The 144,179-nt window shown below is 42.0% G+C and overlaps 2 protein-coding genes across 11 annotated transcripts in view; one reads left to right on the top strand and one right to left on the bottom strand.

Moving 5' to 3' along the window:
* Positions 1–48,969, bottom strand: part of EML5 (EMAP like 5) — a 290,414-nt gene extending 241,445 nt beyond the window's left edge. For all 5 annotated transcript variants that reach the window (XM_034768124.1, XM_034768125.1, XM_034768126.1 and 2 more), the window contains exon 1: positions 48,528–48,969. In XM_034768124.1, the coding sequence (XP_034624015.1) occupies positions 48,528–48,724 (197 nt within the window). In that variant the 5' untranslated portion in view covers positions 48,725–48,969. The remainder of the gene's footprint in view (positions 1–48,527) is intronic.
* A 23,423-nt stretch (positions 48,970–72,392) lies between these two features.
* Positions 72,393–139,844, top strand: TTC8 (tetratricopeptide repeat domain 8). Of its 6 annotated transcripts, none has more exons than XM_034768606.1 (15): positions 72,393–72,728; positions 95,723–95,752; positions 99,858–99,978; positions 101,712–101,775; positions 106,322–106,481; positions 107,169–107,258; positions 114,942–114,986; positions 121,903–121,988; positions 124,088–124,175; positions 128,244–128,354; positions 130,633–130,772; positions 133,065–133,239; positions 134,377–134,499; positions 137,766–137,849; positions 139,230–139,844. In XM_034768606.1, the coding sequence occupies exons 1-15, from the start codon at positions 72,615–72,617 to the stop codon at positions 139,344–139,346; spliced, it is 1,548 nt and encodes a 515-aa protein (XP_034624497.1). In that variant the 5' UTR covers positions 72,393–72,614; the 3' UTR covers positions 139,347–139,844. The 6 variants fall into 6 exon arrangements, with proteins under 6 accessions (XP_034624497.1, XP_034624498.1, XP_034624499.1 ...); XM_034768611.1 differs by lacking the exon at positions 72,393–72,728 and adding an exon at positions 83,704–83,786; XM_034768607.1 differs by lacking the exon at positions 95,723–95,752.
* Positions 139,845–144,179: the final 4,335 nt, after the last annotated feature.

Genomic DNA, 144,179 nt, shown 5'->3' with positions numbered 1-144,179 from the left:
GACAACTTTCATGGTAGCCATACAACTTTCTTTCACACAGTTCTAACAACCGAACTTAAATCTTCCATGAGGCCTTTTCCAATGTGAAACTTATTTCATAACCTATCACACTGACTAATCTTCTGTTCTGCAACATGCATGCTTTACCAAATTCTTCTGCTTAATTACTATTTCCCATTTCCTCCTGTTTAAAAGGACACCAACACAAAACATGTAATTTTTAATTTAGGACAGTTGACTTAAAATATAATAAAATAACAAATGCTTGGCCAGTAATTAAGGTTGTAGCAGAGCTTATGTAAAGTTGATTTTTCAAAGTTGATTTTTCTAGACTCACATGCTTAGGCAAATTGCTTTGAAAACTGGTATGCCACATGAGAGGCCAAGAGTAACAGATGCAGGGAAAATCTGGGGTTGTTTGATCAAAGAGTTCCTGATATTCAGACCCTCACAGGACACTTTTTTGTGCACTGGAACCTCACAGAAACAATGTGTTTCTTTTAACACTTTTCTGGACACATAGCTAGAAAAAAACAGCAGCAAGAATCCCCCAAAACTCATATCCCTGGAATGCCAAAGCACTGATCTAGTGTTCCTTGCCAGGGTCAGGCTCCAGAAATGGCAATTTAACCCATGATATGGTGAACATGTAAATGAGGTATAACAGAGGACCTGAAATCTTCCAGTTTATATTTCATATCAAAGGAAGATGGGTAAGAGGGATGTATACCTATAGAAATCTTTCTGTACAAACTGGATACAGCAAAACAGAGTGATCTGTGAAATGCTCTACTTGACCCAGGAAGGTAACCATTTGAAAGTTGACTCTATGCCAATGGTCACCAACCGGTTGATCGCGATCGACTGGTCAATCCTAGAGGATCTCCTAGTCAATCACGATCTCTGGTGGTGTAGCATGGCTGCCGCTAAAGCAGGTGCCTGCCCCAGCCCCATGCTGTTCCCGAAAGCAGCCAGCGCGGCCCTGGGGGTGCGGGGCACGGGTCGCCGTCCACGCGCTGCTCCTGCCTGCAAGCACCACCCCCGGAGCTCCCATTGGCTGGGAATAGGAAGATGTGGCCAATGGGAGCTGCGAGGGCAGTGCTTGCAGAGAGGGGCAGCGCACAGAGCCACGTGCCCCCCCAGGGGCCACAGGGGCGTGTTGGCCCCTTCCGGGAGTTGCGTGGGGTCAGGGCAGGCAGGGAGCCTGTCTTAGCCTTGCTGCACCGCTGACCGGGAGCCACCCAAGGTAATTGCTGCATGGCGGGAGGCTGCACCCCAACCCCCTCCTAGAGCCAGTACCCCAAACACCCTCCTGCACCCCAACACTCTTCCCCAGCCCAGAGCGCCCACCTAGAGCCAGCACCCTGTACCCCCTTCTGCACCCCAACCTTCTGCCCCAGCCAGGAGCCCCCTCCTGCACACAAACTCCCTCCCAGAGCTTGCACCCCTCACCCCCTCCTACAGCCCAATTCCTTGCCCCAGACTCATCCCAGAGCCCCCTCCCACACTGCAACCCCTTTGGCCCCAGCCCAGAGCCTGCATCCCCTCTTGAACCCCAACCTCCTACCCCAGCCTGGTGAAAGTGAGTGAGGGTGGGGAAGAGCAAGCAACGGAGAGGGATGGGGATGGAATGAGCGGGGCAGGGCCTCGGGGAAGGAGCAGGGTAGATCCTGGGATGCCCTTAAATTCAAAAGGTGATCTTGGGCGTAAAAAGGTTGGACACCACTTCTCTACACCATCACTAATGGACTTTCTTCCCCTCCCTAGATAAATCTCCTGGAGAATGGAAATGAAAGCCTTAACCAACATCTATTCTGTATATTTATCTTCCAAAGACTACTTACAGCAAAAAGGGGCAAGGCAGTGTGTGATGATAATAAATTCTACTCCTAGGAGTTGACCTAGATCCGGGTGTCAAGCTGTCTGCAGTGGCTGAAGAGCATGAGTACCAACCCGAGGGCAGACTATTAAGAAGCAGGACACAAACCCCACATTGCTTGTAAGTTCTATACTTAGCTTTCACCAGCCAAACATCAAGTGTAAACTCCTCAGGCACTATAACAGCCTAAACATGGAGTCACAGACACTCCCCTTGGGTACTCCGGTCTCTCTTGCCTTCTAGGCAAGCTTGCCTTTGTAATAGATGGTCCCTTACACACACACACACACACAAAAAATCACAATAATACTCAGGTTACTCTCAATCCCGAAGGACCAGTCACTTACCCTAGGTCAATTGCCCTTTAGATCTTACACCAAAGACAATTCTTGTGGCCAATTTTATAACAAACTAACATTTTATTAACTAAGAAAAAGAAATTAGTTATTTACACACACACACAAATAAGTTACAGTCTTGGGTTCCAAAAGGTGATAGAAGCTGCTCAAATAAACTGTATACATCCTTTAGGGCTAACCAAGGCTAAGCAGCTGGGGAACCCTTGCTTATGCTTAGAAATCTTGCCCTCCCAGAGCCCAAGCATCATAGAGATACAGTTCTTCTTGTCAGGGATTTTTATTCCCTTCCTCCCAGAGTTCAAGATGTTGGGATGAACTCACATGCACGTCTCCTCTTTATGGGGGAGGAAGGAATGTAGTTAAAGTCTGTGTTCTTTGATGTTTCACAATGGCTCATTTGATTTCAGTGGGCCTTCTTGGTGGGCAAGCGCTAATACCTTGGGCAGGAAGCCAGTATTTTACATTACCTAATGCTTCTTTCCTGTTTGATGACTTATGGAGGATTACAATGCAGACACTTAATAGCCCCTTATAACACGGGGTACATCTTTTTTACAGTGCAAATATTTGTAATCAAAAATAATAATTGGGGCTGTCAATTAATCACAGTTAATGCATGCGATTAACTCAAAACAAATTAACACTTTTTTTATACAAGCATTAATCGCACACCAGGGCATCATGCACAGGTGGGCACTGCTACATGCCTCCAGGACAGGATGTCCTTCCTCCCACCACCCTGTTCCACTACTGCTCCTGTCTCTTTCCCGCCCCCATTGAGTCACCCCTAGCCAAGCAGCTCCAGGTTGGGAGCCTACCTCCTGTCTGCTGCACAGAGCGGAGGTGAAGAAGGCTGATATCAGGGTATTCCCTTCCCCCCACCAGTGTACCCAATCACCACTGAGCTAGGGTCGGGGAACAGGGGGAGCCTGTCTGCCGACAACAGCTGCTGATGGCTAAAAAAGCATTCAGGCTCCTGAGTGCTCGGCTTAGAGACAGCACTCCAACACACAAACTTCCTTCCCCCCCAACACAAAAAATATTTAAATAAATAGTATTCTATTATTTTAACAGTGCAATTAAAACTGCAATTAATTGTGACTTTTTTTCAATCTCACAATTAATTTTTTTAATAATTTGACAGTCCTAGTTGAGACCTCGGGGCCTTGGCATGAGCTGGTACCTGATCTGCCAGCATCAAGCCAGGAACTTAATAAGTAAGTATAGAAAACACAAAGGGTGCTCTGGACATAGAAGGGAGCGGCTATATCATGAAGGGAGAGGGTAGATCAAGCTAGTCAGGGAGCTATCATAGAAGACCAATTTAAAGAAATGTAAGTTCTCTTTTCTCTATAACTAACCTAAAAGAAAACTACCTTCACTGTGTTTTGCAAAGCATGCAGATGAGGTGTTATGCCAACTGCTTCTTTGGTTTTACTACATATTTTCTCTACTTCCAATAAATCTTGTTTTTATTAATACTACTGTTGTATGAATAATTTCACATGGCACAATGACTCAAGCACTTCCTCCTGGCTCTGAGCAATATCAGCACATCTCTCGTGGAAAGGAACAATGTACATGTGTGGGAAGGAATAAAAGGACTTGATGAGGGGAGAAATGTTGGAAGTGAAAGGACAGAGTAGGGGGAAAGGAAACAGGACCAGACAGATTATAAGAAAAGCAGGGGAGGCAAAGAACTGAGGAGGAAAACGGGGGGGAGAAAGGACCAAGTGAAGAACAAAGGAGAAAATGATGAAAGAGAAAGAATGGGGAAGAGATTGGAACTAAAAGAGGAAAAGGAACAGTAAAGATAAAAATATAGAAAAGATAGTCTTCTGGCTAATTCATGAGACTTGAAATCAGGACCCCTGGGTTCCATCCCTGGCTCTGCCACTAACTTATTATTTAATGTTAGGCAGGACAATCAATCAGTTCCCCCCAACTCTAAAATAGGGTTAATAATACGATGGAGGAGGACTGTATAATTACATGGACAGATAGACTTAATTATAATACTTCCATCCCTCACAATTAGGTAAAAGCATCTTACCTGCTTTCACATGAAAAGCATTATACTGTATAAGTAGCAAGTATTATCATAAATATATTTTTATTCAATGGGAAGAACAAGCTAAATAAGAAAAGATTCACAAGTGCAGAATAGAATGAAATCTCCATTACAACACAGTACCTCTGCTGAAAACACTGCTCTACAGCCAAAATGCTTCTGAAATAAATGTAGTCAAACTTTACTAATTCTGGGTCACTGAGAACGAAAATGATGCTTAAAATTGTTGATTGGCTCTAGTTTTCAAGATATGCTCTTGGGTGAGTATATACGACCCTTGACTTGGGAATGGCGGAGGATAAGTGAGTTCTAAAGGGAAGGGATCTCAATTTAAACCAGAAATGACTAAAATACATCTTTGACTGGATCTATGAATAAATCTATGACTGGGTTTGGACAGTACTTGTTTTTTAGACAAAACAATGAATGATGCAATCTGAAGCTGGTATTGCATCACACATGATATGAATTGCATCATGGTATTCCTAGAAGTCATGGATGATGCAATTATAACGAAGCTTACATCACTCTGCTGAACCAATTGCCCTATATCAGCTCTAGAAATCATACAGTGTCGTGCTCTCTTATTTGTCAGTGTTTGATTTTGCAAAGGGACACATTTCTGTTTAGCCAAAGTGAGCAGAGATGCCTCGTGCTTGTGTGAACAGTGCAGATAACTTCTGCTATGTTTGTGGTGAAGTGACTTTTGCATCACAAAAACGCAGTATAACCACTATGGTTAAGAAAGCCTATCACCTTTATTTTGGCTGCAAAATTGGAGATCAGGACAAGAGGTGGACCCCACACATATGCTGCAACACTTGTGCAACAAATCTTCGCCAGTGGTTGAACAGGAAAAGGAAATCTATGCCTTTTGCAGTGCCAATGATTTGGAGAGAGCCAACAGATCATACCAGCAATTGTTACTTCTGCATGGTGCCTCCAGTTGGGAAAGGTGTGTCAAAGAAGAAAAAGTGGACTGTGCATTATCCAAATATTCCATCAGCTATACGCCCAGTACCCCACGGAGAAGGACTGCCGGTTTCTGATGCACCAGAATCATTCTCATTTGAGTCAGCCGAGGAAGAGGAAGAGGATGAAACTTCTGGTCCTGAACCATCAATGTCACAGGACCCACATTTTCTCCCATCCTCCTCCTCTAAACCACACCTCATAACGCAAGATGAACTGAATGACCTTGTCAGGGATTTGGAACTACCCAAGAGTAAGGCAGAGCTGTTGGGCTCCAGACTACAGACGGGGAATCTCCTGCCAGGTGATGTTAGGGTTTCCATGTTCCATGACCGTCAAAAGGATCTTATCCCATTCTTCTTCATGGAAGGTGATCTTGTAGCCTGCAACAACATTGATGGTGTGATGGCAACCCTCAACATCGTTCACGATCCAGATGAGTGGAGACTGTTCACTGATTCATCGAAGACGAGTCTTAAAGCTGTTTTACTGCATAATGGCAATGTTTTCCCATCAATTCCAGTTGGTCATGCAGTCCATATGAAGGAAACCTATGACAACATGAAACAACTTTTGAGGTGCATAAACTATGACCAACATCAGTGGCAGCTTTGTGGCGATTTGAAGGTTGTTGCTCTCTTGCTTGGTCTGCAGACTGGATACACAAAGTACTGCTGTTTTCTCTACGAATGAGATAGTCGTGCAAGAGATTCCCACTACATCAAGAACAACTGGCCACTCCGACAGACATTGGAGCCTGGGAGGAAAAGTGTTCAGCATCCACCTCTTGTTGAATCAAGGAAGATTTTGTTACCACCCTTACACATCAAGCTGGGTCTGATGAAGAACTTTGTCAAGGCCATTGACAAAACACAAGCAGCTTTCAAGTACCTCCGTGGAAAATTTCCAAGGTTAAGTGAAGCTAAGATAAAGGAAGGTGTCTTTGATGGTCCTCAGATTCGTGAACTTCTTCGAGATGATGCATTTGACCATGCACTGCGTGGCAAGCAAAAGACGGCATGGAAAGCCTTCCAGTTAGTGGCAATAAATTTTCTCGGAAACAACAAGGCAGACAACTACAGGTTGTTGGTGGAAAACCACCTCAAGGCATACAAAAGCCTTGGTTGCAACATGTCACTAAAGATACATTTTTTGCACTCTCATCTAGATTTTTTTCCACCGAACTGCAGAGCAGTGAGCGACGAGCACGGCGAGTGATTTCACTAGGACATTGCAACAATGGAGAAACGCTATCAGGGCAAATGGAGCCCATCAATGCTTGCAGACTATTGCTGGACAGTGACAAGAGATGCTCCATTTAATGAATACAAGAGACAAACCAAGAAGCGCCGAGTAGACACTGAATAGGACTAAACTATGTACACAATAGTTTTTTGCCTTTTCTTTCATAATAAATTTTATTTATATAACCCTTTTGCTGATTTTTAAAGTGTTACATAAACAGGGCAGGTGAAATGTTATCATGTAAAGCAACCATAAACACATAAAAAGACCTAGGTTTACAATTTATGATTAAAACTCTACTATCTATACAATATACATAGACATAAAATGTAAAAACTTAAATATCTTTGAAACAGTAGCTAGTCAGTTGTTTTAATTGTCATATTTAAATTCAGCACATCAAAATACATAATAAATAGCACATTTTATCTCTGAAGCAGATGACTTCTCAAAAATTGTAGACCAGTGATATACTACAGCAAGGCTAATATATTTAAACAACCTTAGTAGTATGGTATGGATTATACCAATAGCTATATAATAGCCAACATTTTGAAACCTAGGTGCCTACAATTAGGGTCTTAAAACTTTTATTTAGGTGCCCAAATACGAAGACTTGATTTTGAAAGTACTGAGCACTTCCAGCTGCCACTGACTTCCCCACCATGGAACTTTGACCTCAATAGGAACTGCAGGTGCTCAATACCTCTGAAAAATAGGCTACTTTATTTAGGTATCTAAAAATGGATTTAGGAGCTTAGTATTTGGTAACCATATTTAAAAATTTTGGCCAAGGTACACTATTTTAAAATATTCACGTCTTGAAGTTTATCTTAAATTATGTTTTGCTACACTCAGACAGATGTACATAGATGTGCATACAGTAATGTGGTGATGCAAGATTAAACTATTTTATCATAATAATACTTACACAACAAGTTCAGTGATTTGGCTAAAACATGTACATTAAATAAAACAAACATCTTAAAGTCAAGTTGTATGACATACAAGAAGTGTTATTATCAGTACATGTGCATAATGCTTAAAATCAGAAAATATGTTTCACAATTTCAAAGACCCTATGAGTTCAGGAAGGAAAAATTAGTGACTTAAGCGAGGATGTTTTCAAATAGATCCTTTTTCATTTGATTTATTTTGAATGTATGTAAAATATGAGATTTTTAAGATATGGTAATTTTTCCAGAACATTAAAATAGCAAATAATCTATATATCCATGTTAGGGGTGTACATCTAGTAGGAGATGCCTAAGAATGGTATCATTCTGTGGTAACCAGGTTTATCAATTCCACTATGAAGGCCTTCTCAGCCTATGGCATACATTTTTGAAGCTGCTCCCAAATCTGTGTTTCCGACAAAAAAAAAAAAAAAAAAACACACAACAACAACAAACATTGTTATCATACCATCACGTCTGCTAGAGTAATGTTTAAATGCTTTCAAGAAAAGATTATTTGACTTTGTCATTACCAGTCCACAAGATTTTAGTTGAAGTTTATAAATCTAATTATTTTAGCACCATATTTCAACATTTACATAGAGCCAATTTTAAAATTATTGTGTAATAAGGGCATTTGATCTTGGAAATTTTAGCTTTTTTGAAAAATCAGCTGAATGCTATGAAATGACTATTATTAGGTAGTATTTTGCGGCAGTATCTATTAAAATAACACTGCTTTTCTCAGATGTTTTTCTAAAACATCTTAAGACAATGATAACTGATATACTTTAGCCATAAGCTGTGGAATAAAAATGCATATTGAGATAATAAAGACTGGCTTATAAGACTAAAACATTACTGCCATTATTAAGGTGACTGGATTTTTTTAAACCCTCTCTTTCTGTGATCTGGTCATATAAATATCAATATCAGTCTTAAAATCACACCAGCTTGGCTCAATGGTGCATTCTTGAAGCCAAGTCTGTCCTATATTATGATTGCACCAGTTCTAATAGTCATAGATGAGAAATTAGCAGCACCCAAAGATGTAATTAGCAGAATAAAAAAAACGTTATCTATGCAATATCCATAAGCTTTATAATTATTGATAAAAATGTATTACACTTATCCTGCACTTTTGTAGATTAAGGCAAAACCCTCAATAGATCTAGAAACAAAAAAAGAAACCAAATTAATGCCTTGAAATATTTTATTTCTAAAAGCTACTCATGTACAGAAGCTATTCCTGTACAGAAGCATAAAATTAAGCTTAGCAAACTTCAGGGGGAAAAAACAATAAGCTTGCAGAAAATGGTAAATCGGTATTTTTTTTTCCTATCACTTTCTACCATAGAGTCAAGCAGTGCTTGGCCTTAGTCAAAAATACAAATTCCTACATGCATAGAGAGTATACGTAATTAACTAGAATGCAAAAGCCAGATCCTAATTCACTGTAAAATAAAAATAAAATAAGAATAGGTTTATGCATTGCAGAAGCTTACATAGTAGAGGCATACTGAGTGAAACTACTAGCTAGATATTTTTACTAACCTAGCCTCCATAGTAGTTTGTATAAGCACTTATATACCCACAGAACATATGCATTGCCTCAGGAAAAACATAATTTGCTTCAGTACAGCTGTGTGTTATGTTCACTCTCAGTAACAGCAGCAAATAACCATCCGAAAACTCTACCCTAGCAACAACAAAATTACACTTACATACAATGAGTGGGGAAAACACTGGAAAGGACAAGTACAGAATATCTCTCTTCTGCCTATCATGGAAATGCTCATTAGTACAGAAATGTTTTTTAAGTACATCAGAAGCCTGCTAAACAACCAGTGGGGCCCCGGACGATCGAGATACAAAAGGAGCACTTAAAGACGATAAAGTAATTGCGGAGAAACTAAATGAATTCTTTGCTTCAGTCTTCACAGCTGAGGATGTTAGGGAGATTCCCAAACCTGGGATGTCCTTTGTAGATGACAAATCTGAGGAACTGTCACAAATTGAAGTGTCACTAGAGGAGGTTTTAGAATTACACCTCTACCCCAATATAACGCAACCCCGATACAACACGAATTCGGATATAACGTGGTAAAGCAGCGCTCGGGGGGGCAGGGCTGCTTTACCGCATTATATCCGGTAGCGGGGCTCGAGCGGAGATTTAAAGGGCCCGGGGCTCCCCGACTGCTTGCCCAGGACTGTCCCTCTCTTCTTCATGTGGTCCACATGTCAAATGGGTCTGTATTTCCCTGAATCCAGCAGTAGGAAGTCCCTAGAATGCTTGTATAGAGGTGGTAGCAGTGGTGAGAGGATTGGGCTAGAATCCATGGTGTTTGCCCAGTGTCCAAAACTCCCTATCCACCACCCCAGGGGAGGCAGAGAGGAACAACATGACTGATCTCTGCAGCTAGGTGCAGTGACTGTTAGGTGTGGGCTCTATGGACTTAGGAATTATCTTACATTTGCCTCATGGTCTGTCTTGCATCAATTTCTTCACACAGAGAAGAGGGAAGGAGCAGTTTGCTGATACAACCAGATTTTCCAAGCCTACCCAGTTTCCTTTTCTGCCCAGGGCAGGACAGTTGAGGTAACCCCACCAAGACTGGGTTGCTGAAGTTTTGCCTATATTTTGCCCACTGGAGCCATCCTCTCAAATGCTTGCAGGGATTGTCCTGTTCAATGGAGGGACTCTGGACTCTGAAGGGAAAATTGCATTCTGTCTGTGATGGGTTATCACCCCTGGGGTGCAGTCTGGGAGCTGTGGGAACCACTGTGCCCCTAGCCCCCCAGCTGGGCAGGCCTCTCTCACACTGCTTTGCTAGTGATTCAGCCAGCCTCTCCAGGCCCTGTTATCACCCAACACAACAGCAGATGGCACCACACCACACATCTCTGCGGCCTCTGGCAAGGGGGGAGAGGCGGCTCCGTGCGCTGCCCCCGCTCCCAGCACTGTCCTCACAGCTCCCATTGGCCGGAAACCGGCCAATAGGAGCTACGGAGGCAGCGCTTGCAGGCAGCGCACGGAGACACGCCGTCCCTTTCCCCCAGGGACTGCAGAGACGTGCTAGAAGCCAGCCGCTTCTGGGAGCAGCATGGGGCTATGGCAGACAGGCAGCCTGCCTGAGTCCTGCTGCGCCGCCGTCCAGGAGCCACCTGTGGTAAGCACCTCCCGGACAGAGCCTGCACCTCGCACCCCATCATCCACCCCAACCTCCTGCCCCATATCAGAATCCCCCTCCTGCACCCAAACTCCCTCCCAGAGCCCGCACTCCCTCCTGCACCCCAATCCCCAGCCCCCTCTTGCACCAAACTCCCTCCCAGGAAAAAGACTTGTATATAGGGGCCCCACAAAATCTAATAGCCACGGGCCCACAGTAGAGTTAATCCAGCCTTGTTTGTGTGTTTTCCATTATTTTGAACACAATGATGGGATTCACAATATATGTGTTAGACAAATACTGTTAGTTGTTAACGCCTGGTTTCTTGACAGCAGCATGAAAGCAGTGCTTACTATGTTTGTTTAAATGTGGGATGAGACTAGAGACAAGCATAATGTGACTGAGATCCCAAAACTGTAATTAGGCTGAGGGTAGAAAGGGATCTTTAGGCAGGTTAGTGTATGACTGACAGCTTTGAAGCTTCACTCCCACATTATAAAAGGGAAAAAGAATTAGCATTTGTTGTGTTTTCTTTTTCAGTTTTGTCCTCAATATTGAATTTCAAGTAGACATAGAAAAATAGCGACGCTGAAGACACAGATACTGTTTTAAAGAAGAGGTTTCCTTAGCAACAAAATATCAGATGAAAATCCAACAATGTATTCATGTGACTGAGCTTCACAAAACTAGGACATTAGAAAATGCAGAGAAGAATACAGTTGTGGAAGATACCATCACCTTAGGTATCTTCTAATTAAAAGTATAAGTCAAACATCAGAATTATTTTTGTGTACTTAAGCATACAAACCATTTTGTATTGAGTTTTTATACACATTTTAGTCACCTTTCCCCCTTTTCTTTGGTTGGGGATCCACCACTTTTTTTCACTTATCATTTGGGCTCACCCTCCCTTCCCCCACCAAGGAGGATAGTAAGAGAAGCTGAAGATCATTTTTGCAACACCAATCAATCAGTCGGTTTACCGGAAATGCTGTAAGAACACAGACTCTGAAGAGGAATATTTCCTAAGTGGGTTATCTTGGAGATGCATCTGTTTCTCACAAACCCAATGTAAGCGGGGGAATGGACCCGCTATTGTGGGGAACTTTCCTGGCTTATACACTACCCCGGTGAAGTGGGCTAGCGAAAGGATCTGAGTCCTCGCTCCCACTTCCTTTACCCAGAGCCCTGCCTGACCTAGAGGATTCTGCTTCTACTCTCCGGTGTGGCAGAGTCCTCATAACCCCAAGAAGGCTGGGCCCAGGATTCCTGGGGGGCTCGACCCCCAACCTTTTTGTGGTCACTTAGGGCAGGGGCTACGGTGTCCCCACTCCAGGGTGCTCTCTCTGCACTGGATGCTTCCCTGACCCACTGATAATTACATACAATTCAAAGCAAATACAATTTATAAAACATTTTAAAAAATAAGGAAAAAATGGGAAAGGTTAAAAGAAAACATGTCATCCCCCTTTGTGGCACGGGGACATCACAACCAGCGTCTCTGGAATGTAAGGCCTGGTCCACACTAACCCCCCACTTCGAACTAAGGTACGCAAATTCAGCTACGTTATTAACGTAGCTGAATTCGAAGTACCTTAGTTCGAACTTACCGCGGGTCCAGACGTGGCAGGCAGGCTCCCCCGTCGATGCCGTGTACTCCTCTCGCCGAGCTGGAGTACCGGCGTCGACGGTGAGCACTTCTGGGATCGATCCGGGATCAATTTATTGCGTCTAGACAAGACGCGATAAATCGATCCCAGAAGATCGATTGCTTACCGCCGGACCTGGAGGTAAGTGTAGACCTACCCTAAGGCCAGGTCTACACTACACCCCTAATTCGAACTAAGGTACGCAACTTCAGCTACGTGAATAACGTAGCTGAAGTTCGAAGTACCTTAGTTCGAATTAGTTCGAACTTACCTTGGTCCACACGCGGCAGGCAGGCTCCCCCGTCGACTCCGCGGTACTCCTCTCGGCGAGCTGGAGTACCGCAGTCGACGGCGAGCACTTCCGGGTTCGACTTATCGCGTCCAGACTAGACGCGATAAGTCGAACCCAGAAGTTCGATTTCCAGCTGTCGAACTAGCGGGTAAGTGTAGCCAAGGCCTAAGGGAAGTTCAGTCTGTTCCTCACAAGTCCCAGGCCTCCTTCTCAGCCCTGGCTGTGCTGCAGGGATGCTGCGGGTTGGACACTTGCTCTGGTGGTGGCCACAAGCTCTCAGGCTCTAGGGGGCAGGACCCTTCTTCCCAATGGCGCACCCGCCTCGTCGGGGTTATGATCCCCCTCCAAGTCTGGCCTGCAAGGCGTGTTGGCTGGGGGCGTCTCCCTGCGCTGGGTCTGCTGCCCTCTCGCTCTCCCCAGCTGTTCACTGCACCTGGCTCCACTCTGCCTCAGCTCCAGCTCCACTCTGCCTCAGCACAGCTGCTGCTGCTGCTCTGCCTCCAGCTCCCTGGGCTGCTTCTCTGGTCCCTCTGGATCTGGTTGCTGCAGCTCTCCTCCCAGGACAGGTCTGCTCTGTGGCTGCTTCTGTGACTCTGCTCCCAATTCTGACCTGCTTTTCTGGCCCCCTCTGGATCCAGCTCAGCTCTGCTCCACAGCTCAGCTTGCACTCCTGCTTTCTCCTTAGCTCGGCCCCACTCTGTCTGACCCAGGCAAGTCCCTCTCACAGGGAGGACAAGACCCCTCTGGCCTCCTGACTCCCTGATTAGCCTGCCCGCTCTGTCAATCAGGCTGACCTGGAGCATTGGCCTCTCCCCTTTGTTCCTGGGGACTGTCAGTCTCAGGGGCATGATTTCCCATTGACCCTTCCCCTTTCTTTTAGTTCTGGGAGCTAGCCAACCGAAACACCCCCACTGAGTTTTAGTAAGTCCCCTTACACCAAGAACCAGGATCCCTAAGGAGACTATCCAATGCTGTATCTTTCCCATGGTTATTGAGAGCATTGGTAATGGCACAGCCTGCTCTTTTAGAAATCCATTCTAAAGTAAATGTATGCAACTTAAAGAAAATCAGAATAATAAACTACTTGGAGTTGGAGGGGGGAAAAACAGCCACTTGAAAATTATGTTCTGATTAGTTCCCAAGTCTCTATCACAGCCCTTCCATATCCTATCTTACAGAGAAAGGGTTTACAAACAGCAAAAATGATACAAGGGCTGTGAAATCCTTTAGTCTGGAAAGCATAACTTTTGGGAAGTAGTAATCAGTCCAGCCAGAAAAAGAGGGAGGGAAAGCAGAACAAATGAGGATATACATTAAGTGAGAATAGAAGTCTGTAACCAAAGGCAACATCTGATGATAATATCATATCTACTTTGCATTATTTGATAAAAATAGGTTGAGCTTGCCAGGTGGCTGCTCTGTATGTCTCCTTATAAAATGGTCTAGTTCTGTCTACCCTGGATGTGGCGACAGATCTTGCTAAGCACATTGAGATACTTGAAAGCATCTTCCAAACCTTCTTATAAGCTTCTAAAATAGAAAACATGACCCAGGTAAGAGTTGGTTGTGTTACAGGCTTTCCAAACCTTAGTTCTTGCCAGCATATAAGGTGAACAAGGTATCAGATTTCCTGGTGGACTGTTCTATCTTAGTAGGTTTGAATGCTGTACTAAGATCTAAGCTATATCACCTTCTCTCTTTAGGATGATTAGTTTTTGGACAAAATTAAGGGTAGTGTGATGTCTTGGGTGAAATAAAGAATGACTGCTGATGAAAAGTACTATTTTAGAATGAGTACAACTTGGGAGAAACTAAAGAAAAAACTTTTGAAATAAGGTCCCTGATCCTTTTCAGAAGTGATAGCTATTAAAAGGCAAAATTGGAGTTTTTGCCATTCAAAGCACTTCAACAATACAACCTATATGGTCCAATTGCATGGTGTTACCTTAAGCTTAAGCATTTCTTGAAGGACATACTTGGTCCTGAGGTTCTGGGAGCACCACAGTCTCCAGAATTGTTGTTGAAGTGGGAAGAGTCCTACAGATTCACCCAACCAGCTGTAGCCTGTTACAATTTCCTGGTCCAAATGACCCTAAAAATGGTACCTTCTCATAACTGTGGTTCTTCGAGATGTGTTGTTCATGTCCATTCCAATTAGGTGTGCGTGCGTTGCGTGCACAGCAGCCAGAAAGTTTTTTCCCTAGCAGTATCCATATACCTAATTGGAATTGACATGAACAAGCACTCAAAGAAAAATTAGATTTCCTGTGCCACACCTGGAACAAAAGATGTGTGGGGAAGTATCTTGCAAAACATTAAAAATCTCTACTTTTGATTTTCAGTTACAGCTAATCCAGCAGAAAGTTATATTTTTGTTCATACTGGTCCCTGCAGTTATAGTGCATGGGCCTTGCCAAAAGAGACTGCTGCTGGAGATGTGGGTACCCCAGATCCATATTGGCTCACATAATTTGGGACTGTCCCAAGTTACAATCCTGTTGTCCAGAAGTAGGTAGGAAGATTAATATGATAATGGATTCCTCCTTAAAAATTACTTCCCAGAACTGTGTTTTGGGATATATCCCATCATCTTGGAAACTCTCCAACTCACTGAAAGCTTTGTCGTCTAGAGCAGTGCTTGTAGACAAATGACTCATATGTTTGATGGAAGACGAGACTGCTCCAAGGATAGAAACTCAGCACAGCAGCTTGGCTGACCTGGCAGCTAAAGAGCAGATAACATTTCAGAGAAGAGGGAGCTCAGACAAATTTGAAAAGGTTTGGTCTGACTTTTTAGAAATCTTTGATTAATTCCTAGCTGATGTCACTCTCCTTTCCCCTCCCTGCCCTCCCTCCTTCCTTTTCCTTTCATACCCGTCCCATTCCTTTACGTTGTTGTTTTCTCCCTTATTTTTTTAAACAAAATTCAATACAATACATAAATAAATAAAGGCAACTTTGGCCTGGTCTATGCACAAAGTTGCACCTATTTAACTAAAAGTGTGATTTTAAACCAATATACTTTAAATTGGTACAACTTTGTGTGGGGGGGACTCTTAAATCAATTTAAATGTGGCTTCTATCAATTTTGCTTGCTCCTGGTCAACAATATTTTAATCTGTCATGTCTGCTATTTTAGAACCTTATAAGAAGGGTGGAAAGATGTTTTGAAGTATCAGAGTACACTATGAGCTAGCTAAACTGACATCAGCCAGGTTTAAATCAAGTTAAGAATGTTCAACTGTAACAGCATCCTTGGTGTTTCCTCACTCAGGGGGTAAGGAAACCTAACCACACCCAGTCATGTACTGTGGGTGGTCACAACAACAGCCCCACTTCCCTACTATTTGCAATGGGGGCTATGCCCTATGTAGGCCTCAACTCTCTCCAGATGAGGGATCAAAATGAAAGTCTCAACCCCCCCATGCCTTCAGGGATACTCCCCCCCTCCCTCAGATCCCAGCAATTGTGACTCTACAGTGCTGCCAACAATCCAGTCCCAACATAATGGACTTAGGAAAATTTCTCTGGCTGGGTATCTGAGACCACTCACCTTGTCTGTCTTACCTTAGGAGTCCACAGTACTATCCTCATTGTCAGAGTGAAGGGCTCCTGCCTAGGAGTTTCCTCCACAGCGCTATGAGTCACTCCCGCAGTCTGCTGGTTAAGGCAATCTTACACCCTGCTGACCAAAGTTTCCTCCCTTTTAAAAGTCTCCTCCCTATCATGCATGATTGACAGGGCCAGAGGGGTGAACCTAGCCCTACCTCCAGGGTTTTTCTGGCCCCTTCCTCATCCATGTGGGCCCTATATACCCTGTCACACAGACTATACAGTTGCACTGATTTTAGTAAAATTGGTTTATAATTACACCTTTGGTTAGCACTGCAGTTTTAAATATATAAAGCAGTGGTTCTCAAACTTTTGTATTGGTGACCCCTTTCACACAGCAAGCCTCTGAGTGCGACCCCCCCCTTATAAATTAAAAACACATTTTTTATATATATAGAACTATTATAAATGCTGGAGGCAAAGTGGGGCTTCGGGTGGAGGCTGACAGCTCATGACCCCCCATGTAATAATCTCGTGACCCCCTAAGGGGTCCCAATCCCCAGTTTGAGAACCAGTTTTAAACCAATAAAAGTGTGTGCACACAGAAGTTTGCTTTGGTATAACTAACCCAGTTTAAATTAAACTGTTGCAAGTGTGTGTGAAGAAAAGCAATTTCAGAGGGAGGAAATAACCAGGTAGCAAAAAGTTTAAAAGACTGCTCGATTAAATGCACCAGAACCTGATTTAGATACCAGCTAGCAAAGACAGCTTTAACTGAAGGACAAAACTCAACAAACGCTTTCAGCAATTTAGGGATGAGATAGTGACAGGGCTGGCTCCAGGGTTTTGGCCGCCCCAAGCAGCCAAAAAAAAAACAAAAAAACGCCGCGATCGTGATCTGTGGTGGCAATTCGGCGGAAGGTCCTTCGCTCCGAGCAGGAGTGAGGGAACGTCCGCCGAATTGCCGCCCTGGACCTGCCGCCCCTCTCCAGAGTGGCTGCCCCAAGCACCAGCTTGCCAACCTGGTGCCTGGAGCCTGGATAGTGAGATGTTAAACTGTCTTTATCTGGCAAAGTTTTGGGAGCACCCAAAGTAACACTTTTACTCAAAAGCCTGGTCTACGCACATGTACACTTCTTTAACTAAAGGTGCAGTGTTACACCAATTTAGTTAAACCAGTTAAACTTGGTGTCTGAACACTCTTACATCATTTTAAACCTTGAGGGCAAGCTAAACCTCCGTAAGCCAGGTTTATATCTATGTAAGAGTGTCCTTCGCATAGTCCGTCGATTCAATAATGACATTTTCATGCTCTCTCTTTTTATGGATTCTGGGGTGACTCTGAAGTCCAAAGCATGACGTGCATGCTTGTGAGCAGATCGGGCAGACAAAGTCATTGGTGAGCATCTTGGTAGCTATCACAGTGGTATGACGCTTTTCCCTTGCAGCTAACAGTTGATTATTTCTATCCTCTTCAAAGTCTTGAAAAGCTCTGAGTGTTGTGTATCGCCATGCTGATCTATTTGACGCAGTCTTCTCAAGATCATCCAGTTTTATTGCAAAGTGTATGCTTGTCTTGATGCTTGTCCTTGAAGTGCTTTCTGGGGCAGCCTTGATTCTGATGTCCATGTGCCAATTCTCCATAGAAAATTTTTTCTGGGGAGTCGATGTTCAGGCATCCTAATGATGTATCCAACACAGCATAGTTGAGCTTTTATCAGCATGGCCTCAATGCTTGTGGCCTTTGAATTTTGGAGAACCTCCAACATGGTAATCTTGTCTTGCCAGTGGATCCCCATAATTGTGCACAGAGGCTGCATATAGGAGGCCTCTAGTTGTTTGATATTCCATTTGTATGGTGTCCAGCTCTCACAGCTGTAGAGGAGAGATGTGAGCACAAAAGCATTGTAGAGTTTTATTTTTGTTGAGAGGGTTATGTTGTGGGATTTCAAGACTTTGTTACACAGCTTTCCTAGTGGCTGAAAAGCTTTCCATATCCTATTTGTGATCTCTTTGTCAAGAGATACATCATTAGAGATGTTGCTGCCAAGATAGATAAAATTGTCAGCTTGTTTTAGTTGGGTTCCACTAATGGATATGCTAGGAGATATGGCATGGAGTGGTGAAGATGACTGATGCAACACCACAGTTTTCTCCAGTCTGATGCTTCAGCAATTTCTCCATTTTGATGCTTCAGCAAAGCGATCTACGATGCACTGGAGATCTCCCTGTGTGTGTGCTAGGAGGGCACAATCATCCACAGAGTGCTTCTCTTAGTAGTAGTTCTGTTACTTTTGTTTTTGCTTTAAGCCTTATAAGATTGAAGACTGAGCTGTCATGTCGGTATCTGATGTATATGCCTCTGTTGAGCCCGTTTGTAGTATGGTTGAGAACTTGGATGAAGAAGAGGCTGAACAGTAAATGGGCAAGGACTCCATTTGAAATGGGAAAGGAGTCAGTATGATGTCCATTAAAAAGTACATGAGCTTGCAACCCCTCATGGAATAAACAAATGATCTTTACCAGTTTTGCTGGGCAATCAAGTTTGCTGAGGATCATCCATAATACTTCTCTATTGACTGTATCAAATGCTTTTGTCAGATCAATGAAGACACTGAACAGATACATGTTTTGTTTGATAAATTTTTCTTGCATTTGCCTGATACTGAAAATCTTGTCTATGGTGCTACAACCAGATTTGAAACCACACTGAGCCTCAGGTAGATTGACTTCTGAGACAGATGAAATCAGTCAGTTCAGGAGGACACAAGCAAAGATTTTTCTAGCCACAGATAGGAGAGATATCCCACTATAGTTATCACAGACCATTTTGCTGCCTTTATTTTTAAATAAAGGAATAATTATGGCATCTTTGAAGTCTTGTGCCATTTCTCCCAGAAGTCAGTAAGGATCTTCTGGAGTGGTGTTGCCATCTTTGGACCAGCAGATTTATATATTTCTGCTGGTATTCCATCTCTGGACTTTCCTGAGGACTTTCCTGAGCTCATCATACTGATTGCCCTTTCTGTTTTTTTTAAATGAGGGTGGTGAGTCAAGTTGGTGCTGAATAGGTTTTGAGGTATCTGGTTAATAGCATTTATTTCAATGGAGAATGGTCTGTTCAGTAGTTGGCTGAAGTGTTCAACCCATCTCTGTTCCATACCATGTTTGTCTCTGATGACTGTCCTGCCATCAGCCATTATGAGTGAACCTATGCCCACTGTTGAAGGTCCATAGAGCAGCTTCAAGGAGCCAAGGAACTTCTTTGTTTCATTTGTTTTCGCATACATTTGAATGTCTTCTGATGCCTTCTCCCACCATTTATCTTGTATTGAACGTGGTTGTCTTGTGTCTTGCCTTGCAGGTGTTCGAATCTGTCTCTCTTTGAGGTGGACTGAATATCATTTTGCCAGTTTTGGAAAACCTCATTTTTTTCTTTCAAGAGTACTGTGATTTCCTCATCATTTTCATCAAACCAGTCACAGTGAGCCCTTTTTTTCTGTTCCAGGACATCAATTGCAGTTTTTTGTACCGTGTCTCCAAATTCCTCCCAAGAGACAAGGTTATACTAAGGTTGGTTTCTAGTGCACTTAGTAGCTTGTCTCGATGGGATGCATGGTTAGGATGTAGGGGCATGTCTTGATTGTTTTTGGGCATTTTGGGCGTGTGGGGATAATATATACATTCAGTACTGACCTAGTGGACTATAAGGTGGATAGAAAGCTGGCTAGATCGTCGGGCTCAACGGGTAGTGATCAACGGCTCCATGTCTAGTTGGCAGCCGGTTTCAAGTGGAGTGCCCCAAGGGTCGGTCCTGGGGCCGGTTTTGTTCAATATCTTCATTAATGATCTGGAGGATGGCATGGACTGCACTCTCAGCAAGTTTGCAGACGACACTAAACTGGGAAGAGTGGTAGATACGCTGGAGGGTAGGGATAGGAAACAGAGGGACCTAGACAAATTAGAGGATTGGGCCAAAAGAAACTTGAGGTTCAACAAGGACAAGTGCAGAGTCCTGCACTTAGGACGGAAGAATCCCATGCACTGTTACAGACTAGGGACCAAATGGCTAGGAAGCAGTTCTGCAGAAAAGGACCTCTGGGTTACAGTGGACGAGAAGCTGGATATGAGTCAACAGTGTGCCCTTGTTGCCAAGAGGGCTAACGGCATTTTGGGCTGTATAAGTAGGGGCATTGCCAGCAGATCGAGGGACATGATCATTCCCCTCTATTTGACATTGGTGAGGCCTCAGCTGGAGTACTGTGTCCAGTTTTGGGCCCCACACTACAAGAAGGATGTGGAAAAATTGGAAAGAGTCCAGTGGAGGGCAACAAAAATGATTAGGGGGCTGGAGCACATGGCTTATGAGGAGAGGCTGAGGGAACTGGGATTGTTTAGTCTCCAGAAGAGAAGAATGAGGGGGGATTTGAAAGGGGGTTCCAAAGAGGATGGATCTAAACTGTTCTTAGCGGTACCTGATGACAGAATGAGGAGTAATGGTCTCAAGTTGCAGTTGGGGAGGTTTAGGTTGGATATTAGGAAAAACTTTTTCACTAGGAGGGTGGTGAAGCACTGGAATGGGTTACCTAGGGAGGTGGTGGAATCTCCTTCCTTAGAGGTTTTTAAGGTCAGGCTTGACAAAGCTCTGGCTGGGATGATTTAGTTGGGAATTGGTCCTGCTTTGAGCAGGGGGTTGGACTAGATGACCTCCTGAGGTCCCTTCCAACCCTGATATTCTATGATTCTATGATTCTAGTCATTCTATGATCCATCCAGCATTCTGCTCCACACATGGCTCTGATGATCCTGGCATCCCTTATGTCACATTGTCGGACAATGATGTAATCTATTAGATGCCATTGTCCACACACAAAGTTTAACTAGTTTAACTAAATCGGAGCAAAATGGACACTTTTAGATACACCATACAATGGTTTGTCTAAACAAGCCCTAAAAGTATTCTCAGTTCTTTAACAACTTTAACAGCTGCTGCTTCTAGGAGCCACAGGGAGCAATGGCAGGCAGGGAGCCCCCCTTAGCTCTGCTGCGCTGCCGAGCGGACTTTTAATGGCCCGGTCAGCAATGCTGACTCTAGCCACCAGGGTCCCTTTTTGACCAGGCATTCCAGTCGAAAACTGGAAACCTAGCAACCCTACAGAAGCCAAGCATAAAGTTTTCTGATTTAGTGAACTCTGCCTTCCTGCAGACTGAGAAAGACGTGGGCATGAGGGGAATGCTGAAGCACACACTATATTCCCAATCTTGTAGACTGCATGCTCATCAGATTCATTCTCCAAGTCCACAAAATATAGACCAAATAACATGTAGGAGGGAGTCAGGGAAGAGAAGCCACTGAGACATTATCTATAGCATTGACCCTCATATTTACTCTCTCATTAAAGCATGTACCTAATCTAATTTCCACATGAGAGAACGGTTATTCCAATTTGGTGCTACCTTACAGTAGAGAGGAAAATCTGAATCAGAAAAACTTTTATTCTTAAAGTAGTGATACATATTCCCATCAAGAAAAAGAGAGAGAATGTAGACTGAATACGCTGAGGTGGTGCTTAGGCTTCTCAGTTTGGCCTTCTGTCTTGTCAGCCATTTTGAGATCCTGTCAGACAATGGCACAGGCATACACGGAAAATAAATTATATGAAAAACTATCTACAAAAAAGTACCCCAAAGAAGCAATAAAGGGGAAAACTACAAAGGAAATTGTGAGGACACAAATGGACTTCAACATTACTGCTTCTTCACTGGTCAGGAGCTGGAAGGCAGATGGAGCCACTCCTATTTTTATATTTTTGGAATCCAACAAAAGGGGAAAGGATGGGTGGATGGGGAAATGAGTGGCACCAGTAAACAATGCTTTCTAGAAAATATCAGGTTTGTGCTCTAAACATGTTTTTATCTGAAATTCAGGGATCCATTTGGGCAATTCTCAAAAGTAGGGATGAATTTTTTAGCTGACCATACATAAATATATTGCAGTTGTTATTTTTTTAAGTGTACAGTAAATTAAGTTACTTAAAACTTGGATTTGTTGTCAAATATAATATTCCAAAGAGTATGGATTAACAATTAAACATAAGGAAAAGAACAAGAACTTGATACAGCATTGTACAAAGTGAAAGCGCAGTAGTCACATTAAAATACAGATTAGATATAAAAAGCACGTTTACTAGTTCTTCAAACTTTCCCTTTATTTCTGTCTGAGGATTCTAGAAGAAAATTGAGCTTTAAGATGACAGACTAGCTGTGGTAAATCTTCATGCAGTGTCCAAATACTGTCTGATGCCTTGTCTTGATCTAAGCTAGAGCATCATTCACCTTGCTTGCTCTTGCAGAACGATTATAAGCAAAGAACGAGGATTAACACAGTTCTAAAAGTCAGGAGGAGGTTTATATAGTTGTCAGCTAACCACAATCTAGAATTAAATCTTCTTATTCTGTGTGTGCACTGCCTTGATAAAACAGAGACATCTCTTTACTCACTGTTTCAGTCTAAATAGGAAGGAGGTCCATAAATTGGTCATAATTTAAATGACCACAAGTTACATGAAGGCTTTTAAATAACACCCTGTACTCACTTATCTTTTCCAATTTTCTTCTTCATTTTAGGAGGGTACAAATATAGCATTTTATCATTCAGTTTTTAATTTAAAAATTTAAGTAAAATACTTGATAATTGAAGAATCAGTTTACAACAGTATACCAGTTTACTTTTATATACACACATGCATATACAAATAGTAAGGTAAATAAATGGAAAGTAGCATCATAAAGAAAAACAGTTCTCTCATCCCTCTTGTCTGTTAGAATGACTTTTAGAGATACACCACATTGATACATAAACTTCACATCCCAAGTCTGGAAAAATCAGAACAGAATATGCAATCAAATGAAGACAGTATTTATTAGAGATGACAGCACATAATGATTTTGTAACAACTATGGATAAATTCTAAGCATAATTTTCAATCTCAATCACTTACACAATAGATAAGTCTGACCCACTGCTGCAATTCTGCATTTTATTTGCAGGTTAACTTTTAATAGAATTTTGAACAAGAGTTCTTTATTGACATTAAACATTAATTTATATAATTTTACTTCCACCAGTATCCAAATACTGTGTACTCTGTATGAAGATAAAAATTTAAGAGTTTTCTTGTTTAAGATTCTAGTTACATCTAGAATATTATGTACTCTATAATCTAAAGTTCCAAACAATGTCAAAGATGTAAGTTTTTCCTTCCTCTATGGAAAGTTTTGACTAAATTATTAAGGAAGCACTGCTTGTGGTTCCACAGTCAAGTTTGAGTTGAGTTCTTTATTTCAAGCAAAGATTCTGCCAGTTCCTTCTGTAAGAAAAATATAGCAGATTCTTCCCAAAATTAGAACACTGACTTTTTGGGCACAAAATGATTTTTATGAGAATTTAAAAGTAATCCATTAATTAGTTTTGAAGTTAAAATTGATTTTAAAATGGGTCCTTTAAGAAATTTAACTCCTCAACTCAGAACATATTTTCTCCAAATTGTCTCAGTAACAAAATAACAGGCTCTTCAAACTTCCCATATGCTTAAAACTCAATAAAATCTTGTGACTAGACTGCATTTGAATATTTGCAAGGTTTTTTGTTGTTCTGTTTCTAAGGATTATCGGAGGAGGTGGTTCCCATAACTCAAAGATTCTCCTTCAGTGTGGGATGGTAACTATTTTCATCAACAATTCCACAAAGAACTGTCTTCTTTCAAAATAACTGCCATCTTTTGTTGTTCTCAACAGGAATTATTCTCCATGAGATTGAAAGCCATAGCTGCCCTTCATAGCTGTCTATCAAGATGGCTACCACTTCCCATTGTTCCCAAAAGGAGTCAAGCCAAATTGGCGCCTCTCAGCATAAGGAGCATACCATCTTTGTGTCACACAGTATATTTGTGGTATATATGGTATTATTGGGAGAGACCTCAATATTGATACCAAAATGATAAATGTATAACATTCATATGTTAGGCCTTTACAAACTTGTCAGTGCCTTTATTGAATATTAAGATAGCTATAAGTGTGTGTAGCAAGGATGCTTGAAATATAACAATACCGGCATATGTTTTAAGTTAGTTATTTTATAAAGTTTTCAAGGTAATCAAAAGAAATTGCAGAAGGCTTCTGGCTTTCTGTCATTCCATAGACATGCCAAATGTTAGGAAGATAGTGCCCTCCTATCCACAAGCCCATGTTTATTACCTCTAAGAATGTTTATTCAAACTTTAAAATGCATTCTTAATTTCTATTTTGCTTTTAGTTTTATAACAGCGTCTTATGCTATGTTTTGAAAAATGAATGTAAACTTGGTTATTGTGATTGATAACTTGTTTTGCTATACAAATTAACTGCAAACTGTGTATTACAACTGGTAAAGACCCACTTGGTCTAAAAAGTAAGTAAACCACTGTGTCTTTTTAAGACCAGGACCCCTCCCTTTGTATAAAATAAGTCTGGTACAAATGTAATCCACACCTCAAGAAAACAAATCATAGAAAACATTACTGTTTTAGGAAAATATCTGACTGTGTAAAAGAATGTGTTACCAGAACAATAAATCTAGTTGTAAAGTGGGCTTTTTCACCCTCCCAAGAAAAACATCTAAGTAAATCCACAGAAAGAATTCTAGAAATATCCTTGTTGAAATGAATTTCTTTTGTAAGCACTCTAAAAACATCATTCAGAAAAGCCTCTAGGAAAATGTGTAGTTGGAAATTATTTAAACCTTTTGTTTATTTCTTAAATGTTAAAATGCAAACACCTTTATAAAATGCATATTTACCAATATGTTAACTAAAAGCAAAGCTTCTAATGTGATTTCCTAATATCATTGCTATGTAAATGGCAAAATGCTTTATGTACCAACCTGAAATCTAATGACTTTGATAATCTGATTACTAATACAAAACACCATTTAAATATAGAATCTTTATACTAAAGGGAAATTAATTAGTTAGCTAACTCCCTCACCCAACTCCGGAAGACAAGAAAAATCATGTCTCCAAGAATTATGAAGAATCAATAGCTTGGTTAATAACTATTCTTACTAAATACTCTTAAAATTATTGAATTTTCTTTTGAGAAATAAAAGCTTTTTATAAAAAGAACTGGAGTGTTTGGACTTTTTGGAAACAATTTAATTGCCTGATGAACTGTAATAAAATTAAAGAAATATATCAGAAAATGCATTGAATAAAAAGAGTTAAAACTAAAGATGTTCTGAGAATCTCCTGCCACAACGACAAACAGGGCTTTGGAGCGGAGCCCGGAGCTGGAGCGTGGACCAGTAGGATTTTGCCCGGAGCTGGAGCAGAGCCAGAGCGGAGCAATTCAAAAATTTGATTGTTCCAAATCCCTGACGACAAAGGAAATATAACTATCAAAAAAGAGTTACAACCCAAATGCATGTATGTATTAACAAACTACATATTCATAAAATGAAGAGGTTCCTAAGGAAAACCCATGAATGTACTGAGCCAATGAAAGTATGACAGCAGCCAACTTCAATTCAAAATAAGCCTGAAAGTGGTGTGTTTTCCTATAATTTCACAAACATGGGAAGGAGAGACACTAACCCTGAAGTTATCATCCCTTTACTCATGCCCTACTACCTTGCTCAAACACACACAGCACTTACCAGCTTAATCCTGTCCATCTTTACAAGCAAGCTGTCACAGACAGCTAAGAAAAAAACAAAAAAGCTAACACCAAAGAAACCTCAACAAAACCAACCTAAGGACAACCTCCCTAAAACTTCAACACGGATTGGTAAGAGGAAGTTAATTAAGACACTGCAAAGGGATTAGATTAAAAAATTCTTGTAATGATTTTATTGGGATAGGGAAACACTATTGTTAAGATTAATTGTTTCTCCTGTTAATCACCAGATAATTAGACCACACATTCCTGCAGAAGAGACCAGGGTTAAACACAGATAAAAAGAAAAACAGTGGGATTTAATTGAATTTAAGATCTTAATATTTGTTAATTGGACTGTCTCCAGATAGCGCCTTAAATGGCTTCTTCTATGTAATGGATTTAAGTTTGTTTTTTTTATTTCATAGAATTTTGTTAAGATTGCTTACGTCATCTATAAACTGTCTGGTTATTAATAATAACCAACAGATCCATCTGCCATTGAACCAATTTCTTTTGCCCATCCATAAACAGTTTTTGTTATTGAATGATATACCAAAATTGGACTCACAATGCTGGGAAATAAAATATTTGTCCCAATTTAGCAAGAGAAAAGGGCCCCACCAGAGGCAGTTCACTCTCAGAGATGTAATCTCTGCTAAAAACTCTCCACAGAGAGGCATACAGAAAAGAGTGTAACAGGAGTAACCAATTTATTATTTGTGTTCTGTCATATGTGTTATTTTGTTTAATGTTTTTTCTTCCTTTTTTAAATTATAAAGTGGTCATGGTTAGTAACTGTGATTATTTTGCTTGGTCTTAATCATGGTGTCCTCTAAGTCAACGTTTCTTAAATGTGGTCACAGTGGCCGCATGCAGCCATCAGGGGCTTTTCTTGCAGCCACAGCCTCCTGGGCTGTGATGGGGGGAGAGCAGAGCAGCGGCCCCTTCCTGGTGCTCCTGGATACACCGCCTTGGTGTTGCTGGGGCTGCCAGCAGGGGCTGGGTCCTGCCCACCTCTGAAGACACCTGGGGCAGAAAGCTGGAGGGAGTTCCCCACCTTCCCATGGGCGGTGGGGCTCAGGCTTTGGACTTCAGCCCTGGGGCGCCGGGGTGGCAGGCTCTGGCCGTGGGGCTTCAGGCTCCAGCCCCAGACTCTGGCTTTGGGCTCTGTTCATGTAGGAGCTGGAGGAGAGACTTGCCGCTGCTTCCAGGAGCTGCCTGAGGTAAGTGCCGCCCGAAGCCTGTACCCCGATCCCTCCCGTGCCCCAACTCCCTGCCCAAGCCTGATCCCCCTCCTGCCCTTCAAACCTCTCAGTCCCAGCCTGGAGCACCCTCCTGCACCCCAAACCCCTCATCCCCACCTCCACCCCAGAGCCCACACCCCCAGCCGGAGCCCTCACCCCGCCACGCCCCAACCCCCTGGCCCAGCCCTAATGCCCCTCCTGCCCTCCGAACCCCTCAGTCCCACCCTGAAGCGCCCTCCTATAACCCAAACCCCTTGTCCCCAGCCCCAATACAGAGCCTGCACCCACAGCCGGAGCCCTCACCCACTCCCACTCCCGCACCCTCCTGAGCCAGCCCAGTGAAAATGAGCGAGTGAGTGAAGGTGAGGAGAACGAGCGACAGAGGGAGGGGGATGGAGTGAGTGGGGGTCAGGGCCTAGGAGAAAGGGGCAGGGCAAAGGTGTTCAGTTTTGTGCGAGTAGAAAGTTGGCACCCCTAGAAACAATTAGTAGTAGCTGGCCTACCACTTTTCCTTTCTCTCTAGATTAAATATTTTCAGTAATTTTTTAAATAAAATTACTTGGTGCTCAACAATTAAAAATGTACCCCTTTCCACCACACTGTATATGTGGCATAACTATCATATGATAAAATTCTCTTTAAGTTTCTTGTTTTGTTTTCATTATGGATTTGTAATAATTTTTCAAAAGAAGGAAATTTCCAGATTTCCCTATCGTGACATCACGAGGAAAAAAAATGAAAAAAGCTCATTCTATGAAAATCAGTTTCATTTAGTCTAGAACTACAAACATTATAATCTAAACATAAATGTAGGTTTATTGCATGTGCCACTACAGGATAGAGTTGAGACTATTTGGATGCTTTAACTGCGTATTTCTATACTTGAACAGGTTTGAACTTCTTTTAAATGTAACCTTGACTCTAAATTTCCAGGGTTTGTAATGTTTGGTTTTGGGATAATTACAACATCTTTGTAAAAACAACAAGGAGTCCTTGTGGCATCTTAGAGACTAACAAATGTATCTGGGCATAAGCTTTCGTGGACTATAACCCACTTCATCAGACGGATGAAGTGAAAAATTCAGTAGGCAGCTATAAATATACAGCACATGAAAAGATCGGAGTTGCCTTATCAAGTGGGGGGGTCAGTGCTAACGAGGCCAATTCAATTAGGGTGGATGTGGCCCATTCCCAACAGTTGGCAAGAAGGGGTGAGTATCAACAGAAGAAAATTACTTTTTGTAGTGACCCAACCACTCCCAGTCTTTATTCAAGCCTAATTTGATGATGTCAAGTTTGCAAATTAATTCCGATTCTGCAGTTTCTCATTGAAGTCTGTTTTTGAATTTTTTTTGTTGAAGAATGGCCACTTTTAAGTCTGTTATTGAGTGTCCAGGGAGACTGAAGTGCTCTCCTACTGGTTTTTGAATGTTACAATTCTTGAAGTCTTGATGCAGGAGGGTCTCTGCAGATTGAAGTCACTAAAACACAGGATTGGGGACTTCAACAGCAGAGTCCAGGGAAGGGGTAGGGACGGTTTTGTGGCCTGCAGCATGCAGGGGGTCAGACCAGATGATCATAATGGTCCCTTCTGACCTTAAAGTCTATGAGTCTATGAGTCTATTTGTGTCCATTTATTCTTTTCTGTAGAGATTGTCCAGTTTGGCCAATGTACATGGCAGAGGAGCATTGCTGGCACATGATGGCATATATCACATTGATAGATGTGCAGGTGAACAAGCCCCTGGTGGTGTGGCTGATGTGGTTAGGTCCTATGATGGTGTCCCTTGAATAGATATGTGGACAGAGTTGGCAATGGGGTTTGTTGCAGGGATTGGTTCCTGGGTTAGTGTTTCTGTTGTGTGGTGTGTACTTGCTGGTGAGTATTTGCTTCAGGTTGGGGGGCTGTCTGTAAGCAAGGACTGGCCTGTCTCCCAAGGTCTGTGAGAGTGAGGGATCATCCTTCAGGATAGGTTGTAGTTCCTTAATGATGCGTTGGAGAGGTTTTAGTTAGGGACTGTAGGTGATGGCTAGTGGCGTTCTGTTACTTTCTTTGTTGGGCCTGTCCTGTAGTAAGATGACTTCTGGGTACCCTTCTGGCTCTGTCAATCTGTTTCTTCACTTCCCCAGGTGGGTACTGGGGTTTTAAGAACCCTTGATAGAGATCCTGTAGGTATTTGTCTCTGTCTGAGGGACTGGAGCAAATGAGGTTGTATCTTAGGCCTTGGCGGTAGACAAGAGATCACGTGATGTGGTCTGGATGAAAACAGGAAGCATGTAGGTAAGTATAGCGGTCAGTAGGTTTCTGGTACAGAGTGGTGTTTATGTGACCATCGCTTATTTCCACTGTAGTGTCCAGGAAGTGGATCTCTTGTGTGGACTGGTCCAGGCTGAGGCTGATGATGGGGTGGAAATTGTTGAAATCCTGGTGGAATTCCTCAAGGGCCTCCTTCCCATGGGTCCAGATGTTGAAGACATCATCAATGCAGTGCAAGTGGAGTAGGGGCGCTAGAGGACAAGAGCTGAGGAAGCGTTGTTCTAAGACAGCCATAAAAATGTTGGCATACTGTGGGGCCATGCGGGCACCCAGAGCAGTGCCACTGACTTGAAGGTATAAATCGTCCCCAAATCTGAAATAGTTATGGTGAGGACAAAGTCACAAAGCTCAGACACCAGGTTTGCCATGACATTATTGGGGATACTGTTCCTGACAGCTTGTAGTCCATCTTTGTGTGTTTTCTTCACTCCATTCATCAGATGAAGTGGGTAATAGCCCACGAAAGTTTATGCCCAGATAAATGTTTTAGTCTCTAAGGTGCCACAAGGACTCCTTGTTGTTTATACAAGGATGTTGTAATTATCCCAAAGCCAAACATTACAAACCCTGGAAATTTAGAGTCAAGGTTACACTTAAAAGAAGTTCAAACCTGTTAAAGTATAGAAATGCGCAGTTAAGGCATCCAAATAGTCTCAACTCTGTCCTGCAGTGGCACATGCAATAAACCTACATTTATGTTTAGATTATAATGTTTGTAGTTCTAGAGTAAATGAAACTGATTTTCATAGAATGAGCTTTTTTCATTTTTTCCTCATGATGTCACGACAGGGAAATCTGGAAATTTCCTTCTTTTGAAAAATTAAATTAGATTAAATAACACATTTCTAAGTTTGGAAATTAACAAAACAAGGACATTTCTCACAACTTTATCTGTCAATAAGAGCAGACAACACCGAGTAGTGAAGTTATCCATTACCCAGGACAACTTCATATATTAAAATGTATTAAAATTAAAATTGATTGAGTAGAGTTCTAATATCCAATTAACCTGTTGCCAGAGAAACACAGAATTTTCAACTCAGGTAATGAGGGCAGAATAAGAACCTAAATAGAATACAAGTACTATTGTGTCTATAAGATCCAATTTATGCAGTATAATTCTTACCAATAGCAACTCCAGCTGTGATAAGCTCATGGTTCTCTTTCCAAATGCTTTCTTTTATCAACAAATTGTTCACGTAGGAGAACACAACCACTACCAGCCTGTATATATACAGTTACTTCCATCAAGCATTTTGTAAATATATGTGATGCAAATGCTAGCCTAAAAAGCAACACAGATATTGTTCGCCTGTTAGGAATTCAAAATACATCCTTGTGCTTGAGATAATCCTCTGCGTCTGTAGAAGCCTGCAAGTTCCAGAGCACATGGCAAGTTGCCTTCCTCTAGAAGAGGTCAGGGTATCCCCCAAAACATCACTTTCAACTTTTCCTTCACAAAGAAGAAACTGAGATTTGAGTTCTAGGATGAGACAGAGTTTCCTATTTTCTTCAATATCTGAAGTAAAAGTCCTTTCCCTCTTCTATTGAAGTTCACATACCACACTTATCACTGTAGCACCCAGGCATCTCTTTTCACCCACACCTTTTAGCGAGTTTTCAGGTTTTTTATTGCCTTTTTTTTTTTTTTTTGGCTATGTGAATCAAGAGCATCCTCAAGAGGGGAAATTTGAAGGAAGTTTTGAGAAGCAAATTTAGTCATCCCACTAGACAATCATGAGCACTCACATGATTGATATACCAAGATGCATTTGCAAAAAAAACTTCATCACTGCTATCAGGCTGGCAAGCAGTGATAAACTGGATGATGCATTTTTGGCCCCACGGCCCCTTTCTCCTGCTCCAAGCTGTCACTCTTCTCAGATAAGATATTTGCAAGCTAGGAGAGAAAAAATCTCCACACCCCCTGTGCTTCAGCAAATCTTCCCTATGGGGCATCTTGGATAGATCTTTTTTTCCTGTGATGTGTACACTGGTTCTGACAAGCAGTGCTAGGAAACTCAAGAAGGAACAAAAAAGAAGACTAAGAAGTTCAGCACAAAGGTGAGAGTATGTGACTGAGCTCCAAGTATGAAGGAAAGAGTCAATCCAGGCCTGTGAGATGAGCAAATCCCTCCTCCATGCTGAGGGTAACCAAAGGCTGGTAAACACTCCTTTCAGGACCTTACTTCCAGAGGCAGCATCAACAGACACTGCCAAGCCATGGACATAGTTACTGGATAAATGGAGGACGGAGTACCATATAGTGGCTTAACAGAGTTCAGCAACAGAAGAACTCCTGCTGATGGCTCAGGAGGCAGCTACTGCTCTGGTAGAATGGGTGCTGAGGTTTCCGGACAGGGAATAGGTTGCTGAAACATAGCAATGCTGGATGCAGAATCCAATCCAGGGAGAACAGACGTTGAGAGGTCTTTTCTACCTTAAAAGAGAACATCAAAGGATAAAGAGCAAACAGGACTTCTTAAAAAAAGCTGTTCTGAAAAGACAATACTGAAGAGCTCTATGGTTGTCTAATCTCAAACCTGTCTTTTGAATTAGAACAAGAGTTAGAAAGGGAGATTTCTAGGTTAAAATGTACAGAGAAAGTTTCTTGAAGAGGAAACTAGGATATATATGGAGAACCACAATTTTTAAATGGAAAAATATCAGACTAGATAGCGGGCTCAGAGAACGGAACCATAAGCATCCTACCCAACAAACTAAAGTGATAGTCACCACAAAGGAAACATTCTGGGAAAGGGAGACAGAAAAATAAATGCAGAGTCTTGAAGAGATATGCTCAAAGGCTGTTGAGGACAAGGTTCAGGTTCCAAAGGGGGACAGGAGACTTAAAAGAAACTAAGATAGGACACCACTTTAAGGAATGTAGTCAAAGGGATGGGAGTCCACCAAGAAGCCTCCACAACTGCTAAGGGCATAGGATGGACCCCCTCGTTGTTGGAAGAAAAGCTTTTTTCAAAGTAGTCCCAGAGAAACTTCACAATGGAGGATATCTGAGGCTTCAAGCAGAGAATTGCCAATCAAACTTTACCCAGACCCGTAAAAAAACATAGGAAGTCTCATTTTTCCAGGAGGAAGGAAGGGTGTAGGTGACTGCACCCCTAATTTAGACATGCTGGAACAAGTCATACCGCCTGAGTTTGAAGTAGCTGGGGCTAAGATGAAGGACCAAACCCTGGGACAACAGTTTTCTCCATCCTGGGTGCCAGAGGCAGAAGCCCTTCAATTCACAGAGCCTGTGAACCAGGTCCACCTGCGCCATTTTCCTCCAGGGTAGATTGGCTGAGCCTCTGGAGGTTTTTCGCCTTCCTCCGCAGCATGGGGCAGGGATCGCTAGCAGGAGGGTCTCTGCCGATTGAGGTCACTAAAACACAGGATTGGGGACTCAATGGCAGAGTCCAGGGAAGGGTCATGTGGCCTGCAGCATGCAGGGGGTCAGACCAGATGATCATAATGGTCCCTTCTGATCTTAAAGTCTATGAGTCTATGAGTTCAGGACCACAAGTAACAGAGGGTAGTAATCTTTCTCCATTTTTAACACCTTATAAATTAGAGGGAGAGGGAGAAAGTTTTAAGCCCTGTTCCCTGGCTAAGTTTTGGAGGAGGCAACCTGAGCCCAAGCAGGGGTCAGGATACCTGCTGCAATATTAGGGAATTTTGAAGTTGCTATTCGAAGCTAATAAACTGATGCTAAGAGCTAGGGACTTATCAGTCAGAAAGTTAAAAGCTTCTAGGTATAGAGACCACTCCCCTGGATGATGTTGGGGTGGCTCAGACAGTCAAACTGAAAGTTCAGACACCTGGAAAAATGTAGAGTTTTGAAAGACTATAGATTCTTTTCCACCCACTTGAAGAGGATGGTGGTTCTCAATAGGGGTTTACTTCTCATTCTGCCTTGACTGTTGAAGTAGGCTATCTCCATCACATTGTCAATTCCGATAAGGATAGACTGGAGTGGAGGAAGACTCAGGTGGAGGACAAAAAAAACAGGCTGCCTTCAGTTCCAGGACGCTGACATGGAATTTGCATTTCCTGGGTGACCACACTCAGGACAGAGCTCAAGGCACAATGTGCAACCCAACCAAACAGGCTGGCAGATGTGGCTGTTTCAGTCCAAGTGGGATCCTGAAAAGGAGACCCATTTAGACTGATTACTTGGTCCAGTCCTCACAGAGCAGATATGTTTAAACTTCATCAGGAAACTAATCTACCATAGGTAGGTGGAAGGACAGCAATTGTTTTAGTAATGACTGGAAGTGGAACCTTAGCCAAGCACAACACCAGAAATCTCACGATCATGCATGAAGAACCCTGATCTCGTGGACTTGAATTGAGTGAGGAGTGTTTCCAACTCTAGAATATTCTTGTGGAACGGGAATATCTTACCTATTGCTAAATCAATGATGCTCCAAGATATGAAAGATCTCTGAGGAATATAAGGAGCTTTACTATGTGTTCACCAAGTCCTGGGACAGCCAAGGTGATACACTGACTACTGCAGACGTTTTCAAAAGAGAATTTGCTCAGAACCAGCCATCATCCAAGTGAGGATAATACAGATACCCCTCTCAGAGTTGCAGCTACCACTCCCATCATTGTTGAGAAAGTCTTAATGGTCAATACAAGCAGAAGGACAAAGTCTTGAAATAAAAGTAAAGGTGGCCAGCAGCAAACATCAGGAACCGCTAATAAGATGTGAATGAACAAGTAGTCAATGGGTGCCAAGAAATTACTTGACTCTATGACTGTCTGGAGTCCTAAACCTGGCACAGCAATCTAGCCCTATGTTTCTTGTTGCCAGGACTAAAGGTCAGTATCTGCAGCATGTCTGGCCTTTTCAACAGAGATCAAGCATCATACTTAAAGAAGGTGATTTATTGCAGAAACAGAAATCTGTGTTGGACACCACCCTATGTTGGTGCAGCTTAGTGGTCACCAATGCCTCAATGCAAGCCAGCTATGTATTGACTTGTGCACATTGTGTGAATGTGAAAGCACTACTGAAGGCTGTCCTGTCACTGAATCTATACCAAAGCAAATGGCATTCACACTGAGTCCCACTGCCTGATGTGGGAAATTCACTTTGTTTTTTTGAGACTAAAGCATTCAATACGATCAAGGCTGTCTATTCACCTGACTTATCAAAAGTGGCCAGGATAGCTCTTGGGTTCTTGTCACAGAACTTGATTGAGGAATTATTTTTCAAGTGATGGCAAAAACTGAAATGAGTCAAATACTTGATATATGGTTGTATAACATGCAACAGTTACTTTCAAATGAACTAAATATTTTATGAATAATTAGCAAAGGGAATTCAAAAGACTATTATAGCACTATAATTCCAAACTCATCTGCCAGCCATGCCAACTGTAAAATGACTAATTTGTATAAATGTCCTCTGGTCACTTTAAATCAGAAAGCTGTATTGTTAGTTTCAATATTGAATTCTTTTCATTTTAAAATTCCTGTGCCTGGACTACAACACTAAATCAATCACAATTATGATTGATCACCTGCAGAAAAATTCTTTTGACCAAACTTAACCCTTTCACAGTTGTAACCTAGTGACATCATTGTAAATATTTGGGCAAATTGCAAGGTAACAGATTCTCTCTCTCTCATACACACAAAACCCTTAAGATCATAAGATGTGAAACTAAATTCTCATGCAAATACATTCTACTTTATTTTTCAATCATGCAAATTATAAAGTATGTCAATCTAAGTCTGTGAAAGTTTGAAAAACAAAAAATCATGTGATTCACTCAGAGAGCACAAACATCTGAAGAACTGAAATACCAAGTTTTCAATATACAAATGATGCAAGAATGGCATTAATGAACTTCTGTTTTATAACTCTTGTACCATCAGTTCTTCATATTATGTAAGTGTGTTGAAAATCCACAGGAGTTGTATTATGGATTAAATTCCAAAATTCAGTTTTCCAAGAATTAGAAGGGTTAAAAAAAAACAGCACGTTAATACTAACACATTTGGAAAATAACAGCTATTAAGAAAAAAGGGACAACTCCCAAATAATTGGCTTTTAAATATTCCGTTGATTTTATCACAACAGCTTAATACAAATCTAATTTTAACAGCTTAAAACAACAAGCAAAATTTGACTTCATGCAAGCTATTAAGTGATAGTACTTTATGCAAATTTATTCAGCTAACCCCTGTGGCCTTGTCTCCTCACATCTCACCCTATAGCACTTTAAGAAAAATGTTAAGTCAGCCTTACAAAGCTGTCATGAAAATATATCAGCCCAGGTACAAAATCTACTTCATTATCCGTACCATGATGGCGACTAAGGTAATGAAATCCAGCTGAAATTGCAGGGAAAATTCAGATAGACAGAAATCTAAAGTAATTACCCAAATAGGAATTTGGCCAAACATGAAGAGTAATGCCCTTAAATTCCTGCACAAAATGACTTTGGATTTTTAATGATCAAATGTGGGCAGGCACTCAGTTTTATTTCTTATTCTCCAACATTAACCCCATGTTATGGTATGGGTTCAGTACTGATTCAGAGGAGGAAGTGCCAACTATCTGTTCAAGAGCAGCACTTTTTGAAGCACCTACATGCTCCCTCATCCAAGTATTGACCTGGTCTGATCCTACTTGCAAGTACTGACAGGATCAGATCACAAGGTGGAGTAAGTGCAGACTATGAAAAGCATGATGAGTGAAGGAAGGCAAGCTTGTAAGCGCTTGGCTCATTACTGTGTAGATCTACTTCAATACAATATAGTGTTTGAGGTTTGTGATATGTTTTTACAGTGTCCTTCTTGGTGGATAATTTTCTAGTATTTGTGTGTATCGATGTAGCACTTAGAAGAGAGTGCATTGAAGAATTCTTATGACAGATACTAATTAAAGTGATAGTCAAGTTTTAGTTCCAATTGTTCTACCTGGACTCAATTAAATTTAAAAGGTTTTATTGTCTCTATTCCAAAATACTTTCATTCAACCAAACCAATTTAAAAAAAAGTTACTAAAACACTTTTTTGGTCATTTAAACAAAAAAAAACAACCTCCAAAAATTATACAAAATCTAGCATGTGTGTTCCCATGTTTTCTGCTTGGTTTTTTAAATAGAAATTTACATATAAAGTCAAGACTTGAAAAAGTCTTTTGCTCACAGCAAGAAAGAAGATTTCATAAGCAAATTCCATTGATGCGTTCAGAATCAAGTTTTGTGGGTTTGGTGGGTTTATATTTTTCTTTTAGTAAGTTTCTAGGCCTTATGGTTGAGAAGAAATGATTTCAAATATGAACAGTATTGTAAATAGTGCTGTCTTTCTTAATCTGCAAATGGACAGTTCTAAAGCCTGTGTTATTACTCATAACTGTGCTAAGCATCAGCAGAGTGGGGGCATATCTATATGGTGGTTTGGTGCCTGGTGAGCTAGGGTGCAAGTCTACATCGCTGTAGCCTGCCACGCAATAAGTGGCCATGTGGATTTGTACCACACATTAAAAGTACTGTAGTGCATTTTCATCTACTGCTGTTTCAAACAAACAGTAAATCAAAGCTTTTTCAAAACAGCAGTATATCAAAATGCACTACAGAATTTTTTGGGGCACAGTAGCATGGTTCACACAGTCACTTAGTGTGTGGCAGGCTACTGCACTGTAGAGCAGGGGTGGGCAAACTTTTTCACCCGAGGGCCACATCTGGGAATATAAATTGTATGGCAGGCCATGAATGCTCACAAAATCGGGATTGGGGTGTAGGAGGGGATGAGGGCTCTGGTTGGGGGTACGGACTCTGGGGTGGGGCCAGAAATGAGGAGTTCAGGGTACGGGAGGGGGCACCGGACTGGGGCAGGAGGTGAGGTGCGGGGGGGGGTGAAGGCTCTGCCTTCAGGTACAGGCTCTGGGGTGGGGCTGGGGATGAGGAGTTTGGGGTGTAGGAGGGTTGGGGCATGGTGGGAGGCTCAGGGGTGCAGGCTCTGGGCAGCGCTTACCTCAAGCGGCTACCAGAAGCAGCAGCATGTCTCTTCTCTGGCTCCTACGCAGAGGCATGGCCAGGCAGCTCTGCACACTGCCCCGTCCGCAGGTACCGCCCCTGCAGCTCTCATTGGCCATGGTTCCCAGCCAAAGGGAGTTGCGGGGGTGGCACTTGGGGTGGGGGCGGCATGCAGACCGGAGCCCCCTGGCTGCCCCTACGCATAGGAGCTGGAAGGGGGCCATGCTGCTGCTTCTGGGAGCTGCGTGGGGCAGCCCCCGACCCTGCTCCCCGGCTGGAGCGCCGGAGCAGGGCAAGCCCCAGACCCTGGTCCCCAGCAGGAGCTCGAGGGCAAGATTAAAATGGCTGGCGGGCCGGATCAGGCCTGCAGGCTGTAGTTTATCCACCCCTGCTGTAGAGTCATACCCCAGCTTGCCCTGCACTAACTACAGATAAGGCCTGAAATTAACAAGAGTTTGATGAATTTCACAATTGCTATTCAGAACCTTGTGGGCAATAAAACTGCCAAGAATAGGGTAAATTTCATCCTACTTTAGAAAGCAGCACAGGCAGGTACTGAATGCATTCACTAGGAAGGACTCCTAAAAACATTGTGTGAGCGAAAGACTAGCAGAGGTCAGCAGGAAGAAAGAGAGATCATTCCTTCTTCCTTCCAGAGGCCAGAGTGGGAGCTTAGAAATTCAGACACCTACTGGACAGAGACCAAAAATATGGAGACCCTGAGTAAAATCCAGGGACAGCACCCTGGTAAGAATCCAAGCACCAAGTGGTAGGGAGGTGAACTGCTTAGCCTGGGTACTATCCTTTGACAAAGGAGAGCCCTCATCTTAATGTAGACCTTCCTATGATAAAAGTTTTCAAGCTCTGTCTGTGTATGGTTTTGTTTAATCAAAAACCCAATTTTCAGTTGAGAAATAGTTTCAACAGAAAAATTTCAACCATCCCTACAGATAAGCAATCTCTTTTTCTTCTTTGAGGACCTCTGTGCATTCCCACTTGTGGGAAATTAGCAAGCAATGCTCCACCAGGTAGATGGTTGGTGAGGAGCTTTTAAATAAATATGGACCCTGCTCTCCCAAACTATACATTAGAATATGATGCTAGATCCAAAGAGTAATATCTGGTGAAAATGTGCACCCAAACACCTGTAGAAAGTGCCTAAGACATGCCTTTGATGCTGCAGTGGCTCTCATGGAATGGGTCTTTAAACCAAGATTTACTAGTTTCCTAGTACACAATATCTACTACTGGGGGAATTCTGCACAAAAACATTTAAAAATTCTGTGCATGATATTTTAAAATTCTGCAAAACTCTGCATATTTTATTTGTCAAAATAACAATATAATCATGCCAGTTTAAATTATTTTGGTAATTCATTAAGAAAATATCTGTTAGCAAGTATGTCTGTAACAATACAGACCAAAAAAAAAAGGATTCTGGTAATTTTTTTGACAAATAGATTCCTTACTAGACATATTAATACAGAACTTTGAGTAATTCATTTAAATTACAATACAGAAGTGTATTTCCTGCACTCGTCAGAAGTAGTGCAAAGACTTGGGAGTGTCATGGGTAATGGAGGAACTGAGGGAGAGGAAGGAGCCTGGAGTGAACCAGTTGGGTTTGGGTGGGAGAAGTATGGAACAGGTTTTTGTGGGGAGGGGAAGGGAAAGATTGTTAAGGAGTTGCAGAGCCTCCCCCATGCAGACCCTGGCTGATCCCAAGCCTCTCCCATTCAGTCAGACACTTCTGCCCCAGTCCCCAAATGTGCGCCCCATCCTGATAGGTCCCTGCGGTCTCCTCCCCATGTGGCCATGCACCTCCACTCCCATTCAGCCCCTGGCTCAATGCTGTCACCCCACTAGCCGTTCTGAACCTCAGTCTGTGATCCCCCAGCAGCCCCGTGTGCTCCATTATGTCCTAACCTGGCTCTGTGGGCAGGGTGCTGTGATGAACTTCTACTCCTGGGGGAATTCTGTGACACTGCACACACAGAGATTTTTTTCCCCCCACAGAAAATACATTCTGCCCAGAGTGCTTCAGTTCCACCTTTTGCCCACCAGAGGCCTCTGTGGCCACCAGAGGCCTCTGTGGCACCAATATTAGCCTGCTGCATTCATGCTGTTGGCTGTTCAATGTATTTTCTGTGGAAAAAAATAAAATTCTGCAAGAGACATGAATTCTGTGCCTAAGCAGTAGCGCAGAATTCCCCCAGGAGTAAATATCCTATACTTCTCCTATACCAGGATACTGGGCTAGATGGACCTTTGGTCTGACCCAGTAGGGCCATTCTTATGCTCAATACCTGTACTCCAGTCATTACTAATATTACATCATATTTCTGTTATCCCTGTGATATCTGGTTTAGCTTCCTGCACCAGTAGTTCTAGTTCCTCCATTTTGTTACCCAGGCTCCTTGCATGGGTATGCAAACATCTTAGTTGTTTCTGCTTGGCTTCATCCAGATTCCTCAACAAATGAGGTACAGTTATTCTACTGCCAGTATTACCTATCTGACTGTAGGCTTCATTGGTATTGGCACTATCTTTCCTCTTAATGTCCATTCTCCTACCCACTGCTGTTCCTTTCTTCACTGCTGTATTCTCTCTTTCTTGATTTTCCTCCTGGTCAATATTAGAATCAGACATGGAGACTACCCAACTGTCTCCCCTAAATTCCTAGCTCTTTAACACCTGCAATTAACTGAAAACAAAATTAACGCATTAATTTTAATACGTTAATAGCATACATCTGGGTGGGGAGGGAGGCATCGACAGCGAGGGGGCTGAAGAGTTTAATTTTTTTTTAATTGCTTGACTGCTCTAGTTTGCACTGAAGAATATTTGCCATTCTCCACAGTAGATCCTGAAGCGGTCTGTGTTTGTCAGCAGGGGAAGAATGAGGTCTCCACCAGGGTTTTCACCAAGTCCTATATGTAAACCACATGAGAAGCTGAAAAAGACGCTGAATCATATTCTTCCATGATGTCTGGATCTGAAGTGAGGGAATAAGGTCAGAGCCTAGAGGTTGAATAGGGGAATGCTAAAGATTAATCTCCAAAGGGGCTGAAGATACTACAAGACTGCTCCAGATCAGAACCAGGAAAGCCAATACAGACACTGGGTCAAGCAACAGAACAGCATGTGGAGGGGTCACAAGCAGCCTTGACAGTGGTCCTCACTCAGACAAAGAGACATCAAAGATGTCACTGAGTTCAAACCAGTGAGTTTATTGGTGCCGAAACATGTGGCTCTGTGGATAAGAGGTGACAATGGTACCATTTAAGAGCTTTCAATGCACTCATGGGACAGAGAGTACAAAGGAGAAGGGAGAGGAAATGTCCTCTTTTTTTCTTATACTTGTGTCCCTCTTATGGGGAGATATGTTTCCTCTTTTTCCTTTTGCCCAGATGCACATCTGAACGGACTTTTGGTGTCAAGACAGAGGCATTGATGCCTAAGGATGGGTCCACAGTCTGTGCAAGGGACAATAGTGCCTAAAAAAGAGTCAATGCCAAGGTGGGCACTTCCTGCACTTTTGCCAAGTCTACTGAGGCCTTAATAGACAACATCTGGTTGGTCTTCAGAGCTGCTTTTGATTTAACCAGCATGAGTAATCCTGCATTAAGGATTTGTTCCCAATATAATTCCAAGGAGATTTTGATCTCAAGCCTATGATAGAAGGCAATGCTGAGGCTAGAGTGGCAAAATGTGTCTTGGGCCTTTTGTCAAGAGGATCTCAGCATGGAGGCTGGTCTCAATACACTTGATGAGCCTCAACTATCAATCTGTAGACATTAAGAAGCCAGATGAGCCTGGAGTCTCAAATGTCTCTCCCCTCTAGCATGGGAAGTGAAGTCTCAGCAAACCGCACACCAGATTACGCAGTGGGTCTCACCGAAACATAGAAGATCCTGGATATGGGCATTGATTTCCAGTATGATCGATGGGCAGGAAGGGCATCTCTTGAAGCCATTACTGGGATGAGGGCCCAGTATGGTCCTAGTAGTGGGTCAAATGAAGACTCCTGGGACAAGGGAAGGTCTAACTACGCTAAGTGTTCTATACTACTCTAAACTAACTATTTACAAAAAATACTAACGGAAGATCCTAGAATGAGGACACAAAGATGAATTCCATTCACTCTCTCTGGCAATGGCAAAGGAACTGAGGCAGCTAAGGGGGTACACTCCCTCATACTGAGTAAGGCAATGACATCACTTCCAAGCAAGAACTCTTGTACAGCCCCAACACACACCACTTTGCAAGGCAGTTCGATGTCTCAGTGCTGGGGTGCCATATCCCACAAGTGGGACCACACAGAGGGCCCTCAAAGAAGAACAAAACATTAGAATCTATTTACTGGCAAAAACAGCATTAACTCAGAGTTAAGGTTGATTGGTGGTACACCTCTACCCCGATATAACGTGACCCGATATAACATGAATTCGGATATAACGTGGTAAAGCAATGCTCCGGGGAGGTGGGGCTGCGCACTCTGGAGGATCAAAGCAAGTTTGATATAACACGGTTTCGTCTATAACGCGGTAAGATTTTTTGGCTCCCGAGGACAGTGTTATATCGGGGTAGAGGTGTATGTTGTCCCCCTGAAGAACGTGGAGTTGAGCAAAACTCAAACTTCCAAAAACAAGGATATCATAGAATCATAGAACTAGAAGGGACCTCAAGAGGTCATCTAGTCCAGCCCCGGCACTCAAGGCAGGACTAAGTATTATCTAGACCATCCCTGACAGCAGTTTGTCCAACCTGCTCTTAAAATTCCCCAATGATGCAGATTCCACCACCTCCCTAGGCAATTTATTCCAGTGCTTAACCACTCTGACAGTTAGGAAGTTTTTCCTAATGTCCAACCTAAACTGCCCTTGCTGCAATTTTTCTCCATCCTCCTTGTAACAACCTTTTATGTACTTGAAAACTGTTATGTCCCCTCTCAGTCTTCTCTTCTCCAGACTAAACAAACCCAATTTTTTCAATCTTCTCTCATAGGTCATGTTTTATAGACCTTTAATCATTTTTGTTGCTCTTCTCTGGACTTTCTCCAATTTGTCCACATCTTTCCTGAAATGTGGCACCCAGAACTGGACACAATACTTCAGTTGAGGCCTAATCAGCCTGGAGTAGAGCGGAAGAATTACTTCTCGTATCTTGATTACAATACTCCTGCAAATACATCCCAGAATGATGTTTGCTTTTTTTGCAACAGTGTTACACTGTTCACTCATATTTAGCTTGTGATTGGTGGTACAATCCCCAGATCCCTTCCCACAGTAATCCCCTTCCTAGGAAGTCATTTCCCATTTTGATATGCATAGTTAAGGTTTTCCATGCAACCTTAAGTCTGCCCTCATTCAGCAGTGCCCCAATATTCCCTGTTAACACACACTGCTTTCCTCTGCCAATCCCACAGTTTCTGAAATCTACAAGCTCTTCACTTCCTTTTACAAGCTGTTCACTCTCACACACAGAATCCCATCTAAGACTATTAAAGAACAAAAGGGGGAAAAAAGTTGGTCAGATGGATACTATTTTGGGAGACGACTTCTATCTCCAGAATCCCTGCTCAAATGACCCCAAATCTGGAGCACTAATCCTACTCTGTATTTTCACAAGGCATAGAAATTTTCAAAAAAATCTATACAAATATGCGGATTTTTATGCGGATTTTAGAGGACCTAAAAGCATCTTGTTATAAACAGCGAGGATGGATGGAGGGAAAGGGCTGTTCTACACATCCGTCTTCAGCATAGGAGACTCTGAAAGGTCTGAAGCAGCCTATTCATCTCAATGTGATGTTCTCAGCTGAGTGAGAACACCCCATGAAGAAAAATACAACCTGAAACAATTGCATCTCAGAGGGTGTTCTCATTCCCCTCCTGAGTGCTTTAGAGCCTGTGATATGCATGAAGTATGTTCATCCTCAGCTCCCCTCCCAAAAGGACAGGACTTTCCCAGAACCTGGATCACATGTGGGGCAAGGAGAAGGCTTCATACCTCCCCCAAAGGGCAAGGCCAGAACTCAGTTCACATGACTGTGGTAGGGAGGTGTTCCAACCCTTGTACATGGGCACATGGGCCCCAAATCCTAGCACATACAAGGAGAGCAGGAGAGGAATTCAGACACCATCAGTGGGGCAAGGCTCCCTATCTCCCAGCTCATGAGGGGAGTCCCAGAGAGGCAAGAACCCTCCCACATTTAGACACACAGGAAGGGAGACTATGGGGCTGACAAGTGCGCCTGCCCCATTCTCCTTCAGTCCCTCTGCCACTCACACTCACATCCCCCTTCTCAATGTCCCACTTCTCCACTCCCGCTAATCCCCACACCACCCTTACCTGAGCCTCCAACCTCTCTCCCCTCCCCTACCACCAATCCTAATTTATTCCCCTCCCCTCACTCCAGCCGCAAAGATCTCTCCTTTGACTCCCCCACACCTCTGCCCCCTAATACTCCTTCCCCTCCCAGGAAGTATTTACATATCTAATTTTATCCTTCAAAGACTTTGATTACATTCCCCACAAAATAAAATTGCCACCCATGATTCACAAATTGCAGCAACCTCCAGCCATTCAGTCCCAAACTCCTTTTGTCTTAGGTGGGGGCTTGTGATTAATGTATCCTTAGTTATGATAATTGAACCCATCAATCTCAACAAGGTCAGTGATTCATCCAATAATGATCACCTCTCAGTTTAACAGTACCAGGTAGCAGAACTAAAGTGTTTTTGGGGGGCCCTGTAACTCAGAAACCCGTCTCTTAAATGACCCCAAATTTGGAACACTAACACTACTGCATGCAAGAAACACCAAATTTCAAAGCAATCCAAATAACCATTTGGATTTTAGAGCACTTACAAGAGTCAAGTTTTATAATATATAAAATGGTGGGAAAGGAAACCCTCTGTTTTTTCTGTATTGACACATGCACTATAAAAAAATTTACATTTTCTTAAATACCATTCTCAATTTGTGTCCTCCAAAAGCTTAGTGGAAGCCATATACTACTTTGGGTAAAACTCAACAGATTGAGACCATTTTGGCCTGCATCACATCAATAGTTTGATCTTTAGCTCTGGCCAGAGAACCCACCTAGAAACTTTTTGAAAAATGACTATTTTCGTGGGGGGCCTTATATATATATATATATATCTCAGGAGACCATGACTCAAATGACTTCAAAGTCAGGTCACTGCATCTTCCTGAGCCACACCAAACTTCAAAGGAATCCAACTAAACATGTCAATTTTGGAGGATTTAGCAAGGCTGACCTTTAAACAGAAGTTGTGACACAACTTTAACTATAGTGGCACTGCTGAACTACTCTAATAAAGAATAAGATAGAATGTAATACTGAAAATATTATAATATGCATCAATGATATACCCTCACCTGGAATACTGTGTTCACTTCTGGTTATTGACTCTCAGAAGATACATAGCAAAAATAAATGGAGTCCTAATACGAGGAACAAAAATTATTAGAGGCATGGATAGCCCTTTTATGAAGAGAAATTGAGAAGACTGGGACTGTTCATTTTAGAGAGGAGACAAATAAGGGGAGGGACATGATCGAGGTATGCAAAATAATTAATGATATCAGAGAAAGTAATTTGAGTGATTCTAATTACTCTCTCATATAACAAAAACAAAAGGACATTCAATTAAATTGAAAGGCAACGAACAGATAAAAAGAAAACTTTTTTTCTCTCTCAATGCATAATTAACCTGTGGGACTCATTCCCACAGGTAAAACTGAGGCCAAGGGTTTACCATGATTAAAAATAAGATTAGACATTTTATATGGATAATGAGGACATCTAGCTAAATTAGGTAGGATTAAACCATGTGTGTGTGTTTTATTTTAAATAAGAGGTTTAAATCTTGACACCAGAAGCTAACCACTAACTGATGGTACATCGCTACCTCAATATAACGCGACTGGATATAACACGAATTCGGATATAACACGGTAAAGCAGTGCTCCGGGGGGCAGGGCTGCACACTCCAGTGGATCAAAGCAAGTTCAATATAACGCGGTTTCACCTATAACGCAGTAAGATTTTTTGGCTCCCGAGGACAGCGTTATATCGAGGTAGAGGTGTATTAGGAGGAAACTGTCTACTATGGACAAGTTATTCCATAATTGACCACTAAAGCAGTTCTGGCACCTTTCTCAAGCATCCAGTACCCACCATTATCAGAAACAGGATACTGGACTGGTCTAGAGGGACGACTGGTGTGATCTGGTATGAAAATTCCTATCTTCCCAAGTGCTGCTTAATATCAGAATGCCATTCAAAACATGCCATATCTATGCAGAAGAGTACCAATGATCTACCCACCTTGTATTATGGGACCTAGTTATCAAAAGTTTATAATGCAATTTAAATTTAGCAGATGTAGATCTGTATGTATTCAAGTTTGATTTTTTAATACATTATAAAGTTTAAAACCTCAGTCCTGCCTTTACAACTGAGAACTCACGTATGCATACAGAAATGGCAATCCTGCAGTTTTCTTCCTGCAGAGATTGTAAGTAACAACATCGCAGTATTCAACAAATGTGTTTTATCAAATCAAACTGTATGAGCAAATTTTCAGTACACTGAAAACTTGCTACTTTATGGAGAGAAAATAAAGCAGCTATAATGATTATTCTGTTATATAATTCCACCTTCAATGACATTCTCACATTTTTCCCATAGCTAATTTCTTTGAGAAAACAATTTAATATAATATTTCAGGATGATGAGATACTAAAATGTATCTTTAAGAACTAATGCCCTCAGTCACCAAAGTTAAGTTTGAAAAGCTACCAAGGATGGGGTTGTTGTTTTATAAAGGAGAAAGTAGAAAGTAACCCCATTAATCATAAAAAAAACGATGGTATCATTGGAAACAGTCGTTCTACTGTTGAGATGAATGTTCATTACATCTTCAAGTGTTCTAACAGTTCTATATAGTCTTTCTAAAGTTTGATAGGTATACAAAACTGTACAAAATTGAAAATACTCCCCGCTCCACAAGGGTGTCCTCAGCAAACAGATAAAGAATCAGATCATCATAACAGCACTACTTTGTAAAGCAAGAACTTCCTGTATGTTTGATCATGATACCACAGAAGCCAAAACGTATCTACTAACAATCAAGGAAGTCACTAAAGATTTCCCCCTTGCAGAATTTCTGCTCTTTGGTACAGTTTGAATGATAGGTAGTTATTAGCCTGTTATCTCAAATTAGCACTCCATACAAACATTCATAGAGACCAAAGAAATTTCACAGTTGGAAGCCATAAACAATTTCTTTCTCATGGCCCAATCCTGTCAACACGTCTACCAGGTGTAATGCTGTAAGTAGCCCCATTGAAATCAACAGGGAAACTTCATGATAACAAGTGCTACATCAATGAGAACTATTCATGTCAATAATAACTATGTAGTAAACCTTTGCAGGATTGGGCCCTTCATTCGTATGAGCTGTTCTCAAAGGAAGCAAAGGCTCATGGGGGCTATGGTGAAGGATTTTCCACAATGCCTGAGGAGTTGATGACAATTCTCAAGGTGCTTTTTTGTTTCAGATTAAGAAGAAATTGTCAAAAAAAGAATGAAATGACCATAGAACAAATAGCTAATTCACATATCTGATCCAGCTTGGTTGCATAGTACACCACAGCATTCCATGAGCTACCTAATTTTTTCTTCTCATTTTGAGCACCAAGTAGGAATTAATTTATGGACAGAATGGTCTGTAAGAGAAGCTCATACCCATACTGTAAAATCTTCAAAAGTTTGAAAAGACCCTAAACAGAATTTTAAGATCAAAATAAAAACAGAAATATTTGTGGCCATTTTGGTCCAGATTTCTAGAATGTATTAAACCCTGAATGAAAGAGTCAGCATCCATTTTACTCTCTATGTGCAATGCTAGTTAATACCTTTGTACAGCAATTATAAAAGATATGCCAAGTGCTTTCCAGCATCACAAGCAATTCACACTATACAATGTGTTTTTACAAGATTTACTGGCTACTGAAAATTGTTCTCTAAATAAAAACAGCAGTCAAAGGACAACAATATTTAAAATCCACACACAATGAGGCCTACTGGAAGAGAAAGGATTGCTGACTCAGGTTCACATCTACCCTTTATACACTTCAAAATACTGCCACTGGCCTTCCAATGCTACCTGGGTATCCAAAAACCTACTATTGGTTTGGTGTATTTAGGAAATAACTCTGCCTCCATGACATCTACTCTGCTTCTGCACCACTGGTGTTTAATCTTTTTTATTAACTCACCATTTAGCCTACTACAATTAGACAGATTTGTTGAATAAATTTCAAATGTGCAAGAACGTTTGGTATTATAAAATTCTCTTAAACGTTGCAGAAACTTTCATTTCCATACTGTAATCGCTGTATTTTAAATGTGGGCCAAAGGTCTACCTGCTGCAGATTAACCTCCTCCTGAGTTGAATGACTTTGAAATGCACATCAGATTACTACTTCCCACTTCCCAGCCTTTTGACTTTCACACACAGATGGGAACCAAGCAACGGTCGAGACACATCATTTTATACTGGCAAAATATTGACATACAGCCATGCATACAAATTTCAGCACCAAGCACCTGAGGAAAGCAAGCAGTGAACCGCGCGATCCAAAAGCCGTTTCTAAAGGGATTTCTATTCTTGCTGCCATACAAGACAAACTAAATTGGGGGGGGGGGGGAGAGAGAGAGATTAAAGCCACACTGTCATTGCCATATTCCGATTCTTTCCAATATTCTGCTTGTGATCACGCCAGGAGAAAGGGGTGGGAGGGCTGGTGATCCTGGCACGGGACATGACACAGTCCGGTATCCCAAGTACAATTTGTACCGATGTTTCTGAGGATCGGGATCTCGGATACCCGGGGATGTCCTGGTGCCCCAGGCAGGGCTTCGCCGGGTGCTCCCGCGGCTGAAGGTGGAGGCGATAGGGGAGAGTAGGGGGTTGCAGGATAGAAGGGTGTCTCTAGTCGCTGGGACATCCCGGTGCCCCGGCCGGATTTCGGCCGGAGCTCGGGCGGCTCTGGGGCGAGGGCACAGGGAAGGTCGTGAGGGTCTCGGTACCTGATTATGTCGTCCTGGTGCCCCAGGTAGAATTTCTGCCGGTGCTCCCGGGGGCTGTAGACCACGCCGACCCCCGCCACGAAGTAGACGATCTCCTTAGCCGCCGTGTAGTAGAGGTTGTTGCGGCACTGGTGACCCCGGTAGCCATAGACCCACTCTAGCCGCAGGTGGCTGTTGGGGGCATGCTGGTCAGCCATGTCCCCACCGCCGGCCGGCTCCGCGTCTCCCCCGCCGGAGCCCCAGAGGAGAGGGGGTCAGTTACCCTCCCCCCTCCCGGGCTCGGTGTCTCCCTCGCTAATCCCTGGCCGCCGACATGGATGCCCGCTGCTGCCTCTCCTCCGCCTCCTCACAGAGGGCGCCGCCGAACGAGCTGGGCTGGTCTCCTCGCGCCAGACATGGCTGCACTGTGACACCGCCCGGAACAGTTAGCGCCAGAAACGGCTTCCCCTCAGAACGGGTTGTTGGACCGTAGTGCGCATGCCCGGGCCGCGTGAGCATGCCCGGCGCCGCCTGCGGAAAGCGCTGCCCTTCTCTGCCGCCAGAGTCCGCTCACAGAGTGGGTAGAAAGCGAGCGGAGGGAGGAACGGACAGGACAGAGCAGGGGGCAATACATGGCTGGGGAAGGGTGAAACAGGTGGAGGGAGGGGCAAAGTCAGGGACAAAATGCAGGAGCTGGGCTTAAGAAAGAGGCAGGTGGGCTGATTGGCAGCCAGGGGAATGGACAAAGGGGACTGGGCTGGGCAAAAGGAATGAAAGTTACCAAACGGGGTGAGCCATCTGCAGTGGTTGCCAACATGCGGGGTGGGTAGCAGCGAAACCTGTGTTTCTCTGTGGAGGTTACATCTCAGCACCACCTGCCCAGGTCGTGTGGTGTCTAAAACTGGGGGTAGCCCAATGTCTAGAATAAGCAGCTCTTCTCTAGCTGAAATAATGTATCGAGCAACCAAAGACGGCTTGATTCCATGAAGTAGTTTACAGATACCCTCTACTTCCAAAAGGGTTCCAGAGTTATCATATATGGCTGTAGTGTTTAAAAGAATTCCTTATCAGTTTACATAGGTGTAGCATGGCTGCATATAGCCTCATCTCTTATCTGCAATGCTGTGCCTGGCCGGTACTTCATTCAGTTCCTGTATTGCGCTCTTAAAAATAAAATAGTATTTAAAATACTTTTAAATAGTATTTTTATTACACATTGTCCTTAGCGCACCATCATTTACCTTGATTAAAATCATGCTAATGTCAAGATGCTATTTAATTTATGGTTTAAATCGCAAATAATCATGGAAAATAATAATTGACAGTATTAGCTAAATCACATCTCATAGTGTTTTCTGGTATAACACTTCCTATGGTCTTAGTGTGATTTTATAATTTACGATTATTTCTACATTTGTTCTTTTTCCTATAGGATGAGTTTATTCTTTACCAGATGACTTTAAGGTTGTATGAATTTCTGGGTTATCATCACAACTTCTTCCTTTCGCTGTGATCCACCAAAGAGAATTTTCTTTCTTAATTGTTATTTCTCCTTTCTTTGAAGTACTTGTGATGAATCTCAGGGCACCCACGACTGTGAGTCACCTTGTTACCCTGTGCCTCCAGCATGAAGTAGTCATGCCTATGCCTGGCTGGGTGTCAGCTCCCTACCACCAGCTTACTGGTAGCCTTTCAGCTGCTCAAGCATTCTCTTCTGGACTACCCCTGCCCTGTCTTTACCTTGCCTATAGCTAAGCCAAACCTAATTACAATATAAATACCTCCTGAAAGGACTCAGGGATTCCACTATAAAAAAAAACATGAAAAAGTGGTGGGCTACATGAGAGACCAACAGAGAGAGAAATAAATAAATAAATAAACAAACAAACGGAAGCAGGGCCAGAGGACTGGGAACTGGTGGAGTTTAGGATTTTGGACTTTGTTGGGACTCATTGAGAACAAATGGATTAGTTTGTGATTAAGGACTGAGGTTTATGTAAACCGTATATAATATTAAACCAGCTCCAGAAAGGGGTGCTGAGAGTCACAACAGAGACTATCTGGAGTGCTTAAGGGGTCCACAAGACAGGCAAATGGGAGCAGAGTACCTGTACAGCAATTTCTGGCCATGAGAGGGTGCCCAATAAGCAGCCACACTGCTCTACCCATATATTTATTAAAATCAAAACAGAGCAGCAACACAAACAAGAAGCATTACTGTCTGCATTGAGATTCATGAAGCCTGGAACTGTGACTTAGAAATAAAGCTGGCCAGAACGTAGTCTTTCCCTCCCAAGCAAAATTTTGAATTTTTGAAAAAACTTTAATCCCAAATCAGGACAAAAGGTGGGGTGGGGGGAGAAGAGACATTTTTCGCAGTTAGGGATAGACTGAAAATAATCTATTTCAGGAAACCTGAAATTTTCATCTTGCTGCCTGGGCAGTGTGTGGAGCCTGGGAGTCCAGGCTGCCAGGGATCATGCGAGGCAGGGAACTGAGCAGCCTGACCTGAAAATTCCTAAACAGTTCTACTCAACAGTATTAAATGCACCATTATTCTTTATAGTGTGTTAACTCTGACGTGGCTAGCTTGTGTGGCCACCATAGCTCCTTCACACTGAGAGATGTTTGCAGTGAATGTCCACAGCCCCTGTGTATGTCTTTTGTGGGAGTGATGTGTAAAACCAGTTAAAACATTTTAAACTTAGAGAATTAACACAAAATTCCCTCCCCCAATTTCACTTATTCCCTTTCCTTAAGCTACATACAATCTTTTGTATACACCTCTACCTCAATATAATGCTGTCCTCAGGAGCCAAAAAAACTTAGCATGTTATAGATGAAACCACATTATATCGAACTTGCTTTGATCCACCAGAGTGCGCAGCCCCGCCCCCCCAGAGCACTGCTTTACCGTGTTATATCGAGATAGAGGTGTATTAATATGTATTAAACTCATTTTCTAGTGATACATAGGCAGTCCCATAAATTTACAGACTGGAGCCAAAAAAATGAGAATGCAACTTACATGACTCTTTCTTCCTATAGCCTGAAGCCAACAAATCGATTGGGTGATATGTTTAAATAATATTAAACGTGCATGGTAACAGAAATGATTCATTTAATAACTTTTAGATGTTATGATCATCATCATCTATTATAATTAATTGATGTGCAATTAAGTTGTGCCACTGACTTCAATGGGCCTAGCATTTTAACCTCGGATCACACTTGTAACACACTGGAGGACCTAAACCAAGGATTCTGTGGCACAGTTCTCAAGGTTAGTGAAACAAACTTCAATATACTGGCCAAATTCTAACTCAGAATCATAGAACTGGAAGGGACCTCGAAAGGGCCTCTAGTCTAGTCCCCTGCACTCAAGGCAGGACTAAGTATTATCTAGACCATCCCTGAAAGGTGTTTGTCCAACCTGCTCTTAAAAATCCCCAACTTGGGTAATTACATCCGCCTGATGAAATTCCTCCAACTGTTTCAACTGATATTCCTTTCTATAGGTATTCTTCACTTTTGTCCTAAACTGATGTGTATTTCTGATTTGTGCTCTTTAAGAAAGCAGTTGCTGTCTAACCCAATGATAGGTGAATTAACTTTTGTAATGTATACTAAAAAAAAACCCAAAACAAAACCCCTCCATCTATATTAAAAGAGGCTTCTAAGCCAAGTACTCAAGTGAGGACATGCCAGAATTAAGATTACCAGTGTAATCTTATTTAGCCCCCTTGTGTGTGTGTGTGTGCGCACATTATGAGAATTACATGATCACTTCAATCTGTGACAGTTCTCCATTATTGTTACCTACCCATATCTACTTTCTTCATATATTCCTCCCTCCTCCCCCATCCACTTTGGTGAAAAGAGATGTGAAGAAAATTGTTCATTTAGCTTATCTGCAAATTCATTATCCTTCTGAATTGCTCCTTTTACTCCTTTGTGATTGAGGCAGACCTATTGATTCTGTTACAGGCTTACAGCTTCTGGTATTTGAAAAATCATTGTTGGGCGTTTATCTCAAAATTTCATCTTAGCCCTCTTAATTTTTTTCTTACATATTGGCTCTACACTTATTATTGGCCTTATTAGGGTTGGATTTCTATTTTCAGAAGGATAGCTGTCTGGCTGAAATAACCTCTTGAGCTCTGCCATTGAGCCATGCTGGTTTATAACTTGCTTTCCTATTTCCTCTTTTGTCCGGAAGTCTGCATGCCATGTGTGACTCTTATTCAATAGCATTTAAGCATACCATAATAGGTAGCATTCTTGCCAGATCTTAAAGATTGTAATTTCTTTTGACTTTAGGTTCTTCTTTATTTACTTCCTCATTTATGTGAAAACTCACTTTCTGAAGTTGTGCCACCATACTAGTTTGAGACCTTTCCACGCCCAAGCATACTAAAATTAATGTTGTCACTATTACTTAGTGTCTCATCTCTCTCATGCCTACATATCTGATAATTACTACTTGAACCAGCTGCTGGGTGTTACTTAGGATCTATTAGAAAATAAGCACTGCATGTGTGTTCTTTGTAATGAGCAGTTCCAAAAAGCACTTGTTTAAGAAATCACTTCTTTACATAAAATATACTGTAAATCTTGTCACTATTGCTATAACAATACTTTTGCTATAACTGTATATTGTGCTGAATGAAAGCTTTTCATAGTTATCTGAATTCATTTAGAGATAGTGTGGGACTTGCACTGTGTAGTGACACAATATGTAATTTGCACTGATCTGTTTGACAACAAAGAAACACAAAAGGTGTTTCTGTTTTACCTTAAATGTGTTTTCATAAAATTAAATACAATAATCAGCACCATGGACAGTACCATTTAACACTTTCATTAACCGTTTGTTTTTTGAGGGAGAGCAAGGTTGGAATTGTTCAGTGTCTGCTAATTCCTTATGTAGATGTGACCATACCATTGGCTGAAGAGGCTGGAATCCTTTTGTGATGATTGCCATGTAACCCTGTTCAGGCTGAATTCATATGCATGAAGAAGAGAGAGAAAAAGGAAGAGGGACTGAAAGCAGAGCATCAGTGAGCATGTAGAAGTGTGCAGAAGAATGAAGAGAAGACTGGTGGAGAAGAAGCTCAAGGATCTCAAGTGACTGATGAAGAGATAACGGTTGGTGCTGAGGTGGGAACAGTTGGGCTGCTAGCTGCAGAAAAGGCTATGAGTGCCTAAGCTGAGCAGGTGGAATGGTAATTGGGGAAGGGAGGCAGTTGTCATAAACTCCTTCCTGACAATTTTCTATTGGTAGCAAAAACTGGTGCTGAGAATGTAACATTTTCCACTCCTTCTTCATAGGCATAGGAGTAGCAAGTTATTATAGCTGGTCTTCTCAGATTTTGCTACCACTCAATCCTTCCCCTTAATTTGGTCCTGGGGTGGCAAATTCAAAGATAAAAAGGAGTTAATAAAGAAAAATCAAAAATTAATACTAAATATTTTTATGAGGGGCCGACAGTTATGCCTATCGTATTTGTGTTGTAGGTATTTTGTTTTCCAGCATCCCACTGTGGGTTCTCCTATTAATTATAAATTTTAGATCCCTTTATAACAAGTAGAAAACATTTCACATCAGAAGTGGGTTTAAAGTTTTCTTCCCTATAGTTCCAGTAATCACTATTTCTTTTTTTTAATCAATCATTGAAATCAGCTTGTTCCTATATATGCACACACTTTTATATTGTGGCACAGTACCTACATGAGGTAGACAAGGCTTTCTTTGGACAACTAACAGAAGTTTCCAGATCACAAGCCCCGATTTTCATGGGGGACTTCAATCACCCTGACATCTGCTGGGAGACCAATACAGCAGTGCACAGACAATCCAGGAAGTTTTGGAGAGTGTTGGGGACAACTTGCCAGTGCAAGTGCTGGAGGAACCAACTAGGGTTTGTGCTCCTCTTGAGCTGCTGCGCACAAACAGGGAAGAATTGGTAGGGGAACTAGAATTGGGTGGCAATCTGGGCAGCAATGACCATGAGATGGTCAAGTTCAGGATCCTGACAAAAGGAAGAAAGGAGAGCAGCAGCATACAGACCCTGGACTTCAGAAAAGCAGATTTTGACTCCCTGAAGGAACTGATGGGCAGGATCCCCTGGGAGGTTAATGAGAGGGGGAAGGGAGTCCATGAGAGCTGGCTGTATTTTAAAGAAACCTTATTGAGGGCGCAGGAACAAACCACCCCTATGTGCAGAAAGAACAGCAAATATGGCAGGCGACCAGCTTGGCTTAACAGAGAAATCTTCGCTGAGCTTAAACACAAAAAGGAAGCTTACAAGAAATGGAAACTTGGACAGATGACTAGGGAGGAGTATAAAAATATTGCTCGAGCATGCAGGGGTGTAATCAGGAAGGCCAAAGCAAAATTGGAGTTGCAGCTAGCAAGGGACGTGAAGGGTAACCAGAAGGGTTTCTACAGGTATGTTAGCAACAAGAAGGTGGTCAGGGAAAGTGTGGGATCCTTACTGAATGGGGGAGGCAACCTAGTGACAGATGATGTGGAAAAAGTTGAAGTACTCTATGCTTTTTTTGCCTCGCTCTTCACAGACTAAGTCAGCTCCCAGACTGCTGCACTGGGCAGCACAGTATGGGGAGGAGGTGAGCAGCCCTCAGTGGTGAAAGAACAGGTTAAGGACTATTTAGAAAAGCTTGACATGCACAAGTCCATGGGGCCGGATTCAATGCCGTCCAAGGGTGCTGAGGGAGTTGGCTGATGACTGCAGAGCCATTGGCCATTATCTTTGAAAACTTGTGGCAATCAGGGGACATCCCGGACAATTGGAAAAAGGCAAATATAGTGACCATCTTTTAAAAAAGGGAAGAAGGAGAATCCGGGGAACTACAGACCAGTAAGCCTCACCTCAGTCCCCGGCAAAATCATGGAGCAGGTCCTCAAGGAATCCATTTTGAAGCACTTGGAGGAGAGGATGGTGATCAGGAACAGTAAACGTGGATTCACCAACGACAAGTCATGCCTGACCAACCTGATTGCTTTCTATGATGAGATAACTAGCTCTATGGATATGGGGAAAGCGGTAGACACAATATATCTTGACGTTAGCAAAGCTTTTGATTTGGTCTCCCACAGTATTCTTGCCAGCAAGTTAAAGAAGTATGGATTGGATGAATGGACTATAAGGTAGATAGAAAGCCGTCTAGATCGTCGGGCTCAACGGGTAGTGATCAACGGCTTGATGTCTAGCTGGCAGACAGTATCAAGTGGAGTACCCCAGGGGTCAGTCCTGGGGCCGGTTTTGTTCAACATCTTCATTAATGATCTGAATCCATCACATTATATTTACTGGTACTTAAGCATGTGCTTAACTGCCTATATGAATATGAATGTCCTCAGATGCATACTTATGTGATTTGCCAATTTGGGCCTTAAAGACTATTAATTTACCTTTTCAAATTTTATTTTCATTGATCTGCCTCACATAATGTTAGTCAAAATTTGCAGACATGGCATGTACCTGTCAACATATTAAAAAAAAAAAATTATAAATTAATCTATTTAAATTACATAAAGCAGTTCATAAATACCTACATAATAGGAATCCTGTTTACTGTTAAAAAGAATGGTTAATAGAAAACTAATTATAAGCTTTATTTATTTATTTATCTATTTGTAAGAGAACAAATGCTGTCTTGTTCTAAATACAAACTTATAGATACCGAGATCAAATTCTGTCCCCACTGAAGTCAATAGTAAAACTACTGTTGTCGTCAGCAGGTCCAACATTTTACTATGTATTTAAATTAACATGTTACTGAATACATTTTCAGCAGCAGGAAGTACTACAAAATGCTATAATTAGTTGTGTATTTTGATACTCTCTCTTTATGGTTTAAATAGTTTATAAATCTATAGTTAGAAGGTGTGACAAAGTTCCTCCTCTGCCTTGGTGGATCCTGTGCTTATTGGCGGATTTGCTCGCCTCAGAGATTCATGGCAGCCCTCAGTTTGGCCACTTTTGCTGGTGGCTCAAAGCTGCCGTTCACTCAGCTAACCTTATCACTGGCCAGCATGGGGAAAGGGAGGAGAACAATCCCTGTAGTCTCTGCTGATCCACCTAGTGGGTCAGGGGACAGGCCAGGAACCTTCCCCTTTGGTGGAACCCACAGTCCAGGTCAACTCCTCTTGTATCCAATAGGGAGTTGGGGGGAACCTGAGCCTGCCTCTACTCCAGGTTGCGGCCCAGGGCCCTATGGATCACAGCTGTCTACAGTGTTTCCTCACCGCAGGACCTTCCTCCTGATGCCTGATGACACTTGTACGCCTCAGTCCTCCAGCAGTACGCCTTCTCACTCTCAGCTCCTCACACACACCTCACTAACTGAAGTGAGGTCCTTTATAAACCAGGTGCCTTGATTAGCCTGCCTGTCCTAATTGATTCTAGTAGTTTCTTAATTGGCTCGAGGTGTCCTAATTAGCCTGCCTGCCATAATTGGTTCCAGCAACTTCCTGATTGTTCTGGAACAGCCCATTATCTTACTCCGGGAAAAGGGACCTGCTTAATCTGGGGCTAATATATCAACCTTCTATCACTCTCCTGTAGCCCTCTGGCCTGACCCTGTCACAAAGGATATTAATTAATATTTCCAATTTACAGTACAAAAGTTGTCCTAATTTTCCATTTGCTTAAGTTTTTATGTCCTCAATATTATGTCTCCTCCAAAACTTATTTGAAAAAGGGCTTCTATTTTACCTCAGAGTATGAGTAGTTTTAGTAGAATGAAGTTGAATACTCTCACTTTGAGACTACTGATACGTCAGATGATTTCATAACCATCTTTTTATTAAAAATGTTAATATTCTTCCTTAAAACTTCTTTACCAGTGCACTAAAGATGACAACCACTACCAGTGGTAATCCACATTGTTACAATTCACTAAAGGATGCTTTCTGAACCTCTAAACAATGCAATAAGTACCATACTTCAGATCACCAACCATCTGCCACCAATCTTCATCTTGCTTTTACAGTCACTACTATTCTCAGCAGAGATGTTCAGGAATCACAATGTACAAATACAATTGTCATTCACACACTCTGGATCTAAATGACCTGTCTTCAATGTGCATTCCACTTCCAATTAAATATTTACCACAGTAATCCATCTAGGTGAGCTTGGAAATTTGTATCAAGCACCATCAATTCATATAACAGCTTAAACAGATTTAAATGAAGCACATGAAGTGAGGCTGATTAAATACCTTTGCTTCTTCCATCAATAATCTTACACTGAAAATCTGATTCTGAACTCTCCAAACAAATTGATTTTGAACTGTAAACTAAATATAGAACTCTATTCTAACTGCAATTTACATGACCGCCATCTTACAATGTTATCTAAAATGACAACGTAGTACCTTACTTGCATGCAAAATTAATGGTATATTTCTCTCCTTTTCAGATATTTCTCTACAACTAAAAATGGTGTGGGCTGATCAGTCCATAAACATAATGCAATTTATTTTTCCTTTTAAAATATCATCAACTGATTGATGCAAATTATTAGATTTAAAAAGTCAAGATCACATCTTTCTGCATATTACTAAGCAGAGATTTGAAAATATAATCCATTGTACTGACTTCACAAGAGATCTCTCTCAGCCAAGCCTTTTGACAATCATGCAAATGCACTGCTATAATAAAGGTCACTACAGAGCCAACATACACTACTGTAGGTTTTAAAAAGATGTGACAACAGTTCCTTTAGAGATGAGAATATGTGGCAGATATATTCAACAAAAACTAAGGGCAATTAAACACATGCAACAACAGTATTCAAAATTAATTTAACCACAGACAAATATCCTTAAAGTCGTCAATTGCTTATTTCATTGTATAAATACTGTATTCAGATACTGCATACCATCGATATGCCATTTACTGCCCTCACATTACTCCCTCTGCTTGTGTTCAGACCTTTGCCCTACATTGCATCTGTCTTGGCTATTTAGATTAAAACTCATCAGGGCAGGGGCCATTTACTACTCTGTTTATATAAGGGCTACCACAATGGGGCACATTCTTGGTTGGCCCTTAGGTACTACCATAAACATGTTAAGAAGAAGTTACTCATCTTTTGCAAAAACGATGGTTCTTTGAGATGTGTCCCGCTATGGGTACCCCACTGTAGTTGCACTTGCATCCCTGCGCTGCTGATAGGAAAACTTTGGTAGCAGTGTCTGTTCAGCCTGCACATGCACTGTTCCCCCCATTGTGCTCTGCCACAAGGCTAACCAGCACGTGTACTAAATTTAGGTCCCATGCTGGGGTAGGATATCTGGGTTGGAGGAAAAGGTTTACTATACCCTGAGGAACTGTTTTGCGGTTGGGTGTGAGAGCACTGAATATCCCTCTATTTTTTGATGGAAGGCTGCTATGGCCGCTGGGTGAACTCTGAGTGAGCTAGGAGCGAGTCCTGATTTCTTGAGAGGCAGTATATGATCCAAGACTGGATCCATTGGGAGAGCAGCAGATGTTGGGGAAATTTGTCAGGAATTATATCAAACCTGAAACCTGGCCCACTTGGGCAGGTAAATGACACATTTTCTACTGTGTAGTAACACTTCCTGTACCTCCTCAGAGCCAGTGGCATAGCCAGGTGGAGGGAACAGGGGGAGCAATAAAAAAAAAAAAAAAAGGCGCCACCCGCTGCGGCTCTTTTACCCACCCGGCGGCGCTTCGGGTCTTCGACGGCAGGCTCTTCACTTGCTCCGGGTGTCTTCAGCGGCACTGAAGGTCCCACCACCGAAATGCCACTGAAGACCCGGAGCGAGTGAAGGTCCCGCCGCTGAAGTGCCGCCGAAGACCCAGAGCGCCGCCGGGTGAGTAAAATAAAAGCGCCGCAGTGGGTGGCACCTTTTTTTTAATTTAAATCGCTCCCCCGGGTGAGTACTGTTGAGATGAGTTCCTGTTGGCATCCTGTAAAACTTGCCCATACCGGTATTGCTCTGGCCTCTTCTTTTGTCATTCAGTGTTGCACGCATTCTAAAACAATATGCATTTCCTCACCTTTTGGGGGCGAAGCCAGACTTTGAGGCACCTGCTCCCCTACTTGGTGTAAACTTTGCTTGTGCAAATCAGAAACGAACACAAACAGGTTTTGGGCCCCGTCCCCTATGACACTTCTATGATGTCATAGTTGGTACTTTATGGGCCTGTCTGTCATGTGCAGGCAGGGAGAGGAGAAAGAAAAACGAATCCTGTGTATCCTGTGTACACCCGTAACCAAGCCTGATCACCTCGAAGCCTCTCTCTCAGCTCACGTGTTTCAAACAGAGTTTCTACATTTGTCGGTCGTTATGCGTTGGTTTGTATTTGTAAGTATCAGTTATTACTAAATGCTGCATCTTTGTTTATAAATATTGTTAGTAGATATTTTAGTCATTGTGTGTTTTAAGTTTCATTAATTCTATTAGCTAATTAAACGCTGCTCCCTTACCCCTTGTAATTATCCCCAATAAAACTTTAAATTGATTAATTTTAGTTGCGTGTGTGTGTCTGCAGTTTGCATCGTGACCCATACTCTCCTTGCATTCCTTACCAATATAGTATATTGCCACGTGCAGCCTGGTAAATAACAGGCCTGCATTTTCTTTCGCCCCTGCGTGCCCGTGGCAATCCACAAGTACAAAGGCGCCAGGAAATTGACAAGGTGCCACTTGTGCTCAGTGGGGGAGCAGCCACTCCCCCTGGTTCCCTCCAGCTACACTACTGCTCAGAGCAGGCTCTTTCTATCTGCTGGAACCATGAAGAAACCAGGCATTGAGCTGGATAATCCACAGGTTGGGATGGAGAGTGTGTCCTTTGTTCTGCGACAGGAGATCTGGAGTGGGTTGGAGAGAGATTGGCAGGTACGTGCCAGTTGTGACAGGTAAGGGTACCATGTCTTTCTCAACCATGAAGGTGCATTCACTTTTTATTTTTAATAGGACTTTCAATAGTAGATGGAATGGGGTAAAGGCATAGTGAAGGTCCTTTTCCCACAGAAGAAGGGAAGCGTTCCCTAAGGAGTGTTGACCTAATCCTATCCTGGAGCAGTAGAATGGGCATTTCTTGTTCCAGAAAGTGGCAAACAGGTTTATAGTCGGTGCACCCCACCATCTAAATATGTTTTGTAGTACTGCTGGGTTTATCTCCCATTCGTGGTCGTGTAGGAGCTTGCGTCTGAGACTGTCTGCTATCGTGTTTTGTACTCCTGGAAGGTAGGCCGTTGATATTGTGATGCTGTGGGAAATGCACCAGTTCCATAGCTTTAGTACTTCTGCACAAAAGGGAGGGCAATCTGGTGCCTCCCTGGTGATTTATGTAGTACATGCATGCTATGTTGTCTGTTAAGACCCTTGTACCTTTGATTAGTGGAAGGAAGTGGGTGCAGGCATTCCTGACTGCTGAGTTTGAGGAGGTTAATGTGAAGAGATATCTCTGTGGATGATCACTTGCCCTGTGTCATAAGATTTTTGAGATGTGTGCCTCACCTTATGAGGAATGTATCGGTGGTGAGAAGCAATGATGGGGAAGTTTGCAAGATGGGGATCCCCATGCAGACATTTGCTGGGTCTTTCCGCCAGTCCAGGGAGTGTTTGGCTTTGGTGGGCAGTGATAGAGGTTTGTCTAGTCTCTTTGTTCAGCCTGTAGACTGAGCTTAACCACATCTTGAGGCACCTCATGTGAAGTCTGGGATGAGATATCATGGATGTGCCTGCAGTCCCAGAAGTTGGCGGCAGTGTCTGCCTGAGATGAGGGTAGGTTTGTACTGCCTCTCTGACTGTGGCCACGGTGTGGAACCTGTGCTGTAACAGGAGCACTCTCACCTGTAATGAGTTGAGATCGGCTTTTATGAGCTCTAGGTGCTGTACAGGGGTGAATGTCGATATTTGGACATTTGATTTGCAGGCCCCGCTCTGTGAACAAGTCTACAGGAATCTGAGTGACCCAGAGGGTATTGAAGGAGTGGGCTCTGAGGAGACAATCGTCCAGGTAGAGATAGATCATAGTCTCCTGGGAATGTAGGTGCACCGCCACTATGGAGAGGACATTAGAGAATTCTCTTGGAGCTGATGAGAGGCCAAGGGGAGCACTCTGTATTGGTAATTGTCCTGGCCCAGGGTAACTCGGAGGAACCGTCTGTGGGAAGGTAGTATCGATATGTGGAAATAGGCATCCTGCAGGTCGAGGACCAAAAACCAATCTCCCTATTCCAAAGATGGAATAATCGCTGCTAGTGTGACCATCCTGTATTTTTAAGCTTTGACAAATTTGTTCAGTGCTCTAAGTTCCAGTATGGGTCTCCAACCTCCCTTCTTCTTGGGTATCTGGAAATAACGAGATTAAAACCTTAGCCTCATAGGTGCTGAGGTACTGGCTCTACGGCTCCTAGCCAGAGGCACTGATCTATTGCTTTCTGTAATAAACTCTTATGAGAAGGGTCCCTGAAGAGGGACAGGGAAGGCTGTTGTGGGTGGGAGGGGAGGGAGGTGAAGTGGATGGAATACCCATTGTGAATGATTTCTAGCACCCATCAGTCAGATGTTATTTCGTTCCCAGTTGTTGTGGAACAGAGCATGGCAGTACCCAAATGGATGCAATGGGTTGATCAGCTGCAGTTTGTGTTGAGGGGTGTCGTCTGTTGGTGTTCTGACCAAGATGTCAAACTGATGTTTTGAGGTAGATGGTTGTGAAGAGAAAGACTGGGGGCCTGATGGTTTACATTTGGAAAATCTGGATTTTTTTCATTTGAGGCTCACAATAGCGTTCATTTGGGAAAATGTATTGTGCAGGACTTATGCTGAGATTCAGGACATCATTTTCTTTTTTGTCCAGGTGTACGACTAATGACTGGAGAGTGGCCCTGGAATCCTTGAGCGTATGGAGAGAGACATCAGTTTTCTTGGCAAACAATTTAGTGCCTTTGAAGGGGGAGGTCCTCCAATGTTGTCTGTACTTCCTTAGGGAAGCGAGGTAGGGTGTAACCATAACACGCATCACACAACCACTGCTGTAGAAATGGACCAGGCTGCTGTGTCAGCTACATTAAGTGCTGACTGGAGTGCTGTCTTGGCCACTGGTTGTCCTTCACTAACAATGGCCCAAAACTGTTCATGCTGTGACTCCAGTAGCTGATCAATAAATGAGTTATGTTTGGGATGACTGAGATAGTCATATTTTGCTGTAAAACCTTGAATTTCACACCCAGTAAGACTAAAATGAGTTACTGAAAAACTGTGCATTTGACAAAGAAATTAAAGTAGACCTGAATAAAATAAATAGGAACCTTACATTTATTAGAACTCCAAGATTTTCAATCTTAATGATAATGATAATCAGGGTTCTTGCTGCAGCATGCCTCAGGGATATCCTGTAGTCCTCAAATGAAAAATAATCCCCAAATGCAGCCATAAGAGGGTTTGAATTATTTTAATTCCTGAATTTTGAATTGTTCTTTTGTAGGGTTGCAAGTAGAATGCCGTAATAAGCGATTTATTTTGCCAGTGAGATGTTATTACAGTCACAAAAGCATGGAAGTGAAATAAGAAACATTGCTGCATTTTACTCCCCTTCAGAGAGGATAAGAATGTACAGGCAGAGGAAAGATGTCTCCTAACATAATACACTTACGCATTTATAAAACTCGTGGATATTATCAGAATTTCTTTTAGCCATCATGATCAAGAATCAGTTCTCTAAGATTTTTGGATAATTTTTGCTCCTGAACGCCAATATATCATTTACCTACCTTCCTTAATATATTTACTTCTATATTTGCACTGCATGCATAACATATTTGTTTAGCATTGCTCCAAGACATGTCATTGACAACAAAGACTATTACTTTATTCGTGATTGGATCTATAAATAAATTCAAATCTGTTCGCTCTAAAATACTCAAAATGTCACCAAATTATACAGTAGACCCTTCCATTACTTCAAATATAAATATAAAGTAGCCTTCTCTTGACCACAAAACCTTCTGAAAGTGCAACAGGTACACCTATAAACCACTCAGCCTATGTTTTCCTTTTCATAATACAAATTGCAAACACCTCTACAGAATCATTCCACTCACATTTTCCTGTAATGTTCCCATCAATGAAAATCCTCTCTCACCTAAACAATGCCTCCCAGATCCAAAGAGTTGTGGTGCTAAATTAAGACTCTTCCTAGCAGTCACTATTCACAAGCAGGAAATCAATCTTTTTTTTTCACTCCCACGTTATCTGGTCCTAAGAAATGGCCTCTAAAATATTATTTTTATTGACTACCCTACAGCCTAAAGTTCTCTAGTTTTTCCACATGGCAGGTAATAGCTCAAGCAGAAGCAATGCAAGCTTTACCTACATGGTACCTCAACCCTGAACTGAAGGGAATGAGAAACTAATCAGTTTCCATACCCATTTACTCCTTGTCCTCTTTGAGACTGCAAACAAGCATGCCAGTTGTGGTGATAGTAGTTGTAATAGTTTAATATGTAGATGCTTATTCACTATGAATTTTACTGAAACCAGCAACTACTTTCACATAAAATACTGGATCACTTGATGGTTACCTGTTCTGTTCATTCCCTCTGGGGCATCTGGCATTGGCCACTGTTGGAAGACGGGATACTGGGGTAGATGGATCTTTGGTCTGACCTAGTATGGCCGCTCTTACGTTCTTATAAGCTACCATATGGTAACACCTTTAAATTGTTACCAGTCTGGGATGGATTTTAACTATTGATATTAAACGTGAAATGCTCCAGAGCTACAAAAAAATATATATACCTCAATTCCTTGAGGAGGATAATGCCAGTGTCTGAAATATATAAAGCACCTTAACCTGTGTGTAAATCCAGGCTGTTATAGAACTTACAAATTGTACTTAACTGGTATAGTGTGCAATATGCAAAACTCCTTTAAAAATAGCAAAATACCAAATATTTAGTCACTACTTGTCCCGAGTCTGTGTAACGCTGACACCAGACCCCGGTTTTCGGCAGGCGGGATCAAACCTGGGACCTCTAGAGCTTAGTGCGTAAGCCTCTACTGCATGAGCTAAAAGCCAACTTGCTGTTAGCTAAGGCTGTAGAGCATCTCATTTTATCTCTCTCTCTAAGTGGTCTCAGTACCACTAGATAGGACAGAACACAACACACAGAAGGTGTGTGGGTTACATCTGCTCATACCAGTTTCATCTGTTTTAGTCCCAGGTAACTTTAGAATTAATGTATAGACCTCAAAATGCAAACTGCAAGTGTCCTTCACCTTGTGTTCTATTATAAAATAGCGCCCCAGATGTACTAAATTACATAAAATGTTAACAAAAGATATTTCAAAAAGCATGGTCTCATAAATGTTCACAAAAATGCTTGGAAGCACTGCTACTAATCTTTTTAATAAATCAATAGTTACTGGCAAATGTTCATAATTCCTTTGAATGCCATGTCTTGCATACCCTTTGATACTATGCCAAACCATTAAATATATGCCATAGGGTTTGCAATTTTAAACAAGCTAAGAACTCAATAGTGATTTGGCTACAACCCTGTACTGAAGTCAGTGCAGAGCACGACATCCTCAAGTGGAGCACTAAGAAGCCTGCTTGATCAAAGGCTGAAGCACAAGGTGTGCAGAATGAGCCCACCAGTTGCTACATGTTTTCATGAGATGCAGTGTGTGCTCCCATCGATAGAGACCACTATACAGGCAGGACAGGACTAAGGCATTACCTCTTCATCCTCACAATCCTTATTAACCCCCTTTAGCTCAGAGAAGCACTCCCCATATAGGGAGCTTTGTGCTACCTTGTCCTCCTGCATTCACTCATGCATAGGCCAGCCATAATCCAACTCTAAACTGCTAAGCATGAGCAGTGCAAGCACAGCCTGTGCTACTTCCTCCTGCCCCCCATCAGAATAAAGCAGTGTTTATGCACATTATTTCCCCTTGGTCCAAGCTGTTAGCCAATATTTGGTACCCTCCTGGATTGTTTCCATTAGGAGGAAAAAAACTAACTATATGTATCAGATATTTCTTTGGTGTGTAGAGCTCCTTTAACACCAAAGAAAGCTCCTTTTGGGTTTTTGATGGACAGGGCTGGGTTCATCTGGATCCCGCCTCAAGCTCAGTAGGGTGTAACTTCCTTATTCTCTTACCAGATAAATATACTTGATGGTGCCTCCTCCGATCCCTGCTCCTTCCTAGTAGGATCACCAGGCAGCGAGGAGGTTTGAACGGAAAATTCCGACCACAGGATAGCCCTGAGTTGCTTGCCAGATAGCTGGAGACTCCTAAGGAATAAACACAAACAACATATACAGAGGAATTGTATTAAACAGGAAGAAAATATGACAGGACAGGGTAAACCAAAACTCCCACAGTCGCCAGTGTCCTCCCCATGCTGATAACACTAATGAATTTCCTCAGCACTCCCAATCGCGTGACCTGATATAACAGGAATAACATTTAGTGTCCTCTTGGTATGCATACCCTTTTCACAGGTCAGCAAGGGTGAGTATCTTCTGTAGCAGCAATAAGCAATTTGGCTGACTTGGTTCAGTACAGCCCAAAAGACTCATGTGGGATAGGATGGTAAGTCCCTTCAACAGGTTTAATAGATGTTAAGTAATCCCTAAATATTTACTCTATTGCTTGAGGACACAGTTCGATGAATAGAGTGCCTTTTAAACCATCTGTCCAGACTATCTAACTAAAAGATGGTGCACTCACAATTCTGTGAATGATCCTCAGGTTCCGCGCTAATTCTGGACTCCTCAGCAATTGCACAAGGGCTGACAGTCTCAGTAGGCAGGCATCCTGTTTATACAGGAATCAGGCTGCTTATGTTCCCAAGATAATTACCCTACAAAATTCTAATGCCTAATCTCATACCCTAGAGCTCAGATGTAATCACAGCAAACTGGCAACCCCTGCAGCAAGAGCAGTACTTGCCACATGGTGACTGATTTATATAGGGAGCTTAAGCAGTGTTTCCTTTATACCTTTTAGCCCAGTGGTTAAAGCACTCATCGTGGATGTGGGAGGCACAGGGTCAATTCCCCTCTCTACCTGAAGGAGAGAAATGATTTGAACAGAGATCTCCTACCTATGAGGAGCGTGCTTTAACCACTGAGTTATGGGATAACTTGATAGGGGAAGGTATCAGAGGGGTAGCCGTGTTAGTCTGGATCTGTAAAAAGCGACAAAGAGTCCTGTGGCACCTTATAGACTAACAGACGTATTGGAGCATAAGCTTTCGTGGGTGAATACCCACTTTGTCAGATGCATGTAGGGGAAATTTCCAGAGGCAGGTATAAATATGCAGGCAAGAATCAGTCTAGAGAAAACGAGGTTTGACACCATCAGCTCAGGATTAAACAAAGACTGTGAATGGCTAGCCAACTACAAAAGCATTTTCTCCTCCCTTGGTGTTCACACCTCAACGGCTAAAAGAGGGCCTCATCCTCCCTGATCGAACTAACCTCGTTATCTCTAGACTGATTCTTGCCTGCATATTTATACCTGCCTCTGGAAATTTCCACTACATGTGTCTGACGAAGTGGGTATTCACCCACGAAAGCTTATGCTCCAATACGTCTGTTAGTCTATAAGGTGCCACAGGACTCTTTGTCGCTTTTTACAGATCCAGACTAACACAGCTACCCCTCTGATACCTTCCCCTATCAAGTTATCCCATAACTCAGTGGTTAAAGCACGCTCCTCATCGGTAGGAGATCTCTGTTCAAATCATTTCTCCCCTTCAGGTACAGAGGGGAATTGACCCTGTGCCTCCCACATCCACGATGAGTGCTTTAATCACTGGGCTAAAAGGTGCTCCAATGCTCCAATACGTCTGTTAGTCTATAATGTGCCACGGGACTCTTTGTTGCTTTTTACTGATAGGGAAAGGAGATCCTTGCTTGCCTTCTTCTGTTCAAGCCATTTGTGACCAAGGGACCTCTTGATGCCAACTGGCAGAGTGCACAGGAGATGCAGAGGGTTTTACAGGGAAATCCTGGGTAGCATGTAAGGTCTCTATCACAATCCAGAAGCTCACTGATCATTATCATAATTTCAAAATTTATGTATGGATAATATTTAAGAAGTTATGTATCTATACTGGAAATTATGTTCTCCAAGTGTTAGAGTTAAGGCAGGTAACCAAGAGGTAACATATCTTAAAAAGATTCTTTTCAAGCAGGAGGTAGCAGATGCGTTCCCTTCTGGTCATTGTGTATTCCATGTCTCACACACTATAAACCTGTTTGCATAGGGAGACATATGCTGATTAAAAGACTGCAAAAATCAATGAGAGGAAGGCCACGGGGGTGGGGAAGCAGTCGGTAGGGGGTGTCTTGTTTATGAAAAAAACAAAAAGAACTGGCCTGATATATTTAAGGGTACCAAGAGATTGCTACCCTGCACCCTTTACTTAGGGGACAAGCCGAGTGTTTTGTTGCATGAAAAAGGGATCACAGCCAGGCCTGGATGAAAAAAGCTGGAAGGACTTTGGGGTAAACTCTATAAGACAAGAAAGTATCAAGGTAAATAAGTCTGGGTTCTAGAATGCGTGTTATGTAGGGTTACCATACGTTCGGATTTTCCCGGACATGTCTGGCTTTTTGGGCCTCTCAAATCCCCGTCCGGGAGGAAATCCCAAAAAGCCGGACTTGTCCGGGAAAATAGGGAGGGAGGGAGGGACCGGCGATGCTCGGCCGGGGGCTGGTGGTGCCAGGCCGAGAGGTGCTGGGCCGGGGGCCGGCGGTGCAGAGCCAGGGTCCGGGGCCGGCGGTGCGGGGCTGGGCGGTGCTCGTCCGGGGGCTGGTGGTGCCGGGCTGGGCGGTGCGGAGCCGGGGGCCAGTGGTGCAGAGCCAGGGGCCGGCGGCGCTCGGCCGGGTGGTGCTCGGCCCGGGGGCAGCGGTGCTCGGCCCGGAGCCAGGGGCTGGAGCCGGCGGTGCTCAGCTGGGGGTCAGACTGGGGGCCGGCGGTGCGGGGCCAGCGGTGCTCGGCCGGGGGCCGGCACCCCAGGGCCCGAGACAAGCCGGGCAGGAGATGCCTGGGCCTGCCAGCCGCCAGAGAGAGCTGCTCGGCCCAGGGGGCCAGACTGGGCCGCGCCCCCCCCCCGCCCCAACTTGCCTGCTGCTTCAGGCTTCCCGTGAATCAAATGTTCGCGGGAAGCAGGGGTGGGGAAGGGGCAAGGGGGGCGAAGCGTCCAGGGGAGGGGGCGGAGTTGGGGCGGGGCTGGGAAGGGGCGGGGCTGGGCCCGTGGAGTGTCCTCTTTTTGGACACTTAAAATATGGTAACCCTAGTGTTATGTTATGATTTTATTTTACAAATAACCTACTGCTAACCTGCAGAGGGTCAGTGGAGCACTTATGTTGCCCATGGCCAGTGGAGTCAGGAAGCTGACCCATAGTAGGCACAGTAAAATCTTACTCATGCAAGGCGTAAGTGGTAGCGAGGTGCCTCAAAACCCTGGGTGCCCCAGAAAGCATCACAACATTCTACTTTATATACATATTGAGTGGGACAGACAGAAAGAGAGAATGACTCTATAGCCTGAGGGTTAAATTAGCCACCTGGGTTGGGGAAGACCCAGGGTCCAGTCCGCCTGCTTCAATAACTAATAACTCAACAGGAAAAACCGATGGAAATCTCACCTGCCCCATCAGACTACTCTACAGCCCTTGGGTTAGAGCAGTCAGGTGGGAGAGTCCTGTTCAAATCCTGTCTCCCCCTTCAGCAGAAGGGGAGAATTGAACCTGGGTCTCCCATATTACAGGTGAATAATCACTGGGATAAAAGATACAGGCACCAACCCCACCTCTTCCTCCCATTTTGTAGTAGTCTTAGAGCACACCTACTGGATCAAGCCCCATTGGGAAGACAGGCATTCCTCCACCCCTCTTCTCCTGCTTATGCCTCACACGGGGGGGGGCTTAGGCATCTGGGTGCTTATCTCATGCCTAGGGACCTACCAAATTCACGGCCATGAAAAACGTGTCACAGACCGTGAAATCTGTATAGAATAGGGTAAAAGCATACAACGATCAGATTTCACGGGGGAGACCAGTATTTCTCAAAGTAGAGGTCCTGCCCCAAAAGGAAGTTGCAGAGGGGGTCACAAGGTTATTTTAGAGGGGTCATGGTACTGCTGCCCTTACTTCTGCACTGTCTTTAGAGCTGGGAAGCCAGAGAGCAGCAGTAGTTGGCCAGGTGTCTAGCTCTGAAGGCAGCGCCCTGCCAGCAGCACAGAAGGGGCAATACCATGCCATGCCACCCTTACTTCTGCGCTGCTGCCTTCAGAACTGGGTGGCCAGACAGTGGCAGTTGCTGACTGAGGGCCCAGCTCTGAAGGCAGCAGCGCAAACGGGTGGCAATACCATACCATGCCATCCTTACTTCTGCGCTGCTGCTGGTGGTGGCTCTGCCTTCAGAGCTGGGTTCCCAGCCAGCAGCCACCACTCTCCAGCTGCTCAGCTCTGAAGGCTGCACCACCACCAGCAGCAGCGAAGAAGTAAGGGTAGCAGTATCACATCCCCCCCTCCAATAACCTAGCAACCTCCCACACACACACACAACTCCTTTTTGGGTCAGGACCAGTACAATTTGACAGAACAAGGAGTAATGGTCTCAAGTTGCAGTGGGGGAGGTTTAGGTTGGATAGTAGGAAAATCTTTTTCACTAGGAGGGTGGTGAAGCACTGGAATGGGTTACCTAGGGAGGTGGTGGAATCTCCTTCCTTAGAGGTTTTTAAGGTCAGGCTTGACAAAGCCCTGGCTGGGATGATTTAGTTGGGAATTGGTCCTGCTTTGAGCAGGGGATTGGACTAGATGACCTCCTGAGGTCCCTTCGAACCCTGATATTCTATGAATTACAACACAGTGAAATTTCAGATTTAAATAGCTGAAATCATGAGATTTATGATTTTTTAAATCCTATGATTATGAAATTGACCAAAATGGACCATGAATTTGGTAGGGCCCTACTCATGCCCATTGTGAGGCAACAGTGCACATACCTGAGGTAGAAACTCAGGTGCTGCCTCAGGAATTTGTACAGCAAAAAATAAATAAATAAATAAATCAGGTGCTGAGTTTAGGCATCTACAGGGTTAGGCAGCAGCCATGTGGATCACAGTACTGCCTAAAACTAGGATTTAGGCACCTAAACCTCAGATTGAGACATGTAAGTCCCTATGTGGATCTGGTCTTCTGTCTGCGCCTTCTCAGAGCCAAGATCGCCACATTTCTCTCACTGTCTGTGTCTGTCAGAAGGAAAAAAACAGCAAACAGCTGCAGCCAATCAATATTTTTAACCAATCCCCACAGCCCCCCTCACTCAAACTCTGCCAGGCTGGTCCATGCCTTGGGAAGTGGCTTCTATTCTTTCAGCTGTCACTAACAATAGGATATTTAAGTGCTCCCTCATTCAGCTTGAATGAAGTGTGCTTAATACACTAATTAACTTTTGGTGTGTGATTAGTGGCCATCATTAACATCTTCCAGCATAACAATTATTACCACTCCAACTTTCTTCCACCACTACAATATCTGAAATTAGTTCTTGATTGGTTTTCTCTGCCAAATCTAAAAGGAGCCAGAGAAGGCTCCAAGGCAGAAAAAGCACAGCTGTTCACAGTGGGCCCAACCCTGTACTCTTCGGAACCAGAATTCCCACTGTCTTCAGATGTTTTGCTTGAGGAGTGTAGAACTGAGTTCTTAGCATTTGGCAGTGTGACTCCAAGATATGTTTACTGTTCTTATACTTTGGTTATGAGTGTCTTTACCTCGTTCCAGGATTCCAGATTTTCAGAAGTGCTGAGTTCCCACCACAGTGAATAGTAACAGCAAGTGATGAACACCTATTAAAATTAAACTCTCATATCCATAGCACATAAAGAGTTCTGCTGTAAAATTTAATCCCCTCCAACCCTAAGAACTGTTCTACTATATATAATATCATATAGAAAAACTGATATTTATAGTGTTCTCTTGGGCAAAACTGTTTAACACAGAAGTGGAAATCCTTGAATCCACTAGTTCTCGGTAAAGAGAAATGTTATACTATATCATAAATGAACAATGGTATGATACAGTAGACAGTTTTAAAAATAAAATTTGGGATCCTTGGCATGACTGGTTAGTAACCCAACCAAACTCTGCTCTCGGTTACCAATGTTAAGGGCTTGATCCAGCTCTCATTAACATCAATATGAATTTTACCTCTGACTTCAATGGAGCAGCAAAAGGTCCCAAATCGACTCCCTTGGAGTTACTCCAGATTTACACTATTGTAAATAAAGCCTGATCTGCACAAAAGCTGCATTGATTTAACTACATCAGTTTCTAAAGTTAAACCCATTTAGTTTGATCTGTATAACGTTTGTATTTAGGCAAGGCCTGAATGTGTGAGTTGGCACAATACAGTAAGATACATTGAATGAGTTTGATAACAGATATACAGAATAAAGCTTCACTCCAGCTACCACATACGCTTAGTTTTAAGCAGAGGAGTTGCCCCACTGACTTCAAATTTAGCATGTGTCTGCAGTATCGGGGCGTCTGCCCCAAGCCCATTTGATAGGGGAAGTGGATCACTGTACTCACCCCTCAGGGACTAGTCGGGGGGCAGAGAGCCAGTTTAATTTGGCAATTATCGGGGTTGCGTCTGCGGTGAGCCCAGGGGGAAGTCCTGGGAGAGGGCACTACCACACCCTTAGGGCTAAGGGTGCAGCCCGCTGGTGTTTGGGGAGATAGGACCGGGCCTGGAGGGAGGGTTGTTCAGGGAGGCCACCGGGCTCGGGAAGAGCAGAGTTTGCCCCTGATGGACTCAGCGAGACTGTGCCCTGGAGGAGCAGCCGCCGCTGCTGCAGTATCCGCGGGAGCAGGATACCGTGCGGGCAGGCTCGGGCCGGCCGGGGCAGAGCGAACCGGGCTGCGCTGTTTCTCAGGCAGCTGCTTGGCCACCTCTGCTCCCGCTAGGCCCCGGCTCGGGCGTTGCTTGGCAGAGGGACGCCAGCTCTGAGGGGAGGAGGCTGGTCGGCGCTGGGTGCGGGACGGATCCAGGTCCGCCCCGCACGGCAGGATGGGGCTGGAGATGGAGCCGCTGCTCCAGGCCTGGAGCTACTTCAGGCGGCGGAAGTTCCAGCTCTGCGCGGATCTCTGCTCCCAGCTGCTGGAGAAATCCCCCGGACACCAGGTACTGGGCACGGCCGCGGGGGTAGGGGCGCTGCGTGATTGCTGGGCGGGTGGAGGTTGAGGACCCAGACTCACGGGAGAGCTGGAGCGGGGGTAAGAGTGGGCGGGCGCCGGGGAGTGTGTGTGTTAGCGCCCGCTCACTCGGGGTGGGCGGAGTGTGCCCGCGCTGTCGGGTTTGTAGCTACACCTTGTGCACCCAGCTTTCCCCTGGCCCCCAACATCATCACTTTCCTGCCTGCAGTCCAGCCTCGAGGAAGTGCATGAGCAGCGGTGCTTAGGGGAGCCATGCTTCCTACAAGGGAGGCTCGGGCAGCTTCTCTGTTATCGCTTGTTGCCAAACATAGCTGTTCCAAGTGGGCGATTGTCTTAGTGACAGAGGAGCGAGTGTAAACCTATAAATTGCATCAGCCAGAAACATTTGCTAGACAGTCTGGAATTACCTTGACTGCATTTAAATAGAAGTCTGGCCAATACAAGATGTTACCTAACTGACCTTGTCCCGCTAATATCTTGGGACCAACACAACAACATCAACACTGCAAAGTAATGTTAGCTAGCTCTTATGTATTGCTTATTAGTAGATCTCACAGAAGTACTATTAACTTGATAACTGCATCAGAACTGAGCAAGAACAAAAATCAAAACCAAACTTTAATGTATATCTGCTGTCCACATTTGATGCTAAGCCTCCCCATTAAGATAAAAATGCTAAAAAAAGGAAATACCTCCCTGAAATCTTTATTTCCTTCTAGGTAGGGTGACCAGATGTCCTGATTTTATAGGGACAGTCCCAATTTTTGGATCTTTTTCTTATATAGGCTCCTATTACCCCCCATCCCCAGTCCTGATTTTTCACACTTGCTGTCTGGTCACCCTACTTCTAGAGAAAGCAGTGGAGCCCCCACAGATTTACTCTAAATCAGTGTTGAAGGGTCATCTATTACTCTAGTGGCATGAGATGGCATATGCACTTTAGGTCTCCAAATCCAAAGCGAGTAGTGAAGTAGGAGACAAAGGTACTTCTATAATTAAAATAAGTACATTATAATAGCAATAAGATAATTGTGGCCCTTTATCTCCCCCCCTCAAAGTCCAGTCCACCCCAAAACTCCCCCAGCCCAAGCAGAATTCTGACCCTGTAAAAGGAGAAGTACTAGACACATCATGAAGTGCACAAGGGATTTTGCTATTGATTTTATATCAAAAGTGCTCAGATGCTATTGTGATTGGCTGAAGTGTAAAACTAAGATTGCTGATTAAAACAACAAATTCAAGTATACAGTCCCTTTAGCAGATATTGAAGACTAGCAGGAATATCAATTACATGGAACTGACAATTTGTTCCATCTGAATGAGTATTAACTCTCTAAGGTCTGGTCTACACTATGAGTTTAGGTCGAATTTAGCAGCGTGAAATCGAATTAAGCCTGGACACGTCCACACAACGAAGCCCTTTTTTTCGACTTAAAGGGCCCTTTAAACCGGTTTCTTTACTCCATCTCCGACAAGGGGATTAGCGCTAAAATTGGCCTTTGGGGGTCGGATTTGGGGTAGTGTGGACGGAATTCGACGTTATTGGCCTCCAGGAGCTATCCGACAGTGCTTCATTCTGACCGCTCTGGACAGCACTCTCAACTCAGATGCACTGACCAGGTAGACAGGAAAAGCCCACGAACTTTTGAATTTCATTTCCTGTTTGCCCAGCATGGAGAGCACAGGTGACCACGCAGAGTTCATCAGCACAGGTGACCATGATGGAGTCCCAGGATCGCAAAAGAGCTCCAGCATGGACAGAACGGGAGGTACGGGATCTGCTCGCCATATGGGGAGATGAATCAGTGCTAGCTGAACTCCATAGCAGTAAATGAAATGGCAAAATATTAGAAAAAGTCTCAAAGGCCATGAAGGACAGAGGCCATAACAGGGACACACAGCAGTGCCGCGTGAAAATTAAAGCGCTACGGCAAGCCTACCACAAAGCCAGAGAGGCAAACGGAAGGTCCGGGGCAGAGCCGCAAACATGCTGCGGAGCTGCATGCCATGCTAGGGGGTGCAGCCACCACTACACCAACCGTGTGCTTTGACTCCATCAGTGGAGAATCACGCAACAGGGAAGCGGGTTCGGGGTATGAGGAAGATGATGATGAAGACAATGAAGATAGCTCACAGCAAGGAAGCGGAGAAACCGGTTTCCCCAACAGCCAGGATATGAGGGCACACAAGGGACCTCTGGTGAGTGTACCTTTGTAAATATTAAACATGGTTTAAAAGCAAGCATGTTTAATGATTAATTTGCCCTGGCAATCGCGGCCAGTACAGCTACTGGAAAAGTCTGTTAACGTGTATGGGGATGGAGCGGAAATCCTCCAGGGACATCTCCAGAAAGCTCTCCTTCATGTACTCCCAAAGCCTATGCAAAAGGTTTCTGGGGAGGGCTGCCTTATCCCGTCCGCCATGGTAGGACACTTTACCACGCCAGGCCAGTAGCACGTAGTCTGGAATCATTGCATAACAAAGCATGGCAGCGTATGGTCCCGGTGTTTGCTGGCATGCAGACAAAATCCATTCCTTATCTCCCTTTGTTATCCTCAGGAGAGTTATATCATTCCTGGTCACCTGGTTGAAATGGGGTGATTTTATTAAGGGGACATTCAGAGGTGCCCGTTCCTGCTCGGCTGAACAGAAATGTTCCCCGCTGTTAGCCATGCGGTGGGGGGGAAGGCTGAAGTGATCATCCCAGAGAATTGGGTGTGTGTGGGGGGGGGTAGTTGGGTTTGTGCTGCATGTTAACCCAGAAACCGCAGCCCCTCCTTTTACATTGCAAACCCATTTTAAATGGCCAACCCAACGGGTGCTTGGTATGGGAAATGAGGGTGCTACTGTTTGAAACCGTTCCCACATGTTAAGAAGGTTAAAAAAGCCAAAAGACTGTGTGGCTTACCATGGCTGCCTGCAAGCCGAAATCTGTTACCTGGCACTGCATGAGTGATCTCTCACACCAAACTGGCAGGCCCTCAATATAAGAGGAAAAATGCGACCTTGTAACGAAAGCACATGTGCTGTGTAATGTGAACAGCAAAATTTAACATGAAAGGGTGTACCCATTGTTCTCTAAAATGTGTCTTTTTTAACCACCTCTCCCTTCTCCACCAACAGCTGCAAATGTTTCTCCTTCACAGAGGCTAGTGAAGATTAGAAGGAGAAAACGGCAGACTCTGGATGATATGTTCTCGGAGCTCCAGATGTCCTCCCACGCTGACAGAGCACAGCAGAATGCGTGGAGGCAGTCAATGTCAGAGTGCAAAAAAGCACAGTATGAATGAGAGGAGAGGCTGAATCGCGGGCTGAAGAGAGCAAGTGGTGGGCTGAACAGGATAGGTGGCGTCAGCTTGCTGACGGAAGGCAAGAGTTGATGCTCCAGCTGCTGGAGCATCAAACTGATATACTCCAGCGTATGGTTGAGCTGCAGGAAAGGCAACAGGAGCAGAGACCGCCGCTATAGCCCCTGTGTAACCAACACCCCTCCTCTCCAAGTTCCATAGCCTCCTCACCCAGACGCCCAAGAATGTGTGGGGGGGGGGGCCTCCGGCCACCCAGTCACTCCACCTCAGATGATAGCCTGAGCATCAGAAGGCTGGCCTTCAATAAATGTTAAAGTTTCAAACTGCAGTGTATCCTTTTCCTTCCCTCCTCCCCCATCCCTCCCAGGCTACCTTGGCAGTTATCCCCCTAGTTGTGTGATGAATTAATAAAGAATGCAAAGTAACAATGACTTTATTGCCTCTGCAAGCGGTGCTCGAAGGGGGGACGGGAGGGTGGTTAGTTTACAGGGAAGTAGAGTGAACCGGGGGGAAGTGGGGGGATGGTTCATCAAGGAGAAACAAACAGAAGTTTCACACCGTAGCCTGGCCAGTCACAAAACTTGTTTTCAAAGCTTCTCTGATGCGCACCGCACCCTGCTGTACTCTTCTAACTGCCCTGGTGTCTGGCTGCGCTTAATCAGCAGCCAGGTGATTTGCTTCAACCTCCCACCCCGCCATAAATGTCTCCCCCTTACTCTCACAGATATTGTGGACCACAAAGCAAGCAGCAATAACAATTGGAATATTGGCTTCGCTGAGGTCTATCCGAGTCAGTAAACTGCGCCAGCGTGCTTTTAAACGTCCAAATGCACATTCCAGCACCATGCGGCACTTGCTCAGCCTATAGTTGAACAGGTCCTGACTACTGTCCAGGCTGCCTGTGTACGGCTTCATGAGCCATGGCATTAAGGGGTAGGCTGGGTCCCCAAGGATAACAATAGGCATTTCAACATCCCCAACGGTTATTTTCTGGTCTGGGAAGAAAGTCCCTTCCTCCAGCTTTTGAAACAGACCAGAGTTCCTGAAGACGCGAGCATCATGTACCTTTCCCGACCATCCCACGTTGATGTTAGTGAAACGTCCCTTGTGATCCACCAGGGCTTGCAGCAGCATTGAAAAGTACCCCTTGCGGTTTATGTACTCGGTGGCTTGGTGCTCCGGTGCCAAGATAGGGATATGGGTTCCGTCTATCGCCCCACCACAGTTTGGGAATCCCATTGCAGCAAAGCCATCCACTCTGACCTGCACGTTTCCCAGAGTCACTACCCTCGATATCAGCAGGTCTTTGATTGCGTTGGCTACTTGGATCACAGCAGCACCCACAGTAGATTTGCCCACTCCAAATTGATTCCCAACTGACCGGTAGCAGTCTGGTGTTGCAAACTTCCACAGGGCTATCGCCACTCGCGTCTCAACTGTGAGGGCTGCTCTCATCCTGGTATTCTGGCGCTTCAGGGCAGGGGAAAGCAAGTCACAAATTTCCATAAAAGTGCCCTTACGCATGCGAAAGTTTCGCAGCCACTGGGAATCGTCCCACACCTGCAACACAATGCGGTCCCACTAGTCTGTGCTTGTTTCCCAGGCCTAGAATCGGCGTTCTATGCCATGAACCTGCCCCAGTAACACCATGATTTGCACACTGCTGGGGCATGTACTTTGTGAGAGGTCTATGTCCATGTCAATTTCCTCATCACTCTCGTCGCCGTGCTGCAATCGCCGCAATCGCCTCCTCGCCTGGTTTTGCTTTGGCATGTTTTGGCTCTGCATATACTCCAGGAAAATGCGTGTGGTGTTCATAGTGCTCGTAATTGCCACGGTGATCTGAGCGGGCCCCATGATCCCAGTGCTATGGCGTCTGGGCTGAAAAAAGGCGCGAAACTATTGTCTGATGGAGGGAGGGAGGGGCGACTGACGACATGGCTTACAGGTACAGGGAATTAAAATCAACAAAGGTGGCTGTGCATCAGGGAGAAACACAAACAACTGTCATACAGAATGGGCCCCCCAAAGATTGAACTCAAAACCCTGAGTTTAGCAGGCCGTTGATTTCACGGAGGGAGCGGGAAGCAAATGAATATAGAACAAATCTGGTCCATCTATTTTTTACATCTTAAGCTGTCAGCAGATGGTGCAGCATGACTGATAGCCATCGGCATCTTCTGGGTGCTTGGCAGAAGATGCTGTACTATGACTGCTAGCCATCATTGTCAAGATGGTTCAATAGGACTGCCGGCAGGACCGAGTCTCCAGGAGACAAAACATGTCTGCCCGGGTGCCTCTGATTGAACTCACTGAGGAATACGACGATGACGGATATCAATCGTAATACACCATCTACTGCCAAAAGGCAAGGAGCTGCTGCTGTGTAGCAATGCAGCCCCACGTCTGCCAGCACCCAGATAGCCGATGACGGCTACCAGTCATACTGCACCGTCTACTGCCAAAAGGCAATTAGCTGCTGCTGTGTAGCAATGCAGTACCACGTCTGCCGGCACCCAATGACATATGGTGACGGTGAGCTGAGCGGAGCGGGCTCCATGTTTGCCGTGGTATGTTGTCTGCACAGGTAACCCAGGTAAAAAGGCGTGAATTGATTGCCTTTGCTCTGACGGAGGGGGAGGGGCCTGACGACATGTACCCAGAACCCCCCGCGACACTGTTTTTGCATCATCAGGCATTGGGATCTCAACCCAGAATTCCAATGGGTGGCGGAGACTGCGGGAACTGTGGGATAGCTACCCACAGTGCAACACTCTGGAAGTCGACGCTAGCCTCGGTACTGTGGACGCGTTCCGCCGACTTAATGCACTTAGAGCATTTTATGTGGGGACACACACAATCTACTGTATAAAACCGATTTCTATAAAACCGACTTCTATAAATTCGACCTAATTTCGTAGTGTAGACATATCCTAAGTGTTCAGCGTGCTGTTCACGGTATATACTTTACTTATACATATTGCATGAAAAAAAAAGGGGTTCTCCAACTTGCATCCTGGATAAATATCATTTTATGTAAAGGCCATTATTGCTTTTATTTCTTGGAGAACAGCTAGATGGGCTTTGCCTCTGGACACAATATACTGTGAAGATTTTATTTCTCTCAAAATGTCCTATGCCACTGAAATTGCACAAGGTATAAGATTTGATGAGCACTAGATTACGCTAGATATTTATTCATACCCTAAGTCACCACGCAAAAGGAATAAATAAAAAAGCTTTTACTAAAAAAGGACATTCAGAGAAAGCTTGAAGCTGTAACCTCATGATTGTTTCCACTAATTACTGCTGTACATGCACTAGACATCTGCAGAGCTGTTCTTCACACCATAAACAAGACAAGCTTTTTGAAGTGTGTTTCCAGTATGGGTCAGAGACCATCTTATGTTTGTACAATGACTAGAAAAATGGGGCCCTCAACAATGACTGGGGTTCCTAGATGCAACCATAATAGTAACAGATTAAGAACATAAGAACGGCCATACTGGGTCAGACCAAAGGTCCATCAAGCCCAGTATCCTGTCCTCTGGCAGTGGCCAATGGCAGGTGCCCCAAAGGGAATGAACAGACAGGTTATCATCAAATGATCCATGCCCTGTCACCCAATCCCAGCTTCTGGCAAACAGAGGCTAGGAACACCATTCCCGCCCATCCTGGCTAATAGCCATTGATGGGCCTATCTAGCACAGTGGTTCCCAAACTGGGGTTTGTGAATCCCTGAGGGTTCTCAAAATGTTACAGGGGGTTCTCGGGGAAAAATTCCCTAGGGCAGACAGAGCTGTCCCTAGGGACCCTAGGCAGCATGGGGCCAGCAGCCCAGAGCCCTTGGACTTCCAAGAGCTAAGCAGATCAAAGCAAGCATATCTATCACACTGAGGAGGTTTAAACTTCAAGACTCCTTATAAGAAATGGAAAGGGAGGTGGATATTTTTTGCTGTTTTTAAAATTAAATAGACAGCTAGTATTGTTTTTTAAATTATTATGAAGAACAAGTTTAAGCTTTGTTGTAACGTGCGTTGTTTGCCTGGACTGCTCAAGACCTGAATTTGTGTAGCAGGAACTCTTTGAGTTGGCTTCTTAAATACCTTCATGTTTTTTCACATCAGATACTCCTTGATAAAACATAGGAGCCTTGTCTTATAACAGGCTTATTCAAAGTGATACAAGTTATGAAAGTGAGATCTTGGAAGAGTGTTGCCGTTTTCATAACGTAATAAAAATACTGTAATGATAAATAATAAATAGTGTGTAATAAGCATGTCATAAAAACAAATTTTATATTTCCAAAATCACTGCTTTTATAAGTTATACTCAGGTAAAGGAGAAAATCCCTGGAAATATTCATTTTTAGGAGGTGGTTCGTGAGACTTGACATTTTAGTGAAAGGGGTTCATAGGTTGTTAAAGTTTGGGAACCATTGATCTAGCTCCCTTTTGAACCCCTTATAGTATTGGCCTTCACAACACCCTCTGGCAACAAGTTCCAGAGGATGACAGTGCGTTTCATGAAAAAAAAAATACTTCCTTGTGTTTGTTTTAAACTTGCTACATATTAATTTCATTTGGTGGCCCCTTGTTCTTGTATTATGAGAAGGAGTAAATAACACTTCCTTATTTAGTTTCTCTATACCACTCATGATTTTATAGATCTCTATCATATCCCCCCACTTAGTCGCCTCTTTTCCAAGCTGAAAAGTCCCAGTCTTATTTATCTCTCCTTATACGGAAACCGTTCTATACCCTTAATCATTTTTGTTGCCCTTTTCTGAACCTTTTCCAATTCCAATCGATCTTTTTTGAGATGGGGCGACCACATCTGCACGCAGTATTCAAGGTGTGGGCATACCATGGATTTATATAGAGGCAATATGATATTTTCTGTCTTATTATCTATCCCTTTCTTGATGATTCCCAACATTCTGTTCACATTTTTGACTGCCGCTGCACATTGAGTGGATGATTTCAGAGAACTATCCACAATGACTCCAAGATTTCTTTCTTGAGTGGTAACAGATAATTTAGACCCCATCATTGTATATGTATAGTTAGGATTATGTTTTCCAATGTGGATTACTTTGCATTTATCAACATTAAATTTCATCTGCCATTTTGTTGCCCAGTCACCCAGTTTTGTGAGATCCTTTTGTAGCTCTTCGCAGTCTGCCTGGGACTTAACTATCTTGAGTAGTTTTCTATCATCTGCAAATTTTGCCACCTCACTGTTTACCCCTTTTTCCAGATCATTTATGACCATGTTAAATAGGACTGTGCCCAGTATAGATCCCATAACCCGTTACCAATCCATGAGAGAATCTTCCCTCTTATCTCATGACTGCTTATTTTGCTTAAGAGCCTTTGGTGAGGGACCTTGTCAAAGGCTTTCTGAAAATCTAAATACACTATATCCACTGATTCTCCTTTGTCCGCATGCTTGTTGACCCTCTCAAAGAATTCTAGTAGATTGGTGAGGCATGATTTCCCTTTATAAAAAACAGTGGAAACACCTTTTAAAATAATTATGCTATATGAAATCAAGTCCCAGTGTAAGATTTACACTTTGGTCTGAAAATTTACTTATTGCTACAAGTAACTACTGTTGCTTTAGCTGAAGGATTAAAGTGAATGGAATTCTCTCAAATTTGTGCATTTGACAATTCTTTGCATATAGTCAGTTTCAATGTTGCTGCTATATAATTATTTGAGGAATTCTCATTTAAAAGTTCAATTAAAACAGGAATGACTTGCTTTTTAAAGTGAACTGTATTTCTGCTTGAATGATGCTCTTAATCCTCAGATTAATTTTTTATAATTTAAATATGCACTATGTACTTGTTAAATCTCTGTGGAAAACACTTTGTATAACTGAAATCAATACTAAAAGTTCATAGACTTAAAAAAACTGCAATAATTAGTTTAATGTGAATTGGTCAGCATATTTCTTCAGAGAGATTGTAGAGTGCACAGTATTTCATGGTGTATTTATGTGTCAGAAATATGATGGCAATCCTCTGACAATCTTATCTGACAGCCCAGGTAGAAGGTGGAACTACTAACAGATGGTGTACAAGTATTGAGAAAATCTCTTTATTGGTACAAACAGAGTGTAAGAAACGAAATTAATAGGCAAGAAATTCTTCATTGTAGCAACTTGAGTCAGACTCACCATATCAAAAATTCTACATTTGAAATCTCACTAAGAAGCCATTTTCTACTGTGTACATAAAGACTAGCCTTTAAAATGTTTGAAAAAATTAATGCTAGAAGGCAAACTAATGTAAAATGATTTGTCGTCTCTGTTGTCTGCCAATTACTATGTTATCTACTACGCAGCATGCAGCTTTTATTGTAATCCACACAGAATCTAAGGCTAGTATTAGCTTTTATTGGCGACCTGCCTGATATTTTACAACTCTGCTTCTGATTTATAAAACTTTGTGTCTTTCTCCTCATTATGTTAGTGCACTTTTATCTTTTTCTTCTTGATCCAGGCCTTGATATCTGTCACATGTTTGCAGTGTTATTGTAGTCATGATGGTCCTCGGATACCACATTTACTTCCACAAGTTGAGCAACTGCCCCAGACACACCAAAAAAACCAAATGAACCCTATTATCTAGAGCCAGGCCTTAGATAAAACAGAATTTGCTCCTAAGAGAAAGTCCGGGATACACACCTAAACACATTTAAAAGTGCCTTCACTAAATAGGGACACCCTACCAGAGAAGATCACATAATGCAAAAAGCCACCAAAATACCCCAAGAGAACCTGCTTCAGTACAGGAAAAAGAAACCCACTGATCACACATCCCTAGTTGTCACCTACCAGCCCACACTGGAACCCATGTGGGGTATCAAACGATAACAACCCATATTTGATGGGAACCTCATCCTGAAAGAAGTCTTTTCTGAGTCCCTCTTCTGACCTTCAAACATCTCCTCAACCTTGCCAACATCATCATCAGAAGCAAACTCCCCACAGACAAGGGCCCCCAAATCAAAGCAGCACCAGACCCTGCCAAAACAGATGCAAAATCTGCAGAAATATCTCCACTGCTACGGTGTTCAATACCACTCACAACACACCTTTCAAAGTTCCTGGGTCCTATACATATCTGTCACAACATGTGGTATACCTCAGTCAATGCATAAAATGCCTCAACTAGTGAATGGGTGAAACCACACAATCATTGTGCTCTCTCATGAGCTCACAGAGAAAAAAGTGATAAAAGACAAATACGCTATATCACCCATGGACCAACTCTTTTCACAAACCTATTGCTCCATATCTGATCTTTCAGTACTTGATCTCAAAGGAAATCTGCACAACACCTTCAAAGGGCGAGCCTGGGAACTTAAATTTATAACACCAAAAGCCATGAACTTAATAGGGACACTGATTTTTATGGCTTATTACAACAATTGGCAACATATCACACTGCCTGCTACCCTGCTTTGCTCACTTCAAACCCTTTATGTGTAACAGTTTAACCCCCAATTTCCCATTTCATTGCAAGTGACCTCCAACATGTTGCCCCTTCTGCTTACCAGTCTCACTCAGATACTCCGCTTCCTTCCCCAGACCTGAAGGAGAATTCTGTGTAGCTCAAAAGCTTGTACCTTTCAGCAGCACAACTTGGTCCAATAAAGATTATCTCCGTACCTTATCAATCTGTCATATGTGGATTCTGCTTGGCTCAGGTCAGAGGGAAAAGGGCTAGTATGCCACAATCTGCATTTTCGTATTAACTTATTTGCACTTTTGTTTTAAACTCAGTCTAACATTATGTATTGTTTCGAGCCCAGGGTGGATAAAAATCAATGATTTAAAAAAAAAAATTAAAAGTGATTTTTTTTTTTATTTAAATCGGATTTTCTTGATAAAATGCTTTTTGGGGGGAAAACCTATCTAAAGATAGTTTTAATTAAGATACATTATAGTTCAAAGATATCTCATCATAGAATAGGGATTATAAATTCCAATTCTATAGTATGAGACAATATATTCATGTAATGTTTAAGAAAAGTTTTGTAAATGAGTTACAATAGTTCATGGATTAGGGACCCAATCTTATGAGGTTCCACAGGCTTCTGTATAGATTATTTAGGTTAATCTTTCTATCTACCCAGTGGGACTCAGTGCTCAGTCTAGAACATGGGTTTTCAAACTGGGAGTTGGGACCCCTCAGGGGCTTACAAGGTTATTACATGGTGGGTTGTGAGCTGTCAACCTCCACCCTGAACCCCGCTTTGCCTCCAGGATTTATAATGGTGTTATAAATTTTAAAAACCTTTTAAATAATTAAGGGGGGGTCACACTCAGCAGCTTGCTATGTGAAAGAGGTCACCAGTACAAAAGTTTGAGAACCACTGGTCTAGAAGATACCATCAGAGATGCTTAGTTTTGCAGTTCTCAAACTGTGGATTTGTGTCTCCAGAGGTAACATGCTTGTTAACAGCAAAAATGTTTTTAAATAAATAAATAATATAGAGAGGTGAGAAATAACAGAGCTCAACTCGATTGTCCCTCTGCAAATTTTGTGTACACAGGGTCAATCCCTTACCTCTCTCTAAAAGTGCAAAATTTCAAAAAAGTTCAATGAATAGAAGATTGTTGGGGGCAGAACAGATCTGGACAAGGAGAAGAAGTCTGGAGATAAATGTGAGAAGCGAGGGACATATGCTTGTTTTGTTAAAATATTTTATGTTTGTTGTTGAAAGAAAAAATCCAGAATACTTAACGTTGTTGTTTTAGTTTTAAAAAAAACAACACAATTTAAATGTCTGTCTGGCGATGTTCTCCTCCTAATACAGTATGACAAGAAAATCCTCCAAATATTAATGATAAACCTGTTGAATTAGAGATAGTTCACCTCCTAATGACTTCATAAATATCTGCTTCAATTACCTTTGGTAAATGAAATAACCAAACAATCATTCATTTTCTGATAGAGCTGTAAAACTAATCTGAAAAGTTTTCAAGATAAATCAGTGTTTAAAAATGTATAGTGTGTACCTTCTAAAAATGAAACCTACATCTATCTCTGAGTTGTGAAGAATATGTATTAAGGTTATAACAACCAACAAGAATGCACTTTTATGTAGAAAACCATAATTAAATCGAGTCTTCCTGACTAGTGATTTAAATCATGATTTAAATCAATCTGATTTAAATCAAATCCACCCTGTTCAAGCTATTGAAAATAAGTGATTAAAAAGGAAATCCATATTCACATACGCAAATCTGTTTACTCTGCATTTAATAAAGGTTAATATTTATTTTCTAAGACACTCATAAGAGCAGATATCAAAGTATATGATAATCTTTGAAGTCAGAACTCTAAGGGGTGCACATTACTCAAACATCTACTCACATCTTTACATGCTTATTCTAATATTCAGTAATTAAAAATGACAATGGTTGTGAATTAAAAAAAAAAAAGAATTTAAGAGCATTTCTTTTTATCCTTATTATTCAACAATTGGCCTCATGCATTATTTACCCCACACCATCAAAAACCTGTACTGAATACTTTTCTATGGTGCTCATCACCATAAAATCTAAATTTTTGAAAAACACTAATTAATTTATCTTTACAACATCCCTGTGAGGTAAGGTAATAGTATTCTCAATTTTAAAATTGGGAACTAAACCCCAGAGCAAGTATGGTCAAAATTGTCCATTGGTTTTTGGTGCCCAAGTTGAGATGCCCAGGGCCTAATATCCAGAGAGCTTAGCATTTTTATAGCACTTTATATGTTCAAAAATACAGCTCCCATTGACATTGTTTACAGTTGCATGTTCAGCACTTCTGCAACTCAAGCCCCAGATATCTCATGTTGGGCACCCTGAAGTGAATATACAATTAATAACTACCTGTGAAAAGTTTGATTTGAGTGAGCTGCTCAGCATCACATAGGAACTTTGGGCCAGGAGAAGGGATAGAATCCAGTTCCCTAGGGTGGCATTCAGCTCTTAGCCTCAAGACCCTCATCTCTTTTCCTGCAGTTCCTGACTCACTGGATGCACACCTTCCAACTTTTACAACAAATGAGGCAGGGGTTCTAGAATAGTCTCATTCTGTACACAGGGCCGGTGCTACCAATCAACTGTTTGGCGCCGCAAGCCTGGGAGGGGAGGAGAATTAGAGCGGGGGCGGCGTGCTCTGGGAGGAGGCGGAGCAGAGGTGAGCTGGGGTGGGGAGCTGCCGCACGGCTCCCGGGGGTGTGAGCTGCCGGGGGAGTTGCCACGGGGGGGGGGGGGGGGGGGCGCCGAAGGGGGGGGGGGGGGGGGCGCAAGGTGGAAGTTTCGCCCTGTCTGTACACAGTCCTGAGTCATTCCCTGAGTACCTATCAATTAGGTGTACTGAATGAGTCAGGAAAAGCAGTATGTGATGATGTAACGAAAGACTGAGTAGTAAAATTTTCAAAAGTGCTTAAGTACCACTAACTTAAAAATGGGACTTAGACTATGGCCCACATCCTCAAGAGTATTTAAGCTCCTAACCTCCACTGAAATTGATGTCCATGGAAGTTATGAGCTTAAAGCATTAAGCTTTTTGAGGCATCATGTTAATTTTTCAGCCAATCATGCATAAAGTAGAATTTCTCATGCAACGATACGAAATACTTTATATTGGCATTGTAAACCAATTCTTAAAGAATTAATCATTAAAATTGATTCCAAAATGTAATTAGATCAACTTTTTAAAAATCAGATCAAGGAATTCCTCAAGTTCTAAAAAATTCCCTTAAACAGATTCTCTTTTGATATGCACTTTATTTTTATTTATTTATTTATTTAAGAAGTCTCCCAGTAAAACTCTTACAACATGCTGGGTTTATGAATGCATGAACCATTAATGCCAAATACAATCTTTTTTCCTACCATAAGAAATTGGACCTTGGCTTCCATATTTGTAGTAGTAGCATGACAGAGAGAACACTCTTCCTCTACTGCTCTCTGTTTATTGTTCTGATTAGTTGCCTAATCTGATTGCTGTTCTTTGTGTTCCATATGTCACATTCAAGGCACTAAACCAGCACTGATGTTCAGCTATTGGGGGTGGGGGAGAGGGAAATGGCTCAACAGTATAATTGTTAATAGATGTATAATGAATATCCTGCTTTTAAAAACGTATTTAATGCTCTGCTATAAGTTCAGTGAAAGCACAAACTCTGTCTTTTTTTAAAATACTTCCCTCCCCTGACCCTCAGTGCTGTTACCCCCATTTATGATTATGGTGTTGATTTTTGCTGTTCTTTATAGAAATGAAATGCTAAATAATTAAAACAAAACACCTTAAACCTAGCTGCTTGTCTGCTGATTTTAACAAGGTCAGAGTAAACATATAATTAACAAAAAGAAGAAAAAAAAAGTTCTTCTTTTTGCGGATACAGACTAACACGGCTGCTACTCTGAAACATATAATTAACATGTTCACATGGAGGTTCATTTCTGAAAGCATCCTCAGCTGAAATAAACGGTTGACACAAATTGCTGTGGTTACTAAATGTAAAGATAAATATTATTAGTGATTCATTTAGTCATTTCCCTGCACTATGATAATGCAGATCTACAGTGATGCCAGTAGCAATTTGGCCTGCATTTTCAGTATACACTGATTTTTCACAGTATGTTGCACATATCAATTCATATTTACCTTAAATTTCAGTTGTAGATACAGGCATGTTCTAAGCTTCAAAAATAGTTATCCGAACAGTGTTTCAGGCTCGCCTCTTTCTTTAAGATGTTACATTAAAGGTTTAATTTTATAAAAACAGCTCTTTCTGGTGGTTTTCTCTTAAAATGGATTGATTTCACACAGAAACTTTCATTTTAAAATGCCCTCAAGGGTTTATAAATTTGGGCTGAATTCTTCTCTCATTTATACTTCTACAACATTAGCAACTTCAAGAGGGGATTAGATGTGTAAAAGATGACAAATTTAGACCCTTTATTGTTAAGAATAAGCTAACAAATGGCCTGGTCTTGTAAGTCCTCTCACACAGGTCTTTACTCAAGTGACTAGTCCCATTGATTTCAGTTGGATTACGTACATGAGTAAAAATTGCAGGATCCACCCTTATTCTGTCACACTACATTTTATTATTAGTTAATCATTTCCATTCATGTGAATGGAAAAGTTCCATCACTTGCTTAAATGTTAGTTAATATCTTAGAATTTCTCTTAACTAGGATGTGTTAGCCAACACATCCTACAACTCTAGTGCAGGCAAGGCAGTGTATACTCCCTACCATGTGTAATTGGTCAACCTTACTCTCTTCAAAATGAAAGGGAATGTAACTCTCGTAGCTTCATTTAGCTTCTTCATGATGAATGCTTTTATATAGGAACTATTTTGGATGACCCTAAATTAATGTTAACAAATAATGCCTAGAGTAAGATACACAACTTGAACATACAGGCATTTGAAGTAGAGCTGCCACAGTATCCTTAACATTGCTCTCATTTGCTATTGCAACACAGTATGAAGGATCACCAACTGCTCTTAAACCATTTTCTAATAGCCCATATCTATATATTATAAAACGGTAAGGCATGTATCTGGCCAGCAGTCCTAAATCATTGTGATATCAGCAGTAACTCAGCCAGTCACGACCCTTATTTTACAGCTAATTTCCATGCTACAAATTCATTGGTTATAATAAGTCAATGATATGAGGGAGATGGACAGATGATGGATTACATAGATGGTAGATTACTTTTCCCAACTGCTACAGTTCTTCAAAAGGTTGGTTCCACCCATACAGAATAATCCAGACTCCCCAGTGCAACCTACACCCCTAAACAAAACACAAAATTCTCCCAGCACAATCCCACAAGCGCAAATCACAACTACCTGCACAACACACACAAATAACCCCAAATGCAGCGCCTCACTGCAGCACACACCCCGATATACAACCTGCGCAAATTTTCCAGCACAACACAGGCACTTATCCACTCACACTAATACTTAACATAAACTTGAGCAGCAAAGCTATAATACACACAGTGGGATGAATAAAGAACAACTTGGACCAACCTCAGTGTCCTTGTTTTTATTAGAATAATAAATTTATAGTAGCATCTAGGAGACTAGTACCCATTAAAAGAACTTTGCATCCTAAACAAAGTCAAGTATTCAAGAGACAAGGAACTGCTTGAGCCCCAAATGATTCCAAACAGGATTTTGTGATTCAACACACCCTCTCCTTGGGGCAGCTTTATCATAAAAAACCCTAGTGCAAATCACCCATAACAGAAGTCCCCAAATGTAGTCCATTTATCATCCCAGTGCACGTATTCCTTAAAATTAGATGACATCTAGTCCATTGATGTCGCATATATCCCACTCTGGCATCTTTCTTGGTCCTCTCCTATCCTTTGCCAGGACAGCTGTCCCAGTCGGAGTGCATCCCTGCTCCCCCACAGCCTCTGTGCTGGGAGTTCATCCTCAGAGGAGTATCCATCACTCTTCCCGTTCCGTTAACTTCTCGTCTCAGACTTGTAGACACGTAGGATCTTCCACTGCTCCTATGCCTTTAGCACTCAGTTCTAGCTTGGGAATCAGCAGACAACTCCCTTTGCTGCTCTCCTGCCTTGAGCCCTGGCTTGGGGAGGTCAGCCAGCAGACCTCACTTGCTCTCCTACCTTCAGCCTTCCCCCAGGAACCTTCTGTAGCTTCCTTCAGAGACTTTCTCCATGCTGCTACCTGATCCTTTATAATCCTACCCTCTTAACTGGCCAAAATGGGAGCACCTATTTTGGCATAGGGCGCTGGATCTTTTTCATTTAAAGGGGACAGTCACCTTATGACAGGGTTCTTTTTAGTTATGGTTTTGAGCCTTTAATGTGACTTCAGTCACATCTTTTCAAACTTTCTCTACTGTCATGAGAGCTAAAAACTTTCATTTTTTAAAAAATGAAAGTTGAGATTCTAATGTAAACTTAGGATTCTAGGAGCTGGGGCTTTAAGAAAACATCACATATTGGTAGGTTTGTGATAAAATTGCAAGAGTTGGCAACATTGAAGTATGATTCCTCTAACCACACTGCATTGCAGTAAGATGCTGGGCATCCACAGCTTTTGCTGACTTCATCTGCAGTTCAGAGTGCTGCATTTCTGATTATCAGGGCCCTGCCTCAAATTGGACATCCAGCAAATGAGGAATGTACCATTAGTGGCCACCTACCAATGTTTGGTTAAAAGTGACTTGCTCAGCATTACAAAGGCAGTGTGTGGGAGAGGCAGGACTAGAACTGACTTCTGTGTGGAATTCACTTGTCTTAATCACAAGAAAATAGATTCTCTTCCTGCAGCCATCTGCCTTGGTTTCTACACACAACTTCTAGAGCAGGTGAAACAGATCCTACAAGCAGTTTGATTCACTACACAATGGAGATTCATTTCCTGAACACCATACCTCCATCACCCAATGATCACAATTAAGGACTGCATCATAATGCATACACAAGGGAGATGAATTAAAGTTGCCCATGCAATCTGAATTGCTGGCATTTTCTAACTTTTGAGTGCTTGATTTTTCAATCTAAGGGTACGTCTTCACTACCCGCCGGATCGGCGGGTAGTAATAGATCTATCGGGGATCGATTTATCACGTCTCGTCTAGACGCGATAAATCGATCCCCGAACACGCTCCCCATTGACTCCAGAACTCCACCAGAGCGAGAGGCGGAAGCAGAGTCGACGGGGGAGCCGTGGCTGTAGATCCCGCGCCGTGAGGACCCGAGGTAAATCGATCTAAGATACGTCGACTTCAGCTACGCTATTCTTGTAGCAGAAGTTGCGTATCTTAGATCGATTTCCTCCCTCCCCCCCATTGTAGACCAGCCCTAGATAATATTCTTTGAACAGTTTGTTTGTAATTTCCGGGTGCCAGCTCCTGCCAAGGCCCCTAGGTCTCACTGAACATTGACAAATGCATGGCTAGAAATCATTCCAGCTCACCTGTGTGTTAGTATTGTTAAAATGAGTATTACTTTTATAGAGATCTGTTTAGTGTTTGGATTTTATTAAAGCTTTTGAGTTGTTGCATTCGTTAATCTCACTTCTAATATCTGTATCCCACTGTGATGGGTGCACTCACCTCTTATGAAAACCTTCTGTTGGGTCTGTGTGAAACTGCACACTCTCTCTGCACCCCTGACAGCTGTTAACTTCGTCAGGTGGGTCTTTAGTGGTTCAGCCCTCCAGACAAATCACACACAGTCTCTAAGAACAAACAAATCCCTTTTGGGGTAAAAGGAACAACAGCGTCTGTCCTTGTTAAAGTCTTTAGTCCTGTCTCTGGGCTCAGTCCTCAGCGCCTTCTGAGCTTTAAATCCAAGTCTGCCCTGGTATAGAAAAGTGCCCCCAGAGCTTTCTCCTTGGGACTCTTAAGTTATGCCTTTCACTTGGGTCTCTAAACAAGCCTTAACCCTTTCTCAGGGCTTAGGCCACTTCAACAATGACTGGTGGGGGGAACCTGGGCACAACCACTACTCCAGGTCCCAACCCTGGGACCCTATAAGTAGCAGCTGCGTCCTATAATAGTTGCTGCTGCTGCTGCTGCTATTCCCTGAGCCGCTTCCCCTTCCACTTCACCTTTACCTCAGGGCTGAAGTTTTCTGTTCTTTGTTTGCACAGGGTTTCTCCCAGGCCTCCTTGTCTGGACAGTTTCACAGCTGTCCAGTCCTTCCTCACCCCTCTGGTCCCAGCCAGCAACTGATCTGCTCAGCCTGGACAGCTCCTGTTATCGGAGCCTGCTGTGTTCTCATTGGCTGCTTTCCTGCAGCCTTTCTAGGGAGACCTGGAGGACCCATCTTTACTGCTCCTTTTCTGGGTTGGGGTGTGGTAGGACAGCAAGGCCTCCAGCAGGAGACCTCAAAGGTCCTGGTACACACCCATGTTATAAGCAGGGATCCTAGAAATCTGTTTGTCATGGAAAAATGTGGAATCTGCATTTTTGTACAGAGACTCTTTAATTTTTTACATTTTGTGCAAAAATAAAAACAGAAGCCTGTTTATCTGAGCCTCCATTTTCTGGCTCTCTGTATTAACCGAACTGGGGCTGACAGCCTGAGCCCTGCCACCCGGGGTTAAAGGTCTCCAGATTATCTGAATTTTTGATTATCTGATCAGGCCCCTATCCCAATTAGATCAGATAAGCGGGGTTCCACTGTATTGTGGCTAGGGAAACTACAGTTCAGCATTTCATTTTAATCGCGGAAAAACATACATTTTTATGTTTGTTTTTTTAATCAGAGAATTTTGGGAGGTTTATCATAGAAAACTAGGATCCCTGGTTATAAGGTAATATTTAAGTGTTTATATTTAACTGTTTGATTTGTAACTATCAAAGTATTTGTTATGAAGCTGGAAACCTAAATAGTCAGGAGAGAAGCATTACCAAGTGTGAAATACTAGTTTACCACAAGAGGTGTCATATCCTGCCCAACCGAAAGCCTATAGCAAGGGTCGGCAACGTTCAGCACGCGGCTCGCCAGGGTAAGCACCCCGGCGGGCCGGGCCAGTTTTATTTATCTGCTGACGCAGCAGGTTTGGCCGATCACGGACCCCACTGGCCGCGGTTTGCCATCCCGGGCCAATGGGGCGGCGAGAAGCGGCGCGGGCGAGCGATGTGCTGGCCGCGGCTTCTTGCCGCCCCCATTGGCCTGGGACAATCGGCCGAACCTGCCACGTCAGCAGGTAAATAAAACTGGCTTGGCCCGCCGGGGTGCTTACCCTGGCGAGCCGCGTGCCGAACGTTGCCAACCCCTGGCGTATAGACACCAGACAAATCATTTTGGCACCTCTGTGGGCAAAAGACTTTAATTCCTCCCTCCACACCCATGTAGAGGGGATGTGCACAAACCCTCCACTCATCACACTTTGAACTGGGGGAAGGGAATAAAAATCCCTAACCAGAAGGATCTGTATCATTATGCTTCTTGGAATTTGGAGAGGGTAGTATTTCTAAGCACAAGCAAGGTATTCCCAAACTGCTTAGCTTGGGTTAGCCCTAAAGGACACACAGAGCTTGCACGTTGCAGCAGCTTCTATTACTTTTTGAAACCTCAGACTGTAACTCAATTGTGGGTATATATTTACCTGCTTTAACCTTGTAAAGATTCTTTTTCTTAGTTAATAATCCTTTAGTTAGTTTAATATAGGATTGGCTATAAGCATTGTCTTTGGTTAGAGATCTAAGATACAATTGACCTGCGGTAAGGGACTGGTCCTTTGGGACTGGGAGTGACCTGAATATTATTGTGATTTTTTTGGTGTAAGGGACCGTCTGTCACAAAGGCAGGCTTGCCTGGGTGGCAAGATAGACCCGAGTGCCCAAGGGGACTGTCTGTGGGTACATCTACACTACAGGGGGGAGTTGATTTAAGATACGCAAATTCAGCTACGTGAATAGCGTAGCTGAATTCGACGTATCGCAGCCGACTTACCCCGTTGTGAGGACGGCGGCAAAATCGACTTCTGCGGCTTTCTGTCGGCGGTGCTTACTACCACCTCCGCTGGTGGAGTAAGAGCGCCGATTCGGGGATCGATTGTCGCATCCCGACGGGACGCGATAAATCGATCCCCGAGAGGTCGATTTCTACCCGCCGATTCAGGCGGGTAGTATAGACCTAGCCTATGACTCCATGTTAAGGCTGTTATAGTGGTTGAGAGGTTCACATTTGACACTTGGTTGGTGAAATCTAAGAACACACAACCAGTTTGGGGTTTGTGCCCTGGTTTATAACAGTCTGGCCTGAGGTTGGCACCCACATTCGTGAGCCACTCCAGACAGCTTGACAGCCCATGCAACCTGAATTGCTGGCATTGTCTAACTTTTGAGTGTTTGATTTTGCAATCTAAATAATATCCTTTGAACAGTTTGTCAGTAATTTCTTAATTTTTTTTCCTAAAAGGAAAAGAGGTACAAACAAATGTTGTTATATGGAGTACTAACACTTCCCCTCCCCAAAAAATCATGCATCAGCAGCAGGATTTAAACCCTGAAACTTTATCACTATAACACAGCTAACTATATTAGCAAGTAGAAGAAGACTTGCTCTGGCGGAAGTGGGAGAAATGGGCTGCTGGAGTCATATGCTGGGTTGTGTAGGTGGTGAGGAAGAGCCAGACTGGTTCTATCTTCTCTTCCCCTCTCTCCAGTGGAGGGGGGTACCTTCCCTATCTTGTACCCCCAAGAGGGGGGGTTACAGCTAAGTAGGGCTGTGTGCTGGGTCAATGTACATAGGATGTGGATTGTCAAGGGAGGTTCAGCCCATCTCTCCCCTCACTCCCCAAGAAGCTGTCTGCTTTTGTTGTTAATCGGTGTAGTGTGTGGTGCTCCTGCCTTGGCGATGTGAGCCCAGCCTTAGATTACAGTGTTAATGTTCAGTTATTTTAGTATGCTACCACAATTTTGTTGACAAGGCAAGTAACAGAAAGGAATGGTGATTTTTCATAGTTCAGGACTCAGCCAAACCTGAACAGAATGAAGGGACAAAGAAAAGGCATTTCTCTGTCCTTTACTCTTTTCTCCTGCCAAATTTGACTGTTTAATAAGGTGTTAGAGCTTTTCAGTAAAAAAGTCATTCTTTTCTATTAGAAAATGGTAGGCAATCTAAATATGGGGTTTGTTGCTACCAGCTCACTCTTTTGCAAGAGCTGCGTTAGTGTACTGAAGTCTAAATATTTTGCACCATTAGTAAACGTAGACAATCTTGTGTTTACACATTGGAAAATTTAAGTGAGCCCTCTTATAGTTTAGGGAGCTGGAAAATCTATTATCTTACCCTGTGTTTCAGATTCTACATTGGTGTTCCAGAGCCAGACAGGTTCTTTTTGGTACAAGAATGACTTCGTGTTCCTTGAAGGTTTCAAATGTTTTAAGTTTTAGGTCCCCAAATTCACTTGCCATAATATTACCTTGAAGTTGTTGGGATTTTTTCCCCCCCTCCTTAGGTGTTGTGCCTTCTCTAACTGGTGGCTACAGTACTATTGCATTAATTTGAAAAATATAATGTTTTGAGCATTTATTGAATTAAATACATTGTCTCCATCATAATGTATACAAAGACTTGTTTGTATGCAGATATTTATTTTCTTTTAAGAACTTCGTGATGAAGCCATCAGTGGCTAACAAAAAAAAATAAAATTGGGATCCCTTTTCTTCATGCATGCCATGTGTGAGGATTTTGTTACATGTTCCTGGATCTAAAATTCTGATTTATTTTCTGAGTGTCACTTAAGTTTAACAGTGGTATTTAGCTGTCCCTTCAGATGTTGTACATTTAAAAATAATTGTATATGGGGTATTCACCTGGTATACTTACATTTTAAAACCCCTAATGTTTAAACTATGACTTGTCAAATGTGACCAAACTGAAACAAGAAACCAAGCTATGTCTGAGATGTTACTTACTGTAAATCTACATGTTTGATTATGGAGATCATCTCTTCAGTCTTGAAAATGTAGAGGAGTAAAATAATCTGGTAATGGCCGAGGGAGGTCACATCAAGTATTTTGATTTAGTTACATTGCTGTTCCATTTATGGGTTTGTTTTGATTTTTCATTGTTTGATTCCATTTTTTATTTCACTCCTCCTTTTCTTATTCATTCTAGGAGCCTGATTCTGAATTCACAGTTACTCAGGTAAAAATTTTTCATAAGTACCAATATTTGAAAAAACACCGAGAAGAGTTTATAGCATGTTATATAGTGATGTTTGTTTCATTTAATTCCTTAGGGCTTGTCTACACAGAGACTTAGTGCATGGCAAGCCAGGGATGTGAATCTACAGCTATGTGTGCTATGCTCCCAGCCCCGCTCCGCCCCAACCCTGTTCAGCCCCTAGTACTGCTCCGCTCCCAGCCCCAGCTCCTACCCCACCCCAGTTCTGCCCCCAGCTCAGCTCTGCCCTCATTCCCGCTCCACCTCTAGCCTCAACTCCTCCCCCATCCCCAGTTCCACCTTCAGCCAAAGCTCCACTACTGAGGAAGCCTTGGCTGTACAATAATGGAGGGGGGGCATGGACAGATTCCGTTAATGGTAAGTGGGGGCACGACTGGAGAAGTTTGTGCACCCACTACATTAATGTCTTTACAAATTCGTATTAGGCCTTGGCTACACTTACCCGGTAGTTCGGCGGCGAGCGATCGAACTTCTGGGTTCGACTTATTGCGTCTAGTCTGGACGCGATAAGTCGAACCCGGAAGTGCTCGCCGTCGACTGCGGTACTCCAGCTCGGCGAGAGGAGTACCGCGGAGTCGACGGGGGAGCCTGCCTGCCGAGTGTGGACCAAGGTAAGTTCGAACTAAGGTACTTCGAACTTCAGCTACGTTATTCACGTAGCTGAAGTTCCGTACCTTAGTTCGAATTAGGGGGGTAGTGTAGACCTGGCCTTAGGTTAATTCTGAAAGAAGTAACAGAAAATTGCTGTGCATGGTGTTGCAGTAAATGATTAAAATTGGCTGTTTTTTAAAACCTGTAGTTGTTATTAATAAAATGGAATATATTTAAAAACTTGTAGATTTTGGCCTTTGTGTAAACTGAAAGCAAAAAATGCATTCCATATTAGAATAAAATAACATATAGGAGGAACTGCTACAAGTTATTGCTAGAAAAACATTAGGGCTGGGAGCTCATCAGATTTGGAGATACATGGTGCTTCTCTGTGTAGCTGGTGTGTTGGGCAAATATGCCTTGCTTTCTTAAGATCTTCTATAGTGCTCCTCATTGTACCATCTACCTTATTATCACACTTTTTATAGACAGTAGAGGTGCTGAGCAACTCCTATTGAAGTAATTCAGAGTTGAGACTACTCAGAGGCTGTCATGAAGTGCTCAGCATCTCAGAAGACGAGGACGTAGGTGAATAAAACCAGATTCTGTTTCATTATGGACAAGAAAATTGGTTACAGTTATCTGTTTTGATGGAGAGAGGTATACTTTTCATTTTCTCTTCAGAAGAGTCAGTAGCCAAGTATAATTGTTCTAACAAAGCCCTGTATCACTTTACACTGGGTAAATAGTAGATTATATGAAAGGAGATGTTTTCACAAATCCCATTTTATTTTTCAAAAACCTGAGTCTTTTTTGCTATCTTGCCATGCACCTTTAGCATCCTTTTGTACATTTATGATTTCATCTGAAAATGCTTAAGCTTCCTTTAGTTAACCAGAGGGTTGAAGTAATTATGTTGCAGTCTATCTACATTTTTTAGAGAAGGGAAGGGGATTGCGCCAACTTTGTTACATACACGCACCAGTATTGGATTTATTCAGTACTTTCTTCTCTTATGGGTCTTGTATAATTAACAGATAACAAGGATTGTGGATCATCCCCTTGTCTTGCAAGATAAAAAAAATCCCTATATGCATGCAACCTTTAAGTTCCATATTTGGTAATGTTCCATCTATTGCTGCTTTGGTCAAAACTCTGATAACTGAAGCATTGCCATAAGCAATATTCTAATCTGAAATCTGATGTGTAATTAGGCGATAGTATGTGATTTTTTTAAACATTATTGTTGGCTATATAATGCCCAATTAGTAGTTTAACATAGAAGCACAGCCTAAGGGCCCTAACTTTCCAATAGCTGACTGATAATGACAAAAGGATGCATGTTGCTTTTTTAAAGTTGCCTAGTGCTTCTTGTTGGTGAAGAAGAGTGAAGCTTTATCTAAGCCTTACCAATACTAAAATTAGCCTCTTTCAGCAATTGGTATAGCTGCACCAGTATAAACAGGGAAGCTGCAGATTTCATGGAAAATCACTATAAAGCAGCTTTTCTTATGTATGCTAGGAGTTGGCTACACAGATGTCTATACCAGCAATTTGCTGAAACTGGAGCTAAGGCCTAGATTGGACTTCAGAAATACACAGCGTCGAAAAGATGAATATAGCATGGAAATAAAATACTTGTGTGGAGCTTCATGAAAATATGTAAAGATAAGATGAACTTTTAACTGCAAATTTTTAATGCAAATTAAAGGTTGTCACCAAAATTACAGGTTAAGAAACTATAAGAAAAAGTAGACGTGGATTACATTGGACTGGGCTAGATTCAAATTGCCCTGGTCTGTTCTTTTCTCCTATTACTATTAACAGATTTCCAAATGTGGTTGAACTGGCTATTTAGATGCCTTCTCTTCTCCCAGCTCCAAACTGCACTAAAATGCAGCTTAAAATACATTTTCCTAGTATTTCTTTTCTATGTAAGCAATTATTGTAGTTGCCACAGAAATATTATATAATGCAAATGTGAGAGGAGATAGTCTATGCAATCCTAAATGAGGAAAAGTCTGAGTCAGTTTCTATTAAAATGTGGTACACACTATGAAAAGTTTGAGGTTCCTTTCATAGCAGGCCCTCCACTGTTTCTGGATTCAAAAAAAGATTATTTGTCCTTGTGTGTTTGATCCCTTTGGTTTCATTTAAAGAAGAATTAACCTTGCTATTTCTCATTTGCAAACATTAAGCATACTTTGCTAATGGTCTGTTTAGGCCAATGTCAGGGAAGAAATAAACCTGATTATTTTAATAAGTCTCATTCTGGGATGTTTATGGTAGTTTGTTCTATGTCTGAAAGAAAGTCAGTGATTGATCTTGCAATCCCTTTTATCATCCTAGGCCTGTAAGTACGTGTATATTAAGTTATCAAAAAGGGAACTAGATCTGCAATGTTAGTTCTCCAGAGTTTCTATTTAACCACTGAAGCTTTTCAGTGGTTTGATAGTGATTTGATAGTGAAACAGCCTATGCTGAGCTCTTCATACAGCAAAATCATTGAGTAATTTACCATTCCATATAACCTTCCAAGTCAGTTGTGGGCAACCTGTGGCCCACGGGCCGCATGCAGCCAGTCAGGGTAATCTGCTAGGAGGCCGCGAGACAGTGTTTACATTTCCGTCCACAAGCACGGCCGCCCGTAGCTCCCAGGGGCCGCGGTTCATTGTTTCCGGCCAATGGGAGATGCAGGAAGCGACATGGGGTATGTGCTGGCCGCCACTTCCCGCAGCTTCCATTACCCGGGAATGGCGAGCTGCGGGTGGCCATGCCTGCGGACGGTCGATGTAAAGACTGTCTCGCTGCCCACCAGTGGATTACCCTGATGAGCCGCAGGTTGCCCACCACGGTTCCAAATTGTTCACTTGAGCTATTTGCCTGTCCAATTCACCATACAATGTTGCAATGGTATTGTGCAGTTGGTTAGACTTAGTATATCGGTAGATGTACATGTTTACTAGTGGCGATTATTCTGAAGCAAGGAGATCTGGATTTTCCTTTTTTTAAAGGATGCCTGTATTGAAACTGAATAGTGTTATAAGTGTTAGCATTTAAGAGTCCTACCTGCTCACTTTGTTCCCTATTGATTGTTAAGATTTTTTTCCCCTGTGCACTGAGCTGCCTAGGGTAAGGTACATAGGGCCATGATTTGCCTTCCCCTCTTGTAATGGTGTGGCTAAGGGGAGACTGACAGACTGGTGATTTGGAACTGAGGCTGGAAATGTTTCCAGTCATGGAACCTTAAGCAATTGTTCCAAAGACCAGTCCTAATGTTTTGTATTTATTTAGTGCATCAAAATTCTGCCACCTGAACCAGTCAGTCAAATCGCTACCTTTCTCAACCCAAACAAAATTTAAATTATGAATGGATTAAAAAAAGTTAAAAACCTACTAAAATTGAATGCGTTTTAGATTCCTTTCCAGTACTTAAAGTTCAATTTGTTTATTTATTTGCTTTATCCTTATGTAGGCTGCTTGGAGTTTGAAAACACGAGCTCTAACAGAAATGGTTTATGTGGATGAAATTGATATAGATCAGGAGGGAATAGCAGAGATGATGCTTGATGAAAATGCCATTGCTCAAGTTGCACGTAAGTACAGACTTACATCATTTTAATACATTTAGGTGAAAGTTCTTTGTGGCAGGACTGTCATCTAATATATAATTGTACGGTACATAATGTTATAGGGACCAACCTAGTGTTGATTTTTAGGCATTATCACAATATAAATGTTCAATAATATAACATGGCGTTGTAAAAGGTACATTGAGATTCAGCTGGAAAAAAAATAGTTTTGTTTATTAATTTGGCAGTTTGATAGATTTTTAAATCTACTCAGTTACATAAAGCCCACATCTCTTAAGGAATATAATAGCAACATATCTGGCCTGGTATCAGGATGCATCTGCTGTCACAATTTACCTTTACTTGGTGCCTTGGGTTCCTCTCTGTCTGGGCAGTTCATTTGGAGTGTACTTTATGCTGCTGATTTGGCCTTTCAACCAAAGCAAAAGTCTACTTTCAAGGCAAGAGTACTCCATCAGCCTTCCACTCAGATTCAGTAATTGTTTTCCTCTTAGTGCATGGGCTTCTGTACCACTTCTCTAGGAGCTAGCATTGGTGGAGGTGGAAAGGGACACATACCCTTCCTTTAATATGAGTCCTACCCCCTGGAATCCTAAATTGTGAGTAGCAGTATGCCCTCACTTAAGACTGCTCTGCTATGCTGTTTTCCAGGACCATTTCCTAGAAAGCTTGTTGGTGGTATGGCCTTTCCTAATACACAATCCCCTCCCCAGAGTCCTTTTTTGGCCCATCTCTGGTCCTTTCCTAGCTTCTTCCACACAGCCTCTCTCAGGATTCCTCACCATCTGCCTTTCTCAACAAGGAGTCATTATGGACAAATATAGTCAGCCTGTAATTAAAACAAGGACTGAAAAGGAGGTGACCTTCTGGCTGGCACCTTAGGGAAAGACTGCCAGTGGCTAATAGATGAAGTTTATATCATGCAAATGAATGTTAAGCAAGGTGTATACAAATAAAAGTAGATATCTATAGTAGGCAAGTTCAAGAGCGCTTTTGAAATGAGAGCAACAATTGGTGGAATGAGAGGGGAGAACCCTCTCATAGTTGAAAGGTAGAGACCCAGCCTCTGAAAAATGGTCCCACTATTTATTTATGTATTGACTTCTATAGCACTCAGAATAAAAATGGCTAATGACTAAGGCTCCGTGTTTGTCATGGAGGTCGCGGAAGTCACAGATTCTTCTGCCTTCTGGAACGGCCAGTGTGGCATAAAATGTGATTATATTTTTGTTTTATTTGTAACCAATTTCTGTTGCTGTTGTCTCCGCTTACTATCACTTAAATCTGTGTTTTTATTAATGAACATATTATTTTATTATAATTTCATCTCAGTGCTGTTATAAAATGAGGGGTGCATCCTCAGCTGAGCTAACAGGCTGGTGTGTATTCTGTCTCTTTGAAGACAGCAGGCTTGGTATTTCTGTGAGTATGCTGCAGGAGAACACTTCTGGAGAATTCAGGAATTGAAGTACATCAAGAGTTAATTGAAAGAAAATTTGAATTTGCAGCGTTCTAAGGGGTTTGGCTATCAGACTGGGGTGGTGGGGAGCTCATTTGCTAAGGCAGAAGAATAACAGGGTGACTTACAGTTCTGAATGCCCCAAGAAAATGTCACAAGGTCGAATCTGGACTATAAAGTCCCTGGCTCAAGGACCAGGTCTTCATTCTCTTTAAGTACCATGCAGCCTTATAGTGGCTATATACAAACGTTAAGTGATGATACTCTTATTTTGTAGGCCCAGGAACTTCTTTGAAACTCCCTGGAACCAGTCAAGGTGGAGGTCCCAGTCCAGCTGTTAGGTATGCATTTCCTTATGTTTGGCAGCTTTAACTTGTAAATATATTAAATTTAGGATCTTCACATTAATGTAACATATTAAGTTTTACAAATTACAAAATGTTAGGTTTAAATGTGTAGCCTTTCTGTATTGATAAATTGATGGAAATACCACTCCAGGATGACTTGAGAAGAGCAAATATAGTACCTGTCTTTAGAGAAGGGGAGGAGAGGAGAGGAGAGGAGCTGGGGAATTATAGACCAGTCAGGCTAACTTTGATACCCGGAAAGATACTGGAACAAGTTTATTAAACAATCTGTTGTAAGCACCTATAAGATAAATAATATTTGTCAAAAACAAATCATGCCAAACCAATTAAATTTTTTTCTTTGTCTGGGTTACTGACGTAGAATGGATGGGGGGAAGCAGTAAACATGATCCATGTTGATTTTTTAGTTGATTTTTGACACAGTCCCATGTAACACATTCTCATAAGCAAACTAGAGAAATATGATCTAGATGATGTCACTATAAGGTGGGTGCATAACTAACTGGTTGAAAGACTGTACTCAAAGAATAATTACCAATGGTTTGCTGTCAGACTGGAAGGAGATATGTATCTAGTGGAGTCCTTCAGAGGTCAGTCCTGTATTTGGTACTATTCAATGTTTTAATTAATGACTTGGCTAAAGGAGTGGAGAGTATGCTTATAAGATTTGCATATTAAATCAAGATGGGAGGGATTGCAAGCACTCTGGAGGATTAGCATTCAAAATAACACTAAGAAATTAGAGAATTGATCTCATAAGAACGGCCATACTGGGTCAGACCAAAGGTCCATCAAGCCCAGGAACTTGTCCTCTGACAGTGGCCAATGGCAGGTGCCCCAAAGGGAATGAACAGACAGGTTATTATCAAGTGATTCATGCCCTGTCACCCAATCCCAGCTTCTGGCAAACAGAGGCTAGGGACACTATTCCTGTCCATCCTGGCTAATAGCCATTGATGGACCTATCTTCCATGAATCTATCTAGCTCCCTTTTGAACCCCGTTATAGTATTGTCTTCACAACACTCTCTGGCAACGAGTTCCAGAGGTTGACAGTGCATTGCGTGAAAAAAATACTTTCTTGTGTTTGTTTTAAACCTGCTACATACTAATTTTATTTGGTGGCCCCTTGTTCTTGTATTATGAGAAGGAGTAAATAACACTTCCTTATTTACTTTCTCTATACCACTCATGATTTTATAGACCTCTATTATATCCCCCCTTAGTCACCTCTTTTCCAAGCTGAAAAGTCCCACTCTTATTAATCTCTCCTCATACGGAAGCTGTTCTATACCCCTAATCATTTTTGTTGCCCTTTTCTGAACCTTTTCCAATTCCAGTCGATCTTTTTTGAGATGGAGTGACCATATCTGCATGCAGTATTCAAGGTGTGGGCGTATCATGGATTTATATAGAGGCAATATGATATTTTCTGTCTTATACCTTTCTTGATGATTCCCAACATTCTGTTCACTTTTTTGACTGCCGCTGCACATTGAGTGGATGTTTTCAGAAAACTATCCACAATGACTCCAAGATCTCTTGCTTGAGTGATAACAGCTAATTTAGACCCCATCATTGTATATGTATAGTTAGGATTATGTTTTCCAGTGTGCAATACTTTGCATTTATCAACATCATCTGCAAATTTTGCCACCTCACTGTTTACCCCTTTTACAGATCATTTATGAATATGTTAAATAGGACTGGGCCCAATACAGATCCCTGGGGGACACCACTATTTACCTCTCTCCATTCTGAAAACTGACCATTTATTTCTACCCTTTGTTTCCTAACTTTTAACCCAGGGGCGGGCAAACTTTTTGGCCTGAGGGCCGCATCGGGTTTCCAAAATTGTATGGAGGGCCAGTTAGCGGAGGCTGTGCCTCCCTAAACAGCCAGGTGTGGCCTGGCCCCACCCCCATCCGACCCTTCCTACTTCTCACCCCCTGACGGCCCCCCCGGGACTCCTACCCTCTCCAACCCCCGGTTCCCTGTCCCCTGACAGCCCCCAGAACCCCTGCCCCTGACTGCCCCCCACCACCCCATCCAAACCCTCCTCATTCCTGACTGCCCCAGGGCAGGGACCCCTGCCCCATCCAACCACCCCTTCTCCCTGACCGCCCTTGGAACCCCTGCCTCTGACTGCCCCCCGCCGCCCCATCCAACCCCTCCTCTCCTTCCAGACTGCCCCCTGGGAACACCTGCCTCCATTCAAATCCCCTGTTCCCCACCCTCTGATCACCCCGACCCTATCCATGCCCCGACCACCACCCCGAAATCCTCTGCCCTCTCTCCAACCCCCCTTGCTCCCTGCCCCCTTACCATGCTGCCTGGAGCACTGGTGGCTGGCGGCACTACAGTCGGCGCACCCAGAGCACCAGGACAGGCAGCTGCGCTGCCCAGCTGGAGCAAGCCACACCACCGCGCAGCACAGAGCACCGGGTCAGGCCGCAGCTCTGCAGCTGCGGAGCCCCAGGAGCTTGCAGCCCTGCCGCCCAGAGCATTGCGCCAGCGGCAGAGGGAACTGAGGCTGCGGGGGAGGGGGCACAGTAGGGGAGGGGCCAGGGGCTAGCCTCCCGGGGCAGGAGCTCACGGGCCGGGCAGGAGGGTCCTGCGGCCCGTAGTTTGCCCACCTCTGTTTTAACCACTTACCAATCCATTAAAGAACCTTCCCTCTTATCCCATGACTACTTATTTTGCTTAAGAGCCTTCAGTGAGGGATCTTGTCAAAGACTTTCTGAAAATCTAAGTACACTATATCCCCTGGATCTCCTTCATCTGCGTGCTTGTTGACCCCCTCAAAGAATTCTAGTAGATTGGTGAGGCATGATTTCTCTTTACAAAATATTGACTCCTCCCCAACAAATTATGTTCATCTAGGTGTCTCACAATTTTGTTCTTTACGATAATTTCAACTAATTTGCCCGGTACTGAAGTGAGGCTTACTGGCCTGAAGTTTCCAGGGTCACTTTTGGAGCCCTTTTTAAAAATTGGCGTCACATTAGCTATCCTCCAGTCATTTGGTACAGAAGCTGATTTAAATGATAGGTTATAGATGACAGTTAGTAGTCCTACAATTTTACATTTGAGTTCCTTCAGAACTCTTGGGTGAATACCATCAGGTCCTGGAGACTTATTACTGTTTAGTTTATCAATTTATTCCAAAACCTCCTCTAATGACACCTCAGTTTGGGACAGTTCCTCAGATCAGTCACCCAAAAAGAATGGGTCAGGTTTGGGAATCTCCCTCACGTCCTCAACAGTGAAGACCGATGCAAAGAATTCATTTCGTTTCTCCGCAATGGCCTTATTGTCTTTGAGTGCTCCTTAGCATCTCGATCATCCAGTGGCCCCACTGGTTGTTGAGCAGGCTTTCTGCTTCAGATGTATTTTAAAAAAAAAATTGCTATTACTTTTTGAGTCTTTGGCTAGCTGTTCTTCAAATTCTTTTTTGGTCTTTCTAATTATATTTTTATACTTCATTTGCCAGAGTTTATGCTCTTTTCTATTTTCCTTATTAGGATTTATCTTCCACTTTTTAAAGGCTGCCTTTTTGCCTCTCACTGCTTCTTTTACTTAGTTGTTTAACCATGGTGGCTCTTTTTTGGTTCTCTTACTATGTTTTTAAATTGGGGTATACATTTAAGTTGAGCCTCTATTATAGTGTCGTTAAAAAGTTTCCACGCAGCTTGATCTCAGATCAACAAGATGAAATTCGATAAAGACAAGTGCAAGTACTCCACTTACAAACAAAAAAATCAAATACACAACTACAGTAGTATTGCTGTAAAGGATCTTGGGGGTTATAATGGATCACAAATTGATCTTGAGCCAATAGTGGGATGCAGTTGCAAAAAAGGTTAATATAATCTGGGATGTATTAATTACCCCCCATGTAAGACACAGGAGATAATTATCCCACTCTGCTCGGCCTTGGTGAGGCCTCAGCTGGAGTAGTGTATTCAGTTCTGGGCAACACACTTTAAGAAAGCTGTGAACAAATTAGAGAAAGTCCAGAGGACAGCAACAAAAATGATAAATGGTTTAGAAAACCTGATCTATGAGGATAGGATAAAAATTGGGCATGTTTAGTCTTGAGAAAAGAAGACTGAAGGGGCATCTGATAACAGTCTTCAAATATGAAAAGGGCTGTTGTAAAGAGGATAGTAATCTATTGTTTTCAATATCTACAGCAGGTAGGACAAGAAGTAATGGGCCTAATTTGCTGCAGGGGAGATTTAGGTTAGATATTAGGAAAAACTTTCTAACTATAAGGGTAGTTAAGCTTTAGAATAGACTTCTAAGGGAGGTTGTGGAATCCCTATCCTTGGAAGTTTTTAAGAATAGGTTAGACTGACATATGTAGGGATGATCAAAGTTTACTTGATCCTTCCTCAGCCCAGAGAGCTAGAGTAGAAGAGCTCTTGAGGTCCCTTCCAGCAAGTCTACATCTCTAGGATTCTATGAACACATTTCCCTCATCTGTTCTTATTTTAACATTTGTTTATTCGATTTAGGCCAGTGACTCAGTCAGGAAGACCTGTTACAGGGTTTGTGCGACCCAGCACACAAAGTGGACGACCAGGCACTATGGAACAGGCTATAAGAACTCCCAGAACTGCTCATACTGCTCGCCCAATTACTAGTGCTTCTGGAAGATATGTCAGACTAGGAACGGTGAGTGGCTTGGCTTTACTACTATGAAGGATGGCTTTCCCTTCTATGACGATGTAGTTTAGCTTAAAAATTACGTCTGAAAAAAATCAAACTTGGGGGAAGTTAGCTCAAGTAATACGAAGTAGATAGCCAAGCTCTATATTTTAAAAAAAACTGAATAAAATGCTATCAAACCTTACTTGTTAATTTCGTTGTATTTAAATATGCATAAAATTTCACAAAAAGAAATTCTGCAGTCCTGATTCTTCACTCACTGAACTCCATGAAGAAAACTGTTGACTTCAACAGAAGCAGGATGGAGCCCTCTCCAAGTTTTCCACTTTTGTTTATTTTTTTGCACTGTTCGAGAGCAGTAGTCTCTCTTTAAAATCACCAGTGAGTTACTAAGATTAAATCTGGCTAATTTATGCTGCGTTTAGTAAAATCACCAATAGTGTGTCTGGATTGAAGACATAATGCAAACTAGGGGGGGTTTTTGTAGGCAAAAAGTGTTGTTGAACTCCTGCTATATATGCATATAAGCAGTTCTTCCCAAGTCTTTGCAAAAAAAAAAAAAAAAAAAAAAAGCTTTTTTTTTTTTAAATCACATACTCTACTGCAGTTATAACTGAAGGTTTTTTTCATCTGATATTTGAAATGTATTTGTATAGTGTAATGGGTTCATTCTGTTTAACACTTTTTTTTCAGGCCTCTATGCTCACAAATCCAGAAGGTCCTTTCATAAACTTGTCTAGATTGAATTTAGCAAAATATGCTCAAAAACCAAAGTTAGCAAAGGTATGTGACTATTTTGGACAATGTTCTGCTATATTTAATATCACTTCAATGTTAATTTACTGTTAGTGTCTCTCTTCTTCTAGATTTTTAAGACCCTTTCCAGCCTAATATTTCCTACGCAGCTGCTGAACTATGGGGGTACCACAATCTTTCAAGGTCCAGCAGCTGAGGAGGCTGCTCGCTACTCAGAGAAGAAAGTGCTCTCTTGTTAGCAATCATAACAGATTACATTAGGTATTTCTCAATGTTAACAATCCTCAAATCCCCAATACTGTGGTAAATTGACATTTTGGCAATAGACCTGTCTTATAAATGCAGAAATGAAGTGCCTAGCAGCAGTATTTGGAACCTCAATTGTACTAATATGGGGTCAGCTATTTTCCCCCACCTTCTTTAGATGGGGGAAGCCTTTTTTGTTTTTGTTTTTGTTTTGTTTTAAGAATCCCTCTGTATGAGCACAGACATCATACTTGGACACAAATGTACTCTGACACCTTTGTGTCCATCGGGAAAAGTAGCAAAGGCCGTTCAAACTAAAGCCTCATCTGTTTCTCCAACAAACCATGTCTGAAGAAATTGCAGTCATAAGAGGGAGGGTCCTAATGTTTTCTTGAAGTCCTTAGGTCTTTCCCCTATTATGCCCCAGTGGATGGAGCTGGAAGACCTCTCACCAGTATATTCTTCTTGGTTCTCTCTCCTTCCCTTTCAAGATCTAAGATTAAGAGACTCCAACAGGCTGCTCAGCCCCAGTAAGGGGAGATGGACAGGTCCAGTACAGGATATCAGCAATTCATTTACATAAGCTCATTCCCTCCCTCCTGATCCAAGCTGCATAACTCCGAACTGCAGAAGGTTGTATGTGGGCGGCAGCTTAACATAGGAAGGCCAATGTATCTTCCACATACGTTGCCAGACTCAAAATAGACACTCCAGAATCTGAGACCATAGGTGTGCATGTACCCTCAGTATATTTTTATACTGCTGTTTATTCTCATAGACCTCCTTTGAAAAGAAATAAATGGGAATAATTACTGTCTACATATCCATTCTATGCTATTATAAAGAAGACATTACATTCCTTAAACTTGTAATCTTAAAGTGAGAAAACGTGACATTTTTTCAGTTTACAGAATTGACGTTATTTTAAGGTGTATTTATGCTAGGTCCACAAATATTAGCAGTCTGCCCCAGACTGGAAAACATTTGTGAAGAGGCAATACTAAATCAAAGTTTAAAAGGCGGCATTGAACATACCTAAGCCATTATGTTATGGTGGTAGAACGTGCAGTTACTTTCAAGAACTATTATATCAGTCAATGTTGTTTAATGGTTCAATGAATCTTGAACCATGCATGCAAGATGGCCAAAGGCAAGAAAATACCTTGTTCAGCCTCCAAGAAGAGAATTTTGTGGATGAATTGGGAGTATGAATAAAAGTCTACACTGTTAATCTAAAAGAAGATTTAAAGTGTTTGGATTCTTTCCTTTGCTTTCAAGGCATGACTTACTTCCCTTTTTTATATTAGATCTATTTTTCCACTAGCATTAGTGCTCATAATTTTTTTAGTCGGTTTAGTTCTCATGATTGACAGCCAGAGAAACTGAAGTCCTCTACCAACAGAACAAGTATATCAGTGTGCCTTCCCTCACAAATGTAACTCAATCCTCATCTGAAGGAATGCAAAGATGATTTTGTTTCATGTTTTATCATTGGGTGACCTCTCAACTGAGTCTCTCTACAAGAGTGCCACTTGTGTTGGTGGTGTCTTTATGTGGCTACCTGCCCACAAGGAAGTGGACTGATCCCCACAGTTCACTTCGCATAGGCCACTGGAAGGCTATCAGATGGGCTGATTCTCTTCTGACCTGAGCTGTATTTGACTAGTGACCTAGAGGTGGAAGTCCCTTTTTTGAGATGTGCAATGGTGAGCATTGCACATCTGCCTTTAAATCCGTTAATGGCAGTCAGCCTATCTAGGACTGTAATTAATACACACTTATTTGTACATTGTTATACAAAAACAAACCCTATCTTTGTAAATGTCTTAAATGGGAATATGTGGGGAATTCCTGAAGCCTAGATAGATGAGGATTTCTCCTGATCTCTGAATCCCCTTTTCTTCTAAATTTTAAGGCACTTAAACAAAAACTTAATTAAAATGTGACAAATTTTTAAATCAATCAGATGGGTGTTCTGTATGCAAATGTGTGTTTACTGCAACTAAATGTGTAGATTTGGAAACTCTACATGCAGATGGATAGTTAAGTTGCTTGCATACTCACATTCGAGATTGACACCTTCAGTTGCAGTAATAATATGTCATAGATTCATAGAAATTTTTACTCATGAGAGCATTCTGCACCAAAAAAATTAAAAATTCTGCACACAGTATCTTAAAACTCTGCAAATTCTATTTGTCAAATAAATGTGGAAGCTCCAGAATTGCAGTGGGGAGCACAGGCCACTGGCTGCACAGAGGTGGGAGATCAGACTCAGCGGTGAGCTGCATCCAACCTTGTCACAGCACAAGGAGTGGGCCTGCCCCAGAAACACCCCAGGGCCCTTCCCCTCCATGCCAGGTGCACTAGGTGTGGGCAGGCAGGATCCAACTGTGGAGGGACTTAGTGTGGGGGGATCCAGGTGTGGGTTGAGAGGGTTCTTTTGGGGGCAATCTGGGTATGGATGGCTCAGTGGGGGATCCAGGTGCACAGGGGCTCGTTGGAGGGTTCTGGGTGCAACAGTAATGGGACTCTGCAGGGGGGTCCAGGTGAAGGTAGTTGAGGATTCAGGGGGGGCGCATCTGGGTGTGGGGGGATAGTGCCTGGAAGAGTGTGTCAGTGTGGGGGGTCCAGATGCTGGGGAAGTGGGGCTCAGTGGGGTGGGGATCCAGGTGCGGGTGGCTCGTTGGGGTGGTCCAGTTGCAGGGGGAATGGGACTCACCAGGAGGGGTTCTAGGTGTGAGGGGGAGGGCATGAGGGGGTCTGAATGCAAAGGGGTTGGGCGGATGGGGGGAGCAGCTCCCTGTACAGTGATTCCTCCTCCTGCAGCTGAGGAGCAATGGGTACAGGAAGCATGGGGGAGGGGAGAGTTTGCAGAGCTTCCTACAGCCAGGGGAGAAATCTGGGGGTGGGTCTGTCACAGCCCTGGATGCTGTGCAGGGAAAGAGGAAGTCCCGTCCTCCTCAGCCCAGCCAGGACTAGCAGCTGAGCCCAGTGCACGGTAGAAGCCACAAGCCAGGTCTTCTCTGATCCTGCCTGCTGCCCCACAGTGATTTACCTAACTGCTGGCTGCCCTGGGCACCCGAAACATACTTCTGGGAAGGGATACATGACTGCTCGTGGCTTCCCTTTGCTTCCCCATCAGAAAGTCATTTTTCTCTGGAGAAGCAAAGAAATCTGCAGGGGACATAAATTCTGCGCATGCACAGTGGCGCAGAATTCTACCAGGAGTAAGAAATATAGGACTGGAAGGGTTTTCAGTAGGTCATTATTTCAATACCTGCACTGAAACAGGATTAAGTATTGTCTAGACCATCGTGACAGGTGTTTGTCTAACCTGTTTTTAAAAACTTCTAATGACTGAGATTTTACAACCTGCCTAGGTAAATTGTTCAATGATTAATTAACTACCCTTACAGTTGGAAATTTTTTCGTAATATCTAAATCTCCCTTGCTGCAATTAAAACCCATTACTTCTTGTCCTATCCTCAGTGGTCAAAGAGAATAGTTTATCACCCTTCTCTTTATAACAACCTTTTACGTACTTGAATACTATTATGTCTCCTTTCAGTCTTCTCTCTCTAGAAGAAACAAACCCAGTTTTTTCAGTCTTTCCTCATAGGTCATGTTTTCTAGACTTTTGATGATTTTTTTGTTCTCCTGTGGACTTTCTCCAATTTGTCCACATCTTTCCTGAAGTTTGGTATCCAGAACTGGACACAATACTCTAGTGGAGGCCTTTTCAGTGCTGAGTAGAATGGAAGAATTATTTGTGTCTTGCTTACAATACTCCTGCTAGTACATTCCAGAATGATGTTTGCTTTTTTTGCAACAGCATTACATTGTTGACTCATATTTAGTTTGTGATCCACATCCACGCATGCAAACACATGCACACATTTTTTAAACAGCATCTCTCTTGAAAACTTAGCACTTTTTCAAAAGCTGAAGTGAATCATCACTTTCAGCTCAGAAGACGCTTAGTCTAATGAATCTTACTAGACACATCCACAGGGAGTAAGTACAATTATCAGTGTTAGAAAGCTAACGTAATATGACATTAATATTTCTTATAGAAAGTAAGACTTGAGTTAAAATGTGCAGCTTTATGGATTTGCAGGGCTTTTTTTTTTTTTAAGGAGAAGACAGCATTGACACTAAAGCCAAAGCATGATGAAGTTTTAAGATCCTCATTTCATTTTGTGTTAAGGATTGTTGCTTAAAATTGTAAAACTCTGAGCTCTCACCTCTCCAACGTGCAAAGAGATGATAAATCTCATAACCATTAAGTTCACATAGCTAGTCTGTGTAACCATGTGAAGTAAAAATCTTAAATGAACCAAACTGTACCATAGAATCTTTATGGATAGTAATTCCATGCTCTAATAATAAGAATATAGCAGTAGGGATATATTACAAACCACCTGACCAGGATGGCGATAGTGACTGTGAAATGCTCAGGGAGATGAGAGGTTAAAAACAAATTTAAAAACTTCAGTAAGGGGGATTTCAACTATCCCCATATTGACTGGGTACATAGCATCTCAGGACGGGATGAAGAGATAACCTTTCTTGACACTTTAAGTGACTGCTTCTTGGAGCAGCTAATTCTGGAACTCATAAGAGGAGAGGCAATTCTTGATTTAGTTCTAAGTGGAGCACAGGATCTGGTCCAAGAGGTGAATATAGCTGGACCGGTTGGTAATAGTGACCACAATACGATTAAATTTAATATCCCTGTGGTGGGGAAAACACCACAGCAGCCCAACACTGTAGCATTTAATTTCAGAATGGGGGACGACATAAAAATGAGGAAATTAGTTAAACTGAAATTAAAAGGTACAGTGCCAAAAGTGAAATCCCTGCAAGCTGCATGGAAACTTTTTAAAGATACCATAATAGAGGCTCAACTTAAATGTATAACCCAAATTAAAAAACATAGTAAGAGAACCAAAAAAGTGGCACCGTGGCTAAACAACAAAGTAAAAGAAGTAATGAGAGACAAAAAGGCATCCTTTAAAAAGTGAAAGTTAAATCCTAGTGAGGAAAATAGAACAGAGCATAAACTCTGGCAAATGAAATGTAAAAATACAATTAGGAAGGCCAAAAAAGAATTTGAAGAACAGCTAGCCAAAGACTCAAAAAGCAATAGCAACAAAAATCAGAAGCAGGAAGCCTGCTAAACAACCAGTGAGGCCACAGGATGATCAAGATGCTAAAGGAACATGCAAAGATAAGGCCAGTGCAGAGAAATTAAATGAATTATTTGCATCAGTCTTCATAGCTGAGGATGTGAGAGAGATTCCCAAACCTGATCCATTTTTTTAGGTGACAAATCTGAGGAACTGTACTAGACTGAGGTGTCATTAGAGGAGGTTTTGGAACAAATTGATAAACTAAAAAAGTGTTTCTCAAATGCGGCCACCATGGCCGCATACAGCCACCAGGGGCTTTTCTTGCAGCCACAGTCTCCTGGGGCGCAGAGCAGTACCTCCCCCCGGGGCCATCAGAAGGGGTTGGGCCCTCCCCCCATCTGGAGCCACAAACACCAGATAAGCATGCAGCCTGAGTTTCCCACCTTCCCAGGGGTGGTGAGGCTCGGATTTCGGGCTTCAGCATGGGATGACGGGTGCCAGGCTCCAGTCATGAGACTTTGAGCCCTGACCCCAGCCCCCAGCCACATGGCAGCAGGTGCCAGTTCTGGGCTTCACCCCACCATTGTCCCTGGCCCCCGCAGCCTCCTCCAGTCTTGGGCTCTGACTGTGCAGTGGCAGGCTTTAAAAAACAATGAGATGCATGGATCTGAAGTGGGTTTTTTACCCATGAAAGGTTATGCCCAACTAAATAAAACCGGACTCCTCGTTTTTGTGGATACAGACCAACACAGCTACCCCTCTGATTTCAGAGTAAGATGCAAGAAACCATATAGGAGACAGTATTCCTTAGCTGTATATAAGGAAAGATTCTTTCTAATTTTCAGTACCTAGAGGTGGATTTATGTCCTAAAGCAGGAGGCTTTATATCCCTTTAAAAAATTATTTTTAAATAAAGATTTACTATTGTAATTCTAACTATTCTTATCCATATACGTGTCCAACCTTACTTAATCCTGTTACGTTTTTGGCCTCAATATCATCTTGGGGCAATATCACAGGCAAATCATACAAGAAAATGTTTACTTTTCAGTTTTAGGTTTGCTACTTCTCACTTTTATTGAATGTTTCCTTGTTTTGTATTATGAAAGGAGGTAATTAGAGACGTATCTACCTTTTCTATACCCTTAATTAATTTGTATCTCTCTTATCATGTTTGCTCTTAATCACCCCTCCACCAAAAGTCTTGTTATGATGGGATTATTAAATTTTGAAGCCTCTGCTTCATCGTGTGTCATTTTGGATGTCTGTGATTATAGACTTAATGTTTGAAGTGTACAGAATAACTAACAGCTGTTCACTGCTGGCATCCAGCACTTAGAAAAATGATTTTTTGGAAATTGGTACCTGATTGGTACCTGAGTAATATTATATCAGGTTTCATGATAGCACAGGTAGTAACACTGCAAAGTCACCTATCAGTTCTGTAAATAAACAGAGGACTTCCGTCTCCATTGTGGAGAACCGAATATCTTTCACTAGCATTAAATTCACTTTAAAATGCAGTTCAGGTCAGAAAAATGTCTTTGTAAAAAAAATCAGAACTCCCCCCCCGAACCAATCTTTTCCCTCTGTATATTCAGTCTTGACTGTTTATTTTTCTTACCATAATACATCTATATTTAGTAGTACTGAAGAGTCAACAGAGCTGTAGAGATTGAGATGCGTGCTCTTCTGGATCCTTAAACTTGTTTGCCAAGTTTCAGATGCAGAATCTTTTTACTAATGATGATGTGCAAACCGGACCCTCTGTTGCTTTTTACAGATTCCAGAATGGTTGACTATGAAGTGTCAAACTTTAGAAGAGCCAATTTTCACTCGTAAACTGAACAAATTTGAACAAATCTGGTCCTTAAGACATATGCCTATGCTTAAATTCCATTGACTTCCAGACTACTCACAGTGCATAAAATTAAGCATGTACATAAGTCTTTGCAGGATCAAGCTCTTTCCATAAGTAAAGAGACTATAAACATGAAACCCCGCAATGTCACTTTCACTTCTAGATTAGACACTTTGGTTTTTAAAAAATACGTTTTTTTAAAAAACCAAACATTATAGACAACCCTAGTAATTTCATAATTTTTACAGTCATAGTACAGTATATCTCCTGGCAACACAGTACACCAGTAGATTTTGCTCATCTAACTCAAAGTCCATTTAATGTTTCAATAGAGTTATGTGTAACTGTGTTTGCTATTTTAGAATAGTAATTGGTGATTATTACATTCTGAGAACCCAAAGTGTTTATTATATAAGGTATTAATGTTTTTCTTCAAACATGATAATGTCTCAAATGTTCTTCTGATAGGCATTGTTCGAATACATTTTTCACCATGAAAATGACGTTAAGAATGTAAGTAATCTATACAAAATACATTTTTACTTGTACTAAGTCTTATTCTGTCATGTCTGTCAGGTTTCAGCTGAACTAAGGCTTCTAGTGTTATTTTAGTTCTTAGGATAGAAAAATTGCAGCTTTAAGAAAGTTCTTGTTCCAAGCATGAAAAAGTCACCAATACTAAAATGTTAATGCCTTTATTTTCCAAAGTCAAAATAGCATATACCCGCACTACCTCGAGCAGAGCTAGGGCACTAAAAATAACAGTGTAGCTAGGGTAGCACAAGTGGCAGCTCAGGCAAGCTGCCCTAACTATGTACCTGCCCGAACCCCTTGGGTATGTACTTAGGCAGCTAGTCCAAGCAGCACTGTCCATGCGACCCCAGCTACACTGCTATTTTTAGTGTACGAAACTCAAGCTAGTGTGGGTATATCGACATGAGCTGGATATCACACCCCTTCTTTCAAGCGTAGATGCAGACTAAGAGTGAGGGAGAATTGTTTGGGATGGTATATGGGATAATACTATAATTAGTAATAATGGATTGAACTTAAAAATCAGGTAAATTACTGGCAGAGCTACCATGGGTAAGTCTGTGTGTGCTGGGAATCACACCTTTAGCTCCAAGTGTAGACATAACCACAGTTTTATACTATATTGAACAGTCACAGTTAAATTTGTGTACCTGTTGTTTAACTCTTCAAAAGTTATGTAAGCCAGTCTTGCAAGTTTTTTCTTACCAGCCCACACAGGTGAAGTGTGTTTTGTTGGGTGAGTAAGATATAAAATTTATTATAACATACAGAGTATTTCTGGCACATTCATCACCATGGTATCTGGTAGGCTGTGCTTGGAGTAAAAAAAAAAAAAAAAGAAAAAAAGAAAGAAAAAAAGAAAAAGAAAAAGTTCAGATCAATTTTACATGGCTCATTAAGCATTTATTGGCTTTTCTGCAACACCTAAAGATGCATTGAGCAAGGGGTGCATTCAGGGGGCTGAAGATTAATTAAATTCCCAAGTTGCTTCTTCCATGGTGCCATTTTGACGGTTTTCAACTAGTGAAGCAATAATTACCAGAAAACAAATCGTTTGTGTTGACATAGAGCAGAATTGTTTTCAGATGAAATGCTATGAATTTTTAATCTGGCACTAAATTATGTCACTCATATGCTGTCTGCCAGTTTGATTGCACTGGCCTCTCTTGATATGATGGAATTTCAGTATACCAGCATCCAAAATATAACCAATCAATGAGTGTCAGAAAGAAACAGAATGTGTAACATGTTAATTGCTACTAATTTACTTTGACATCAAGGAAGTGGGATTTTTATGATGCCAACAATGATGGAAATACATATGGTTTACCAAAAGGAACTCTAGTCCACCAGTGAGGGGGCTTAGGTGGTATGAAATCACTTAGACATGCTAACATGAAATTAATATTAAATGAAAGTGAAAATATATCATTAAACTATTTCAGTGATATTAACAGCAGGATCTCCAGGGCTGGACTGGCAAGTTCATAGAGCCCAGGCAATATGTAACATTTCAGAAACCTTGTGAAGTAGTATTTTGGAGTTCCTGTAGGGGATCCACAGACATTTCAGTTTTGACACAGAGAGATATCAGTAACTGGTTGTATCTTTACTTTCTAAGCTCTCATAGGAAATACTTTTGTGGCTCAGTTTACAGCATTGGTTGTACTTATGGTACTATATTTTAAACATCTAAATTTTAATTGTTTAATATTCAGCTCCCTAGCTTCCTTTCATTTGCTCCTCTTCTTTTTCTCCTATTTGCAGTGTTTCTTCTCATGCACTTCCATTTCCATCTCCCTTCTCCTCTTTACCCTCATTCCTCCATATTTAGTTTATCCTTTTCCCAACAGTCTCTTCTTCCTTCTCAGACCCCCTTAACAAGTCCTCCCATTACTTCATCTCAGTTAAAAAAAAAAAAACCCACACACACGAACAAAAAAAACCCAACTCTTTCCTTCAAATCAATTAAATTCACCCCTTACTCACCTGTTCATCCCAGTCACTTCACTCATTCACCCACCCACCTGTCCCTGAGTCAGGCACTCTTGGTCACTTGGTCATTCAGTAATGAAGGGCTGGGTTATCCTTGCAGCCTAAGATGACTCTTTTGGAAAGGGATGAGGTGTGGAGACTAGTGGTCCCAAGACCTAAGAAGCTGTTAGGTGGAAGAAGAAGAGTACCAGAAGGCTTAAAGAGCCACTGTCCAGGCAAGTTTCCTGCACCAGTGGACGCAGAAGAGCAGTTCCCATAGTTGGCTATACACTCAAGTCAGAGAAAACTACACTCCTGACCTGTCCATGAATGTGGGAAGGTACAGAACAGACTAGCTCTGCATCTTGTCCACAATTGGCTGTGGAACTAATTCTGAGGCTGTGGGTGGAGTCCAAGAGTCAATTCACAGGTTGCGATATATGCTTCCTAATGTGATTTCATAGATTAAGTCAAAGGCCAGAAGGGAACACTGGGATCATCTAGTCCATCTCCTGTATAAAACACAGGACATAGAACTGCCTCAAAATAATTCCTAGAGCTTATTTTTTAGAAAAAAAAATCCAATCTTGATTTTAAAATGGCCAATGATGGAGAGTCCACCACAACCCTTACTAAATTGTTCTAATGGTTAATTACTCTGTTATAAATTTACACCATATTTCCAATATGAATCTGTCTAGCTTCAAGATCCAGCCATTGGATCATGTTACTCTGCTAGCCCATTATCAAATACGTGTTCTCCATGTAGGTACTTACAGACTATAATCAAGTCACCCATTAACCTTCTGTTTGTTAATCTAAATGATTGAACTCTGTGTGTCTGTTACTAGAAGGCTTTTTTTCTAGTTCTGTAATCAATCTTGTCGCTTTTCTCTGAACCCCTCCAGTTTATCGACATCCTTGAATTGTGGACATGAGAACTGGACATAGTATTCCAGCAACCGTTACATCTTTGCCAAATACAGAGTTAAAATAGCATCTCTACTTGAGATTCCCTTGTTTATGCATCAAAGAATCACATTAGCCCTTTTGGCCACAGTGTTGCACTGGGAATTCGTATTCAGCTGATTATCCACCATAATCCCGCAATTTTTTTTTGGAGTCATTGCTTCCCAGGATAGGGTCCCCTGTTGTGTAAGCAGAGTTTTACTCACTGTTGAGGCACCCCATCTGGTTGGGTCTGGGGATCAGCTCTCATCCAGTCTAGCACCTTCTTCTGTTGCTCACTTGCCCTGGGGCCTCTCTTACTCTCTGGGACTCAGAGTACTCTCTCTTCGTGACTCAGCCTCCATCTAGGTCACTATATAGTTTTCTCTTTCCAAGGTATCAAAGTCCCTCTGGACAGTCTGTCCAGATGCTGTCACAGGCAGTCCTCCATGCCAATTCCAAGTCCATGCCACTTTCCCAGTGGTTGGTAGGGGAACCCAGGCCCGCCCACTACCCAGAGACCCTATAATCAGCAGCCAAGCTCTACACAATCCCTGCCTTTGCAGCTCTTTCCCTGAGCTTCTTCCTACTCTGCATTCCACAGGCTTTCTTCCTGCAACTCCTCTGGGTGAACCCTTCCTGAAGGGCTAGGATACCAGGGCTTTTGCTCCTTCCTGGATCTCCTCCAGCCCAGCTCTCTGTGTCCAGAGAATGAGTGTGAACTCCCTCCCTACTGCCCCTTTTTGCTGCAAACTTCCTGGTTTTATACAAGCTCAGCCTGCCCCTGCACAGCTGGGTTTCATAATCAATTAGCCTTTATCAGTCCCTGGTTCTCCCCAAGGTGCAGCCTATATGGTTAATTGGCCCCTTCTTAGGCACCTTAACCCCATCAGTGCTGGTGTGGCATGAACACCCCCATCACAGTGCCTACCATTATTTGTTCCTAAATGTAAACATTTAGCCATATGAAAAAGCATATTGTTTGCTTGTGCCCAGTTTACATGCAATCCAGATTACTCTGTTTTAGTGTATCATTTTCCACTCCCCTAATGTGTGTGTCATCTGCAGACTTTATCCGTCACGATTTTATGTTTTCTTCCAGGTCATTAATAATGATGTTAAATAGTATAGGGCCAAGAACTGATCCTTGCTGGCCCGCACTAAAAACACATTTTCAAAGATGATATCCTGTTTACAACTACACTGAAATTTATTGTTTAGACATCTTTTAAGCCATTTACTTTGTCATGTTAATTACGTATCTTTTTAATTTTTTTTAATCAAAATGTCATGTGGTACCAAGTCAGATCCCTTACAGAAGTCTAAGTATATTACATCAACACTATTACCTTTACCAGCCAAACTTGTAATCGCATCCAAAAAAAGATATCAAATATTTACAAATAAGATGGAAAAATATTAGTAGAGAAAGGGGATCCTTGTCTCATTTTGCCCATCTTGAGGGACTTGCACTGTTGTCTTCTGCAATATAATTAATAAACAAGCCTTAAGTCTTTTTTTCACCTCCATTTAGTTCTCAACCACTCCTTTAAGTATTGCTGAGTTCCTTGTCAATTTGTATTAAAGAATACCATTGTACAGTTGTATGCAGATTTGATTAAACATACACAATATAAAGTATTTTATCTATATTAATAGCAAATACAGCAAAAATCTACCGGTTTTTGAGATAGGAGTGGAGGAAATCACAGTATTTCTTTAATACAGTATTTAATACTTTTTCCAAAAATGTATCCAGTATCCCTTTATTTCACTTAAGGAAAAATAAATACCTATTCTCAGAGGAAATGATTCCTCCATTATTGCTGTTCACTCTTGTTTCCTTTTGGGATCATTCATCAATAACTGACTCTCTTTAGACACTGAACTATTCTTGATTTTCATTTTGTGGACTAAACAGTGTGGGCTAAATGTCAGTGAAAATGGGACAATTTAAAAGCCTTGCTCAGAAATTGTTCATCTTCTGCTGAGCTCATTTCAACCAAAGAATGGAATACCAGAGTCTGACATGCTTGAAAGTTTAGTGATGCTCTCGTTACAATTTTTCTTAAGGAACAGCAGCAAACATACTGTATACTGGTTAATAATCCCAGCCCATAGTATTGCCTTGGTAAGTGCCAACCCCCAGCAAAGCACACTCCGTGGGTGGAGGAAAGCACACTATGTTCTGTTTTTATAACTGCATTTTTAAAAATTTAAGGCAAAGAACATTAACATCCACTGTAGTTGCTATGCTTGTCACCAAAATACACTCAGGACGTTTCTCTTCACATGCATTGATTGCATTTTGGCCTTTTCTCATTGTAATACCTATTTCAAATACATTGTGAGCAGGCATGTAATTTGACATCTTATGTACCCCAATAAACAAATACAAATTAAGGGAGGTTTTAAATCTGTGCTTCCCCCTCTCCCCTTCCCCCCCCCCCCGTTAGTGGCTTCAGTTAGTGAATTTCAAGTTTTTTTGAACAACTAGATCCATGCATAGCACCACTGAGACTAAAGATTTCAGGATTTGATGGGTAGGATTTGATCAATATGTTTCCTTAGTTTTCTGGAGGATTACACAAAGAAAGTCTCTCTTTCTCAGAATTGAATATGCTGGAACAGGTCCTCAACTTGAGTGAAGCATTGTAGCTTTGTTCAAGTCAATGCAGCTATGACAATTTTACACCAGCTGAAGATCTGGCCTGCTGTCTTTAAAGCAGTCCTAATTGTGCTAGCTGCAGGAGCAAGCAACTGGGAATCAAAACCCAGAAACACTTGCCACTTGGTCAACTTCATATTGGCATTTCAGATATACAGCTATCAGTTGTTTCTGTATTGCATACACAAGAACTTTACTAGTTTACTGTAAAAATACAACAAAACAAAAACCACACACATACAAAACAAAACACATACCTAAGAAACAGTTCTCTACCAGCCCTTGGTTTAGCTACTGTAATAGGAGTCTTCCATTTCTGATTTCTGTGGTTCTATGAAATAGTTATGAAGAAATCAAGTCAATTCTGAGCTTCATGGCCACGTATGTCTATTTTCATAATATTTTGTTTAAAAGCTTTTTAGACTATTTCTGGTGAAACTGCTATAATGGAAGTGTAGCTTTTACTCTGACATCTTATGTTATGATGGAAAATGGAATTTCAAACAATTCTGCAGCTTGTATGCTTTATAGCCTTTCAGTACAGTATAGACTATGATTCTTTCAGCACAATATGCCATGACCTGAAATCAGAAATTAATAAATAAAAAAAAAAGAAACTAGAGTGTCTTTCTGATTTTTAATCTGTGGAAATATGACCCTTGTAATGGTCCCTGTTCAAGCAAAGTGTGTTGAATAGCATACCTACCTTTCAAACATCGCTGATTGTGGAGGATTAGGAGGGAGAAAAGCCTTCCTATTTTTTTCCCCATACTCATTTGAAAGTGCACTGTACTCAAGTGATCCAGGTGGAAAAGGTCTGATATCACCAAAACCAAGATAATTTGTACACTATCTCAAGCAGAACTACTTCGGCACTTAAAAAAAAAAAAAAAAAAAAAAAAGTTTAAGAAAAAGTCGCTTTTAGTAAATTTCCCCCATGGATGATGGGAAAACGTGAAAAATGTGTATGCTTAGACTTATGGATACCTTACATAGTCTCTACAATCTCATTAAATGTGTTCCCTAGTTCCTCTTTTGCATTATGTATAACTGTTAAAAAGCATGTATGATTACATCCTGCTGTAATCCTTTCAAACATTTTATGATTCAATCTTCATAGAAATAAAGTAATAATCCTTCCGTAGTCTATATGTAAAAAACAATGTCTGTATGTACCAAAGCATCTTATTCAATATTTTTACATTTTGCTGTTCTTTACAGCTTGTATTTTTCTTCAGTATTTTTTGTTGAAACCTGGAAATGCCAGTTTTAAGGTGTGGGTGTGTGTCTGTGTATTTTTTAAAGGCTTTAGATTTGGCAGCACTTGCCACAGAGCATGCACAGTACAAGGACTGGTGGTGGAAAGTCCAAATTGGGAAATGCTACTATAGGTAAGCCATTTTTCTATTCTTTAGTGATTGATTGTGATCTGAGGAACATGAACTTTAGTTTCTTATAATTGTACAGTATTTCCTAAGCTTCAAGGTCGAATTATATAGTACTAAGAGGTGTTCGTATAGTAAAGTAGTTAAGGGATGGCAATATAATAAAATTAGAGCTGGTCAAAGTTGGAATTAGTTTTACAGGAAATTCCAAACATTGTTCCATTTTGAAACAAAAAAATTGAAATTTCCTAGAAGGAAAAAAAAAAATCATTTTGAAATAATCAAAGCATTTCATTTAGAATATTTTGAAACAAAATTGATCCTGGGCACACCCAATGGAGTCATGTGAAGCTGGGAGCCTAGAAGCCCTGAGAGACACGGCTGAGCCAGGAGCATTGGAGCTTGGACTCCCAGGGTTCCTGCTGCAGAGATGGAAGCAGGCCCTGCTGTAGCTGAGGCACTTCCAGGCTCCTGGTTCCATGGCAGGGAATCTGTGAACCCCTGGGCGCCTGGCTTTGACATAGCCCATATGGTGCAGCTCCCATGGAGCCATCAAACCTGGAAGCCATGTTGTTCCCAGCAGCCCACCAAGTGAGCTGGCCTGAAGCCTGCATTGCAGGCAGGGTTCCATCCAGAACACTGCCTACGTATCACCAGAAATTCAGTGGATCCAGTCCATTTCTGGAAAGTGTAGACAAATTGGCATTTTCTGGTGAAGCAGGGTTTGAGCTTTACTCGTAATTTAGATAAAATGGTCTCATCTTTCAAATGAGGAGGCTTACTAGTACGGTATATATTTAATTAATAAGGAAGACTACAGTTTGGGAATATTAATGAAAAAATGAGCAGACCCTGTCCCACAATCTGAGATAATGTCGAGGCTCCAATATTTTGAGCACTGGAGCTTCCTCCTTGTGTTTGACACAATTATATGCAGGGTTGATAACAGCTATTATTAAGGTTGCTCAAAACTTCCTAGTATAAGACCCTGTTTCCGGTCGCTTATAATTTTGCCAAATTTTAAACATGTTCTCCTTCCACAGAAGTGGGCTGACTTAATCACATCTGTTGGCTGCAGAACTTTTCCGAGGAAGTTCCAAAATTATATTTCAAATTTCTAACCACCAGTTTGTCAGAAGTTTGACTGCCAATTGTTGAGTCAGATTGAGTGTGCCACAAACATTAATGGATTTATTTTCACTGCACATTGTGAGATGAAGGATACTGTCCCCATTTTACAGATGGGAACTGAAACACAGAATAAAATCAAAAGGATCCACAAATTTTGGGTGCCCAGTTTGAGACACCTAGGACCTGAGATTTCATTATACAGTACTTTATATGTTCAGAGCTCATCACCTGTTGACTTAGAATCATAGAATATCAGAGTTGGAAGGGACCTCAAGAGGTCATCTAGTCCAACCCCCTGCTCAAAGCAGGACCCCCTGCTCAAAGCAGGGACTTCTGTTGCAGTTGTGAGTGCTCACCATTTCTCCAGTGAGGCTGCAGGCAGGTGCCCAGAAAGTCAGGAATACATAGTGACTACCTCTGAAAAGATTGGTTTAAGTGACTTGCCTAGTATTATATAGGGATTCTGTGGCAGAGAGAGGGATAGAACCCATTTCCCCAGGCAGCATTTGACTGCCTTAATGATGAGACCATTCTTTCTCTTCCTGCTGTCCCCAGCTCATTCACTACACACATTCCAACTTCTGGAATAAATGATGCTGGGGTCCTAAAGACAGGTTCCTTTCAATACACGACCCTGATTTACTCCCAGGGCAGATCCATCCTGCATACTGAATGAGGCAGGAGTGTTGTGGAAAAAAATAGTATGTGATCAAAAGACTGTCAGTGCAAATGCACAAGGGCGCTGAATTAAGGTTACAAAGGCAATTCTGGCATTTTCTAACTTTTGAACCTGGAATTTTCTTTTAGCAGGTGCATACGCGTGCATGATTTTTTACACCCCCCACCCACCCCCATGTTACTTTTGGCACTTTAATGAGTTATTTTTAATTTGTTTTTAGTGGATAGTGCTTTGTTTGAACAAGTTATATTATTGCTGAATAAAGAACTTTCTGTACGTATCTATTATCTCTTAGGTTAGGATTGTACCGTGAAGCAGAAAAACAATTTAAATCAGCTCTCAAGCAGCAGGACATGGTAGATACAGTATTGTATTTAGCAAAAGTAAGTAGATATTCTCAAATCAAATCAAATCTGCCTGCTTTAGAATAACTTGAAATTCTCATCTATACATGAAAATCCAGAGGGCAGCCGAGCTGGGACTTTCCAACTTGATACATTTTTCAGATTGTGTAGCTTTTCAAATCCATTTAAAAATGTATTAAAATACACCAATCTTTTCAGAATGCAATTAACTTAAACAGCAGAACTGACACAAATAGAACAAGTTATTTTTCAGACTTCCATTGTATAAAATTTTAAAGTTTTGTGAGAATAAGGTTTTATTTTAAAGGATTATTGATGAGCTTTTTTTGGCTGTATGTTTTTCCCCACAACTTGTCTCATTCCAGTTCTTTAATATCAAAATAGTGATGAATGGTGTGGGAAGTACAAAAGTAAGTACTGAAAACAGAAGACTCGCTAGATTGTTATTGCCTCAGGCTCAAGCATTCATGTACTTCAGACTATGACCTCTACATGGATTCGATAATTTGTGATTAGCAGAACTCTTTACAAAAGCAAGAGCATAGTTTAAGTACTGGATTTCTTTGTGGTGTCTGCAAGTCTCGAAGACACCATCTTCTGCTGCTTTATGTTCTCTCTGCCAACAAACCCCAATCAAAACTATACAGATGAGGAATGATCAGAGTTGCTGTATTTAATGTGTAGCTATCTGATTTCTTAGGAGACCAATGAAATAAACCAATAAGGATGACTAGATGGATCTAAAAACTGTTTTTTCAACTGACATCAAAATAAGAGGAATTTATTGGTAGCAGTCAGAAAGACCTTAAAATTGACAAAGTTGTATCATAAAGATATACAAAAACACTTGAAGAACCATCATCACCACTCAAACACCAACATTGTTGTTTATGGTAGTGCACATGATGTTCTAGACATTCTTCCAGACATTCAAGGAGAGACAGGCCTGCTCCAGGAAACTTGCAGTTTAAGGGCTTGTCCACACAGTTTGTGGGCAGAAAGAGTGTGTCAAAGCACACTACAGAACTTTTAGTACGTGGTAGCAGGGTCCACATGGCCAGGTGGCATGCAACAGCTTTATACCCTGGTTTGCTTTGCACTAACTGACCATATAAACAAGCCCTCAAGGTATCTTTTATCTAGGAGCTTGAATAATAATAGCAATGAAGCCATGACTGCATGGGCTTTGCAAGCCTATTCTAATGACTAGCACCTGCTGCCACCGCTTCACTACCATTGTTATTTGAGATAGGTAGATTGAAGCTACTCGACTACGTCTACATGTGCTGCAGTTATTCACTTGATTGCACTAAAGATGTTACGTAAGGCAGTATTTCCGCAGACTTTGGAAAGCTGACACCACCCCCAAGAGAAGGAAACCTATTTCCCCTCCTGCTTTTTCAATACAGCTATGAAAGGCATCCCTAAAATAAGTGATTACTCAGAGCACATGCATTGTTTTTTATAGTATGATGCTTCTGCTGTGCTTTGAGTAGTGAATTAGCATCTGGGTTAGCAGCAGTTCATATCAGAGAGGTATTGTTTCAGGCTCTCTGCAAAATCAGGCAGACATCAGTATCAGCTACATCCTAGTCACATTTTAATCTCCATAACAAGTAGAGATTTAATTTAAAAAAAAAAGTGAAAGTTGAGATTTGTGGAAAAACTAACAGTTTTTTGCACATCAATCTGGCTAATCCTAAGACCTTCCTCCTCCACGCTTTGAGAAACATTGGTTTAAGGCCAGAAGATGGGGAAGGGGAATAAGAAATAGGGAATTGTTTTGTACAAGTCAAGAACTCCAAGGAGTCAAATTATTTCACGACAGCAGAGCTGGAAATGGGACTTTTACACCAGAGAACTAGGAGGTTCCCAGCTCTCCAGAAGGGGTAACATTCAGCACTTGCTGTTAGCTCCAGAAGGATACAACATGTCAGACTTTCATAGCATTCTGATCATTTGAAAAGCTGTTTTTAAGAGGTTTTAAAAATTAATTTTTATGCCCTTCAGGCTTGTGCAGTTTTACTTATAGTATAAGGAAAGCTGAGTTTTACAGTGGATGGATACAAAATAATCAATAACTATTTTAAAGACTCTCAGAAACAGTTCTAAAATGGTGTGTAAGTTATGGGGTACATGCAGGTGTGGTTTGTGTAAAGGGTTAATTCCACTTATTTAGGATGACTTGCATAAGTCATTCGTGTTTGCCACATTGAGTAATATGATCATCTCAAACACTTGCTAATTAAAAAGCTATACCCACTATCGTGTATTCTCTTATCTATATATTCTCTGCTGAAGCTCTTTAAAGAGAGATTTGATTGTAGAAAGCAGTTGATGAGAAATAGTAAAATAAATTCAAATGTTAATTAAAGAAAGGAAAATGAGCATGACAGATACAATGGAGACATTTCTTTCAAGTTTAAGGCTTAATGCAGATATTAAATCCATCTGAAGCTGCTCTACAGATTATAAACTGAAATGTATAGTGAATGTTCTGAAGGCTGCTTTAGATACAACACACGTGTGACATCCACAGATGGAATGTGCTAGGAATAGATTGTTGATGTCCCATTGCTTAAAATGTCTGCTTAATTGATACTGTCACTTGTGCAGTCAGGGTCTAGCAAGCAGAAGAAAGAAAAAAGAAAAAAAGAAAAAGCAGCAGCTAGCCTCAATCTTCTTTATTCCTTCTCCCCAGGAAGGATTTTTTTTTTCTTAATGTAGGAGATACTAGCAAATATCAGGCAAATTTTTTCCACTGATCCTACTATTCTAATTCTAATTTTACCATGATCAGTTTGAAACTGCAGTCCCTTACTTGAGAAATACTTGCTGTCAATTAGATCATTAAAATTACCCCATTGTCACTTTTCAAAGAATGCCGCTGTGTGTGCATGCCAAGCACCATATATCTGTTTATAGATTAATTAAAGATTTGACCATAATAACTTGATCATTTGCATTCAGAATTCCCTGCATGGATCTCAAAAGCAGAAGAGCTGTATTGTGCTACTAGCTGTGATGGTTTCTTTAATTTGTAATGTTGATGCTTTACTCCTTTGGGTCACTTATTATATTAAACAACACCAATGGCAGCTATTTGTCCATTGTTCATATATTACAATCAAACGTTATTTACTATGTTATTCCACTAGCACAAGCACTTTAAATGTGTCTTGCTTTACTCTGAAGTATATATAGCTGAAACACTTTTCTACTGACATATGAGTAATCAGCTTGGGGAATTGAATGACATGAGTGATTCATGTAGAATATGGCTTTTTTCCTTCTCTGTAACAGATTCAGATGTGCTTCATTCCAGTAGTCTCAGAAAGTTATACTATCGGAGTGCTGCTTAAATGGTCTTTGTGAAATCAGTTGATGGTCTCTTTCCAGTTATACTGTAGTTCTTACAGGACAGGTCTCCACATCACTATTAGCACCATACTGGTATTACCAACACAAAAACTAAAGATTGACAGGCCACGCAGACTGAACTACCCTTTTGCCTATAAGGGATCGTCTTGTCTAAATATGACTGGAGACATTTTGGCAGAGCAATATGAGGAAGCTTGCAAATGTCACTGTCCACTTTGTCATTTGGCCAGAGTAGAAGACTTTCCATGAATTCTAAAATACACTTTCTTCATTCAAATTCCTCTTAAGCCTCACTTCTTCCATAAGGCTCAAAATGTGACCATCATCATTTTTTAGATTAATATGTTTAAAATATTTAAGGTGACATCATCTTAATCTCCCAGTGCACACTGACTTTTTGTTGTTGTTAGTTTTGTGAATTATAGGTCCAGGGACCTATGTTATAAGTAATAAATATAGAGACAGGAAATGTCTTGCTGTGGTTCTTGTACAGTTCCAGGCATGTTTTTAGCACTTAAATAATTAAGACTGTCACATTTTTAGCATCAAAAGAAGATTTTCCCCATTGATGCTCATATGACTATTTGAGATAATGGCTTCTGCATCAAAAGAAGATTCTCTTGCTGCTAGCTCTTCTTTTGTCAAACAGCTGTCTGAGCATGAATATCAATATTTGACATTTATATACACTTTTTCTTTGCTCAGGTGTATTTTCGGTTGGATCAGCCTTTGACAGCTTTACATCTTTTCAAGCAAGGATTAGATAGATTTCCTGGAGAAGTGACCCTTCTTTGTGGGATTGCTAGAATCTATGAGGTATGCATGTACTACACTACCCCTAGTGCAAAGAAGGTTATTTTCTTATGCAGGAAAAAGGATCAGAAGTTCAATATGCTTGTAAGGTCATCAAAAATTCACATTATTTTTCAGCATTACTAATGTAAAACAGGTAATGTTACAGAAAGTCTACCAAAATAAAGACAGTCTTGCAGGCTTATTTGTTCAGTTGGTTAACTATACCAAACAGACCATGCTTTTCCTTGTTCAAACACAAACAAATCCACATTAAATCAAGTGTTGCATTTCCAGATTGTCCATTTAGTACTATGATTGGCTTATACATTTTTCATTGATCTAAAAGAGAAGAAAAATGCTGGTGTCTCAAACGGCCTGTTAGTAGATTTAAACAGCAGGATAGTCTACAGATCAGTGCTGCCTTCCTTAGTACTATTAAGTCATTGTGAATTAGTAAAGTTGAAATGTGTCATAGCTTAGGTGGTATTTGTTTTAAATGTAACTACCGTATATACTCGTTCATAAGCCAAATATTTTTGGTAAAAAAGTGATGCATCAAAGAGTGGGGGTTGGCTTATAAATGGGTCTACACCAAAATTTGATGATATTAAACTCTATGGGAATCATTGAATTGAGTATCTAATATATAATTGTCGTTTTGTTTACTTGGAGCGTCTGCAAGCATGGAGCCCCTCGGATCCCTGTGGCCGCGGTTTGCCGTTCCCAGCCAATGGGGGTCCGTGCCTGTGAGTGCTCCAGGTAAACAAAACGTCCAGGCCCACTAGTGGCTTACCCTAACGGGCCAGGAGCCAAAGTTTGCTAACCCCCGAAATATAGGATTGGCTTATGAAAGGATCATACAGTTTTTGCTATTTTTACCTAACCATCTTGGGGGAGTCGGCTTATAAACGAACGGGCTAATGAATGAGTATATACGGTACTAATATTTTAAAATAGAACAGTGATTTCATTGTAGGCTGATAATCAGAGGTAGTTGCTTTTATTTTGCGTTAAAGAAAATGCTGCCATTAAAAACAGAAGTATTGAGTTTTATATTGTTGTAGTTTGCCTTGTACACTGAAATGGCAATAAATCTATTTCAAAGTATAAAGAAGAAGCCATCCATTTTTGTCTAATACCCATTTTCAAGGTAAATGTTTTTGGGGTTTTTTTTTTATAAAGAAAAATCTGCAATCCTTTTTCTGGTCATCCTATCTGAATCTTTAAATGCAGCTAAGAAAGCGGTGTTTAAATAATGTGGCATATTATTTTGTAGACTATCCTTAACATTATGCAACCTTTTTATGAATTTTTGTACTGCAGACTGTATTAGATATTTCTCTGCACCATTGTTATAGAAAGATGTTTGTTTCTGTACTGATGGGCCTTGGTGTGTCACATAACTACAGATTTATAACTTAATTAAAGATTTGTACCATCGCATACAACCATTCAGCTCTCTTTGTACATGCCTGGAGGGACATATGTACCAAACACCTTCATTGTCACTTTCTCCTTAGGCATTAGAAAAAGAGAAGGTCTGCCACTTTCCATCTGCTCCAGGTTTTTAAATGATCATACTATTATTAAAATTTAGTATGTTTCCTTGTTTGAGAAATGTAAATTTGCATAAGTTAATTTGCTACAGTTTTATTGTGTGATAGAACAGGTTTTAATTTGACTGTTTTCAGTCAAATTGCTCAGGATGATAGTTTGAAACACTGTAGGATGTTTTATGAGCACTAGGGTAGAGGAACAAACTGCTCTCTAAACAAATAAAAAAAACACTTTTTGAATGACCTCTACATTTTGTACATTCGCGCATCTTCCACAAGAGGCGGTTTCTCTGGTGACAGTAACCCCTCAAAGTACCTGGGACATAGGTCTAGTTGTTACAAGGAGCAAAAAAGTCTATCCTACTTCTCCATCCAAATACCATACATCCAGGTGTATTTTTAGACACAATATGATCATTTTAATTGGCACTTCCTACTGGAAACAAACTTACAAAATTATTCCATGATTCCAGTTTTCAGAGACTCATTGTAATACTTGGTGCTCATTTAATTTAGCATACTAGCTCAAGCAAAAGCCAACGCATGTCAGTCTGCCTTCACTGAAAAGCACGCTCCCAGCTGCAGTGTAGGCATACCCTTAGGTTGCCAGCTCCTTCTCCAGGCCCTGTAAAGCACTGTGTAAGTTTATGGCACTTTATAAGAGCTTAATAAAATGATATAAAGCAAGATTACTACAGTTTGCAAAATATTTGTTCATTTGTTTTTGTATTTTTGATGTGCAGGAAATGAATAACATCTCCTTAGCTGCAGAATACTACAGAGAAGTCTTAAAACAAGATAACACTCATGTGGAAGCCATTGCATGCATTGGCAGTAACCACTTTTATTCAGACCAACCTGAGATAGCTTTGCGGTTTTACAGGTGTGTGCGCAAGTAAAGATTAATATTGAAGAGAAATATTTTTGTAACATTGATAGTGCCAAAGAAAATGCAAGGGTGTAGGAATCAAAGGTGTCTAAGCAAATGGAGAAATATTGCCTACTGTATCACCAACATACCTACTCTAATATCTTCTATACCTAGAATATGGTAATTACACTTAAGCACTTAATACAGGATGATTGTTAAAATAAAAGTGCATCAAAATGGTTGAGTACCTGATTAATGAATGAAGAGGGGACTCAAAAGGACCTGATTTTCAACTTCATTTTGCAGGAGGGACACACCACCTTGAAGGATTAAGCATAGGCAGCGAGTTATATGGGCCCCATGTTCCACCAATATTTAGGAACATGGGCCTGACTCCATCAATGTTTGGGCTTACTGCGCTTTGGGAGGGGCCTGCTCTTCAGGGGGATGCGAGGTCCAGGGTGGCCTGGGGGATTAGCAGGGGCCTGGCACCAGCAGCACTGAGACACTCCACCGACTCCCAGCATCGCTCGGGGGAGGAAGCCGGAAAGAGGTGGGGTGAGGGCTTGGGTGAAAGGGGGAAGAGCAGGGACATGGGCGGGCTGGGGCCAGGTCGCTCGCTACTGCTGGCGCCAGACCCCCTGCTAATTCCCCAGGCTGCCCTAGACCCCGCATCCCCCTGAAGCCTGGCCCCCTGCCCCCCAAGCATTAAAACTGATAAGTTGAATGTCTTGTAGGGAACCTTGGGATATATGGCAAAGACACTCATACTGAGGGCAAAGCAAAGCCTTGTTTTAATAACAGCCAATTAGTAAGGACAGAAAAGCCGCAAACCACACAAACAGGTGGAGTAATACAGTATTGGGGATATCTTTGGTGTCATTCCCTGCATATGCTTATATACTTACACCCTTCCTTGGGGACCTAGCAGTGAGAGACAAAGGACCAGCCCTGCCTCCAGCATGCCAAATAATTCTGATGGTCCCAAATCTTCAGTGCCCAAAGATTGGTGGTAGATAATGAAGAGCTGAACGGTCAATGATGGAACGCCAACCCCCATTACAAAGTGGCTTGTCCTATTATAGGGCCTGGGCACTATCACAATCATTCTGATGCTTAGCCTTCCATGTCCAAATCTAACTTTGTCACCCTCATAATATTGGGGTGCAGTTATCCTATAGGTTAACATATTAATGTCATTTAACTCATTATCACATAGTCACCTATTGCTCAAGCAAGTTTGTAGTTAGACATCTGCCAATGATTCTGTCCTAAAATATCCAAGCCCAGTACCGGTTCAGTGTTCCTGTAGTTGCCTAGTACTGTTATGTACCAACTCCCTCTATTGAGCAAGCTGTTCCCAGTTTCCCAAAATCTAGGGTAACTGTTGGGCCATTTTATCTATGCTATATCACAGGCCTACCATACTTCTGCTAACTTGCTTAAACCGAAGTCTTACATGGTACAGGCCTGTAGATTCCTTGTGTTACTTCTGAGTAAAATAAAAGGCTAAGCTAGCTCTATGGACTACAGCATCTATGCTAGTTCTATGCCACCTGAAGATCTCCCTTCATTATGGTGATCCTCCTGGCATTGGCTATGCTGGCTTTAGGTCCAGAATTTGCCTGTGCTCCCATTCAAAGCAGCTACATTCATTCTAAGATCTGATCTTACGTGTACTTTTCTCTCTAAATCTTATAAAAGAGAGTTCTAATTTAATAAAACACACTTTTCAAATTTTTGTTGAAAGTTAATGTGCAGCATCTAATATGCCTACTATGTAAATCGGATTAAAGGTTAGATAATTTCTGATTTCACTTTTGCTGAAAGCCCAGGGTTGGGCCAAAATAACTTAAGTATAAAGAGTGATTATAAAAAGTGATAGCAACAAGTTACAACTTTAAGGTTGGGCGATGAAGGATATATCCAACTCTGAGTTACACTAAAAGCAAATGTAGTGGCACATCTGACAAGCCAAAGTGTGAGAGTTTCGATTTACACACACAGCATTTTGCATAGACTATTTCTATGTGTAGAATCAGTGCTGTGTCCATTGGTGTTTGAAAGGCTAAGCCAGAGACAAACAGGATGGTCATTGCCCACGATTAACTGCGGTTTTTACTTTTTAAAATTCACATTTGCTTTGAACTCAATTTATTTTACTTCTTTCAGCTCATATTATTGTTATGTAATGTACTTAGGCATGCCTAATCCTGTTGGGATGGAGGGAAGATTTCCCATTTAGAAAGAAATTCATACTTGCAATACATCTAAAACTGTTACATTATTTTTCTCTTGAATTAGGCGTCTCCTGCAGATGGGTGTTTATAACTGCCAGCTATTTAACAATCTGGGCCTCTGTTGCTTCTTTGCCCAGCAGTATGATATGACACTGACCTCCCTTGAACGTGCACTTTCTTTGGCTGAAAATGAGGAGGAAGCAGCAGATGTTTGGTACAACTTGGGGCATGTGGCTGTGGTATGAAAAAATTAAAGTTTTTCTGAATAAATATGAGTTTACTGAATGAAAAAAACAATAATGCTGAAGGAAAAGGACTTGGTATGATAGACCCAAAGGCCTGTTGTGAAAAAATGTACAGTATGGAAGTCTGATAGTAGAGAATAAAGCACAGCACATATTTAGTTGGAAGCACAGCACATATTTAGTTGGGGTGAGGGTTTACTAACAGTTCAGAACAGGAAGAAACCCCAGGAGAGGAATACCTTTCATTCTTCCAGTTTGGCATGTTGTCACATCTTGCTGAAAGACTCTCCGACAGAACCCTGGTGGAACTTGCTCTGTTGCAAACCTATTAGACTAAGATACCAGATTCAAAAGTAGTTTCTCCGACAGCTGCTTCCCCTTAGACAGGAAGTGCTGGGTTGCTACATGCTATTGGATAACAATTTTTATGGCAATCGAATTAGAGTATTAGAATAGAATTAGACCCTAGAGTAGCACGTGTTGTGGCTGAGAAGGTGCATCTGTTACAGCTTGTTTTTTAAAACAGAAATACAAGTGGTAATTGTCCCGTAAAGATATTCAAGTTATCTAATATAATCCTTTCATATGGAGGAGAATATCACATTAATGCATAACCTAGTTTGTATTTCTCTTTAACTACCTGCCTGGAAGTAGACTTCTGTACACCATTTAGATTTCAACAGTATTCTACCTTAGGTCAATGGGATTGCTTCCATTGACTTTACTGGAATTAGGATAAGACCCTTAATGCATACATTTTGACACCCTCAGAAGTTTAAAAGCTATGATGCATGTATTTCTTAGTGTTTGGCAGTTTCAAGGTGACCTTGCATTGTATCAGTTTAAATCATATAATTGAAACATTAGCAAATGTTTCAGACCAGAGATATTGATATTTGTACTAGAATAAGAAGCCCCCATATGAGGAGAGGGGGGCAAAAGGCAATTGAGAAAAACTGGAATTGTGTGTAGGGTTTCTGTCAGTGTGTTTTTATTTAAAGTAACAATTTTTATTTTACAATAGTACATCCAAATGAAAAAACATTCCTTTAAAACAAAAAGGACAACTAAGCAACCTGAAATTTACTGTCAAACTTTTTGATGAGTGAAAAACTCTGTTGATATTTTTAGGGAATAGGTGACCTGAACTTGGCTTACCAGTGTTTCAAGCTGACCCTAGCCAATAATAATGACCATGCAGAAGCTTATAACAACTTGGCTGTGCTGGAGATACGAAGGGGTCATGTTGAGCAGGTTGGTGCTAAACTCTAAAGCTATGTGAGATGCTTGCTTTGAACCTCCTGTGGTTAGCATCTTGATTTCAAGGAAATTTCAGTTGAGTGAGAAACCAGCCAAATGGCTTGCTTGTCAGCAAAGTTTAACTCAGATGCATGTTTTGAGGTAGCCTCTGGATTTTCATAGCATGCACCACTAGACTCATGTCCTCAAACCCTCGAGTGGCTGGTTGAACACAAGCAATGTTTGCAATGCTTTCACAGCATTTGCTGTTGACAGTTATGGCAAACTAGGATTTTCTGAAGGTAAAATGGTAGCCCAGAAGCAAAAGAGGATAAAAATGCTATTAGAGCAAACAAATTATCCTGTACTCATTGCCTCAATATGCTGAACACCCTGTTGGAATATATTGCTTGACTGAGGTAGGTGGGAAGAAAAAAAAAAAAAAAAAAAAAAGAGTCCATTATCAGGTGCCAAGGGATTTCTTCTACAAAGAGGTGATGAAGAGATTGCCTCATTAAAATTATGTACAGCCAGTAGTATTTATTTATGCATTGTAATCACGAAAGCTACCTTGAGATTTTTCTGAGTTAAGCATTCATATTAGAATGTGACCACTGGCTTAAATAAATAATAATATTCCATGCTAAGGCATTGGAAAATGATATAGAAAAATTACAATAGACAAGAATATGCCACTACCCTGGGCACAAAGGGAACCCTGAACATAACTGGATAGCAGCATTTTTTTTTTCACTTTGTACATAAGTGAGTGTTCATAATAAGGAAAAAAAGGTAGTACACCATATTGGAGCAAGTTTTGTACAGGAACAGAATGCCTTCCTGTAAGGCTTTCTTTGCAATGCACCCTAAGTGTAGCTAAATATAGATGATGTGCATGTTGGAATAATCTGTATATTACAACAATTTGTAACACTTACCCTCCTTTGTCCTATGACTGCAGAGGCATTAACTGCCCTCTTCATCTTGAATGGTCTCGCAACGTATTAACGCCTTATGTTTAATCTGTTCTACCTTGTATTTAGCTGTGACACTGATTACCTTACACAGAGCTCTTCTTCAGGTCTGAGAAACTTGAAAGCTTGTCTCTCTCACCAACAGAAGTTGGTCCAATAAAAAGATACTACCTCACCCACCTTGTCTCTGTTAGAATAAACACATTTTACTACTTTTTCCATGTAAATCACATGAAAATCAAACCTACATTGGTTGGAAAGTCAATCAGAATAGGCCCTCAGTAAGAATTGAATCTTTTCATTTGAACAGCAAAACTGGTTTGGTTGATTTATATATTACATACACACACCAGAAGAATATACAGTACTTATGTAAATCTGTTCCAAAGCAGCAAGTCATTTATAGAGCTAACTTTATACAAGTATCCTAGCAATCACCATGGTAACATTTAACATACCCTCATGCTGATCTTTGCTGTGACAGATGAAGTTCAGTTTTATTTTGTTTCCCATTCAGTCAATATACATAAATTTATATCCCAGATGGAGCCTTAGTCCAATTATACTGAGAGAGGTGGGTACTGCTTATAATTAAGGCTGGATAAGCATTTCCAGCCTAATCCCCTGTTTTCAGTTGCTTGTAACTTTAATTTTCAAATTGGCATTTTTCAATTTAATGCCTATGTATAACATGCAGTACTGTACATCCAGGCCAAACATTTTCCATTAATTTAGTTAATACTTTGTGTAAGAATAACAGTGAAGACTTGCTAACATACATAACCTATGGAAGTTTGCAGCTATTAGATACTTAACTGTTTAATCCCCTGAACTGTACCTAAAGAAAATGAATCCAATAATTGAAAAGAAAAAAGCACAGTATGTGTGCTGACAAAATTTAAATGAATAGCAAAGATAAATTGCTCAAAAATATTCAAGACCTTTATGAAAAATACATTATTTTAAGTATAAAAATGAAAGACTCAAATATAGTAAATTTATCTAGGATGGTAGAATAAATTGACAGTATTTGAGAAACAAGTTATTCCATAATTTGACTGTATTGTAATGCATACTCAAAAGCCCAACTTGGGTGCTAACCCTTAATGTTAATAGCCTTTTTTTCAAAATAGCAGAATACCTATTTTATGGAGATGATCATTAGAGTACATTTTATTTGAAATGTCCACAAAGTTCCTATTAAAAAGTGGAAAATATTCACAAGAAGAACTTACTTTTGTATTGCATTCATAGCATTACTTTTATCTTCCGTATATTAATTCAGTTTATATATAATGTATGTGTACACACGTGTTATTTTTCACTAGTTTAATACTATAGTAACCTGTCACTTAAAAGGATGACTCCTGATGGCTATTGGGCAGCTTGTTCAATATTTAGTGGAATACTTTCAAACCTGACAACCTCAAAAAATCCACACACCCACAAACTTTTCATGCAACTACAGGTTTCTTGGTTTGTTTGTTTTAAAATCATCAGCTCTCCAAAAAAAGTGTGAAAAAACATCAGCTGTTTAGGCTGAGCAAATCAGAATGCTGGATCATTTGAGAGTATGGATGCTTACATGCACCTCTCACCGTCTTTCAGCTCTTCCTGTCGGATCTGTTCTTGTGAGCCTGCAGGGGACAGCGAGTGATGAGAATTCTGCTCTCCAAGCACTGCAGAGAGCAGAACTCTTGTCAATTTCATTCCCTGGCCAGCTCACTGGAACAATGCTTCAGGGAAAATGCAGGGGGAATAGAATAATATCAGATACATGTTCATTTGTATTTCATCCAGCTCAGGATTCTGGAATTTTAGGGGAGCTAATAGCAAAGTAAGTGAAAAGAAAACCATAAAACTCCCAATAAAAACAATACACACTAGGACATCTTAAACCTGAAAAATGTCATTTTCAGGAGATCAGATTTTAGGTTTTCAAGGACACTTAATACTCCAGAGCATTAGGCAGTGTTTTAATAGACAGTAGCTCCAACTCCATTAGAAATTTGGATCAGTTTCTCAAAGTTTCCCCTTTTTTGAGGAATATGTTCTATTTGGTATTTAGTACTAAATTGCCTATTTAAAGCCCCAACTCTGCCTTGTTAATACAGGCGCGATTCCCATTAATTTCACTGCTATTGTAATTATGCCTTTATATAGTGGTGAATATTGCTCATGTGTATTTTAAGACTTATGGGACAATCCAAGATGATGTCGTCCCAGAACAAAACACATTTTCTCCTCATTCTCTCTCAACACCCCCATTCACATGTTTCAATATAGTCTTGTTTTTAATCTATGTAGGCAAGAGCATTACTGCAGACTGCTTCATCTTTAGCACCTCATATGTATGAGCCCCATTTCAATTTTGCAGCACTCTCTGACCAGGTAATGTACTGTTTTCTTCTTCTGTCATCTGAAATCTTAACAAGTTTTGTTTGCATGTAACAAGTTTTCAGACACGTGAATGAAAAAATGCAAAGCGTCCACCCTTTAGATTAAACATGTATGTCTACACTGTAATGCACAGGGATTGGAATTCCAACACCATCAATCAAATTTCCTTTGAGAATAAAAGTGTCTACTTTGAAGACCTTTAGCTATGTAGTAATTCCTTGGATTTGCATAAATTTACTGAATTATAGAATTTTCACTTCATTTGTGGTCTGTATAGTTATTTGATCATTTTGTATATTAAGTAGTAAAATAGCATCCTATTATGATTTCTTAACAGGGAAAAGAATGTTAAAATTGTTTATGCCATAATTTTACAGGATACTGGAATATAATATTTTTCAACTTTAATGCCTTTGACTTTTGCTTTTTATTCACTTCTGTCATAAGAGACACTTCAGTTATTGAACTGGTAATTTATCTTTTGTTCACTTAGTTTGAAAGAAAAATGCAGAAGAGCTATCCTGATCTATATTGAAAATAAGTGTGACGTGTTAGAGTATGTGTAGGACACTAGTTTTAAATCAAGTGCTGTAGATAAGACGAGCTAACTTGAGAAAATTTTCTTAAACTCATGCCCATTATCTATTACAATCTCATTGGTAATAAAAAGAGTAGCGTGTACAGGTCTTGAAATGTTTTGCAAGTACAAATTGCTCTTTGCCTCTGCCTTCACCTTGAAGAAGATTCAGATGCAAGTCTGCTATGTGGGTAGCTCACTAACACGAAAGAGCTATGTGCATACATCAAAGTGAGAATAACCCACTAATTTCTTAAACATACCCTCTCCATTGTAAAGCACAAGATTTAAAGTGTAAAAATGATTTGCCATACTTACTGATGAAGGACTGTATCCTGGTCTCTACATGTGGCCTATTTACATAGGCTGTGCACAGGGAAACTTTACAGGAGTTAGGGCAGACCAGCTTTGTATGCAGCCCGCTAATGTAACCCCTACACCCAACATAATACACTGGTATATAAGTAGTGACAGCCTTTCTAGCCAGGACTCCAGCCCACCTATTCTTAAATCCTCCCTCTGAAGGTCTTTCTGATGAGGTCATCACAGTGCTGTGTTCTATGGTTCACAGGTTACGTAGAGGTCTCCTGCAGTACCTTGTCCTTTTCTATTCAAAGCCCTCACTTGTACTAGAGGTTTTAGGCCTATATCAAACTTATTTGTTCAGTCTTGGGACCAGCTTACTTGGACACTTGTGGAGGAAGTGTCATGGCATCAGAAAGCGTGCTGCTCGGAGTACATGCAATAAATAGTGCACTGTTTGTGACTAGAGTGTTTGTGTATGTGTCTTGCAGGTTGGAGATCTCCAGAGGAGTTATATAGCTGCTCAGAAGTCAAAGGAAGCATTTCCAGGTCATGTTGATACACAACAGCTCATCAAACAGTTAAAACAGCACTTCGCCATGCTTTGATGCCATATTTCTGTCATGTAAAATAGCTCAAATGATTTTACAACAGAGATACTATAAAATATATTTTACAAAATTATAGCAGAGAATTAAATAGGAACAAACCCTCCTTATTAAAAGGCCTGTGTTTGGTTTGGATAGCAGGGAAAGTTTAAAAAATTCTGAACTGACTTGTAACGTACTAGGCAAGACATTTCACTTTTTACATGTGGCTAGAACATGCGTTGTAATTATTTCTGAGTAAAGAATAAGATATTGCAACTCTGATAGCATCAGACAATTCTCCATTTAATATTCAGGAAGCATTTTAAAGGATTTTTTTCCTGACTTTTTGGCAAGTTTTTAATGTTCTTCTTTGATAGTGCAGCATTGAGGCAAAAAGGTTTCATGTCTGTCTTTCAAGCATGGCTTTTGATACTGTACATTCTTACTGATTAGTTTGTGTATTAAGTTCTTATGAGTACAGTTTATGAATAAATTTCTTGTTATATGAAGCAAAAACATTATATATTTTCCTTTATATTCTGTCGATATAAAATAAATTGTTTGATATGTTTCCATTGTTATATTATTACTATTGCTTCCAGTTTTTCTTATACTTATTTTCAAGAAAGAAAGGATTTTGAGAAATCCAGTAGAATTGGCATTAATAGCATAATGTGCATGCTTCTCTCTCACTAAACAGAACAAAGTCCAAGGATTAGGTCCATAGTAATATATTAAGAGGACAGATGCTTGAGTATCAGATTCACAAGGAGGACATAGGTGCCTAATTGCTACTTTAGGGACCTAATCCAACATTTAGGTGCCACTGGCCATCACAAACCTCCTAACCCTGTAGGTGTCCATAGTCCCTAGGCACCTAAGTTTCAACTGTTAAAGTCTCCAAAGCACCAAACAGGTGCACAATAGCCTCAAATCCTGACACCAGCCTGCAGCTCAGCATCTAACTCGCACCCAAATCCTAGTGGGATTCTTAGCCTTGATCTACACTACGAGTTTAGGTCGAATTTAGCAGCGTTAGATCGATTTAACCCTGCACCCGTCCACATGACAAAGCCATTTTTGTCGACTTAAAGGGCTCTTAAAATTGATTTCTGTACTCCTCCCCGACAAGGGGATTCGTGCTGAAATCGACATCACTGAGTCGAATTTGGAGTAGTGTGGATGCAATTTGACGGTATTGGCGTCTGGGAGCTATCCCAGAGTGCTCCATTGTGACCACTCTGGACAGCACTTTCAACTCAGATGCACTAGCCAGGTACACAGCAAAAGCCCCAGGAACTTTTGAATTTAATTTCCTGTTTGGCCAGCGTGGCGAGCTCAGCAGCACAGGTGACCATGCAGTCCCAGAAAGAGCTCCAGTATAGACCGGACGGGAGGTACTGGATCGGATCGCTGTTTGGGCAGATGAATCCATGCAATTAGAACTGTTCCAAAAGACAAAATGCCAAAATATTTGAAAAAAAAAAAAAAAAAAAAAATCTCCAAGGGCATGATGGACAGAGGCTACAACAGAGACCCACAGCAGTGCCACGTGAAAATTAAGGAGCTCAGGAAAGCCTACCAAAAAGCCAAAGAGGCAAATGACCGCTCTGGGTCAGAGCCCCAGACATGCTGCTTCTATGATGAGCTGCATGCAATTATAGGGGGGCCCCTACCACTACCCCACCCCCGTCTGTGGACACCTGCAAAGGGGGGGGGGAAGTCTCATGCAATAGGGATGAGGATTTTGGGGATGAGGAGGATGAGGATAGCGCACAGCACGCAAGCGGAGAAACCATTCTCCCTGACAGCCAGGAACTGTTTATCACCCTGGAGCCAATACCGTCCCAACCCTCCCAAGGTGGGCTCACGGACCATGAAGCCGGAGAAGGCAGCTCTGGTGAGTGTACCGTTGTAAATATAATGCATGGTTTAAAAAATAAGTGTGTTTAATGATTAAATTTGCCCTGAAGACTTGGGTCGGCCATTTAAAAGGAGGGGCTGTACTGGCCACAAATGCATCCCAACTGGTGCTTAGTATGGGAAAGGAGGGAGCTGCTGTTTGAAACCATTCCCACATGTTGTTATGAAGGCTGAAGAAGCTGAAAGACTGTGTATTACCATGGCTGCCTGTAAGCAGAATTCTGTTGCCCAGCCCTGCGTGTGTGATCTCTCACACCAAACCGGCAGGTCCTCGATATAAGAGGCAAAATGTGACCTTGTACCGAAAGCACATGTGCTATGTAATGTTAACAGCTTGGTCCACCGTGAAAGAGTCTACCCATTGTTCTCTAAAATGGGACTTTTTAAATACCACTCTCCCTTTTCCTCCCGCAGCTGCAAATGTTTCAACGCTACCCCATCATCTCCATCCCAGAGGCTAGTGCAGATAAGACGGGGGTGCGGGGGGAGCGGAAAAAAACACCAAGCACTCGCGATGAAATGTTTTCTGAAGTCATGCAGTCCTCCCACACTGAAAGAGCTTAGCAGAATGCAAACAAACAATGTCAGAGTCCAGGAAAGCAGAAAATGAACGCGAGGAAAGGAGGGACGAACGAGAAGAGAGGTGGCGGGATGCAATGCTGAGGCTACTGGGGGATCAAACTGATATGCTCCGGCATCTGGTGGGGCTGCAGGAAAGGCAGCAGGAGAACAGACCGCCGCTCCTGTGTAACCGCCCGCCCTCCTTCCCAAGTTCCATAGCCTCCTCACCCAGACACCCAAGAATGGGTGGGGAGGGAGGGGGGCACTCCGGGTACCCAACCACTCCACCCCAGAGGACTGCCCAAGCAACAGAAGGCTTGCATTCAATAAGTTTTGAATTGCAGTGTGGCCTTGTCCTTCCCTCCTCCCTTCATCCACCACGCCACTCGGTGCTTCCCTCCTCCCCCACCGCTCCTGGGCCACCTTGGCAGTTATCCCCCTATTTGTGTGATGAATTAATAAAGAATGCAGGATTTTGAAACAATAATGACTTTATTGCCTCTGCAAGCGGTGATCGAAAGGGGGAGGGCGGTTGGCTTACAGGGAAGTAGAGTGAACCAAAGGGGCGGGTTTTCATCAAGGAGAAAAACAGAACTGTCACACGGTAGCCTGGCCAGTCATGAAACTTGTTTTCAAATTTTCTCTGATGCACAGCACACCCTACTGTTCTCTTCTAATCGCCCTGGTGTCTGGCTGCGCTTAATCAGCGGCCAGGCGATTTGCCTCAACCTCCCACCCCACCATAAACATTTCCTCCTTACTCTCACAGATATTGTGGAGCACAAAGCAAGCGGCAATAACAATTGGAATATTGGTTTTGCTGAAGTCTAGCCACGTCAGTAAACTGCACCAGCGTGCTTTTAAACATCCAAATGCACATTCTACCACCATTCTGCACTTGCTAAGCCTATAGTTCATCAGCTCCTTACTACTGTCCAGAGTGCCTGTGTATGGCTTCATGAGCCATGGCATTAAGGGGTAGGCTGGGTCCAAGGATAACTATAGGCATTTCAACATCCCCAACAGTTATTTTCTGGTCTGGGAAGTAAGTCCCTTCCTGCAGCTGTTCCAACAGACCAGAGTTCCTGAAGATGTGAGCGTCATGTACCTTTCCCGGCCATCCCACATTGATGTCTGCGAAATGTCCCTTGTGATTCACCACTGCTTGCAGCACCATTGAAAAGTACCCTTTGCGGTTTATGTACTGGCTGCCAAGGTTGTCCGGTCCCAAGATAGACTGAACGCATATCCCTATTGCCCCACCACAGTTAGGGAATCCCATTGCAGCAAAGCCATCCACTAGGATCTGCACATTTCCCAGAGTCACTACCCTTGATAGCAGCAGCTCAGCGATTGCATTGGTTACTTGGATCACAGCAGCCCCCACAGGAGATTTACCCACTCCAAATTGATTCCCGACTGACCGGTAGCTGTCTGGCGTTGCAAGCTTCCACAGGGCTATCACCACTTGCTTCTCAACTGCGAGGGCTGCTCTCAGCTTGGTATTCTTGTGCTTCAGGACGGGGGAAAGCAAGTCACAAAGTTCCCTGAAAGTGCTCTTACGCATGCGAAAGTTTTGCAGCCACTGGGAATCATCCCAGACCTGCAACACTATGTGGTCCCACCAGTCTGTGCTTGTTTCCCGGGCCCAGAATCGGCGTTTCATGGCATGAATCTGCCCCATTACCACCCTGATGTCCAAATTGCCAGGGCCTGTGCTTTGAGAGAAGTCTGTCCTCATCACTATTGTGATTGCGCTGTCATCGCCTTTTGCAGGTTTTGGTTCTGCACATACTGCAGGATAATGCGCGAGGTGTTTACAATGCTTACAACAGCAGTGGTGAGCTAAGCAGGCTCCATGCTTGCTGTGGTATGGTGTCTGCAGAAGAGTAGAGTTACAGCGGAAGCGGTGGATGACGACGGTTAGCATCGCACACATTTCTCGAGGCAGAACATATGTTCCCGGGAGCCCATGACAGATAACATGGAGAAATTCGCTATCAAGACACGAGCAGGAGAGCAGAGTTGCAGCGGCAGTGGTGGTTGGACGACGATGGTTAGCAGTCCTACTGCACCGTCTGCTGAAAGCCGTATGGCATCTGCATGGAAAAAAGGCTTGAAACGATTGTCTGCCTTTGTTTTCATGGAGGGAGGGGCGACTGACGACATGTACCCAAAACCACCCACAACAATGTTTTTGGCCCATCAGGCATTGGGAGCTCAATCCAGAATTCCAATGGGCAGTGGAGACGGCGGGAACTGTGGGATAGCTACCCACAGTGCAACACTCTGGAGGTAGATGCTAGCCACGGTACTGTGGACACACTCCGCCAACTTAATGCACTTAGTGGGAACACACACAATCGA

Source organism: Trachemys scripta, chromosome 4, assembly GCF_013100865.1.
Source record: "Trachemys scripta elegans isolate TJP31775 chromosome 4, CAS_Tse_1.0, whole genome shotgun sequence".
NCBI lineage: Eukaryota > Metazoa > Chordata > Testudines > Emydidae > Trachemys > Trachemys scripta.
The sequence above is the reverse complement of the archived record's forward strand: the minus strand, read 5'-3'. Positions and strand labels throughout refer to the sequence as shown.

Bases quoted from the DNA above. Each gene is read 5' to 3' on its own strand.
- TTC8 (XM_034768606.1), top strand. From the start codon at position 72,615: ATGGGGCTGGAGATGGAGCCGCTGCTCCAGGCCTGGAGCTACTTCAGG. The intron at 124,176-128,243 runs GTAAGTAGATAT...TTCTTTGCTCAG, and splicing joins CAGTATTGTATTTAGCAAAA to GTGTATTTTCGGTTGGATCA. The intron at 128,355-130,632 runs GTATGCATGTAC...TTTGATGTGCAG, and splicing joins GGATTGCTAGAATCTATGAG to GAAATGAATAACATCTCCTT.